Genomic DNA, 144,179 nt, shown 5'->3' on the forward strand with positions numbered 1-144,179 from the left:
CTGCACATGCAAAGACCATGCTGGCTTTTCTCTGCAGTGATGTCTCTCCTCTGTGCTGGCTGCTGCTCCTGGAGATGCAGGTGGGTAAGCCCCCAGGGAAAGGGCAACACAGGAACCTGTTCCTTCATCTGAGAGAAAAGGGATGATGAAACAAAGCTTGGAGTCATAAAACTTGGCTCTAGATGAAACAGAAAGTCCTACAACAGAAGAAGGTAAGATTGAAAGCCTGGATAGCAAAAAGTTAATAGCAGAAATGTAAGAGCTCTCCTGAACTTGGTGGGCTTAAGCATATGGCCCATAAAATGTGCTACAAAATCTTGGGGTTTTTTTCTGGAAATACACCTAGATGAAGCTCCAGATTCAAGACTAAAGATTTAACATTTCCCTATTAAAGAAAATTCATCTTGCCCCTTTCTAAAAAAGATCCTTTCCATTTATTATCTTTTCCTTTTCTGAGATCAATCTTTCACAAAACGGTACTGAAGTGATACTCAGCACAAAAATACTGAGACTTCCAGTGATTCCAGCTTGGTGTGATTTATCAATGTATTTTTAACAAGAAAGAGTATGGGTTTCCTTCATAGCTTTGTTCTGTGGAAATCTTCAGAATCAGACAAGAAATTTCCTTTGTTTAATCACCGATATCAAGTATATATGAACTAATTTTAAAATCAGCAAATTTATTTGCTACAGTTAAAATATCTCTAGTTTACCCAAACTGTTAATGAACCTCTGTTCATTAACAGTTCATCTGCTGGGCTCAACCTCTGTTAACCTCCAAACACATCTGAAGTTCTCTGCTTTTTAATGATAATTTAGAGAGACTTTGTGCAAGTTCTAGCTTTTTGAACAGAAAATAGTTCATCAATAATAAAGCAGAACCTGTTTTCTACATTACGCAAAGGAAAGCCTTTAAAGGCAAAAGGGTTCACGAGCAAACATTGCCATTGGTGGGAATTGGAACTTTGCCTTCTTAGATTTTATTTATGCAAATTTTAATTTTATGTTCAAAAGGGAGTATGGCACATTGATATAGTGGAGTGAATTCAGCTTTTCAGCTTTGCACATTCAACTCAAATGCCCCAAATAACATACTACCATGTGCTACTGCTCTCTTCCATGGTGAAAATATGGCTTCATGTCACAACTATAGAGAAGATGTCTCTGTCTTTTTGTCAGCCATTGAAAAAAATTGTCCTCTCTGATGAGTGATTAGGAGCCTAATTTCACACAAACATAGAATCATAGTATGGCTTTCGTTGGAAGGAACATTAAAGGTCATCTAGTCCAATACCCATGAAATGAGCAGGGACATCTTCTACTTAATCAGATTGTTCAGAGGCACCATTCTACCTAACCTTAAATCTTAGCAGGGATGAGGCATGTACCACTTTTCTGGACATCTTGCTTCTTTGTGTCACTACACTTTCTGTAAAAAATTTCTTCTTTATGTCTAGTCTGAGCTTAGTCTCTTTATCATTATGGTCCATTATATTTGGTAAGGCAAATGCCTTATTGCTACAGATTCTATTAAGAGTTTTTCCCCATCTTTATAAGCTCCCTATAAGTCCTGAAAGTCTTCAATAAGTCTTTCCTGGAGCCTTCTCTTCTCCAGGCTGAACAATTCTAATTCCCTCAGCATGTGGTGAGATGCTCCAGATGTCTCAACATTTTTGTGGATGTCTTCTTGACTCACTGCAATGGGTTAATGTCCTTCCTGTGCTGGGAGCCCAGAGATGGATGCAGGTTCCAGGTGGGCTCTCACCAGAGCAGAGCAGAGGGGCAGAATCCCCTCCCTGCCCTGCTGCCCACGCTGCTCTGGATGAGCCCAGGACACGTTTGGCTCTCTGGGCTGGGAGTGCCCATGGCTGGGTCATGTCCAGCCTCTCATCCACCAGCACTCTCAAATCCTTCTCACAGGGCTGGTCTCCTCCTATTCCTTCCCAGCCTATATTGTTAGAAAGGATTGCTCTGACACACATGCAGCACCTTTGCAAGGTTGAATGAGATTCACATGGACTCACTTCTCCATCTCGTCCAGGTTCTTCTGGATGGTATGCCGTCCCTCTGTATGACATCCTCATGTGTGACAGTTGCACCCTTGACTTGGTATCACCTGCAATCTTGTTGAGGTTGTAGAGAACTTCCATCTGCCCCAGTCCTCATTAGAAGCAGAGAATCAGAGTATTGTTACTTTTGGAAGGGACCTCTGGATATCATTCCGTCCAACAGCCCCACCAAAGTAGGGTCACCTAGAACAGGTTACACTAGAATGTGTGTATATGGATTTTGAATGCCTCCAGACAGGGAGACTCCATGACTTCCCTGAGCAGCCTGTTCCAGTGGTCTGCCATTCCCAGAATGGTCTTACTAATGTTGAGATGGGACTTCTTCTGGCTTAGGTTGTGGCTGTTGCTTCTTGTCCTGCTGCTGGGCACCACTAAACAGAGGTTGTCATGTTCCTCTTGACACCTGTATTTGAGATGTTTATATGCAATAATGAGATATTCTGCTGGGATCTGCTTGGCTCAACCCACCTCAGTTAGATGAGGTGGCTGTGACTGTGTTACCTGGCTATCTCTGATGTAGCTCATTTTTCTCTTTTATTTGCTCATCTTTTGCAACATGCTGTGTGCCTTTAAAAAAAGAGCAGCTCACATAAGCTCCTTCAGAGAAAGGGCAACTGCTGCTGTTGGACAAGCCCAGAAGAGATGCTGTGAGCAGCTGAGATGGTTTTATTGAGAGGCAAGCAGGTGAATTTCCAAAGAGGACATAGAAGTTTGTTGCTTCTACAGAGAGAATGCAGGGAGAAAACAACTGTCAGCCAGGGTTTGAAGAGTAAGATAAAGAAACTGATCAGGAAAAGCACAGAGCTTGATGCAAAGTGCTGCATGCCACTGCACTGTCTGGGAGCAATGCTTAGAGCAAGTATCTTCTTGGCATGTTCAGTGGGATGGTTTATAAACCAATACTGTGCTTGAGCCCTGTGGGATTAAGTAGGTCAGATTTTTGCCTTTTAAAAAGTAAGATTTCCAAGTTTGCAGTAGAATAGGACAGCTTCTTTAAGTCACGAAAACTTCTGCCGTTCTTTGGAACCACTCTCAAACCTGTGTGGCTGGGCTCCCATCACAAACCCCTTGAAGAAGTGTTACATAGGGGATTACCATTATCATGATTTAGGGGCAGGCTAGGTAAGTGTAGGAAAGGTGAGGTAGGGGTGTGGCTTAGGCAGTCATACGACGAGTATTCTTACTGAAAGCCTGGCTGGGTGCACCTCACTGCACTCTCATCTAGAAGTGCCCCTGAGCCCCCCAGAAGAAGATGATTGAGCCCAGAAGCTCTGCTCAAAGAGAACATATACTTGTTAACAGGTGCATGTGTTGGTACTCAGGAGCTTCTGCAATTAAATTTAAAAAAAACAAAAACACCACCACCACCCCCACCACCAACAACAAATGAAAAACAAACAAACAAACAAAAAAACCCTGTACAAAACTTACAGTGTCTTGTGATCAGGAATCTGCTGTCCTTTCAAGGGAAGTGAGGACTGATGTCAATTTTGTTACATCAGGATGCAGGCTATTAACGTTGGAGAGATTAGTGTAGATAATGGAGTCACACATTTTTAATGACTTTTGACACCACTCTTTTCATTGCCATTGACTTCCAACTCCCCAGCAAAGGTATCTCCAGAAAAAGGCTATGAGAAGTAAGCTTGAAGTCAGACTGAAGTTGTTCCCATAGAAGCCTAAAATTAAGTAGGGCCAGAAGTAACTCTGTGATGTTTATGTCTGAAATGAGCATTGTGTAAGGAAACCACAGTACCCAATTCAGATGAAAAATTGTAGGCTGACTGTGAAGGAACAACTCACCATCTCAAAGTCCAGGCTACTGCTGCTTGGTTGGCCCCATAGCTGAGGTAATCAAAAATCAGCTCTGATGCCTTGACACAAGGGACAAGTCTCTAAAAACATAGATACCCAATAATAGTTACCCTCCCTTTCCTGGTATGCTTTGGTGGCAGCTTATGGAGCTTATGGCAAAGTGTGGAAATAGAGCTATTGATTTTATCTTTTATTGGAAAACTATGCAAGAAACAGTAAAGTTTGCTGTTGGGACACTTTGAATCTGTCACAGGAGAAGAAGGTACAAGCTTATTGAGAAATAAACTAAATGTGAAAATGACAAAAGCTATAATAAGCAAAACAAAACCAGGTCGAGGAAAAGGTTTAAAACTCTTCAAATAAAATTTGAATTTTGATCAATTCAGCCAAGTACTTAAATTATCCAAGCATCAGTTGATAAAATGCTTAGAAATTAATTAATAACTATCTATCTGTTGCATTTAGAATCCTGTTCATTGAACTGTGTCTTGTAAAGCTGTTACTCAACTGGGATGTTTCAGAGACATAAGATACAAGCACACAGCCCAAGTAATACGATAAAGTCACCAGTACACAGGGGTGGAACTTAAAATGAACATCATTGCTGGCAAATAAGATCTCCCCATTTTCTCATGAGCTCAGTGTTCTGTCTCCAGCAGTGGATGATCCCTGAACTTTAAACAGTGACAAAAACATCTGCAGAATGAGCCCTATCTGTTCTACAATACTCTCCTGTATGTTTTTTATTTCCCCCCATTTTTAACATTAAGAAGTAGCTATTTCTGGTCAAGTTGTGCCCATCCCCAGCTGCCCTGGTGGGAGTAAGCACAGAGTGTTCTAAGATCTTATGCCTATAAGCAGTTGTTACAAGTGTTAAATTGCAAGCACGATAAAAGCCCTTTATGTGCTTGGGGAAGCAGGGGAGGATGCTGAAAAAACGGTAACAATAGGGATGATATCGTTTAGAAATTACAATTGCTTCTTAACAATGCCAATGATACACTCCTACACAGGTGTGGTTTTAGGGGGTTCCTGTGTTTTTTTTGTCTGTTTGTTGTCCTGTGGTAGTTGTGGTTATTATTTAGAGGAACTAGGATAATCTGATGAAGGGCACATAACAAGTCTTGCAGCCTTCTAATCTTTCTTCTTAATCTGTACTTGGAAGCCTTTTAAGCTGAGCAGCATTATGTGGTTTTGGTGTTTAAATATCTCTTCTAAAAGATTCTGAAATGTATTTAGCTCACTGATAATGTAATTATGATGTTTTTGTTCTGCTCAGTAAAACCACTAAAACACAGCATTATGAATCACTGACCCTATTAATCACTCATTTTATTATTGTCTATAACCTATTCTTCTCCTTCATTGTATGTTTTAATTATTTATTTTAATTTATTGTATTTCATTTTATGCCATTTATATCAGTCTTGTAAATGAAAATTGTCAGAAAATACCAGCGCAAATGCATTTGATGAAAATTCTGATAATGTCCTAATCTAGTCATATTGGTAAAGGCCACACTAGAGAATCTTTAAAGTGTAATTTGAGAAACTATATTAAATCATTTACAGTACTGGTAGGTCAGTCCTGCAGAGGCAGGTGGTTGTGGCTTTAGGGGAATAAGGGAATGACATGTAGATGCTTACGTGTATGGGGGACAGAAGAGTGCAATTGAGACAAAAGAATTAGATACTCATGTAGAGAAATAATTTAATTATATTTTATTTCTGTACCAAAAAATCCCAACCTCTTTACATTAAAAAAAAAAGGCAAATCAGTAATCCTAGCCTGACATACTGGTCATAAATTCCCATAAATTTCTTGCTTTTCTTTCAATGCAAAATTTATTTCTACCAAAAAGAAGAAAAGTTTGTGTTGTGGTTTTAAAAAGTTTGAATATTAAGCACCATGCAGCTGCTCACTGAACCTTCCCTCTATTCCCACCATGGTGGAATCCAGAGGAGAATCAAAGGAAATCTTGTATGCTGAGATAAGAACTTTTTAATAATTAAAAATAAAGTAAAATACAACAATGGGGTAAATAATAATAATGAAACAGAAGGGGAAAACAAGTGATTCACAACTGTTCACTGCCCAGTGACTGATGTCAGACTCCCTTTCCCAGGCCCAAATAAACCACGCTTCTGGGTAACTCCCCACATTTTATACACTGGGCTGGACATTCTATGGTGTGGAATATTGCTTTGGTTTAGATCATCTGTCTCAGCTTCTTCTGTGTACTTTCTCACTGGAAGAACATGGGACAAAAAAAAATATATCTTTGACTTAAGACAAATGTTTTTTACCAAAACTGCAAAAACATCTGTGTTGCCAAGACCACTCTTATTCCAATCCAAAACACAGCACTGTAACAGCTGCTGAGAAGAAATTAATTCTATCCCAGCTGAAACCAGGACAGTTTTCCTCCTTCTCCTTCTCCTTCTCCTTCTCCTTCTCCTTCTCCTTCTCCTTCTCCTTCTCCTTCTCCTTCTCCTTCTCCTTCTCCTTCTCCTTCTCCTTCTCCTTCTCCTTCTCCTTCTCCTTCTCCTTCTCCTTCTCCTTCTCCTTCTCCTTCTCCTTCTCCTTCTCCTTCTCCTTCTCCTTCTCCTTCTCCTTCTCCTTCTCCTTCTCCTTCCCCTCCTTCTTCTCTCTTCCTTTTTTTTTTCTTATTTTCTCTTTCTTACTTTCTTCTTTCCCTCACTCTTTCTCAAACCTTTTAAAGAAAATCTAATTTGGGAAGTGGTGGCACCCACACACCCACAAAAAACATCTTGTTTACTGCTGAAAGGGTGATGCCAATCAATCACTGTGCTTCGGTAACACTAAAGTATTAGCTCTATACAGATTGAAATGCCTTCATGGTATTTAAATTGTGCAAACAATGGAAATTCTAATCATCCTCCTACTTAAGGAATAAACTGTGAAGATATTTAATGGTTTAAGGTTCCCTCAGGAAGCCTGTCATGAAACTGGGACTTGATGTAAAATTTCCTTAAGCCTGTAGTGCATAACTCGGAGAAAAGTCATGCTCTCTTTCTAAGCCACAATGGGTAGAAATAAATTGAGAAACGAAGTTGCACCACGTTACATCTTCATCCTGCTGTCTTTCCTTGATAACTTCTTAACAGTATTCAACTCCACAAAACATGAAGTTTTTGCTGCCATGCCTCCTTTCTTTGCAGTTTTTGCTGAGTGAACGTAATTTTCTATTACATTTGCTTGTTTGGATGCAGACTGACCTTTCCTTATGTGCAAAGTATTGAAAGTGTTTGAACTGACTACCTACAAATAAAGTTATAAAAAATTCACTGTGCCTTTGTGTGCTGCATGGATGCATCACATAATTCTGTCCTTGGTACTCCTCTGCCCTTTCTCTATCCATCTAATTTTATTCACCATAGCTTCCAGGATCATGTATACTCACCAGCCATAAGTTTTTAATTAACAGGGTGTAGCAAGTGACTAGATCTTTTTCAGGGAGTTTATTAAATGGAGGGAAAAGTTGTGTGGTGTTTCAGATTAAAAATACTCTGCAAGCAATAGTAATTTTTTATACCTAAAGCCCATTCTATTCAAGATAAACAATGTGCATTATTTTCCTTTTCTTCATACCTACAGCCTTTGTTTACAGACTGATTGAGAAGTCTGATCCTGTAGAGTGCTACATTCATATATCTCTCCTTGATGCAGATTACAGAATCAAGGAAGATCAATCCTTTAATTCCTTAATGTTTCAGGAAGGCTCACTTCTCAGGTAAATGAGTGTAACTCTGATAGCTGAATTGCTAAGAACTTAGTTTCTGATGTATAAGTCAGCCCAATTTACTCTTTCCTCAATGTTTAAATGCATGTAGCTGCCCTCTGCTTTGGTGAGTGGCTTTTCTTTTTTAGGTATTAAACAAGGATGAGACACATTGTGGGTAGTGACAGTGTTTTGCTTGACAAAAACATTTTTGTTAGATAGCAAAGAAGATAAAGATAATGTATTTCTAAAAAAGTGAAAATGGACCTAGTATGTGGAGGAGATTGTGCAGAAAAGGAATCTATAAGTCTGCTCAGAAACTTGGGTAAGCATTATGGAAACCACAATGATACTGCAATTTTTTCTGTGTGTCAAAATGTAGCTATGAGTACTTTATCTTCTTGACAAAATCACCTTTTATAAGTCATTTGTCATCAAAACTGTAGAAGTGGTAGTTGATCACTGCAAATGACTTTGCCATTAAGACCATAACTTTGGTATTTTTCTTTCTTTTTCAGTATTAAAACTGCTTTGGGAGGCAGTGTAGAGGAACCTGGATGAATCAATAAGTGATTAAAGCCAGCTTTACAGAGATATGTGCATTTGCAAAAGCTGCATTGGTTCCTTTGTTAACTTGAATTATTTTCAACAATGAAGGAAACAGAGTCAGAAAGAATTTACACAAAATATTCTAAAATATGAGCCAAAATGCATTTGGAAATAAACACAAAAACTGGTTCATTTCCATAAAGGAATCCTTCAAGGGAATTTTTCATTGTTTCTGCACTGAGAACATGGTATTAAGGGGTAACATACACAAAAGAAGAGTATTTTATCCAATACTTTTTTCTATTGCAGAAGCATCTAGTTCACCACAAAACTGAAATTGTGCCACACGCAACACAAAACTTGAAAACTTTCCTTTTGTCTGGCTCAAAATTCTACAGTTTAATCACACTGGTCTTTTTCTTTGCATTAAGTTGTAAGAATGACCATATTTAGCATTTTGGTGAAAAGACTATCCCAATCTTTGTTTAATCAACAGGAGTAGTCCACTTCTAGATATTTGGATTTGAAACCAAAAAAAACAGAGTCTTTCTCTCTGGAAGAACAAAGAACGTAAATTAAAGTTCAATAAACTAATATGGAGTATCTGCCTATTGAGTGTCTATTGGGCTTCCTCCACAATGACAGTAATCCCAGAGGACTAATAATATAATACATTTTAAAAATATAATCTCTTTGAATATATGATGACTTCTGAGAACACGGCAATGTAAAAGAGTAAGATTTCTCTTTTTCTCCAAAGAGCAGGAATTTTTTAAATGTTAAGGGAGTCAGTTTTTGTCTGGCTGCCTGGTCACACATGTGTTAACAGAACATCATAAACTGTTCTGTTTCAGGAACAGGGTTTCAGGAGACTGAGTTATAATTCAGGTAAATACTGGTGGATTTCAAGGGCAGAATGGTGAGTCTTGTGACTTTTTCTAGTCACACCACTCTGAAAATTTGTGTTAAAGGGGAGCACCTGGATTGCCTTCTTCCCATTAAGGGAAATGAAGAGTAGTGGATTGTTTTGAAGGCTGTATTTGGATCAACTTGTGTCAAAGTCACACTGAAATTGTAATTTAATTTTCAAAATGTGTTTCATAAAACTTCTACAGCTGCTTGATGAAAGAGGCATATCTGGAGTGCAAAATTTTTAGGCAAGCTTCTAAATGCAACTTTTGAAGCTTGACTGATTAGGCAAACATTAACATTAGAAAATGCAAAATATTATAATTCAAAATAGAATCACATATTTACTGCATCTATTCTACATGAGGGTTTTTTATTTGGTTTGGTTTTTTTCTTCCTTTGTTTATTTCACTGTTAATCTCAGGCTGTGTTGAGTGGTCACTAAGATCAGTGGGACAATTTATGGAAAGGAATAATATTGAAATAGGATCTAGAGGTCTGGGTGTTACAGCTGCATGTGAGGGAAGGGAAGATATGTTTCTGTTTGCAGGCAAAAGTCTACACACAGATACATTTTTTTTCATCAGTTCAGAATAAATTACTTTATTGGCTATTTGCTTTTTATTGATATTTTTATTTCCAAAGACTATTTTTTTGCCATTACTATTTTTTTTGCCTTTCCTTCACCCATGATGCTGAGTCTACAAAAACAATAATTGTAAAAATTACCTGCTGAGCTATGCAATATCATCTACTATATTAACTGCACATGGTAATTTTTTGTGATGCTACAAGTGCCATGGAAACACAGTCCCCGGAAATGGCTTTGACTTCACAGACACTGAGAGGATAAAAATGCCTCATTTAGAGATGAGATGTTGATCGGACTCATTAATTGGAATTTGCACTACTTTATTAAATATTCCACTGAAAACAAGGTAGGTGAAACTGCATAAAGCACTACCTATCATGCTATTCCACTGCTGTTGTTCTTAAGATAATTCAGTGCTAGAATTGAACCTATTAAGCATTTAATTCTTGTAATCCTGGAGCAAGAGAAGAGAATTTCCAGTGCCTTCTTTGTGGCTTGAGAGTTACAATCCATCTCGTTTTATCTCAGTTTTAGTCCCACTGTGATCAATCATTCTCATCTTCCATAGTGCTTACAGCAAGGAGCTGTGGTGTCCCTTGCCTGTTTTCTCTCTCATTCTTCTGCAAATTCTGCATGGCACCAGACGTGAACTGGTTTCCCTTTCCTGACTCTCATGTCCTCTGTTCCTGGCTGCAGTCTTGATTATGCCTCATGTCATGGATAAGGTGGCTCTGAATTTTCTGGTTTATTCTCTATTACTTCCACTGTCCTTGTAGTGTGCTGCTCTGTATCTCAAACACTGTTGCTGCTGCTCGTCTGCTGTGCTGCTTGCTCTGCTCCAAGTAGTAATTCTTTTATGCTGCACCTCTTTTACTATTGATTGCCATTTAATTCTTTGGTAGTGGAGTTTATTTCCCACAATTTGGTTCATACCCTTAACTCTTATAATTTACATTAACTCCTCTTTCTCAGCCCCTTGAAATGGGTCTGCCTATTTAACAGCTCCTGAACAGAGCTGGTGTTGATGCTGTGGTTACTCTCCCTCCACTCCAGGCTTTATCTGATGTCAGTGTTCTCATTTAGTAATTCTCCCTTCATAGATATATAGTCACAAGGGTTTCAGAAGAGTGAGTTAAATATTCTCCAGAGAAGTGACACCAAATCACCTGCAGTCCTTTCTCTTCCATAGCCGTATGGTCACCATCATTGCTTGTCCTCTCAGCAGCTGCTTCATCCTCTTCCATTTTGGAGGATGCCTGTCAAAGTGTCTCACAGTTTTACAGAGGGGCAGACACTCCAGAAACTGCAATGAAACAGTGTGTGACTGGGAATCTCTGATGGAAATTAACTTTGGATATTAAAAAACTAATAAAAGAAGTTTAAGGATAGTATTAGTGATAATTATGGAAAAGTTCTTTGCAAGAGGAAATTCTCACTAATTTCAGTCAAATGTACAGCTGTCTTTCCGTTTAGAATTACATATATGCATATATATATGTATATGTATATGTATTTGTGTATGTATATGTATATGTATACACACATCTCTCGTAATAGTCATGTGTAGACAATTTGTAGCAGTATTTAGGCATGGCTGTAAAAGCATCTGAGTGTCTTCTCTCCAGTACAATTAAAGTCTACTATGGACTATTTTGCATCTTTTGAATTGTCTGGGTATCTTGAAAACCTGCCCACCAGATATTAAAAATATACGAATACTAGTTTCCTTTTTAATATTTTTCCTTTTTTCACAGTGGACAGTTTGCTATAAATATAAGTAACATTTTCATTACTCTTTTAGTAACACTGATTTATTTTAATGCCTTGAAAACAGTCTCTACACAGCTAGAAGAAGCATTGCATGTTCATTTTCTTTCTTGCAGTTTAAAAAAGTTATTTTTTACTATATGGACTTACACTGTCATAAAAAGTCTCCAAATAAACACCAATACAGTTTTAAGCCTAACATGTTCTTTCAAAACTAATACCTTCTTAAAAATTGCATTTTGATTTAACTTGCCAAGAACAGTGGATTTTGCAACAGAAACAGTATGGTTTATTGCTCTAAAAACAGTATTTGTACAGTTACTGTACCATCTACATGGAAAGGAGCTTATAGCAACTGAACCACTAAATATCAGGAAGTAATTGTTACTGTTGGCTCATATGTTCAATACCTTAATCTTGTAATAACAGTACTGATGCTGCATTTGCCTGGAGTTCACTGACCTAAGTGTCCACATGACAAGTTATTTAGAAATATAATAAATTTGCAACAAATTATCTCAGTATATTATGCTGCCTGGCTGACAAATGAGTTTATTTCTGCATTTGGTATTTATTGTCGAATTATCCAAATGAGGAAAGAAATAAGTCTAAAGAGAACAACTGACTGTATCTGTTTGCATTGGCTAATAGTGTATTTCTAACATTTTTGGTATTACCATGAAATGACTGAGAGATTTTGGTAATAAGTCTGAGATGTTAGCACAGCTTTCCTAATCCAATATGGTAAATTCATAATTTTATGATGGTGTTGGATAGCAGGCCAGAAAGAAAAATTTAATTCCTAATGAATAGTTAGAATGCAGACCCCTTTTTGGTGGGTGGCACTCCCAGGGGATCAAGAATGGCAGCTCCTCACATCCAAGGAGTCGTTCCCTCAGCAGAAGCCATCACTCCCAGATTTCTTTTAGCCCTCGTCAGAACGTGAGTATTTATCTTTCTTTCTCCCTGTCCTTTTATTCAATTTTAGACGGGCACAGTGCCCAGAGCCTCTCCTTATGCCCATTGGCACTTTGCTGTGCAGCTTACCTTTTACTGACGGCCTGGCGTGGAGCTTTTCCCTTTCTTTTTAAATTTTTCTGGGCCGGTGGGTGGACTGAGTCACACCACACAACGTCGTCACAATGGGTGCTTGTTTATCTGCGGCTCAGATGAGAGTTTACACCCAAGTTGCGGGGCTCCTTGCGGGGGGTGGTGTTAAGGTTCATAAAAAGGAACTTAGAAAGTTAGTTAAATGTCTGTTTTCTTGATTCCCAGAAGTTTCCCCTGACCAAATTTATGACCCACGTTTCTGGGATGTTGTTAATGACAAATTAGAACAATCTGCCAGATTGATCTTTGTTATAAGATCACATTTTGGACCTCACAAATTAGAGCCATGTTAAAATCTAGTTCTGGATTGAGAAAACAGTCAAGTTCTCAGAGTTTAATCCCCAGATCTCCCTGTTCCCCTGGTCCTAGCCTGTTCCCTCTCCTGTTCACCCTAAAAATGGGATTTTGAGAGCAGCAGCTTGCTCCAGCACAGCGCAGGGTGTCCACCATCCCCCTGGCTCCCCTCGAAGCTCCCAATCTCCCCGCCTGAAGAGTCCTGGCCAGACTCCCCAGGGTTGTTCTTCTCCCTCTCACCCAGTTAAGAGATCCCCATCTTCCAAACCCTCTGTTCAGTTTTGTCTCCCCACTGAAGAACCTACTCAAGATGGCCGCCATGGAGCACAATATGGAAGAAGCCGCATGGCTTTTCCCGCCTTTTCCCCCTCCTTCATCCCACAATCCATTTCGTCCCTCTAAAAACCCTTTCCTGTCCCTAGACTCCTCCCACCATCCCCTTGCTGCTCCTCCCCCTATGGCTCCTCCTATTTCTTCTCCCTCCTCTGAAGCTCCACCTCTCCATCACCATTGGGGTAGGGACAGAACCATTCCACTTCCTCACCCAGTCCTCTAGCCACTCCTCTTCCCCTCTCAGTTCCAGTTCACACACCCCGCCTTCTGGTTCCCATGCTTCGGCATCCAGAGGAGAAGAGGTTAGAGAGCCGGGACCCAGAGCCGATTCCCATCCCTTCAGCGGTTCCAGTCATATACCATTCAGAGAGAGAAGGGAGAGCCCTGGCCCAGTGGACCCTGTTTCCCCACCTGTTGTGTTAAGTTGGACTGCTCTGTTCCCCCCTTGTTTTGTAATGGTTCTGCCCTGGTTCTCCTCCCCTCCCTGCTACTGTTAGTTCTCCCAACTCCTCCCCAGTTTCTTTGGCAATGAATGTATCTTTTTCTAAACCCTTCCCCAGTCCCCTGCCAGTCACTCTCTGCTCACACCCTTTTCTCCAGAAACTTCTCCCTAGAGCGCTGAGTGATTGGCTATTGAGCCGGGGCCCCTCCTTTAAGTCATTCCTATTGGTTGCTTCCCTATGTCAGTCCTTTGCATCCCACTCCTCTCTGTAACCCCATTCGCCCTAGGACCAGCTCCTCCCTTGTATCCCTCTCCCTTTATAAGCTGATGTTACCACCTCCTTGCTCTCTTTGGTTGGTGGTTTCCCCCAGGACTACAATAAACCTGGACTTGCACCCCAGCTGGAGAGCGCTCTTGTTATTCCTGAGGGCTGAAGCTTTGACGCGGCCACATCCTCTCCCAAGGCATAGCCACTGCTATAACACAGGGTGACTGCCTTAGGCGCTGCCCCAAAGCACGGCTATTGGGGTAGTGCCCCCCGAGATGCAAGCGGTGCTGGCCAGCTTGCCGGGATGTCTCTAGCCGAACCTCTTCACCCATCACATTATAAAGGAGTTGTGCAGGGCCCAAAGGATTTCTTCCGGAAGAGTGAATATGTCCAGGGGATCCTGAAGGCCACACTCACCAAATCTGAAGTCACCCCCGCTGATCTGCGGCATCTTTTTTCATGCTTACAGAACCCACTGAGTTCGGTATGTGGGATGCTGCATGGAAAAAAGAGGTGGATGGGAATCTTACTGATGCTTTGGGATAACCCCTGCACTGCCGTAGATTTCAGTGACAGAACTGTATCCAATGATCATCGGTGTGGAATGGGAGATTGGACAGATGGTCACTCCCAGGCACTATCTATTCCCCCTAGAAGTCCCGAGGGTAAGTGCCAGAGCAGTGGAAAGGGCTTTCCTTGGGTTGTGGTCAGCTGCACCCTGTTTTACCTATTCTCAAATTTTTCCATGTCCCGATGAACGTTTTGTGCCTTTTGTATCTTTTGTGTCTTTTGCTGAGCGCCTCCACAGGGTGGTAGATTTGCTGGTGCAGAGAGAAGAGGCCAGAACTGAGATTGTTACTGAGGTAGCATCCACTAATGCTAGTATGGCTGTGGGAAGATATCGCAATGTTATGCTCAGGTGGAACTTTTCCCCTTTTATCTTACTGGTACCCCCGGTTATAAATTACCCTGTTCAGCCGTTAATAAACACCATTTCACCATGCACCCCACTGGTGTGTGCGTGTGCTTGGTCGATGTGGTAGGGGTGCTGCCACTGAGCCATCCTCAACCTGGGACGCCACGCCCCAAGTGGCGGCAACAAGTGGTGCCAAAACCCGGGAACAGTCCAGGAAGCAGGAATCGCCTGGGTGAGTGAACGGCTGCCGGAGCAGTGGGACTGTCTCTGGCGGGGAGGGCGCTCCCAGAGGACTGACAAAGGGGGAAAGTCTCATGCTGAGAATCGGCAAAGAAGGAAGTCTTGCGCCAGAGGCTGGTGAAGGAGGACGTCTCGTGTCGAAAACCAGCAAAGGAGAGGATGGAGTCCCTTGCCAAGGTCATTTTTAAAATTCATAGACAGTGGGGCATAGATTGTGAGCCGGGAGACTTTATCCTTGTGGAGTCAAGGCTCTTGCGCATTGGGGTAATTGGGCACCCGGGAGATGTTCTCCACCTGGAAGTGTGGGATGATTGTACTGGGGCCCTAGCAGAGGAGGCTATGTCCTCCGGCTTGGGGCAAAATCTAAAATTATGGGGCAGGATCATGCAAGCTCTGAAAAAAGTTCAGCAAGTTCAGCAAGTTCTTCAGGAAGGCCACCCAGGACTGCTTGCAGGAGGGGCCCTGGCAGGGTGCGGACGATCGAGGGTCCGCTGAGTGCAAGAATTCACAGCCGCGGGAGTGCTCTTCATGGCTCCCGAGCCCAGGCACCTCGACTACAGGGAAAAAGTGGTCATTTTGGGATGGACTGCCAGAGGAGGTGCGGAGCGCAGTCATTAGCTCAGATGCACGGAGTGTGGCCATTAGTTCAGAGGCACGGAGCGCAGTTGTTAGCTCAGAGGCGTGGAGCCCCGCCGTTAACTCAGAGGTGCGGGGCCCTGCCATCAGCTTGGAGGCAGGGGATGCCACCATTGATTCAGACTCCGAGGGAGCCTGGGCAGGGCCTCTGCCTTACGTGCTGGGGGGTGGTGCACTCCTAAAAGGGGGGGACGCAGATGTGAGCGGCAGAAACAGAGAAGGGCTGCAAATAGCGCAGACACGCGTGGGCATAACAGAAGGAAAGGACACAGAGAGGGAGCGGACACTGCTCCGAATACGCATTGGAAATATTACACTGCACTGGCCTTCTGCAGCAGGAGGCGGGGCGAGCCTAGAGGGAGGGAGCGGCCCAGTGCTAAGACAAAGGGGCAGGGTCGGAGCCTGACAAAAAGGTCCTGGAGCCCGGAAGTCTCCAGCCAGTCAAGTTCCGGTGTTACATGGCTTTGCAAGGGTTCCTCAGGGTGAGAGAGATAGATGAGAATCTTGCTTCATGATCAGAAGGCTGGATTTATTAATTTATGATATATAATACATTAAGACTATACTAAAAGGAATAGAGAGAAAAGTTCAGAAGCTGCCAAGCTAAGAACAGCATAGGAATCTAAAAACAAAATTCTGTGTCCAGGCAGTAAGCAAGGACAAATTCTCCCGTGAGTGGTCAGCAAATCCAAATACTCACAGAAGACCAATCACAGATGCACCTGTTACATTCCACAGCAGTAGATAATAATTGCTTACATTTTTCTTCTGGGGCCTCAGCTTCCCAGAAGAGGAAAAATCCTAAAAGAAAGGATTTTTATGAAAGAATGTCCGTGACATTCCAGGACTGAGTCGTACTCAAGCTGGGATGAGTGGTTCTGCAAGTGGTCCATTGCTGATCCCAACTCTTATTCTGATGATTCTGATTCAGACAGAGGGAGTGAGAGCACGTAAGGGTACCCATCACAATGCTCCTGCTTGGGTCAAGGGAAAACTAGGAAAAGAACAAGCTCCTCTTATGGAATGGAGGAGAATAAAAATAGTGTGTGCTGAGTAGGCCCCTTCAGCCAAGTTAGTGTTTCCCATCTGGGTGGGGGGGCCAGGCAGAAATCAATGAACATATACGCCCGAAGGCCATGCAGGCAATTGTTAAAGCGATTGCAGACGGGGATTAATTCAGCGATGGTCTCTACTCTCACCAACAGTGTTTTTGGAGGGGATGAGACATGCTCGCATTTGATATCAAGCAGACGTGCAGATTAATTTTTGATGGGGCAGTAATGACTGCATTCAAACAAGAGTGGGAGGACAACTGTGCAAGGCAGCTAGCCTTGGTGACCGGGGCAGACCATCCACTACATGGCTCCAGCTTGCAACATTCCAGCTTGGGCACAGACCCAACTATCATCACCCCCCAGGTGCAGGCTGAGGGCCTTCAGGCTCATGAGGTAGTGACAACAACCCGTGCTGCCAGAGAGACTATTCCCTCTGCATCTAAGGTTATTGCCAGACCATCGCCATGGTCTACCATAAAGCAGAGTGAAAGTGAAGGTTTCAGGCAGTTTGTGGACTGCCTCGAGGCATCAATTGATTCCTCTGCTCTACCATCAGAAGCAAAGGGCCCTGTGCTAGTGGAGTGCCTGCACCAGCAGTGTAATACTGCTACAAAGGACATCTTGCAGTCACTACCACCCAGGGCTACCCTAGAAGACATGATTAGGCCTGTCGTTAAAGAGGAGCATCTGGCCCCAGTTCAGGCAGCAGTCCACACTGCTATAACCAATGTAGTGGCATACTTTAAGTGTGGCTGGGCAGGGCATATCGCAGTAAACTGCCCTCAATCAGGATACCCACCGACAGCCATTCCCCCATGCCAGAGGGGGCTTGGGGGCCCTGCTAGACATGTGGAAGGAGGGAGCATTTCACTATGGAGTGCAAACCCAAGGATCAGGGAAATGGGAAGGGGAGGGGGCACCCAGGCCGCACATAGACCCCTCCCATCCAGAACATGAAGCGGCCCAGTTGTGCCAGTTGTCAATGGAGCATGGAACTCCTGCACCCACTGCCTCCTCCCACGGTCAACTTAACAGCCCAGCCAATGGCCCAAACAAGCCCATCCACACCTCAGGAATACTAAGAACGGCTCCCTGGGGATGAGGCCTCGGGGTGGCCCTGGCCATGAAAGTGTGGGAGCGAGACCTGTGGGTGGCTTTTGCTGTGAAGGTGGGCAGACACCCACTAATACTGTGGGCTGTCTGCTGTCTCTATAACAACTCTGATGGCCCTGCTATCTGTATCCCTTTTTGAGTTGATACAGGATCGGACGTCACTGTCATTCCAGACATACACTGGCCTTCACAGTGGAAGTTGGAAGAAGCCCCATGGTAGGCGGGGTTGGAGGACTCTCTCACACCTGAAAAAGCACCCAGCTTTATTGCACTAACGCTTTGCATGGATAGGGGACCAGGGAGAACCATCACCCTCTCCCCGTACGTGATGTCTGAATGTCCACTCCTGTTAGGGAGGGATGCCCTGACCTTGTTGCATGTTAGAATGACAAATTTATTCTAAGGGCCACTGCTACATACCCACAACTGCCCATCAAATTGAGATGGAAATCACTAGACCCAGTGTGGGTCGAGCAGTGGCCCTTGTCGAAGCCTCAAATGACTGCTCTTTTCGAATTAATTACCCGGGAGCTACAGCATTATGAAAGCACTGATTTGCTTTCAGTGGCCAAAGCAATGAGACATTTGGCCACTGAACCCACCATATATCTGGATATATCTGCCCTTCCACAAGCAGCTTTCCACACAGTCGTCAGAATACCTAGCCATGGCCCTTGCTGGATTCGGAGGAGAGATTCGGTACGTGGGAAAACCCCCTTGGATGCAGTTGCTTGCGCTCGTTGACATCAACCTACCACCTAAGGTAATTGTCCGGCCACGAGAAGGACTCACAGTGTTCACTGATGCGTCTTCATTAACCTCCACTACAGTGGTAGTATGGCAGGCAGGAGAGCAGTGGTGTTGTATTAAAACAACAGATCCTGCGCTTTTGGTCCAACAACTCGAAGCAGCTGCTGTGGCACTGGCATGTGGACTGTTCCTGGAGGAACACCTCAACATTGTGACAGACTCCATATTTGTGGCCAGATTCTGTCTAGCCATGGCCGGACCCAGCATGGCAGTGTCCACGGTGGCAACGATGCCGGAAGAAGCACTCTGTTCACGAAAGGGCACTGTGTCTGTCATCCATATCAACAGCCACAGTCCAGTCAAGGGGTTCTTTCAGATTGGCAATGACAAAGCAGATACCGCCGCAAAAGGGCTGTGGACCCTAAGAGAAGCCCATCAGCTGCATGACTCCCTACATACCAGGGCCACAATGCTCACAAGAAAATGCGGGATCCCAGCCACTGATGCAAGGCACGTCATCCCCTCATGCCCCTACTGCCAAAAGTCACCACTGTGGTCTAGCGGCGTCAACCTTAGGGGCCTCAAGGCTGCCGATATATGGCAGACGGATTTTACATTATGCCGGCTGCTGAAACCCTGAACATGGCTTGCGGTAACAGTGGACACTTACAGCGGAATAATCATGGCCGCACAGTACCAAAGAACCGACTCCAGGGCAACTGTCCAGCATTGGTTAATGGCCATGGCATGCCTAGGTATCCCAAGGCAAATCAAAACAGATAACGGTCCAAGTTTCGTGTCGAAGTCAGTACAAGTGTTCGCATCAAGGTGGGGTATAACTTTAGTCCACGGCATTTCGTGTAATAGCACCAGACAGGCCATTGTCGGACGGGCTAACCAGACTCTAAAAAGTAAACTGGAGGTGCTATTGAAAACAGAAGGTTTCACCAATTCCATCCCGCCAAAAGAACAAGTGCGCATCCTAGCAACCACCCTGCTGGCTTTAAATCAGTTCCCAAGGGGAGACAGAACCAAAAGTCCTGCCCAGAGGCACTGGGCCACCCAGGCACTAGAGGAAAGCGCACAAGTAATGATTAAAAATGAGTTAGGAGAGTGGGAAACGGGTTGGAGGTTGGTGCTCATGGGGCGAGGGTACGCAGCTGTAAAGAAAGATAGCGAAATTAAATGGTGCCCACCTAAGTCAATAAAACCAGACCTTCAGGGCAAAAACTAATGAAATCTGTAAGCTTTGTCTTGCAGGACTGGATCCTCAGGCACCCCCGCAGCTTGTATACCCTGCTTCCAGAAGGCTGTGACGAATCATCAAGCAGCCCGATGGCAGACCACACTGGGGTCGCAAAGAAACTCAGAGGTGCAGAGAGGGAACGGGGGAAAAAGCTGAGCAAAATTTTCTTGTTCTAACTGGCATCCATCAAATGGAGTTTGAACTCTGGCCAAGTTCTGACTCTACTTGAATGGAATGCCAATCGATCCAGAGTTTTTCCTGCGTCAAAGGTTCAAAGGGTGTTTTGGAGAGAACATGAGTCTAGACATGAGCTCTCCAAATCTCTCTAGTTTTAAGGTCAAACAGGTTGCAAACTCTGGGAGGATAATTCAGTGCTGTGATGTCAGCCAAAAAACTGAGGAGGTCCTGCGAAGATATCCAAAGTCGTAGTTCAGTCAGCCCCCATGACTAATCACCTTGTATTTTAAACAAGTTTGTGTTGTTTTTTAGAAAAACCAGTTAGAGATAGTTAGTTCTTCGTTTGCTAAACATTTACAGTTACAAGTTTGTTACGGTTGTGTTACATCGTTCAAGTTCGGTGCATTTTACAAGTCACACGTTTCCCACTTGTCAGTTTTAACCTTAGCATTTTCTATGTTTTTAGCTGGTCATAAAAGGGGGGGGAAATGTGGGAAGATGTCGCGATGTTACACACAAGATATCGCGATGTCGCGATGTTACACACAAGATATCGCGATGTTACGCTTAAGTGGAACCCCTCCCCTTTTATCGTTACCTTACCATTACCCCCTGTTATAAATTACTCTGTTCAGCTGTTAATGAACACCATTTCACCGTCCACCACGTTGGTGTGTGTGTGTGCTTGGTCCATGTGGCAGGGATGCTGCCACCGAGCCATCCTCAACCCGGGACGCCACGCCCCTAGCCGCGGCAACATATGGCATGTAAGGCTGCCATCTTCAGCTGGCTGCTGGACCCTCCTCCCACTCTGCAGCATATGTTGGAGGTCTGTGCCCACAAAGTCACCATGTCTCCAGAGGAGCTCGATGCAAAGCCCTGACCACAACCCCTAAGAGTTGCCGCTGCTGAAGTTGCAAACACCGCTGCTGTTGATCTGGCCCCACCATCCGCTGATCACCAGGCACACACCCCAAGACCATCTGCTGATCACCAGGCACACACCCCAAAAGCGTACTGCTCCTTACTGTCTTTGTTGGAAAACAGGACACTGGATGCTGGAGTGCCCCCTGAGGCTTCAATTTATTGAATTCAAAAGAAAGCAAAAATCCCAGGGAAACTCCCATCAAAAAAACTAATTTCTGAGTGCTGTCTCCCCCTGTGCAAAGACAGAAATGAGGCGGACTCAACAACAGCTTGCAGGGAGGGGAAGGGAGGAGACATCCCTAAACAGGACCTGCCTGTGTCCACAACCCAAACAGACTTGATTAAACAGGACTTGACCTGTGTAGAATGTATACAGCCAAGATCCATTTTAACTACACTTTCTAAAACTACCCCTTTCAGGTTGCAGCTCACGGAACCACTACATTTGAGGGATTCTGGTTTCCATTTGGTAACTGTGTGCCCGAAACATCCAGGTAGTTGGGGGCGGATCAAATGTAGGTTCGTCATTTTCGGAGACACCAAGTTTTACCGCTTGAAGTTAATATAGTTCCGGGTCTCTTGATACCAGACTCAAGGGAGTTCTCTCTCGGGCTGTACTTTGTATGCCCTCCCACCTTTCTGCCCAAGGGTCAGGTCATAGCTCAGGCTACTCCAGTGCCTGAGCTGACCTGGGATCCAGAACTACCTTGCCCACATCAGCAAGACATTCCTCATATGGTAGCCTGGGCCCAGGTTTTGGGGCAAGAGATACCTCGAATCACCTGCAGCCTCTTGAGAGGTGCATAAATCATTGCAAGGGCTTTTGGACACGGGGGCAGATGTGACAATCATTCCCTCTCGGGAATGGCTGTCATTGGAGTTGCAGGATGTCACTGGTTACGTTCAGGGTGTTGGAGGCATGCAATTGGCTAGACAGTCTAAGAGCGTTATACAAATTAAGGTGCCGGATGGGCAATTGGCGTCTATACACCCATTTGTTTTAGAATATACAGAACCCCTGTGGGGGAGGGACCATCTTGCCCAGTGGGGAGCCAGAACTGACCTCCCAGCAGCTCCCCAGGTTTTTCGGGCAGTGGTCACTGAAGAGTGCCCTACTCAGAAACTGCATTGGAAAACAGATAAACCAGTATGGGTAGAACAGTGGCCGCTCAATAAATAAAAATTGAAGGTGCTCAATGAGCAGCTGAGGGAACAGCTGCTTAAAGGGAATCTGGTGAAGACCATGTCAGAGTGGAACTCCCCAGTCTTTGTTATCAGAAAACCCAGCAAGGATAAGTGGTGGCTCCTCCATGTCCTCTGTCAAATAAATAATGTCATAAAAGACATGGGTCCTTTCCGGCCAGGAATGCCATCTCTGACGATGCTCCCTTAGAATTGGAATCTGGGAATTGTAGACATGAAGGATTGCTTCTTTCAAATTCTCCTGCACCCCAACGATGCCCCATGTTTTGCCTTCACGGTTCCTATCATCAACTGAGAAGCCCCAAGGAAGCGCTACCATTGGCATGTTCTCCCACAAGGGATGAAAACAGCCCTGTTATCTGCCAATGGTACGTAGCTTCCTTGTTGTCTCCAGTGCATGCAGCCACAAAAGACACCATAATCTTTCACTTTCATCTTTCACATCTTACATGGATGATATACTTGTTTGAGCTCTGGCAGATGACATACTTACACACACGCTTCACCTGACAATCAGTGCATTTGTTGCTGCAGGGTTCTAGCTCCAAGAGGACAAGATGCCACCCTGGAAGTACCTGGGTTTAGAGATAGGCAAGTGGACCATTGGGCTGCAGAAATTGATCATCAAGAGTAACATTAAGACCCTGGCAGATGTCCACCAGCTGTGTGGGTCTTTGAACTGGGTAAGGCCTTGGCTAGGCATTTCAACCAATGACCTAGCTCCCCTTTTCAATTTATTGAAAGGGGAAGAGGAGCTTAGTTCTCCTAGGTCACTTACCCAGGAGGTATGCACAGTGCTGGAGAAGATTCAAAAGTCTGTTTCTGCCAGGCAGGCCCAGCCAGGTTCAAGTTTATTGTTTTAGGAAAGTTGCCACATGTTGTGTTGTGTTTGTTTTACTCTCCGTTTACTTGCCTTATTCTCCGTTTGTTTAGAATTGGAATGTTCTGTTTCCCCCTATGTTAAAATGGTTCTGCCTAGGTTATCCCTCCTCTCCCAGTTATGTGTCAATCTCTCTGGTCCCCACAGCACCCAATGTATCCACTTGTACTCCTCCTCGGTTACCCCAGCAACCAAATGTATCCTTTCCTCTACTCCTCCCCAGGGCCCTGCCAGTCACTCCCTGCTCACACCCTTTTTTCCAGAAACTTCTCTCCAGAGCTTGGAGTGATTGGCTCAGGGACTGGGGCCCCTCCTTTAAGTTGTACCCGCTGGCTGTTCCTGTATGTCAATCTCATATACTGCACCCCCCCTGGATTCCCATTGGTCTTTGTATCAGTTCCACCCCTACCTCCCACTTCCTTTATAAACTCATGTCTCAACCCCCTCAACCTCTTCTTCATTTGCTGGTTCCCCTGGATCCTCTTAAACCCGGACTTGCCCCAAACATAGAGCGCTCTTTCCTTCCTGTTCGCCGCAGCAATTCTCGGTCTCGTCCGCACCTGGCAGCACCTACAGCCATAGTGCTGAGTGTCTGCTTGAGGTGCTATCCTGAAGCCCTGCTATCGGGACAAGTGCCCCCCTGTGCTGCTAGCAGTTGCTGGCCGGCTAGCCTGGGCGACATCTAAACTGCCGACACCGTTGCAGCCACATCTCTATGGGGAGATTTTTCAATGGGACATTTCAGCTAAGGACAATGACCAAGGCTTGAAAGATTCCCTCTTAATCAGAGTGGGTCTTCCTCAGCTACCATAGGTCCAAGAGGACAACACGGCCGTAAGAGCTGGTGGCAGAACTAATCTGCAAGGCAAGATTATGGATCAGGGAGCTGGCAGGTTGTGATTTCGACTGCATCCACGTACCTATCCAATTAAATTCAGGCCAATTCAAAAAGGATATGTTGGACCAACTGCTCCAAGAGAACGAGATTTTGTAATTTGCATTGGACAGCTGTACTGGTCAAATTGCTAATGATTAGCCAACCCACAAAATTTTTAATCAGGATGTCCAATTTTCCCTGTCACTAAAAAGCATTCAGAGTCAAACCCCTCTGAAGGCCCTGACAGTGTTCACTGATGCTTCTGGAGCATCCCATAAGTCTGTGATGACTTGGAAGGATCCTCACCCAGCAGTGGGAGGCTGATGTTACCGAGGTGGAAGGATCACCTCAAGTAGGTGAGTTGGACACAGTTGTCAGGACTTTTGAGAGGTTCTCCGAACCATTCAATTTGGTTACAGATTCATCTTATGTTGCAGGTGTAGTGTCCAGAGCTGGATATGCAACTTTGCAAGGGGTGTCCAACATGCCCCTTTTTAACTTGCTCTCAAAATTAGTCACTTTAGTCTTCCACTGAGAGCAACCCTTCTTCGTGACGCATGTCAGATCACACACCGACCTGGCGGGGTTCATCGCGGAGAGTAGCTGAAGAGCTAACGCCCTTACCACCCCAGTTCATACAGCTCCACTCCCACATGTGTTCAATCAGGCTAACATTAGCCACCAGCTGTTTCATCAAAATGCCCCTGGCCTGGTGAGTTCCAACTCACTCGTGAACAGGCCAGGGCGATTGTGGCCACATGCCCTCAGTATCAGTCCCATCAGCTTCCATCTATTAGTTACAGAACTAACCCCAAGGGTTTATCTAGTTGTGAGGTGCGGCAAATGAATGTAACACACATTCTATCTTTTGGCAGACTTAGTTACGTCCGTGTGTCGGCAGACACCTTCTTCAGTGCTGTCTATGCCTCAGCCCATACAGGGGAGAAGGCAGCTGACACAGAGAAACACCTTGTGCAGGTTTTCTCTGTGTTGGGCATCCCCAAGGTCATCAAGACAGATAATGGCCTGGCGTATAAATACAGGGAACTCAAGAGCTTCTTGCGGCAATGGGGAATAGAGCACAAGACCGGTATCCTCTAATACCCGACAGCCCAAGCTGTAGTGGAAAAGACCCACCAGAGCCTAAAGAGAGTCCTTCAGCAACCATGCAGAGCACTGAAGGTGGAGTCCCCACCTATCCAGCTCTCAAAAGCACTGTTTACTATTAACTTCCTGAACTGTTCGTTTGACAACCTCAATCCACCCATTTTGAGACATCTTACGCACCATGATTAGCCGCACTTGAAGGCCAGGCCTCCAGTCCTAATTAAAGACCCAGAGATCTGGAAGACAGAGGGCCCCTTTGACTTGTCACCTGGGAAGAGAATACGCTTGCATGTCTACTCCCTCAGTTTTGAAATGGGTTCCTTCCAAATGGGTCAGGCCCTTTCTCCCAGAAAAGGCACCAGTTGTTGGAGTTGTTGAACAAATTGAGGAGGCCTGTTGGAGGAGGAGGCACAAGACCTTCACTCAAGACCTAGACCTCCTCCTTGAGCAGAACCAAAATTTTAAATCTCTCTTCTAAATTCTTTTCTCTTTCTTTATAGTGACCCTGACCTGATGGCTCCCATTCAAGTCACCATCATCATCTTCGTGGTTGCATTATAGTCCTTCATGCAACCAACAGACCAATGGATTGTTCCCTAGCCCAAGGCCAATGTCTGGCAGACTCTTGCGAAGATCATATTTGCCTCAACACTGCATCAGCAGAAGACCCTATGTTGTCTTGCCTTGTGGGAATCCCTCTTCTGCCCAATGATTTTCCCTCTCCCCTTTCTACCTCCTTTTCCTCTTTGATGCCCCAGAAGATTGCCCACTCTTCTGGCCTTGACCCGTTGATTAGAACGGAATCTGAAGTCTGAAACCTTTGGATTTCAAATCCCTGGAGGTGGAATTGCTCGGCTCTGCCAATGTCTCACTCTGTATTCAGTTTATGTTTACCCCAAACCCTCCAAGTAAGCTCTTTCAATCAGTTCTTCAGCTTAACATGGAATATACTACCAACTCTTGGTGCGAAGTAGTCACCCAAATTGAAATGGCCTCTACCTTGATTATAAGCCCTCATTTCTTCCCCGTGGTGTGTTTTTAATTTGTGGAGACTGAGTGTGGGCAGGCATCCCCTCTCATGTTATTGGAGGCCCTTGCACTTTTGGACAGCTGTCACTGTTGAACCCCAACAAAATTCAAATTAATTATTGGCTAACAAAGAATGTCACACTGAATTCGGCCTGTTCCAAGAGAGATCTTAAAAACCTTGACCCAGAGTGTGACTCGGAAATTATTCACTGGTCAAAACCAAAAGGAGTTGCAGTCACCGTGTTTTTGTCCTGGGTGTCCACAGCCAAGGCTCTGGGTGAATTGTCCCACCTAGAGTGTTGGGTGGCTAAGCAAGCTAATCTTATGTCAGCCGCATTATTGGACCTCCTATCAGATGAGGAAATCACAAGGAAGGCGACCTCACAAAATAGGAAAGCCCTCGATTTTCTTCTTCTTCTGCAAAACTATCAATGCAAAAAATTCGAAGGCCTCTGCTGCATTAACTGCATCTAAGGTTGAGGATGTGAGAAGTGCTATCAGAAAAATGCCCTTGGTCCATGAGATAAAGAAAAAACATCAGACTGGCTGAGGCACATTTTCTCAGGATGGGTGTTGTGGTGTGTTTTTAAGTTTCTCAGTTTGCTCCCCCATTTTATGTAAGTCCCCCTTTTTGCTCTCTGTAAATGGTTCCTCCCTCCCTAGTTTTCCCGCCACTGTTGCCCTGACAGTTGAGTTGCTATGGTTACCCTGCCCTTTTCAGTTGCCAATCTCCCAAGTTATGTAACTGCGCCTCCCTTATCCCACCATATAAGTAAAGTTTTCTCCTCCCTGGGCCCAGTCAATCACCCCCCTCTCCTCCCAGCCTTCGAGAACCTTCTTCTCTCTGGGGGTTGTGGTTGGCTGTGGTCCCGGGGCCCCTCCTTTACTTTGTATTCACTGGTTAGTTATGCATGTCGATTATGTTTAGCATCTCCCTTTATGTTTTCCTATTGGATAGCTGGGCTTCCCTCCCTTCCCCTCCCCTTCCCTTTAAAACCTTGTCTCTCCCCCTGATCGGGGCCATTTGCTGTGGGTGCCATTTCCATCTATTGGTTGCCACTGGCACTTCAATAAACCGAAGTTTTACCCCCAGCAAGTGGTCGCCTCCTTTCTCATCTCGTCCAGCGTGAATCCAAGTCCGACATCCAGCCCAGCCCGAGGCCAAGACGCCAAGGGGGGCTGGCTTCTGATGTGTAGGGGCGTCGGCCACCATACCCTTACTGCTAGCCGGACTTAGGGCTGCGTACGCCCTCACGCAGCCTGGCGCCCAACGTTGGGCCTGACGAAGTGGACATTTGACCACGGACCGGACCCTTCGGAGTTGGATTTTACTTATCCTCTGGACGCCGGACTACCCCAGGTGGGAGTAGGCCCCGTTATAGGGGCAGCGCTCCCTGGGGATCGGAGTCGGGACTCCTCGCACCCTAAGAGGACGACTCCCAAGACAAGGACCCTCGCCTGGTTTTTCTTTGTCGCCGCTGCCAGATTGGTAAGTTCGGGCCCCGACCTGGGGACTCTCCGGTTTCCCCCCTGCCTTTTTAACCTTCCCTAGGGGTACATGCCCTGCATTGGGGACCTACCCCCTGCCTTCTTTCCTTGAGGTTTTTCCTCACCCCCGCACCTTTTTTGTTTTACCTTTCCTGTGAGGCCGGCTTCCCCAGACTTGGGGCCCGGACCCACCACCCAAATTCCCTCTTCCTTTCATTGAACCCCCAGACTTGGGGACGGTGGGGGGAGCAGGGGCTGGCGGCAGGCGGTTCATTGTTTAAGTTCTCATTATTCCCGGACGAGTGGTTTTATCATCAGAGGATTTTCCCCCTTCCTAGTGGCAGCAGTTCCTGCTCTAGAAAGGTGCCATGGGTGCAGGCTTGGGAAAATCCCAGAAGGAGGTTTATTATGTTGTAAAGGGTTTGTTGCTTGGGGGTGGTCAGAAAGCCCCCAAGCAAGAGTTAAAATGTTTGGTTAAATGGGTCTTTTCTATGTTCCCCGAAGTCTCCCCGGAACTTGTAAAACAGCCACTGTTTTGGGCAGCCGTTGTGGCCAAATTAGAAGAGGCCGTAAATTCCGGAGAGAAGAAATTGGCCACCGTGGCATTTTGGGCGAGCAGAGTGTATGTGACGCTCCGTTCGTCTGGGGAGCTTAAGAAAAGTCCCGCAGGTTTTGGTTTGTCCCCTTGTTCTCCTCGTTCAGTTGCCCTTGCCCCTCAAACCGTTCCCTCGTCCCGTAGGCAGGAGCCCTCGAGGGGGATTTTGAAGGCCGACCAGAGGCAGGGGGTCCACCAAGCCCCTGCTCCCCCTCAACCTGCTCAGCCTCCCCCTTCGAGGAGCCCTGGCCAAGCTCCTTCTCTTCCCTCACCACCTACCCCGGTCCCCAAGTCCCAGGTTTCAAATGCAAAGGTTGTTCGGTTTTGCGAAGGTTCTCAAAATGGCTCCTTTGGAGCCCAAGATGGTGGTGACCATGCGGTCGTTCCTGCCAGGGCTCCTTTCTCTCCTCTTAACCCTTTCCTCCCTGGTGCCAACCTCTTCCTTCCCCAGAACCCAACCTCTTTTTCGGTTACCCCTCCTTCGTATCCTCCCTCCGTCCCTCCCATTCCTCCGCCCTCTGCTCCTCTGTCAGCTCCTCCCCACACTTCTCCCCCGGTTCAGCCCCCCGTTGGCTCCTCCCCCGTTCCACCTTCATACTCTGCTCCGCCTCCGAACTTCACCAAGGAGGCGGAGAGGGGTGGTGTGCTGCGCCCACTCCCTCGCCCTGCCTCATTGCCAGACCCCGCCTCAACCTCCTCCAATTCCAGTTCCCACGTTCCCCTTTCCGGTTCCCACGCTTTGTGTTCTGGGGGGGAGAGGAGTGGATGACTGGAAGCCGAGGCAGGCGCCTTTATTGGAAGCCGCCCCGGTACGTACCACCTGAGCGGGGAGGGTAGCCCTCAGGCCCAGGGGATGCCTTTAGCACAGGCCCGGATTAAAGAACTGTGCAAGGTGCAGAAGGACTACTCCCGAGGGTCAGAGTACTTCCGGGGTATGCTCCATAATGCCCTTGCACAGGGAGATCTGGTGCTGGCAGACCTGAGGGCCCTCTTCTCCAGCCTTATGAGACCAATGGAATTTAGGGTCTGGGTGGGGGAATGGAGGAGGGAAATATTGGAGATTCTCCCGATGCTTTGGGGGAATCCTTCAATGTCTCATGATGCGGATGGTTTGGCAATCTCCCAAGAACATCTTTTGGGTGAGGGACAGTGGGCAGAGGGGGCAGCTCAAGCAAAAGCCTTATTCCCACCGCAGCTTGTAGAGACCGCCAGGGCAGCTGAGCGGGCCTTTTATAAGCTAGAGGTGGTGACCTCCCAGTGGGAGCATGACGAAGTCCGGCAAGGGGCGCAAGATCCTTACATGGCCTTTATCGAGCGCCTTTATGGATATGTGGAGGCGCAGGTGACCGGGGACGAAGACAGGGAGAGGATGCTTCAAAGGATGGCGTATAGCAATGCCAACGCAGAATGTCAGACGGCCATCAAGACTCTCCCTCGAAGTCCCTGGCCCACGATAGAGGCCATGATAGACGTCGTGGTACGTCAGGTCTCCCTAACATCGCGTCCAAAAAGAACTTCGGTGGCTTTTGCAGAATGCCCTGAGTCGGATTTCCTTGAAATAGAGGCTGCCCCCGTTGCCGGACCCCCAACACCAGGGTCTGGCAGGAAATCATCGGCCACCCACCCCTGCCATCTCTGTGGCAAGACTGGGCATTGGATGCCCCAATGCCCGATGCAACTAGATTATCTAGAGTATCGAAGGAAGCGGGAAAGGGAGGTGAATAAGGACACAAAAAACTAGACCCGGAGCGCAGCCCCTCCCTGCGGGAAGATAAAAATGTGGCGGGTCATCCAACAGCAAGCGGGGAGGGAGGAGACGAGAGAGAGCCACCAACATTTGCTTTGCCAGACTTGACATATCTATCGGACGTGACTACACCAACCTGTGGTACTGTACCTGCGCTTAACACCGTGTCCTCTTTTTCCCCCTAGAGGCTGCAGCTAACTAGAGGCTTTTATCTCCCTAGTAGTGACATCCAGCTGGTGTCTGTCGACCTGCAACACCCGGGTCGCTGGAGGGAACTTGGACGTTGCAGGTGGACCGTCGTCGGGGACACGAAGCACACACCGCGAGACATTCGCATCGTCCCTGGTCTGGTAACTACCGACCGGGACTGTTTCGCGGTAGGGCTGTACTGTGTCTGACCCCCACTCTTCCTCCCTAAGGGACAGGTCATTGCCCAGGCCATTCCGGTTCCAGATAAAGATCATTGGAAGAACTATGCAGAGAAGACATCGCCTCCGACCGTGGCCTGGGCACAGTTAGTAGGGAGGGAGAAGCCCCGCCTGACTTGTCAGCTCTCGTTGGGCGGGGACAAAAAGATCGTGAGGGGCCTTTTGGACACGGGTGCAGATGTGATGATCATTCCCTCTCGGGAGTGGCCGTCACATGGGGACTTGCAAAGCGCTGCGGGCTTTGCAGGTGTTGGGGGCCTTCAATTGGCCAATCAATCTAAGAGCATTGTGCAAATTAAGGGGCCCGACGGGCAATTGGCCTCTATATGCCCGTTCGTTTTAGACTACACAGAGCCTCTCTGGGGAAGAGACCTACTAGCCCAGTGGGGAGCCAAAATTGACCTCCCGGAGGCTCCCCAGGTTTTTTGGGCAGTGGCCACTGAGGAGCGCCAGACCTGGAAGCTGAATTGGATTTCAGATAAACCAGTACAGGTCTTGCAGTGGCCACTTAACAGGCAAAAATTAAAGGTGCTCAACAAGCTCGTTCAGGAGCAGTTACTAAAAGGCAACCTGGTGGAGACCATGTCACCTTGGAACTCCCCAGTGTTTGTCATAAAAAAGCCCAATAGGGACAAGTGGCGGCTCCTGACCAACCTCCGCCAAATTAACGAGTTAATAATTGATATGGGTCCTCTTCAGCCAGGGATGCCCTCCCCAGCAATGCTCCCCCAAAATTGGAATTTGGCAATAATAGATATAAAAGATTGTTTTTTCCAAATTCCCCTTCACCCAGACGATGCCCCGCGCTTTGCGTTCACGGTTCCGTCCATCAACCGTGAGTCCCCAGCCAAGCGCTATCATTGGCGGGTGCTTCCACAGGGCATGAAGAACAGCCCTGTGATCTGCCAATGGTATGTCGCTTCGCTGCTGTCACCCGTACGTACAGCCCTCGGGGATGCCATCATTGTTCACCATTACATGGACGACATCCTCGTGTGTGCGCCCGACCACAGTCTGCTTGCCCATGCGCTTGACCTGACAACCAATGCGTTGGTTGCTGCAGGGTTTGAGCTCCAGCAGGACAAAATTCAGCGGATGCCACCTTGGAAATACCTGGGCCTTGAAATTACGAAGCGGACCACTGTTCCGCAGAAATTTGCTATTCGGACAAAGGTCCAGACCCTAGCATATGTCCATCAGCTGTGTGGGTCTTTAAATTGGGTGAGACCCTGGCTAGGCATTTTAACCGAGGACCTAGCCCCCCTTTTCAATTTGTTGAGAGGGGGAGAGGGGCTTAGTTCCCCTAGGGCTCTCACCCCAGAAGCAGAAGTGGCCTTGGAGAAGATACAGAAAGCTGTTTTGGCCAGGCAGGCCCACTGTTACCATCCGGGCCCGCCCTTCAAATTTATTGTGCTGGGAAAGTTGCCACACCTCCATGGCATTATACATCAATGGGACGAGAGTTTAAAGGACCAAGGCTCAGGGGATAAGCTCTTAATCATAGAGTGGGTCTTTCTGAGCCACCATCGGTCCAAAAGGATGACACGGCCACAGGAGTTGGTAGCCGAACTGATCCTCAAGGCAAGATCGAGGATCAGGGAGCTTGCAGGGTGTGATTTTTCATGCATACATATCCCAATTAAATTAGAATCGGGCCAACTTAAATTAAAGACCTTTGAAGAACTGCTGCAAACTAATGAATATCTTCAGTTTGCACTCGACAGCTACACTGGGCACATCGCAGCAGATCGGCCGGCCCATAAATTGTTCAATTCAGAGTTCAAATTATCGCTGAAAAAGGTTCAGAGCAGGGAGCCACTGGATGCTGTGACAGTTTTTACTGACGCGTCTGGAGCATCCCACAAGTCAGTGATGACTTGGAAGGATCCTCAGACTCAGCAGTGGGAGACTGATGTTGCTGTTGTGGAGGGCTCTCCACAAGTTGCTGAGTTGGACGCAGTCGTCAGGGCATTCCAGAGATTCCCTGGACCTCTTAATTTGGTTACAGATTCTGCGTACGTCGCAGGTGTAGTGTCTCGAGCGGAGTCAGCGGTCCTTCAAGAGGTCACCAACAAAAGATTATTTGATTTGCTGAACAGGCTCGTCGAGTTGGTCTCCCACCTCGAGCACCCTTTTTATGTTATGCATGTAAGATCACATACCGATCTGCCCGGGTTTATTGCGGAAGGCAACCGTCGTGCTGACTCTCTGGCCGCGGCTGCTGTTACGCAGGCCCCTCTCCCAGATGTGTTCAGTCAGGCTAAGATCAGCCACCAACTTTTCCATCAGAATGCGCCTGGCCTGGTTCGCCAATTCAATCTGACGCAAGATCAAGCCAAGGCGATAGTGGCCACATGTCCCCAATGCCAACATGATCAGATGCCTACCGTGGCCTCGGGGGCTAATTCCCGAGGTCTGGCGAGCTGTGAGATGTGGCAGATGGATGTAACACACATCCCATCTTTTGGAAGATTGTGTTACGTCCACGTCTCAGTAGATACCTTCTCCAAGGCAATCCATGCTTCTGCCCACACAGGCGAAAAGGCAGCGGATGTCCAGAAGCATCTGCTTTAGGCTTTCGCTGTCTTGGGCATCCCTAGGGCCCTAAAAACAGATAACGGCCCTGCGTATGCCTCCAAGGAGCTGCGGAGCTTCCTACAGCAATGGGGAATAGTCCATAAAACCGGCATCCCCTATTCTCTGACAGGCCAAGCCATGGTGGAGAGGGCCCACCAGAGCCTTAAGAAGATCCTGTCCCGGCAACAACCGGCGATGAAGGTGGAGAACCCCCACGTCCGGCTGTCAAGAGCATTGTACACGCTTAACTTTCTAAATTGCTCTTTTGACAGCCAAAATCCTCCAGTGGTCCGACACTTCGGCAGTCACCAGCAGCTGCAGCCTAAAGCCAGGCCACCGGTACTTGTAAAAGATCCGGAGACCTGGCGGACGGAGGGCCCCTTTGACCTGGTGACCTGGGGGAGGGGATAAGCCTGCGTGTCCACTCCCTCGGGCCCCAGGTGGATTCCATCCAAGGGTCAGGCCCTTCGTCCCGAAACAGAGGACCAAGAAGGAAACAGTGCCACAGGTCCGGCAAGCTTGTTGGCGTCGGCGGAGGAAATCACACCAACCATCTGTGTCTTTCTCTCCGGATCTCCCCCCAGTTGCAGAAGAGCCTTCTCCTCCAGCTTCTCCTCCACCCCTTGACCTTCTATGTCATGTTTCCTCCCATTCACCCCCAGCTCCAACTCTTACCCCCCGTATGTTTTATTTAAATTGGTTGTTTGGGGGTGGAACTATTTTTTTGAATTCGTTTTACTTTTACTATTTTCTTTCGTTTCAGTTACATCTCCCCCATGGCCTCTGTTTCAACATCGCTGGCTCCCAACCCTAGAATGCTGATGGTGATCATGACGACCTGCGGATTCCTTTTGCCTCCCTCGGAGCCATGGGTCATCCCCCAGCTGAAAGTCAACGTCTGGCATGCCTTGGCTCAGTCATTAGGACAAGACAGTATATGCCTAGACACCAGCGCAGCAGAGGACCCGATGTCGTCTTGCCTTGTGGGGATCCCTTTCTCTCCAGGCGAGTTCCCCTCTGCCTTTCAACATGCCTTTTCCCCCATTCTGTCCCAGAGCCTTACTATCCTCCCCAGTTTTGATTCCTCCAACGCCTGGAGAGACGGAGTGGTCAGGCTGGATCCTGCACCCTCCGAGCCCACAGAATTACATCTCCTCGGGTCAGCCAATGCATCAATTTGCTTTCAGTTTGATTATACAATCCCCCCTGTTGAGAAGGGTAGTGAGGTGGTGCTACAGTCCAAGTTGGAATACCAAGCTAAGCAGTGGTGTCAGGCTGTCCTAAAGATCGTCGGCCCCACCACTACCGGACGGACCCCTTACTCCCTTCCACGAGGTGTGTTTTTGATTTGTGGTGACTGAGCGTGTGCAGGCATCCCCTCTGGCCTGGTCGGAGGGCCGTGTACTCTTGGCCGGCTGACGCTGTTTACCCCCAACATCACTCAAATTATCAATTGGAGGAGAACAAACGTCACATCCGAATTGGCTAGACCTAAAAGAGATCTCAAAGATCTCACCGAGGATTGTGATGATGAAATTACCCATTGGTCACATTCAAAATCCGTCGCCTTTACCATCTTGTTGCCTTGGTTATCGGTGGCGAAGGCTCTAGGTGAATTGGGCCGCCTAGAGTGTTGGGTGGCTAAACAAGCGAATCTTACTTCAGCCGCGCTCTACGACCTTCTCACAGACGAGGAAATTACAAGGAAGGCGACACTCCAAAACCAAGCAGCAATAGATTTTCTATTGCTGCTCCATCACCATCACTGCGAGGAGTTTGAGGGCCTCTGCTGCCTGAACCTGTCCTCTCAAGCCGAGGACGCCAGACACTCCATCCAAAGACTCCAAGACCTCGTCCATCGGGTCAAGCAGGAGACATCAGACTGGCTGGGGGACATATTTAAGGGTTGGGGCCTTAGCGGGTGGGCCAGTTCTATTTTAGAATCCATTTGTAAAGTTGTTTTGAGCTTGATTATATTTTCAGTTTTAATCATACTGATCCACGGTCTAGTCCAAAGACTGATAGCCAAAGCCACGTCGCTAACTGCGAATCACGCTGCAATCCCTTTGGAAGAGCACTTCGAGCTGGAAGACCTCTCCCCAGTGGCCGGGGAAGCTGCGGACAAGGAGGGGTCAACCGAGCCACCTCACGAACATCCATGGACAGGCGAACTCCAGCTCGAAGAAGGCGAAGACTGGCAGGACCAGCCACAGGCCTCATATTTTTGAGTTATATAGACTTTCCTGTTCTCTTTATTTTATTTGTTAAGAAATGAGGAGATGTTGTGGTGTGTTTTTAAGTTTCTCAGTTTGCTCCCCCATTTTATGTAAGTCCCCCTTTTTGCTCTCTGTAAATGGTTCCTCCCTCCCCAGTTTTCCCGCCACTGTTGCCCTGACAGTTGAGTTGCTATGGTTACCCTGCCCTTTTCAGTTGCCAATCTCCCAAGTTATGTAACTGCGCCTCCCTTATCCCACCATATAAGTAAAGTTTTCTCCTCCCTGGGCCCAGTCAATCACCCCCCTCTCCTCCCAGCCTTCGAGAACCTTCTTCTCTCTGGGGGTTGTGGTTGGCTGTGGTCCCGGGGCCCCTCCTTTACTTTGTATTCACTGGTTAGTTATGCATGTCAATTATGTTTAGCATCTCCCTTTATGTTTTCCTATTGGATAGCTGGGCTTCCCTCCCTTCTCCTCCCCTTCCCTTTAAAACCTTGTCTCTCCCCCTGATCGGGGCCATTTGCTGTGGTCGCCTCCTTTCTCGTCTCGTCCAGCGTGAATCCAAGTCCGACATCCAGCCCAGCCCGAGGCCAAGACGCCAAGGGGGGCTGGCTTCTGATGCGTAGGGGCGTCGGCCACCATACCCTTACTGCTAGCCGGACTTAGGGCCGCGTACGCCCTCACGCAGATGGGGCCTCTCAGGTTGAGCTGGGTCAGTTTTGAAGGCCGTACTTTTAATTCTTTTAGTTGTAATTATAACACTGATCCTCCTCCATTATCTGGAAATTAATTCAGAGACTGTTAGGCAAGCTGATACCCCCTCTGAGTGTGAATCATGTAGTGACCCCAGAAGAAGGACAGCCTGCAGAGGAAAACTGATGGGCTTCAGCCCCTCTGAGCCATCCCTGGTTTGGAGAGATTTACCCCACCTCGGAGTTTTAACAACCAAGTTCAGTTTACCTCTTTTTAGATTCTTCATTATTTTTTAAACAAAAAAGGGGGAGACGTGTTGTGCTTGTATAAGTTGTAGGTTGGATTGCTCTGTTTCCTCCTCCATTGTAATGGTTCTGCCCTGCTTCTCTCCTCCCTCCCTTGCATTGTCAATTACCTAATTCCTCCCTAATTACCATAGCAATCAATGTATCCTTTTCTGGATCCCTCCCTAGAATCCTGTCCATCACTCGATGATCCCACCCTCCCCCCTAGAAGCTTCCAGCTAGAGTGCTGAGTGATTGGTTCAGGGGCCGGGGCCCCTCCCTGAAGTTATTCTCGTTTGTGCATTCCCAAAGTCAATCTTTTTACCCCACTCCCCTCTGCAATCCTATTCGCTTGGAAACCGACTCCTCCCCCGTTGCCTTCCCTCTTTATAAACCGTTGTAACCTCCTTCGGGTTGGGCTTCAGCTGTTGGTTCCACTGGGAGTGTTTTCTCCCTGCTGGGATTCAGCAAACCCAGATTGACCCCAGCTGGAGTCTGCTCTCATTACTTCTGCTGTTATTGCTGCCACGTCTCTTAACAAGGCAATAGCCTTAGGCACTCTCCCGACCTATGGAAATTGGGATAGTGTCCCACAGATGCTAGCGGTGCTGGTCAGCTAGCCAGGACTTCCAGAAGGGACAATCCTTCACTGCCGCTGCATTACTAGAAACCATTGGAAAGACCCTAGAGAGTCTGAGAAAAAGAGGATATCTTCCCCAAACTTCTCCCTTTGATGTAGACATGCTCCAAATAAGTCCAGGAGATTGGATATTGATTAAGTCATGGAGAAATACCCCATTAACTCCAATATTTGAAGGTCCCTTCCAGGTGTTACTCATGACACACACTGCAGTAAGGACATGAGAAAAAGGCTGGACTCACATCAACCAAGTCAAAGGACCAGTACCATCCCCCTAAACAGCAGACCAGATCAAACAGCACCAACAACAGACTCTTCCACGTGGGTTGCAATCCTGAACTGTTCCAGAGCTTGCAGGGGTCTCCAGGGTGAAGAGAGAGGCGAGAATCTTGACCTTATGTTCAGAAGGCTTGATTTATTATTTTATGATATATATTACATTATGACTATACTAAAAGGAATAGAAGGAAAGTTCTCAGAATCTAGCTAAGCTAAGAATAGAAAAGGAATGAAATAACAAAGTTCTGTGTCCTGGCAGAAAGCAAGAACAGCTCTGCTGTGAGTGGTCAGTAAATCCAAACATCCACAGGAGACCAATCATGGATGCACCTGTTGCATTCCACAGCAGCACATAACCATTGTTTACATTTGTTGCTGAGGCCACAGCTTCTCAGAAGGGAGAAAAATCCTAAAGAAAGGATTTTTATGAAAAGATGTCTGTGACACCGAACTCAAACAATCTCAAAGTAACCTTTAGAAGGAAACCAAAGGTCACTAAAAAAGACTGATAAAAAGACAAAGACTAATATACTATGATCATTATACTTTAAATTCAAGTCATTATTATTTATTGTTATTGTTGTTAACTTGTGAATGTAGAATTTTTAGTTTGTGTTGGAACCTTCATTTGTTTTGGAGTATGTTATGATATTATTGGATTAGAGATTGGAGTGAATGTTTTGTTAACTATTTGGTGTAAATATTTCACATATTATTTTGAACATAAAGAATGGGTTCCTCCATCTATTTTAAACTGTTTAAAGTTACAAGTTGAAGAGTTGTAAGAGTTAACTCTTAGTATTATAGTTAAGTTTAAAGTTATCCCACCAATAGAGTTCTAATAATCTAATTTTCTCCAAAGAAAACCTCTGGGGTTTCAAACCTACTCTCCTACAGAACATTCCTCAGGGGCTAACGAATTAGGAAGGAAGGAAGTGGGAGGAAAGAGAAGAACCTGCTGCCCATCATAAGGGAGAAACGGGAGAAAGTTCCCCAATCCTAAGAGGCAAGGCCGGGTGAGATCATGGTGATAGTTCATACCGGACTCTTGGGAGGACTGGTGTTAGTCCTGTTTATGAAAAGTATATGGAATAAGGAAAATGCATGTACTAAGTGCTGTCACATCTCCATATGCTGGGGAGACCCTTGGGTCACTGATAATGGGTTCACACCAATGTAAACCCTAATTGTTTTAACTGCTCCCAGTTATCTACCTGTCAAGAGGATAGGAAGTCTATTGGATTGCTAGAAGCACTGCCTCATTTAGGCAACACTTACTTGGAGAAAGCCCTGTAGGAGAAACTTGGTTTTGTTGTGAGCATAAAAGTAATCAGGAAGGACTGAAAGATCTAATACAGGAAAGACAACTAACAGTAACTACCAAAAGGGATGAATTAGAAATGCCCTTAGAGAAGAACCTATTCCTAGACCCAGCTGAAAGGATTAGTAAGGAACTAAATTTAGCCAGCTGCTGGGTCTGTGGGAGTACTGAAATGACAGAAATTTGGCCATGGGAGGGAATTAGTTTAGGACCATTAGAAATTCTAAGGTGGGAACAATCAGGACAGAAACCTCAAATTGTAGGACAAAGAAGGAAAGACCAGAATCAGAAGGTAGGAAAGTTTTATTTCCAAGAAACAGAAATTACAAATTGATGTGGGCTTAAACCCAGTCAGAAAGAAAGGGGGGGGATATTGTGAGAAATGAAACACTGGAGACAGAAACTCTTTTTCAGAGTGGTAATTGCTAGCTGATTGTTGTGTTGTACTTGTTTTGCTCTCTCTTTGTTTAAGCTAGATTGTTCTGTCCCCTATGTTAGAATGGTTCTGCCCAGGTTCTCCCTCCCCTCTCTGTTATGTGTCAATCTCCCTGGTCCCCATGGTTGCGAATGTATCCATTTGCACTCCTCCCTGGTTACCCCAGCAACCCAATGTATCCTTCCCTCAACTCCACCCCACGGCCCTGCCAGTCACTCCCTCCTCACACCTTTTCAACCAGAAACTTCTCTCCAGGGCTTGGAGTGATTGGCTTAGGGACTGGGGCCCCTCCTTTAAGTTGTATCCATTGGTTTTTCTGTCAGTCTTATGTACCCCCCTCCCCCCTGGATTCCCATTCGTCCTTGTACCAGTTCCACCCCTACCTCCCACTCCTTTTATAAACTTATGTTGCCACTCCCCTGTTCTCTTCATTTGTTGGCCTCCCTGGACTTTTTTAAAACCCGGACTTGCCCCAAACGGGGCTCTTTCTTCCTTTTCATCGCAGCTTCAACTCTGTCTCGTCTACACCTGGCAGCACCTGCAGCCATAGCGCTGGATGTCTGCCTGAGGCGCTGTCCTGCAGCCTGGCTATCAGGACGAGTGCCCCCTGTGCTGCTAGCGGTTGCTGGCTGGCTAGCCTGGGCGAAGAATATCAAGGCTGTCGCTGCTGCAGCTGATGTTGATGAAGTTGCTAGGGTCTTAATTGGAAGTGTTGGTCTGTTGTTGAATACCGAATGTTAAGAGTTCTGGGATTTGCCTTTGGTTGCCACTGTTAAGTGTTGCTATCTTACCTGATATTTGCATGCCTTCCCTTCGGGAACCACTTCCCCTTCGCGGATGTTGGTACTATATGGACCCTCTCAAAAAACCCAAACCAGTACATAAACTATGATTTCAACCCAGCAGAACCACAGGAAATCATCCACCATTGACCAGAACCAGATTCCGTCCTGTCACCATAACTTAAATAGTACTCAGTTTGAAAGACACCCCTAAACTACAAGCATGGTATTCCTAGGCACATTGTATTCCTAGGCACATTATATTCCTAGACATGCCCATGAGGATGGAAGCCAGCCCCAGATCTGCTGTGGAGCAAAACTGTCAATCTCCTCCTCAGTGTCATCCTGTGGGAGCAGCGGCAGTGTGTGCGACCCCTCAGGCCCCCAGCCAGAGCTGATCACTTAATACAGGCATCCAAAAGGAGCAGGTGTCCTTGCCCAGTCATTTCAGTCCCACAGCTGGTGACAAGCCGCGGAGCAGCACAATTCCGTGGAGTGCGTTAAGGGGGAGACTGGGTGTATAGCTAGTTAAGGAACAAAGAAGGGCTGTGTTCATTAGTGCCTTCCCTCGAGCAGGAATGGAGGGCCCAAAATGGCACTCAGACCCAAGGCTGAGGCAGCTGGGCAGCCTGCCTGGGTTCTGGGTAGGAGATGTCACCAAGATACTCTCCAGCCTGGTACGGTCCTCTGCTCATTATGTGCCACAGCTTTCAAGGTGGGTAGTGATCTGTGCTTGATTCCAGAGGATGGCATTGGCTGAGTTTATGCAGCTTGTCAGCTGGAGACTGCTTATGAGCCTTGGAGAGACACCCCTGGGGGGGAAATCTGTCAGTGCCTCCCTCTGTGCTTGCAGCTCTAAACACCTGGGGCTTCAGGGGTAATTATACCAGAGGTGCTCTGTTACGCTTTCCAAGAGATTCTGAGCGTAGGGTGCCTGGCACACAAAAGTCATGAATATTTCCTTCCCAGAAGAGCTGCTCTGCTAAAAGGCCACCCGTGTTATCTGTTAGCTGCAGCAGCCAACACACCTGTATGTGTCCCGTGGCAGTACCACATGGTGTAGTAGTGTGTTTGTTAAGTTTATTGTATAGCTCCCCCATTTTGTATCGTTCCCCCCGTTTTATGTAAATGATTTTGCCCTTCCCAGTTTTCCCACCATTGGCATTATCTGTCAGTTAAGTTATATAATTCCTCCTCCCCCTTTTTTCCTTATATGTGGACTTTTTCTCCTCCCTGGGCCCAGTCAATCACCCCCCCACTCCTCCTAACTTTCCAGAATCTTCTTCTCACTGGGGGTTGTGGTTGGCTGTGGTCCCGGGGCCCCTCCTTTACTTTGTATTCATTGGTTTCCCTTTTATGTCAGTTATGTTAAGTTCATCCCTCCACCTTTCCTTATTGGTTCAGTGTAAACCCCTCCTTTGTACGCCCACCCCCTGTATAACCTCGTTTCATCCCCATTTCGTTGTCTCTCCCTGGGATCTCTCCCTGGTTGCTGTCTTAGGTGCTCATTAAACCTGACTTGACCCCATCGAGAGTCCAGCTCTGTATTCCAGTCGTGTTGGCGGTGAGATCGGTCCGCAGGCGAGCACAGCCCGAGGCCCTCAGAAGCTGAGGGGTGCTCGCTTTGGATTGCAGCTGGGTGTCGGCCTGCCCTCTGCTAGCCGGACACTGACCATCCAGGCCAGATACATCCATCGCTGCAACATGGTGTCTGAGGACATGCAAGAGGGAGCTCAGTGCCTCTGGATGACTGCTTGAGGGATCTGGGGCGCATGTGGTATTTACTTGTGCCACTTGCAGTGACCCAGACATGGGAAGGTTCTCAAGGTGAATACCTGGCCACCCTGGTGTTCCCAGCAGAAGTGTGTGGGTTTGACCCTGGGTTACTCGACAGGACACCAGGCCTGATGGTGGCACATGGGCTACATCTGCCTCAGAGGGAAAAAGGATCTTGGCGCAGGAGTTTGTGGGGCTCCTTAAGTGACCTTTAAGTAGGACTGGAAGTGGAAAGGGAATAATCCAGGCTCATTTGGGAGAAGCGTGAGCACTGCACACCCATGTTTGCGTGACAGTGGAGGATGGAAGCAGTGCTGCATTCAAAGGTCTGGAACTGTAGCAGAAGTAATGGGAAAAGTAGGTTTCTTGCCAGGATGCTGTCAGCCAAATAGACTACCAAAGAAAGACATTTGAGTTTGAATTTTTTGCAGCAGCCTTCATACAGGGCTTCTGATGGGGATTTCTGAGGAACAAGACAGGAGTGCCACTGCATTCCCATGCACAGTGCCCAGAATACATCAACCCTTCTCCATTTTACTCCTTTCATTCTTATGCAGAATAAGGAAATTCAGTAGAGGCGAGGTCCAGGAATTCACCGGCAATGTAGGCGTACATTGAGGAGTTCACAGACACCACTTCGTAGCGTATGTGAACAGGTCACAGAGCCCTGTTTGATGTGACGTTCCAGAATCCCACTGTGCTTTTCAGTGCTTGCTCTGGGCAACATTGCAGCAGCAGCAGCAGAATGTTGTGAGCAGGGGGGATCATGGTCCTGAGCCACTACTTCCTGCACCTCTTTCTCCGGGCCCTGCAAGCCCAGAATACCCAGAGTGTTGTAGGGTGTTTTGTTAATTTGTTTGATTGTTTCCCTTATCTGCTGTATTTCCCCCCCCATGTTCTGTGATGGTTCTGCCCTCTCAGTTTTCCCGCCTTAGCCCTGCCAGTTATGTTGTTCCTATGGCAACTCCTGCAACTTGTTTTGTCAATCTCCCCTGTTATGTAATTCCCCCTCCCCTTATTCCCTTTTATGTAGACTGGTTTCTCCTCCCTGGGCCCAGTCAATCACCCCCCACTCCTCCTAGTTTACTAGAATCTTCTTCTCTATGGGGGTTATTATTGGCTGTGGTCCCGGGGCCCCTCCCTTACTTTGTATCGATTGGGTTTTCCCTGATGTCTATTATGTTAAGTTCACTCCCCTGTCTTTCTCTATTGGTTCCTTGGAAACTCCTCCCTTGTACCCCTCCTCCCTTTATAACCTCGCTGTACCCCTTGTTCGAGGTCACTCCCTGCCTGTCCTGAGTTGGATCAATAAATCTGACCGACCCCAGCGAGTGTCCAGACTCCTTCTTCTTGTCCTGTCAGCAGCGAGCCCGTCCGCAGTGAGCACAGTCCAAGGCCATCCAATGCCAAGGGGTGCTCACGGATTTGCAGCTGTGTTGCAGTGTGTTTGTTAAGTTCATTGTATTGTTCCCCCATTTACTGTATTGTTCCCCCTATTTTTATGTAAATGGTTCTGCCCTCCCCAGTTTTCCCGCCATAGCCCTGCCAATCATTTTGTTACCGTAGTTATTCCCGCCATTGGTTCTGTCATTCCCCTATGTTATGTAATTCCTCCTCTCCTTATTCCCATATATGTATCCTCGTTTCTCCTACCTGGGCCCAGTCAATCACCCCCCACTCCTCCCTACTTGCCAGAAGCTTCTACTCACTCTGGGTGATGATTGGCTGTGGTCCCGGAGCCCCTCCCTTACAAAGTAACTATTGGTTTTTCCTTAATGTCTCTTATGTTTTGTACACTCCCCGGTCTTCCCTCATTAGTCTTTTGTAATCCCCTCCCCTATATGCCTCCCCACTTTAAAACCTTGCTTCTCCCTCCTCTCGGGGTCACTCCCTGGGGTCACTCCCTGGTTAGCTTCTTGGGATCTCCAATAAATCCGACTTTACCCTCACAGAGGGTCCAGCTCCTTTTTACTCGTCTTGGCAGCAGTGAGACCTGTCCGCAGCCAGCACAGCCCAAGGCCATTAGACGCTGAGGGGTGCTGGCAGGATTGCAGCTAGGGGTCGGCCTCCCTCAGCTAGCTGGACACTGACTTCTAAGGCCAGATACACCTCGCCGCACAGCTGGGTGTTGGCCGCCCTCCTGCTAGCTGGACACTTGACCCACACCCTCGCCGCACCAGAGTGCTCCAACAGCTGAGCAGGAAGCAGGAAGTCAGGCAGGGCCCACCACATAGCCCTGGATGGCTGGCAGCAGGGGGGACAGGACTAGGGCTGGCTGAGCCAGGAAGCCACCATGTGGTGGGGCACACGCTCCAGGGGAGGAGTGAGGGGCTGCAGCTGCTTTAGGGTGCAGTGTGGAGGGAGATTCCTAAAGAGCAAGGAGGTGGGAAGGGGCAGTTCAGGCCCAGAACCTCAGCACTAGTTACCCTTCACTCAGCTCTGGTTATCCAGCATCGTGACCAAGGTCCAGGGCTCACCCGCCCTCAGGTCATGTGGGCATGCCATGGCTTCTCACTTCATGTGAGAGCTGTCAGCTCAGTGTCTCAAGGGCAGCCAGACACCCCTGCAGCTGTGAGAATACAGACCTGCCTGCACATGCCCTGTCATCTTCCACATCCAGGCCTTGAGGTGTGACCATGAGGGCAGTGCATGTGATGATAACTTCTTGTGGGTGTTTGGTTGTAGTTCAGGTTAGAGAGGGCTCTCCTTCAGCTCCTCAGGCAGATTCCATGTTGATTCTGTGGCAGTATTTCAAGCATATGTAGCCAGTCAGTCTGTATTTTACTTCATTGAACAAAGACTCTTTTACCTTGTGCAATTCATGGGAAGTTTACATACATACATAAATATTCTTTTATAAATCTAAGAGGGAAGGATTCCCAGAAAAGTAGTTCCAAAGGGGCTACTAAGAGCATTGGTGAAAACTGTATCTGGTTAGTATATCCCACTCTCTTAACTCTGGGACCTGGGAAGCTGAGCTTTCGGTTCCTGTAGGGATGTGCTGTATTCTGGATCGCCAGAAGCACTCAGTCAGAGTCTTGCTGCAGGAACACTCTATTCCACACCTCCTGGAGTGAGCCATAGAGATGGTCCAGTACAGCGTCTGCTTGCTTCCTGATGATTGCTAGGGGCATCTCTAGCTGCTGCTGCAGATGTACCATTACTGGCCAGAGCTGCTGTGTGCAGACATTGGCATGCAGATGTTAGGAAAAGGCCTGTGCTGAATTTGTGTTTGCCTCACATTCTGCACAGCATGGAAGCAGAAACGATATGCCACAAAGTCTTGGCTGCCCCTGCCAAATGTTAGGCTCAGGGATAGGTTGAAGCTGGAGCCCAAGTGTGAGGATGAACCTGAAGGTATTCCTTCTGTGGCTCATTTGGTTGATTAAGTCTTGGGTGTTTTGTGTGGTAGTGTGTTGTGTTAATTTACCCAGTTGCTCTCCCATTTTGTATATTGGTTCTGCCCTCCAGTGTTTTTCCCGCCTAAGTAATGTCTGTCATTCTGTTGCTATGGTTACTCCCACCTTAAGTTCTGTCAGTCCCCTGGTTACTCCCAGTTCCCCTCCCCTTGTTTCCTTATATGTGAGCATACTCCTCCTTCCCTGGGCCCAGTCAATCACTCCCTACTCTACCTGTTTTTCTGGAATATTCTTTACTTTGGGAGATATGATTGGCTGTGGGACCGGGGCCCCTCCCTAACTATGTATCCATTGGTTTCCTTGTAATGTCTGTTATCCTAAGTTCACTCCACACCTTCCCAGATTGGTTCTGTTGGAAACCCCTCCCTTGGATTCCTCCCCCTTTATAACTCTGTAACACCTGTGTATCTTTGTCACTCCCTGGCTGACTTCTGTTAGGCTACACCTGAGTGTTCTCAGGCAATAAACCTGACTGACCCCAGAGAGTGTCCGTCTCTCTGTCTCGACATCTCTCACAGCACGGAGACTAACTCAGTGTGATCTCGTCCCCACAAACACAGCCCGAAGCCTTTAGCCGCTGAGGGGTGTCTGTAGGAGCAATCCTGGGGCCCTGCCACCGGGATTGACTCCCCACTGTTGCAGTGGGCTGTTGGCCGCCCAGCTAGCTGGACGGACATTACTCAAAGGCCGCTGACTGCTGCAGTTTTGGGTCTGCATTTCTTGTGGCATTGCAGAAAATCCAGCTGTCAATTCCTCCTGTCTACAGGGACAGCAAGCTCCTCACTACCACTTGCCAAATGCCCAGGCCATGGTACCATGCTTGTGGTAAGGGGCAGTGGCTTCTGGTTAAAAAGTCCAATGCTTTTTTTTGAAGTGACTGAGATTCTGAGACTGCGTGGGAGACCTTCCCTATGGAAGAAAATGACACCGTGCCAGGCTCAGATGAAGAAAAAGAACCAATACAGGACACCAGCCCACTTGCTGAGCCCAAGGAATATTCAGATGAGCGAGTGCTTGAGCAATGCTGTCTTGGAAGAAGAGTAGCATTTCTGCTGAATACCTGCAGTGCTCTCCATGGACGAACTGCAGGTGCCCATCGCACAGCCCTGGCCTGCAGCCTGGAGGGAAAGGCAGGGGCAGTGCTGCTCCCTGGCACACACTGGGCTCTTCTGCATGACAGTGTATGGGATCCCTCTTGGTCCCTGATGCTAAGACACCAGAGCCAGAGGAACCCATCTCTGAAGACAATAATCCTTGGGCATCTGAAGCACGCTGTGAGATTATCCCTAGTGCTGAGTACAAACATCATCTCTCACACTGTATTTTCTCCTGCCACGGTTGGCTGCTGGGCAAAAAGCTGAGACTGCTGGACTCTGCTGAGCAAGAACTATATTCTACGGACTGCTGCTATCTTGGTTGTGCTGCTGCTCGGCATACAGACTAGTGCCATAGTCATATTATACTGCCTGAGCAGACACAAGTAAGCTGGCTTTCCCTTGAGTTACTTATTCCTTCTGTGGGCAATAAACTATTGACACCATGCTGGAGTGCCAAGGCAGCTCCTAGCAGTGCTCCATAGAAACTGCTACACTGCAATTCTTTCTTTAACTGTGCTCTTAGTCAGCATCTCTGAGGACTTTTCTCTAACCTTTTCAGCAAAGCTCACCCAGCTGTACAAGTACCTAGGGGAAGACACCACACCTCAACCCATTGCTCCCTCTGAGAGTGCCTCTTCACAGGACAACTGGATTTCACTGTAATCACCTCAGCCCACACCAGTTGTTCAGGACACTCATCGCAGTAGGTGACTACCTAAAAAGAGTATCTCACCACCTGTGTTTGGCATCTGTCCTTACTCTTTCTACGATATGAGGTATTTCTTTCATATTGTGATGAACAGTTAATAGAGTTTTCTGTCCATTTTTCTTGATATTTTCCAAAAGTTCAATCAAGTCCTGATGAAGCAACAGCACCCCTGTCTACACCCCCTATAGCTCAACGGAGGGATGGGTGTCTTGGTTCCACAAGGGTCCCACAGATTTTATGGTGTCCTGGTTTAGGACAAATTAGGGGGAAATCTCCAAAAGGGAGCCCCCCAAAACAAAACAAACCTCCAACCACCCCTCCCCCAACACCGGGTTCGGGAAGGAATTCCTCGGAGGAGCAAAGTGGAAAACAAAACCTATTTATTTACAAGTAACAAAAAGAACACTCCCCAACACAAGAACAGAAAAGGGACCAGACTGTGTTGTGAGGGCGCCGAGCTTCTGTCGCAGGTTTCGGGTGTCCTGGAGCTCTCAGGTCAGGTCCGGAGCCGGTCCAGTATTTTCAGGGGAGGGTAAGAAAGAGAGAACAAAAGAAAAGAAAAAAAAAAAAAAAAAAAACAGCACAAAAAAAAAAGCAGAAAGCAAGCAAGCAAGTGGCTAGCCAAGCCAAGCAGCCAAAGCCAAAAGCAAAAGTGCCTGGCCACCCCCCCCCTCTTCCCCATCCGGCCACAGCAAGACGGCCGGGGGGGGGGGGGAAGGCACAGCTGCCAGACACAACACACGATATTGGGATAAAGGCTGAAGGCTGTCACCCCACGACACTCCACCCCTTATCCCATATCGTGAACATACAATAAAAAACTTTCATTTCACTTACTCACACTTTTGACACTTATGCATTCCTCTCATCTTACTTGCTCAGACCTTTGACACTTACAGTTCCCTTCTGTCTCACATTCAACAAACAATGACATTCATATATGAGTCTCATCCCACAATCAGGTCTCCCTGAGGTACACACCGTGTTGTTCCATCTTTCTGCATTATCCACCATGTATTACCTAGTCCTTGAGCAAAGACAATCCCACGGATGGTTTGTCTGTACTCGAGGCAGGGTTGATCCATACTGTCTTTCCCAACAAACCTCTGACATGGGCCACTGGGGCTTTATCCCCATCTACTATATTAAGGAGCTCAGACTGAGCAGGACCCGCTTGGTTGGTGGAACCTCGAGTGTTAACTAACCAGGTAGCCTTTGCCAAATGTTGCTCCCAGTTTCTTAAAGACCCCCCACCCAATGCTTTTAAGGTGGTTTTTAACAGTCCATTGTACCTTTCCACCTTCCCTGCAGCTGGTGCATGATAGGGGATATGGTATACCCACTCGATGCCATGTTCCCTAGCCCAAGTATTAATAAGATTGTTTTTAAAATGAGTTCCATTATCCGACTCAATTCTCTCGGGAGTACCGTGCCTCCAAAGGACCTGCTTCTTAAGGCCCAAGATAGTGTTACGGGCTGTAGCATGGGACACAGGGTAGGTTTCCAACCATCCTGTGGTGGCTTCTACCATGGTTAGTACATAGCGCTTGCCCTGGCGGGTTTGAGGCAGTGTGATGTAATCAATCTGCCAGGCCTCCCTGTATTTGTACTTAGACCACCGCCCCCCATACCAGAGGGGCTTCAGTCGCTTGGCCTGCTTAATGGCAGCGCACGTCTCACAGTCACGAATAACCTGAGAGATACTGTCCATGGTTAGATCCACCCCTCGGTCTCGTGCCCACTTATAGGTGGCATCTCTACCCTGGTGGTCTGAGGCATCGTGGGCCCATCGTGCTAAGAATAACTCTCCCTTATGCTCCCAGTCGAGATCTATCTTCAACTCCCCTATCTTTGCAGCCTGATGTACTTGCTGGTTGTTTTGCTGCTCTTCATTAGCTCTACTTCTGGGGACATGGGCATCTACATGGCGAACCTTCACAGGTAACTTCTCTAACCGAGTAGCGATATCCTTCCACTCTTCCGCAGCCCAAATTGGTTTTCCTCTGCGCTGCCAGCTGGCCTCTTTCCATCTCTTCAGCCATCCCCATAGAGCGTTGGCTGCCATCCAAGAATCGGTATACAAATAGAGCCTTGGCCACTTCTCTCTCTCTGCAATACCTAGGGCCAGTTGAATAGCTTTGATTTCAGCAAATTGACTGGATTCACCCTCTCCTTCAGTAGCCTCTGCAACCCGTCGAGTGGGACTCCATACAGCTGCTTTCCACCTCCGTTTCATCCCTATGACACGAGAAGAACCATCAGTGAATAGGGCGTAACGTGTTTCTTCTACTGGCAACTGATTGTATGGCGGAGCTTCCTCAACCCGGGTCACTGGCTCTTGCTCCTCATCTGCGACACTAAAGCTTTCACCTTTGGGCCAATTTGTAATTATTTCTAGAATCCCAGGGCGATTTAACTTCCCAATTCGAGCGCGCTGCGTAATGAGGGCAATCCACTTACTCCAAGTAGCACTGGTGGCATGGTGGGTAGAGGGAACCTTTCCTCTGAACATCCATCCCAGCACCGGTAGTCGGGGTGCGAGAAGGAGTTGTGCCTCTGTACCAATCACCTCCGAGGCGGCTTGGACTCCTTCATAGGCGGCCAAGATTTCCTTTTCTGTTGGAGTATAGTTATCTTCAGACCCCCTGTAGCTCCGACTCCAAAATCCCAATGGTCGGCCTCGGGTCTCGCCAGGTAGCTTTTGCCAAAGGCTCCAGGACAGACCATGGCTCCCGGCTGCAGAGTAGAGCACGTTCTTCACATCTGGTCCTGTCCTGACTGGACCAAGGGCTACAGCATGAGCGATCTCCTGCTTGATCTGGACGAAAGCTTGCTGCTGCTCAGGGCCCCAATGGAAGTCGTTCTTCTTGCGGGTAACCAAATAAAGGGGTCTCACAATCTGACTATACTCAGGGATGTGTATCCTCCAGAAACCTATAGCACCTAAGAAAGCTTGTGTCTCCTTCTTATCAGTTGGTGGGGACATAGCAGTGATTTTGCTAATAACATCCGCAGGAATCTGACGCCGTCCATCTTGCCACTTCACCCCCAAGAACTGAATTTCTCGGGCAGGTCCCTTGACTTTGCTCTTCTTAATGGCAAATCCGGCGTCCAGGAGAATATGAATTATCTTCTCTCCTTTTTCGAACACTTCTATTGCCGTGTTCCCCCAAACAATGATATCATCAATATATTGTAAATGTTCTGGAGCCTCACCCTCTCTAGTGCAGCCTGGATCAGTCCATGACAGATGGTAGGACTGTGTTTCCACCCCTGGGGCAATCGGTTCCAGGTATACTGCACTCCCCTCCATGTAAAAGCAAACTGAGGCCTGCATTCTGCTGCCAGAGGGATGGAGAAAAACGCGTTAGCTATATCAATGGTCGCGTACCACTTTGCTGCCTTGGACTCCAGCTCGTACTGGAGTTCCAGTATATCCGGTACAGCCACACTCAGTGGTGGAGTCACTTCATTCAAGGCACGATAGTCCACAGTCAATCTCCATTCTCCGTCAGATTTTCGCACGGGCCAGATAGGGCTGTTAAAGGGTGAGTGGGTTTTACTGACCACCCCTTGGCTCTCCAGCTCTCAGATCATCTTGTGGATGGGGATCACGGCATCTCGATTCATCCGGTACTGCCTGCGGTGCACTGTTGAGGTGGCAATTGGCACTCGCTGCTCCTCTACCTTCAAGAGTCCTACTGCAGATGGGTTCTCTGATAGTCCAGACAAGGTATTCAATTGTTTAATACCCTCTATCTCCACTGCAGCTATTCCAAAAGCCCACCTGAATCCCTTAGGATCTTTGTAGTAGCCATTCCGGAGGAAGTCTATGCCCAAAATACACGGAGCCTCTGGACCAGTCACAATCAGATGTTCCTGCCACTCCTTCCCAGTCAAGCTCACCTCAGCTTCCAAAAAAGTCAACTGTTGTGATCCCCCCGTCACTCCAGCAATGGAAACAGGTTCTGTCCCCACGTGTTCTGACGGCATTAAGGTACATTGTGATCCAGTGTCAACCAATGCTTCATAGTCTTGTGGCTCTGATGTGCCAGGCCATCTGATCCACACCTTCCAAAAAACCCGGTTCTCCCGTGCCTCTTCCTGGCTGGAGGCAGGGCCCCTCTAAGCCAGATTGTCCTTTTTTCCTTGGGCATATGCCTTGGAAGTTCCTTCAAGGGGATCGGACATGTCATTGTCATCGTCATACTTAACATCTCGGCTACGAGCGACCGGAGCTGCTATCTTTTTGGTTATACTTTCTCTTTTCTTCAAATCACGCACCCGTTGTGCCAAAGCAGCGGTGGGTTTTCCATCCCATCTCCTCATGTCTTCTCCAGACTCATGCAGGAAAAACCATAACTCAGCCCGTGGGATGTACCTTCTCTCCCCATCAAAGGAGTGCCGGCGTTGGACACCAGGGCTTCTAATTTGTACGGCTGAGATTTGAATAAGGTCCTCCTTAATCTCTTCCCGGAGTTTCTTATGATTCTCCTCTATTTTGTCTTCTAGTTTCTGCAGTCGGGTTTCCACTGCTGCAATTCTGGCATGAGTTGGGCCATGCACAGCATCTGCGTACGCTCGAAGCTTCTTTGCCATATCGAGCACAGTCTCATATGTATCATCTCGCTTCATTATTGCTAGGGCAGAAGCGTATTCAGGTGGCCCAAGTCGCACAAGTTTCCTCCACATTACCGGAGTGCATGGTACCAGGTCCGGATTCCTAGTTGTTGTGTCATCTGAGAAAATGAGCTCTGCGACCACCATCTCTCTCAGGCGTTGGATCCCCTGTTCTATGGTCTTCCACCGTGTCTGCTGCATATAGAGATCATCCGTACACAGGTACCGTTCTGCTACGCTTCTTAGGACCCGTTCCCAGAGGCTGTGAGGGTTAGCCCCCTCATCACACCTTGATCGATGGCAGGATCATGTGACAGGGATCCCAAATGCCTCACTTCAGTACCATCCAAAATCGTAACCTCCCCTGCAGCATCCCAAAGGCGGACTAACCAACTAATTATAGATTCGTCAGGTTGTCGGCTGTAATCCTTCCTTAGGCCTCTGAGGTCCTTCAGAGAAAAGGAGTCAATATTGGCTCCAGATTCTGTGCCCCTTGATGTGGCCTCTGATTTTGGTGAGGGTCTTTCTTCTGCATCATCGTCATCATCCTCCACCTTCTGATCGGTCTTGCCTTTACACTTTCCACCTCTTGTATTAGCTGCAACAGCCATGGTTTGGGGCCTATTGTCTGATTCAGCTGCTAGCCTGGAGCCTGGGATGTTAGCTGCAGCCTGGGTCACTGGGATAGTAACTAACTTATCTCCCTGTTCCCTTTCTGCTATCTGCTGCTCCACACTATCTAGCAGAGTACGGTAAACAAACGCCAAGGCCCAGCTCACTGCAGTAATCCTTTCTTCCTTAGTATTACCATGGCACTTCTCCCTCAAATACTTTGCCACCTCAACTGGATTCTGAATTTGATCAGATGGAAAGTCCCAGTCTATAGGATCAGAAAATTCCTTTAAAGTCTGGCCCATATCCTCCCATTTCCCACTCCAGTCAAGATTTTTCCTGCTTTGTTTTACTCCTGAATCAGGAGTCTCTCTAACCCCTCTAGAAATCTCAGCTTTCATTTTATATACACTACAGACAGTATAGACAAGGCTTAATAAATTAAATGCCAGAAAGATGGTTTCTTTCAAACTCAGGGGAAAGTCAGTATTTTCTAATAGAGATGTCAACAATTTGTAGGAGAAGAAGGAAGACAAAGGCTGAAAAGCCCCTTCCTCTTCTTCTCCCCAAACAAACTGAGTACACAGCCATGACAACAATCCATACATTCCTGAAATAAAGTCCAGCATTGTTATCCGACACATCATCACACATAAGGCCAGCACAATGATTATTCTGGTTAGTGCCCCCCACTTACAAAAGCTACTTATTAGGGACAACATCAGAGCTATTTTTGGGTAAGGAAATAACCCTAGGGACCACAAAGGTATTAAAACTTCAAAAGCCCCTAGGGACCAGAAAAACCGGCAAGCTTCCACTCCAAATGACATTATGAATCACCAATATGCCCACAAAACAACCAAAACCAAAATATTATTGTTATAGGTTTTTTTCCATTCTTTTTGGCCTCCGAATTTCCTGGCCAACGCACCAAAAAGGATACTGTCCTGGTTTAGGACAAATTAGGGGGAAATCTCCAAAAGGGAGCCCCCCAAAACAAAACAAACCTCCAACCACCCCTCCCCCAACACCGGGTTCGGGAAGGAATTCCTCGGAGGAGCAAAGTGGAAAACAAAACCTATTTATTTACAAGTAACAAAAAGAACACTCCCCAACACAAGAACAGAAAAGGGACCAGACTGTGTTGTGAGGGCGCCGAGCTTCTGTCGCAGGCTTTGGGTGTCCTGGAGCTCTCAGGTCAGGTCCGGAGCCGGTCCAGTATCTTCAGGGGAGGGTAAGAAAGAGAGAACAAAAGAAAAGGAAAAAAAAAAAAAAAAAAGAGCACAAAAAAAAAAGCAGAAAGCAAGCAAGCAAGCGGCTAGCCAAGCCAAGCAGCCAAAGCCAAAAGCAAAAGTGCTTGGGCACCCCCCCCCCCCCTTCCCCATCCGGCCACAGCAAGACGGCCGGGGGGGGGGGGGGAAAGGCACAGCTGCCAGACACAACACACGATATTGGGATAAAGGCTGAAGGCTGTCACCCCACGACATATGGACACAACTGTATTACATCTCAGCGTCCAACATGCCAGTGCAAAGTGACTTTGAAAGCCAGAGACACTCCTAACAGGATTCATTGATAAGAGAGCCGATGTGACTGCTATCTCAAGAAGCCAATAGCCGAATGATTGACCATTAACAACTCAGGGACTCTTCAGAAGGAGTGGAAGGAGCGAAAGCCTCCATAGCCAACACTTGGTGCAAATAACAGGGCCTGTTGAGCAGATCACCACAGATAAACTTTTTGTGCTGTCTGTCCCCCCGGTTTTGGGGGGAAGGGATATGTTAACCCAGTGGCGAATTTTTATGCATTCAAATTTTGTACAAGAGTCATTTGGGACACTCAACATCCTCACAATGGTCCCTGGCTGAAGTGCCCCAGGCATTTTCAAGCATTGTAAGGAGCAGCCCAGCTATCAAAAGCCACAGTTCATACAGATCTAAAGCCCTGAGGGACACCTAGCCCTCGTCAAATTTCCAGTTACTTGCCTTTTTTTTTTTTAACAATATATTTGCTGTGAATTTTTTGGTACAGCTATTTAAAACTATATAACTACATCTCTTTTTGGTTTAGCCTTCAATGTTTATATGCCATTACTCTTACTTAAGTTTAAGCAAAACTTAAAGCTATCCTACAAGCAGTCTTTAAAGCTACTGCAGGGGGCATGGCCTCCCCTGCCTGGCACCAGCCAGTGTTGAGGTAAACCTTCTAGTTTTAGTAACTTGTGATTTGTGTTTTTTTAAGAGGATTGTTACTAGAAAAATACAATGGTGTTTGTGTAGAGGCAGTGTCTTTTTACATATTAGTAACATAGAAAACTACATAGTTCACAAAGAGGAACTAGATAAATTTTAAATTCAAGATTCTTTAGCTCACATTCAAGACAAACCTTGAACTTTATCTGTAGTGATTCTTTGGGACTCAACTTCACTGACAGCTTTCTGAAGCACTTGCTTTTTACTCCACAGTTTTAACAAGGTAATTTTATTGGAAAGATTTTGTTACAGTTGTTTACTTGCTGTTTATCTTGATGTTTAACTGTTATATGACGGATTTGCCTTTTTGTAATAATAGAGTTTAAGAAAAGTAATTCTTGTTAAGATTGATTTTTGTTTAGTCTCAATGATGTTAAAGTTCTCTCAAAGGTACTTTATTAAGTTTTAGTGAAGTTGGTTTTAAATTTTGTGGAACCACACCTGTTTGAATTATAAGATAGTATTCCTTGCCATACAAGTAAATGACATAAAGTCTGAATTTTTGTCAAAATTGGCTGATTTAAATTACAAGATAACACAATTTTGTTTTAGAAACAACAATTTTTGTGATTTTATTTTTTATAAGTAATACTTGTTAGGGATGAAAACAACTCTTGGATTTAAACAAAAAAGCCATTTATTATAAAAAGATTAATTTAAAAAATTGTCATTAATTTTTAACAGAAATTATTAAACCAGGAACCAAGGGATTAATGACTCTTCAAGCTGAGTAGGCTATGTGCCTGAGAGCAGGGATTGTTTTACGCTGGTTTTGTTTTATAAAGTCTCTAATTTGATATGGCCTTATGATGCCAGCATAGCACCTTTACCCGGCTATTCTGAGGCAGAAAGACTGCTGTGGGTCTGTGTCTGGGTTTTTTAACTCCTGTGGCCCCTCCCAGGACCGCCCATAGTCCAGCCTCTAAGGTTTAGTATGATTGGTGAGAGTGTTCATGATGTCATGTTCTCTGGCCAATGGCTTGCTCGTTGTTAGGGGACTGATTTCTGGAATGATGTCATCTGCTTCAAAGGCGGGAAAGTTCCTCATTAAAATTCCTGTTGTCATGGAGCTTAGCTGCAGACCCATGGTTAACTCTTGTGAGGGCTGGCTGTCTCTGCTTCTGGAAAAAGGCACAGTTAAAAGGGCTATTTAACATACAATTAGAACTTGTGGAAAAGGCACACTTCCAAGAGGTAATGTATTAACATACGATTAGAACTTGTGGATACTAACTAGACTAATGGAAAGGTAACAGGATTGAACGTGGTAATCATCAAGTTCATCAACAAGCACAATAACTTTTTCTAATTTAATCCTCAATTAATCAAACATGCAAAAGCTAATTCTACAGTTTTGTGAATAACATACTGAAGAATGAGATACAATTCCATATTATGACCATTATTAGTTATGAGTTATTTAATACTTTCTTTTTTACATTTTTGCTTTAATGTCATATACGCATAAATGTCTAGGAAAGTATAACTTCAATTTCTTTAGAAAGTTTCTACTGATACATTAGTAACCCTGATTATGTTGTTAATCTTATCTTGTGAATTCACGGACTTTTTGTATTTTGCATTACATTATTCATTTGCTATTTGTCTCTGGTACCATTGACTAACTAACGATGAATGAGAAAGCCAGCTACTTTACAAACCTTCACTTATCGTTGTATAGCTATTTATAAGACATATATTATTTTTCTAACTACTGTTAGTAAGAGGTTTCTAAAGTATTTTAAAAAGACTCTTCCAGTTAAAAGCCTAGACCCTGGCCAAGTCCTGACCTTAACTAGTAGAGAAAAATTTCTGCACCAAAATTATATTCAAGTAATTTTGGCTTACCAAATTTGGACCTATAATAGCTAAAGCTCGTTTAAAGGTGAACTTGGAAATCTTACCTGGGAATGATTTTCCAAGCTCTCATTTTAAAAAATAAATCTTGCCAATTACTAAAGACTCTAAGTAATAGTACAATATTTAAGAAAATGATAATGTATTGTTTTAAATCACCATTTTATTTTTCACATGCTACTAATTGTATCTTTTATCCGATTTATTTTTACTTATTATAGGTTTATTGTTTTATTGCATATTGTCATGCTTTTATGTTACCCTCATGTTCATTATGAGAAACACACATGTTATTAAAAAACTAAAAATCAGGGGGGAATATAGCTCCTCCAGAACTTTACACTAATATTTAACAAAAAATTAGGGGGAATATAGCTCCTCCAGAATTTTAAACTAATATTTACACTAATATTTTTTGAAAGCAAACCAAATCATATCATATTGGATCCCTTACCCTCCTGAAACACCCGTGGTGGGACTCCAAGAATTAGAATTCCTGGATTATGTGAAGTTGGATTTTTGTGTTAATTTTAAATACACAGGAAGGAATCAATCTAAACATGTTTTTCCCTATAACCCTGTGTATAAGAATCAAAACTTTTGGTACAGTTACACTTCTGGCAGCTATCCTAAATCCAGTAATGCATCTGCCATCAGGAATGTTTTTAGTTTATAAAGAACAAACCAGAGTCTTTTAGTGGCTAGAGTTTTTCAGCTGAAAGATTCTTTTTAAGATAGGTATAAATGTGAAAATTTTTGATAATAGTTGTATTAATTTTGATACCTTTCAGTGTGTGCAGATATTAATAAGACCATTAAAAGAGTATTTTTGGTCAAAAGGTCAGTGTTGGGATATTAGGGGACACACGGTGGACTTTGGACGTGGTTAATGTAAGAGAATTGATAACGAGATGCCTTGGCAAAAGCAGACGGAACTTTCAAAAGTAGACCTAGATGGCAAGAAGATTAAATCAAGCAGATTTACCGGAAAAAGAAAATCCTATTAAACTCTACAAGCAAGAGATGTTATACAAATAACTTTGTGTGTGTGATTTTAACATAATCATTGTAGAACATGTTACAAGTCTCCCTGAAATAGTATATAAGCATTTGTATCCCAGAGTAAAATCAGATTCTGATCAGAAAGTCAGTCTTCCCCCTCTCTCTCCATTGCTGCTTCCTGGTCCTTCCATTGACTTTGCTTCACCTCTAGGCAGATCACGGCTTTCCCAGGAAGAGTTCCAGTCCTGTCCTGTTGCCTCCTTGTCTTCCTGAGTCCTGCTGTAGAAACAGATTTGCAAGAAGACTCCTCGAAGATATGAATTTGGAGCACAGTTAAAGCATTGCACTGCAGCGGCTTCCACAGAGCCCTGCTAGGAGCAGCCTTGGCACTCCAGCATGGTGCAGACACTTCATTGCCAATAGCTTCAAAGAAAACTCACATGTCTCTCTTCAGCAGCTGATACATGACTATATCTCTGCTCCAAGCAGAAGCAAAGCTAGCACTGCTACTGTCCCTAGGCTGTAGTACTTGCTCGGGTCACAGTATCCAGCAGTCTCGGCTTTCTGCCCAGCAGCCAACCGTGGCAGGAGAAAATACAGTGTGAGAGATGATGTTTGTACTCAGCACTAGGGATAATCTCACAGCGTGCTTCAGATGCCCAAGGATTATTGTCTTCAGAGATGGGTTCCTCTGGCTCTGGTGTCTTAGCATCAGGGACCAAGAGGGATCCCATACAGTTGTCATGCAGAAGAGCCCAGTGTGTGCCAGGGAGCAGCACTGCCCCTGCCTTTCCCTCCAGGCTGCAGGCCAGGGCTGTGCGATGGGCACCTGCAGTTCGTCCATGGAGAGCACTGCAGGTATTCAGCAGAAATGCTGCTCTTCTTCCAAGACAGCATTGCCCAAGCACTCACCTGAATATTCCTTGGGCTCAGCAAGTGGGCTGGTGTCCTGTATTGGTTCTTTTTCTTCATCTGAGCCTGGCACGGTGTCATTTTCTTCCATAGGGAAGGTCTCCCACGCAGTCTCAGAATCTCAGTCACTTCAAAAAAAAGCATTGGACTTTTTAACCAGAAGCCACTGCCCCTTACCACAAGCATGGTACCATGGCCTGGGCATTTGGCAAGTGGTAGTGAGGAGCTTGCTGTCCCTGTAGACAGGAGGAATTGACAGCTGGATTTTCTGCAATGCCACAAGAAATGCAGACCCAAAACACGCAAGCCTTAATCAACCAAATGAGCCACAGAAGGAATACCTTCAGGCTCACCCTCACACTAGGGCTCCAGCTTCAACCTATCCCTGAGCCTGATGTTTGGCAAAATTTTCTTAATTTGGTGTGGTAATCACATATCCTCTGAACAGAGAGAGACATAGCTCTCTCCCATGATTTTCCTGGGAAGCTGTGACATGCTGTGAGAAAGCTCAGAGAAAAGAATGAGAAATAATTCTTACCTTCACCTGTTGTTGTGCACATGTGAAATGTGTTATGGAGATTTGTTTACCAGAGGGTGATTTCTTAATTGGACTCTGGTGATGATGTTTGAATTTGATTGACCAATTGGATCTGCGTGTGTTTTGACTGTCTGGCAAGGGTGATGAATTTCAGTATAGTATAGTGTATAGTATAGTGTATAGTATAGTATAGTATAGTATAGTGTAGTATAGTGTAGTGTAGTGTGGTGTAGTATAGTATAGTATAGTATAGTATGGTGTAGTATGGTGTAGTATTGTGTAGTATAGTATAGTGATTAATCAGCCTTCTGCAGTTATGGATTCAATGCTCATTATTCCCCATTCAGGAGCTTGCTGCTACAATAATTTGGGGGGTAAGTCAGATACTTCTTTATAATGCTGTCTGTTGAAGACAAATGTGAAGACATAAAAGGTTAAAAAATATATTTAAGTCTGGTCAAATTCCTTTGCTCTACAAGGACAATTTGAAAAGCAGACATGGTTGATTTCATTTATCCCTACCCTATTCAGTTCCAGAAGTGTACTCTGGCATTGAAGAATCAGATAATTATTTGAGTTGCAAAAGATGTTTAAGATCATTAAACCAAACCTAGCATTGAGAGGTCCACCACTAAAATATGTCCCTAAGTACCAAATTTACATTTTTTTAAAATACCATCAGAGGTGATGACTCAACCACTTCCCTGGGCAGCATGTTCCAATACTTGACCATCGTTCTGGTAAAGAAATTTTTTCCTAATATCCAAGCTAAACCTCTCCTGGTACAACTCAAGCCCATGTACCTCTTGTCCTATCACTTGTTACTTGGGAGAAAAGACTTTCAGCGACAAAGTCTCCCCTGAGCCTCCTTTTCTCCAGACTAAACCCTAACTCCCTTGGCTCCTTCTCACAGGGAGGGGAGGAGAGAAAAGAGAAAAGAGAAAAGAGAAAAGAGAAAAGAGAAGAGAAGCTATGGATGCCCCATCCCTGGAAGTGTTCAAGGCCAGGCAGGCTCTGAGCAGCCTGGTCTAGTAGAAGATGGCAGAAAGCTTGGAACTAGATGATCTTTTTAAGGTCCCTTCCAACCCAGTCCACCTATGAATATATGATTCTATGAAGTTTCATCCCTCTTTGTTGGGTAACAATTGTCAAAAAGCATTGGTCCAATGTCTTCTTAGAAGTCCTCTAACTGAAAAACTATTACCGTACTGAAAAACTATTACCAAAAAACCTTTCCTGTTGTCAGACAAAACACTGGCCACTTACAATTCTAATTGAGCTTTGGCCTTCTGTGCCCTCTCTCCATGTATGTGATCCACAGCTTTTTCATATTACTGCAAAACCCAACGTTTCTTCCAGAGATCATTTATTTTCCTCTGGAGCTCTTTCCTTCTCAGCAAAGCTGATCATCTGGCCTGCCTTCTTCACCTCCTACACAGGGCAATTCCTTGCTCCTGAGATTCTCAGAGTAATTTCTTAAAATCTAACCAATCCTTATGGACTCCCAAATCCCCATCTTGTTGTCCACTGAGACCCCCAGGCACCTGGCAGCAAGGCTGCTCCCCAGCCACAGAGTCCCCAGCCTGTGCTGGTCTTTGTGGTTTATCCAACCCAGGTGCTTGTCACTCTGACTTCCTTGGAGGGTTACCTTCTTTGTCTTTCATTTTTTTCTTTCTACCTCTCTTTCTCTCTTGGCCAACTCGCTGTTCCCCAAAGGTCATTCCCATCGCACCAACAGAGCAGTAAACCTCTGTTGCTATTGAGAGTAGACAGCTGGGACAGCTGATCCCAACTGATCCAGGGATGTTACACGCCATGTGGCATCGTGCTCAACATATAAAGCTAGGGGGAAAATAAGGAAGGGGGAACATTGGAAGTTATGGCATTTGACTTCTAAAACGCCTGTTACATGTGATGAGGCCCTGCTCTCCTGAAGATGGATGAATGCCTGCCTGGCCATGAGAAGCAGTGAATGAATTCCTCATCTTGCTTCGCTTTTGTGTGCAGATTTTGCTTTCCATTTTAAACTGCTTTATCTCAACCCATGAGTTTTCTCAATTTTACCCCTCTGATTCTCTCACCCATCCCACCTGGGGCGTGTGATTGAGTGTCTGTATGATGCTTAGTTACCAGCTGGGGTTAAACCACAACACTTTTACTTTATTCTTAACCCTGAAGTTCATGCATGAATGGAAGTGTGATAGCTGAATGTACTATTAACAGAGACTGGCATATTCTCTCAGTATGACTCTGAGGCTCCCTTATCTCTGATCGGACTGTGAAATAGAGCCCCTGGAGACAAACTGCATCTCTTGCTGTGATGTGACTCCAGCTGTCTGTGAGACCGCTGCTTGTTCCCTTGTCAGACTGACTTCCTTGCAGGTGGGTGAATAACCAGACAGCTAATTATGCTGTGGTAAGTCTTGCATTTTCATTAATTGTAGGTGAGCTGGAACACTTTGTACTGCACCTGTGTGGGGTCAGGCATAGTCTGTGGACCTGTATAGTCCCATTCATAGGCTCTTGCTCCAGAACTACTAGAGTTTTAATTTTATATAGGTAAATTGGAAAAATAAGAATATGTAGTCCCAGATCTTCCTCCTATTTTACCTGGGCATAAATTGATGCCGTTGGGATTTTACTCTGAGCAAATTTGTTTCAGTACATGTTCTACTTTGCATTCCAGAGATGGCACAGCATTTGATTTTGTACCCATGTATCTAGCAGCTTTCTAGCTCTCTCTAATGCCCTTCAGCACAAAACAATAAAACTATGCTGCTGGTTTAGTCTGACATTCAAAAGTTTATAGCACTAATTTGGTTATGCAATAGTAGAAAATTCTGTCTGGTTACTGAATCCATCTATCAGATTTGGAGTGAAAAGCTGACGGATGAATAATTCAAGATTACAAAGATTGTGTCAGAGAGGGGTAAATATGGACATGGATCCTCAAAGAATTTATAGTAGACTGTGTTGCTACAGAACTCATTTGAATGTCTGTAAGACTTCCTAGTATTTCCCCTCTCAATATTCCCCATGGAAGAGGCATTCTTAAGTTCTACTCATTCTTTCTCTCTTTAGAAAAAGCAATGGGTAAGTAAAGTTACATATTTCACATTTCAAAAAGTTACATATTCATATTTCAAGACAAAAATTTCCATCTATTTCTCCTGCAGGTATACATATTTCAGGTGGATTATGTAATCATTATCTAGGCTTCTTTACTTCAGCTTTGTGAAGGATCTTGGAACACATCTTTGAAATGCTGGACTGACAATTTTAGAGGTGAAAGTCTTAAAGGTGGCAAAATAATCTGTAAACACTTAATATCTAACTTAAGTTCTTTTTCTATTGTGAGATTTGCTGATGTTTTGCATAAATCTTTGAGGGCTCTTGAAGTGCTCATTGGCTTTACCTCAACAAAGCTCTAAGGCACTAGAATTAATTCAACGGGAACTGATCTTGTATTTAAATACGGTATAGAATAGTGTTGTGTTCCAAATAAGTGCAGTCAGTACTTTAAGACCTCCTTATTCTCATAAATCCAGAACTGATCCTTAATGCACATGGAACTTTACAGACCTACAATTTAGGCATGGGAGACACTAGCCTTAGAATATGAATGACACTCAGAGCTTCTTGGAAATGCCTTAGCTTTTCTCTAATGGCACCACCATACTGCCATTGGGATGCAGTTTGGGTTATACTTTTCTATATGCATAGTTTGAATATTCTGGTAGGTTGTCATCTGCTACTGCGAAAAGCTTTTTCTAAGAAAACGAAACCATTTTCTAGCACAGACCTCCCACTATACAATTTCTTGGCTAGTACCAGCTTGGCTTGGTTTGTTCATATCCTGAGCCAGTTGGTGGTGGCTTTGAATGAAAGTCCAGTCTCATCTGTGTCACTGAAGAGCTGTATATATCCAAAGACAGCATTTAAACTAAAGGCAGCGCCTTACAGACGGAAATAGAACTGTTTTCCCCTTCCTTCAAATATCCTGCATGAAATGTGCAGCAGTTGCTGAGATGAAGTGTATCTAATGAAGGTTTGAGGTCCCATGCTGAGGAAATTAAAGAATGAAAAGGAAGCCTTCTTCAAGAAGCAGTAGGAATACTATTTAATTGTATCTCATATAGAATAAATTATGTATTAAACTTTTAAAACCTCTGACAGGTTGTGTAGGGGGAAAAAACTAAAGCTTCAACTTTTTGTTTCAGGACAGTGAATTCCATGACAGAAATGAAAAGAGTGTATATTATGTAAGCAATTTCTTTGTGCATCTTTTCAACACTAATAGGCTTACTGCCAGATATTCTTGGCTGCAGTTTGTCATGTCTGACTCCTTACTTAGTCTTTTCATGCAATCAGAGAAATTGCTTTTTGCAGGTTGTCAGTGTCAGGTACCAGCTCACTCATGTAAACAGAGCTCAATTAGCTCCTGGAAAAAAATCCAAAAAATACCAGCTTTTAAAATATACAGTGACGTGCACCATGAAAGATACGTAGGCAAGAGTTACACAAAACTGAAATGTTAACATGAGAAGAATACCATGGTGGCTGTGATAGGCTCTTTATTTTGTTGTTTTGTTTTGTTTTGTTTTTCTTTTAGTGGTATTGTAAGTGTTTGTAAGGAATTTTTTTTAATGACCAGAGTTAATTGTTCTGGTAACTGCTGTCTGCTATCCTGTAAGCAACTACCTCCTGATTTAAAATAGTAGTACATACATTTGGAAGTATGTCCTAGATCAAACCTAGGACTGGAGTCCATCAGGAAAAGCATAAATAAGTATTTGTCATGTGGTTCTGTGGCTTTTGCTACACTTAATACATGTTCATTGGAAATATCATTATCAATGATCCTTTAAGAACTGTGTTTTTACAGTTTATTCGCAAGCACACAAGAATGGCTACGACAAGAGGATCTTAACCATAACCGAGACAGTGAAAGTAAACTGAAAATTAATGACCAATATAGGAATAAGAAAAGTAGTGTGGAAAAACAGTGTAACTAAAAAGAGGAACAGCTTCTGTCAAGATATCAGGTGACCTTTTTCCCATTGATTTTTAAGACTTTTCAAGAAGATGACTTAAATCAGAGTTTAGAACTGAGTTCCCTTTAAAAATATGGCTCTGTGGTCTACAGTTTTGCTATAACCAACAAAAAGTTTTATGAAATTTGGTTTACTTTTACATACTTCATCTTTTTTCTCTCTCTCATAAGAAGCTCCAAAAGACCAACTCTAAAAATACAGTAAGTGGTTGGCCTGGCAAAACTCTGGGATTATCTAGGTAATGAGCAGATTTAGCTGATTGTAGAAGGCTGATCCATGCTTCTGACTCTGGAAGATATTCCAAGATCTGTCATATTTTTTTCCCTCTGCTGGCTGCCTCCAGACTGCAGTTGATTATGTTCTGTGTCATCCCTGGTGTGATCCATTCTTGCGCAGTGATGTCCTGATAACATCATCAATTTTTCTTGGTTCGTGTTTGTGTCAGGAACAAGACAGCTTGTTATTATAAAATTGTGTGAAAGGATGCCTTCCTTTAATATGTTAATGAAGATAAGCAAAAATAACTAGTGACAAATAATTTTTTTCCTCTCTTCAGACTACCTGCCAGTATAATTTCACAGGGCTTTGATACTTGAGGAATTAAATAAAGTTTAATTTGTCAAAGAGAACAGTCTCTTCTGCAATACTAATGCAGGAATTGTGTAAGCTTTTGTCTCAGTTTATTAATGTGATTTAGTTCCATTGCTTTCAAACAGGTTACATCCCTAAAAATATTTTCAGAGTGTGTACTTTATTTTTTAAAATATCAATTTATATTCTTAAATAGTTATATATGATTCATCTTCTCATATTCTGTAACTATTAATACCTCTTTCACAACCTCACTCAATTTCTTTACAAATTAAATAGGAGTGACTAACAGGTTAAGAGCTTGATCCCATGGGTCTCAAGCATGATTTCAGGAGGAGTTATAGGTTTAAGTAACTTTTAAGGGCCAGCACATCTGGAACTTGCTGAAGGTACATTGAATAATATTGGAGAACTAAGTGAGTAATTTCTTAAATTAAATTGAATTTTGTGCTCATTGAAACAAATGCTGAAATTTGGACCACCTTTCATGTGAGAAATTCAGACTCATTAAAAAAAAACATTCTTAAAACCTCAAAGTAGTAAATGTGTCTGGACATTTAGGAAAACAACAAGATGGTATGAGTGAGTCTTATAGGTGGGGGAAAATATATATTTGTGACACAGTAAGATTATGAAATCAATTTTGTGTTTTTATAATATTGAATTCTTACTCTGAAAATCTGGTGTAGAATGCAAGAACAACAGAATTCCTCTTTCAACTTAGTTGCCTGAAGTATTGCACTAAATCTACTAAAAATATTAGTCTCAGAATCACAAAAAAGTCCAAGGTGGAAGGGACCCACAAGGATCATTGAGTCCAGCACCTGATCCTGCTCTTGATCCTCTTGGATCCTCCTGATCCAAGAGTCACACAGTGTGTCTAACAGTGCTGTCCCAACACTTCTTGATCTCGGCCAGGCTTGATGCTGGGACCACTTCCCTGAAGAACCTGTTCCAGGGCCCAATCACCCCTCTGGGTGAAAAACCTTTTCCTGACATCCAACCAAAACCTGTCCTGACACAATTTCAACCCTTGGGTCCTGTCACTGTCACCACAGAGAAGAGATTAGTGCCTGCCCCTCCTCGTCCCCTCATGATGCATTTGTAACTGCAGTGAGGTCTCCCCTCAGTCTCCTCCAGGCTGAACAGACCAAGTGACCTCAGCTGCTCCTTACATAGCTTCCCCTTAAGGCCCTTCACCATCTTCATTGCCCTCCTTTGGATACTAGTAGCCTAATATCTTATATTTTGGCACCCAAAACTGCCCTCAGGACTTGTGGTGAGGCCACCTCCATGCAGAGCGAGACTGTCTCCTCCCATGCCTTGCTGATGATCTTGTGTCTGATGTGTCCCAAGACATGGGTGGCCCTCCTGGCTGCCAGGGCACTGCTGGCTCATGTTCAGCTTTCAACTGAACAGGATTCCCAGGTCCCTTCCTGTGGCACTGCTTTCTAGCATCTCATTCTCCAGTCTGTACATCCAGGGCTGCTGCATCCCAGGAGCAGATTCTGGCACTTTCCCTTAGTGAAGTTCATGTAGTTGGTGACTGCCCAGATCCCTAATTTGCTGAGATCTCTCTGAAGGGTCTCCCATCCTTCAAGGGATCAGTTTTGTATCATCAGCAAACTTAGTGGTGTCCCTTTCAGTTCTGTGTCCAGGTAATTTATGATGTTGAAGAGCACAGGGCTGAGGACAGATCCCTGTGGAACTCTGCTGGTAAGATATCACCAGTCAGGTGTTGCCCCATTCACTGTAACCCTTTGTGCCTGAGCCCTGAGCCAGTTGCTCACCCATCCCATGATACATTTATCCAGCTGTGTGCTGCACATTTTGGCCAGAAGGAACCTGGGAGAGGCAGTATCAAAAGCTTTGCTGAAATCCAAAAAGATTGCATCAGATCACTTCCTTTGATCAAGGTACCTGAGTTACCTTGTCACTAAAGGAAATCAGATGCCACATTTTGATGGAAAATTGCATATTGATTATGTACTTTCTGTCTTATGGGAGGTTTCACTTTTTCCTGTCTTGTATTTACCTGTAAAGATTTTGCCTACCTGTGCAGCACTCTGAAGTAGAGGCATGATTGTGTGGGTCTAACCTGTAAAGCCAAAGGTACTTGCCAGCAAAGCTGAACCTCGCTGGTACTTCTGTTTGTAGAGATATGATAAGGTTAAGTCTTTAAATTATCTTTTGTTTCATCTTACAAAGACCTCTTAACCAAACCTCTTGCTTACTGTCTCCCCTTACCTCTCTTTCTTCTTCACATTCCATACTGGGGGAAAAAGGCGGTGGTCAGCAGAACAATTCTGAGGAAGAAGTCCTTGAATGTGGACATGAAGGTCTTCAGGCAATAATGTGTCTTGGTGTGATAGTAAACCAGCTTCAGTTACAATCTGAAGACCCACAGCTTATTTAGTGATAGGAGTCCTATTCTTCTTGAAAAAAATTTGAAGCATCTCTTTTCAAATAAACAATACAGCATATTGTTTTTCATATGCAACCCAGAAAAAAAAAAATTGTTTAGGTTAATATTTAGGATTTTATCCAGGAAGACTAAATTATCTGTTGCTCCAAAACTGATTTTTCTTAGACATTGTTTACTGTGAAAATGAAAATGTGTGCAATGCCAACACCATCTCTACTTTCTACTAATTTTCATAATATTTGTCTTAGCTCAACTTTAGATTTTCAAGAGCTGTCATCTTAAATATTGGTTCTTTCATTCAGTGTTCCTACATAAACAAATTCTTTGAATACTTTTCTATCTCAATATTTCAGACTGATATTCTGTGCTCAGTTTCCTATTCAAATTTTACTTATTGTGTGTGCTTCTGAATGACAATGCAGTGACCTTTTCTTTTAAGCTTTTCATTGTTTGACAGAGTGATGCTGGATTCCTTACACTGAGAAGTAGCAGGAAAAACAAATTAGCCTTTATATTCTGCAGATTTTTTTGGAAGACAATCTTTAGTTTGTTGGCTTCCTATACAAGAGCCCATGAGGGTTTTATGTCACTTCCAAATTCCTTTATAGTGCAAAAATTAGTTACTTAATAATTAATTCATAAAACTCTATCTACTTCTATCTACAAGAAAGATGTTCTTTCCATTGTTCTGTAAAAAACATTTTCATTCAGTCTGAACTGAAATTGTTTAATTCTGCTTTTTTGTGAGATGAAAATGGTTGTAATATATTCAACACATTATTCAACACATATTCCGATAAATCAAAATATAGCTTAAATATATTTTCCTTTCTATTGTAGAATTATGCTTTCATGTTTTCTTAAATTGTGTGTGGTTTTTTGCTTGAATCCTTTTAAAATCTAAAGAAAATTAAAAGCTGTAAGTACATTCTTTGATCTCTTAGATTTCCATTTAAAAACTTTGCAGCTCTGGGTGAAATCTAGGACTTTGCCATTTAGGCAGTAAATGTAGATCTAAAACATGGTTATTACTCTGACATCTCTGCGTCAGAACATATTTTTTAGAGAGAAAATAAAACAATACAGGCATTTGAGAAGTTTTTAAAGATCTCTACTTAGGACTGTGATAGGCTGAGATGCTTACAAATAAAAATAACAAGAATAAAAGATGGGGTCAGATAACAGTTTTGTGTACTTAATAAAACTGTTATTGTCCTACAAGGAAATTATGTTGTTAGCTTGGGACTTTAATGTTACAGTCTAATAATGCAAATAAAAATAAATCTTTCTGGACTTTTAAAGTAAGAAAGCCCAGAGTGTCAAAAATACTTCTAATATTTGATTTATGATCTAGTATTTGATCATTAACCTGTGTGCTTTTTAAAACTACAATATTCATCAAGTTTGAGATATAACATGTGTAGCAGATTGGGCCTGGCGTTCGGAAGATCTCGTGATGTTACGGGAAGACAGGGCTCCTGCCCCCTTAGATAAGAAAATTAACATAGGAATGTAGTCCCCTGAACCAGTTTTCAGTAACTTTCCAGTTGCCAAAGTAACTTTCCATTGCCTACTAACCATAGATGGTAAAGACAGACCCCCACCTGACATAGAAGCCCCTTAGACTATAAAACCCCACAAGAAGAGAGAATAAAGGCCTTTGATCCTCCACCACATTGGTGTCCGCGTGTTTCTTAAGCCCGAGCGACCCTAGAAACGAGGGTCACCGTGCTGCTTCCTAAAACCAAGCCACCTGCCTTGTATCAGAAGGCAACATCTGGTGCCGAGACCCGGGAAGCTGATCAGCGCCCGGGGAACGGGAATTCGCCTGGACGAAGCAGCGGCTGCCAGCGGCGGGTTCCGACTTCAGCGTGGGGGATGCCCCGGACCAGCAAGGAACATGGAATCCAATGCAAAGGTCGTATCAGATATGCATGCACAGTTTGGGATAGAATGTAAAATTAAAGATTTATCTCTCGCATTGCCGAGACTTGTTAAGCTTGGGGCTATAGAAAGCCCCACAGATATCCTCCATCCGGAGGTTTGGGACGGTTGCACAAAGGTCCTGGCTGAAGACACTATGTTGTCTGGCTCAGGGAAAGCCCTAAAATCCTGGGGCAAAGTTCTCCAGGCTTTACAGAAAGCTCAACAAGAGCAAGAAGCCTGGAAAGCCGCACAAACCTGCTTGCTGGCCCCCCCGCAGCCCGGGGTAGGTGCGGCAACACAGACTGCGGAGATTCTTGACCCGGGCGGTCTTGCGGGGGGGGCGCGGTTGGCGGAAACCCCCCAGAGATTGGACTTGCCATCGGGGGGGGGAGGACACGCACGGGCGTTCTGGCGGGGGTTAGCGGAAGAGGTGCGGAACACGGCCGACCCCGCCGGGAGCGGCGCATGGAGCGGCGCCGGGAGCGGCGGGGACTCCCCGCTGCCGTATGGGTTTGAAGATGGCGCCAAAGCACATAGTGAAAGCGGAAGCAAAGAGACGGGGGGCGGAAATGCAGTCAGTGCGCCCCAGAACGCATGTGCGAGAGAGCGGGGAGAAGGGGCGGCCCCCGCAGTACGGCGTAAGACCAATCAAAGTACTCTATTCAAATTAAGTCCTTATAGGGCAAGAACCTCCCCCAGCAGGAGGCGGGGGGACCCCAGGGGGAGGGAACGGCCCGACCCCTGCAGGAGGGGGCGGGGTCGGAGCCCGGGAAAAAGGCAGAGCAGCCCAGAAGTGCAGACTCGCTCTGCTTCCGGCTCTGACTCTGACTCAGTCTGGGACGAGGGGGAGTCAGGGAGTTCGGATTCAGAGAGTTCGGATTCGGATTCTAGCTTTAACAGAAGGAGATCAGCGGCATACAAGGTTTCTAGTCGCAGGGCTCCCGCATGGGTGAAGGGGTCATTAGAGAAAGACCGGACTCCGCTTACGGATTGGCGGAAAATAAAGATGTTTTGCGCGGAGTGGACCCCGTCTGCTAACCTGGTGCTCCCGGTCCGCGTGAGGGGAACAGGCGATAACCAACAAAGGACTTACTCCCCTGTAAACCCAAAAGAAATCCAGGCAAAAATCAAAGCGATTGCAGACAAGAGAATTAATTCTGCCATGGCTACCACACTCATTGATGGCGTTTTCGGAGGAGATGATATGTTGCCTTTTAATATTAAACAGACGTGTAGAATGATTTTTGATGGCGCGGAGATGATAGTTTTTAAACAAGAGTAGGAAGATCAATGCACAGAAGAGCTGGCCCAAGTGACAGGACCTAACCATCCACTGCATAGCTCCAGCATACAGAGGCTCATGGGCAGAGACCCCACTATGATCACCCCCCAGGCACAGGCTGAAGGCTTGCGGGCTCATGAGGTTATGACAACCACCTGTGCTGCCCGAGAAGCTATCCGTGCAGCGGCTAAAGTAGTAGCCAGTCCGTCCCCATGGTCAACCATTAAACAGAGTGAGAGCGAGAGCTTCACTCAGTTTGTGGACAGACTTCAGGCAGCATTGGACTCCTCCTCGTTGCCGTCGGAGGCTAAGAGTCCCGTGCTGGCAGACTGCCTGTGCCAGCAGTGTAACTCAGCCACCAAAGACATCTTAAAGTCACTGCCACCTGAGGCTAATACAGCGACCATGATCAGGCACGTTGCAAAAGAAGAGCATCTGGCTCCCATCCAAGCAGCAGTTCACACTGCAATAACCAGTGTGATGGCATGCCTTAAGTGTGGCCAGACAGGCCACCTGGCAGTAAACTGCCACCAGCCAAGGCGCCTATCAGCAACTGCTCCACCACGCCAAGGAGAATATTGTGAGCACTGGGGCTGCGAAACCATTGTTACAGATGCCAGACCGTCGGGGCCTGGGTGGGATCCACAAGAGCCTGACAAATTCTTACAGTTCACCTGGGCACCCAGTGGCTGCAAAACACCCATCTTCCTCCAGGGAAGCTTTTAACAGTCTTGCAGCCACATCACCCCAGTTGGGCCATAGGCCGAACGTAGACAGTTGTCCTTCAAGGGTCAAAAGAAAGAGTAAATGTGCGAATTATCAGGTTCCAACCGTCGGAGCCCCGAGCGGTCGGACCAAACAAAGTGATTAAAAGCGTGCCGAAAGGAAAAACGCAACCTACCCTAAAACCCTACCCACTCGAGTTAGCAAAGTCCCAACCGGCCATGTGGAAGTCTTTCAGACAGACCGCGCAGCCAAGTCAGACTCATACCCTATCCTTCGTATGTTAGAAGCTACCTTTATATCCCTGAACGAATCCAACCCTAACCTAACCGAATCCTGCTGGCTTTGCTACGATGTCAAACCTCCCTTTTATGAAGGAATCGCTTTAAACACTCCCTTCAGTTACTCCACAGCCGATGCCCCTCACCAGTGCAGATGAGAAACCCCTTGCAAAGGAATCACCCTGAGTCAAGTCACAGGCCAGAGCAGATGCTTTGGCAATGCAACACTAGCTAGGCGGAGAGGCAACGTCTGCACCAAAGTTGTCAAGCCTAACAAGAAAAACAATAAGTGAGTAGTCCCATCCGCACCTAAGATGTAAGTTTGCCAGCGATCTGGAGTGAGTCCCTGTGTGTCTCTTGCCAAATTTGATGACTCTAACGACTTTTGTGTCCAAATTCTGATTGTTCCTAGAGTCCTGTACCACTCAGACGAAGAAGTGTACCACCTTTTTGAGGAACCCAGCCAACTCCAAAAGAGAAATAATAACAGGTGTAACTATCGCAATACTGCTCAGGCTAGGAGCAGCAAGAACGGCAACGAGTGTCTCAGCCCTAGCGACACAGCACCAAGGACTGTCCCAGCTGCAAATGACCATCGATGAAGACCTGCAAAAGATCGAGAAATCCATTTCTTTCCTAGAGAAGTCAGTCTCCTCACTCTCAGAAGTAGTCTTGCAGAACAAGCGAAGTCTAGATCTCCTGTTCATGCAGCAAGGGGGCCTGTGTGCTGCCTTGAGAGAAGAGTGCTGCTTCTATGCAGACCACACAAGAGTCGTGAGAGACTCCATAGCAAAACTCCGAAACAGACTGGCTCAGAGGCAGAAAGACAGGGAAGCCCAACAGGGCTAGTTCGAGTCCTGGTTCAATCAATCACCATGGCTAACCACTCTGATTTCTACCCTAATAGGTCCATTGGCATTGCTGCTTCTAGCGGTTACCTTCAGACCTTGCCTGCTGAACAAGCTGGTCTCATTTGTTGAGGCCCGCCTGGAATGGGCCAACATCCTGTTCATCGGGCGGCGAATCCAACCAGAGAACACTGCCAGCCACAAGTCCTAACCTTGACTGGCGAAATTTACTCAGACTTACCAAACCCCCTTTTCCTTATCGAACTGCAACCTTATACCTCATTTCAGTATATGACTACCTCATTCATTTGTGAAAAAGGGGGGGGAGATGTAGCAGATAGGGCCTGGTGTTCGGAAGATCTCGTGATGTTACGGGAAGACAGGGCCCCTGCCCCCTTAGATAAGAAAATTAACATAGGAATGTAGTCCCCTGAACCAGTTTTCAGGAACTTTCCAGTTGCCGAAGTAACTTTCCATTGCCTACTAACCATAGATGGTAAAGACATACCCCCACCTGACGTAGAAGCCCCTTAGACTATAAAACCCCACAAGAAGAGAGAATAAAGGCCTTTGATCCTCCACCACATTAGTGTCCGCGTGTTTCTTAAGCCCGAGCGACCCTAGAAACGAGGGTCGCCGTGCTGCTTCCTAAAACCAAGCTGCCTGCCTTGTATCAGAAGGCAACAAACATGTTTCACATAAGTCAGTCAGTAGGTGTACCTGGATCAGGATAGTACCTTTATCTGTTATTCTTTTGACCATGACACACACGTTCTTATGACCTTGTTCCTTTTCAGTAAAAAGCTAACCACAACTGGTTTTTTGTTGACAAAGGAGAAATTAAATCCCCTCTAAGAGCATAGCTTATTATAATTAAATCCAAATTAATAGAGTTTAGAAAAAATAGTGCTGACTGTAGAGTTGTTTCAAGTAGTGAAGCACATCAATAAGTACTAGAGAGTATGCCTCTATCTTCTTCCTACATCTTCCAGTTTTCTGGACAGTTTAAGATCTCGATTTTTATGGTCCTGTTGAAATAAAATATATATGCATTACAAAATTCTGTTTGAACAATTAATGACCCTGCAGCTTATACTGAGAACAATGCCAACGAGAAAATTCTGATTCTTCTCTCTTTCGGAAGAAAAAAATGAAAAAAGACTCCATTGTAGTGTTGCTTTTCTTTAAGGTTTGAAATATGCCTCTGGGAAGCTGATTGTGTCTGGAAATATGTATGTAGGATACAAATAAGGTGAAGTATTCTTAAATATCATTAGATTGGACTTTTTGAGACTAGCTAGCATAACAATATATTCTCACATGCAAAAGCTTTGGTTCTTAAAAGTGTTCTTAACCAGGACATTTTGATGCTGGGCTTCAGTCCAATTTGAATAGTAACACCAGAGTTGTAATTATCTTCGCTGAAAATATGGACATATTCCAGAAATGCTGATTCAGCTTAACAAGAAATGTTGCAGTTCTGATAAGAGAAAAAAAGAAATGAGATTTCAGTCTGTTGTCTGGGAGCCCTGTGTACTTACACCATGATTTACGGTCAAACAGACTGCCAAATACCTTTCTAGTAAGGGCACATTTTTCAATCCAGCAGTTGCTCCCATAAATGATTCTGCACTATGCCACTGTAATTGCTAGGAGAATATGAACTTTTTCTGGTAGAGTAACATTGCAAAACGAGATCAAAATATAGGAAACTTGTCAACAAAATAAGAATGATAATATGATAGAAAATACAGTTATCAAATGAAAATGACTTGCACGTAATTTTTGCATTGGTTATTTTCATACCATTTTCTGCTTCTTTTTTTCCTCTCTTAAGTGAATAGGCTGATATTGAGGTAATTTTAATATTTTTAGTAAGTATAGCAGGAAATTAGGTGTTTGAAGCTAAAAGAGGAAGTAAGACACTTAGCACAACTGTTACCAAACTTTGAGTCACACTTTTTGCCCCCAAGAGGCACTGGTTCACTATGTGAGAACAAGCTACATTGAACTGGGAATATGTTTTTGCTCATTATATGAAAATTTTACATCTATGAGAGCACAGTTAAAGCAAATAGCTACTGGAGTATTCATGTCTCTGGGCATTACTGAGGCAGAAATTATGTCGCATACTTATGAGCATGCTGGGCATTTCTTTCCATTAATTTATCCAGCAATTTTTAACCAATTTATGCTTTAGTCTTCAAAATATTTTGCAGTGAGGGAATCCATTTCATGCTGCATGCAGGGGCATCTTGTTTTGTTGTGTTGAATCTACCATCAGCAGGATTTGAGTTAAAAAGTTACCTGTTTAGGAGAGACTATGGATGCTCCTGAAAGGAGGTATGTAGTTCAACTCTCTAGATGCTTTGTTCATGTAGGAGCACAGAGGTAAATAAAATATTTCTTAAGCTATATATTCTTTAGATCATCCACAGCATTTTAGCTCACATTAGAGAGAATAGCTGGCAAAGGTGTAGTTTTTTTATAAAAACTTTAAATTAAGCTTGGATTTAAAAGCTTTGGCTTAAATTGGTGTCTCTTTAGCATTGGTGTCTCTTCCATTTTCCTTTCAAATTTTTTCCCCTCAATTTTTTTTTTTTTACATTTAGAATTGAGACAGGTTTTTGTTTGTTTGCTTTGTTTTTTTGTATGGACCTGTTAATTTAGGGAGATAGTATATTTTAGGAGCTTTTATCACATTCCTCTTTTCTGCTTTGACATGTAACAGAATGATTGCAGTTTTCTTACCAGATTACTTTTTAAAAATTTTTGTATTTAGCACCTCTAGCTGTTTTTCCCATTGGTGACAGCTAAAGAATGTGTAAGCTCTTTCAGTTCTGACTTCTCAAAATTTCTTTAGTCAAAGACAATTAGAACTATACATGTAATTCTTTCTCTGTTGATGTTTTAACCCAGTTTTCCACAATGGTCTGCTACTTTATCTTCAATAGACCTAGCACTATTTTGAAGGGTGCTATAAAAAATATTACTAGTTCTTATAATACCTAACCATATACTGCATTTCACCCATTTTACCCAGAAGTAAAATGGTTTTGTTCTTTTGTCCTCTTCTGTAATAACTTTTCTAGTAGTAAGAGTTTTAAAGCTGGGATAAAAGGAAAGGCTTTACTTCTTTCCAGACAGTCTTCTAGGGAAGCAGAAACCTGTTTGCCTACAGGTTTGATTTTACTGATCCAGTGTTTCTATCTTGGGACCAAGCTGCTAGCTAAAAAATCATTTGTTCAGTTTTATGACTCATTCATATTTCTTCATTTCCTACCAAGCACTACCCCAATCATATTGGATGTAACCATACTTTAAAAATACCTTCTTGGCCACTGCATGGTGGGTCTAAGAGAACTTCCTCTAGGAGAATGTTAAGGCTGAATTAGAAGAATCCTGTGAATGCTAGAAAAATCTGCATTAATACTGAACATGGCCTGCCACGATGGTGCCATGATGGTGCTGATAAATTATTACCAATGCGAGAAAATTACTGCTCTTTGTAGAATCCAGGAAGTATAAAGAAGTTACGAACAGTTCTTCCTTTATACCAATGCCAAGAAGGCGCTCCAGGGTTAAGATACTTGACTATCTTGTATTTTAATGTATTAAGATATTCAAACTCATGGAAATTTCTACCTGAAATTCTAGTATAACATTTAAACTAACAAGCAAAGTACTAACATATTGCATGTGTGCCTATGCCTTGATAGGCGTGTATGTAGAATTCTGTCTGTGCTGTTACAGCCAGATTTTTATTGTGCACTCTGAGATTCAGAATAATCAAGGCACATTAGACTAGTTAGTCTGCATTAGGATAGTCAGATGTGAAATTTAAAGAAAAAAAGAAGCAAACCTTTTTGTTTCTGAAGAGCTGCAAGTTTCAGAGAGAAATTGTCCTTCATTCTCTGCATTTTATAATGTTCAGGCAGTATTTTTCTTGTATCATCTTTTATGGAATCTCCCAAGAAAGCTTGGAACTTCACGACTGTGACACTGGTGTATAAATCTCATCCCTTTTGGTGTTATGATTCTTAGCATTCTCATGTGTTCCATTTAGATCAATGTGTTCAGGGACGGATGTTTTCAGTTACTCAGAGATAACTGACTTTTTATGGCTCTGATTCCAGCTGTGCTGTGGTATGGTGAATGAAAGGAAATCCAAACTGAGACAAAAACATTTGGTCTATGGGTGGTTCAGTGCTATATTAATATAAAAATTTACATGTGAGTGGTCTTACACAAAAATGTCATGGTCAGGTAGAAGCTTTGGGTCTGATATTCTTGCAGTCTTCCACCAGGTAAGGAGTGCTGACACATAGGTAGGCTGTTACAGGTAAGTCCATGGATATGTTGTCATCCAAAGATGTTGACATTCACAGCATCAATATTGTGTTTCTCTTACAGTATCAGTAAAAGTGCACTGATAAGGACAGCTATTTTACATAAAATTAGATTACTATCCTAAGGCAGTGCTGGAAATTAGTAGTATTAGGACTTCTGATAAAATTTTGTCCTTGTTGGATCTATTATCATATTTTCTTTCTGTCTTAAGGTTACAGTTACATTGCATATTGTAGAACTGGCCATGTTGCTAACTATTGACATTTTACTGCAGTAATTGACTCAGTTCCTCAATGCTAGACCTTTACTATTTATAATGATTACTAATTTATAATGTTTAGATTTAACAATATATATTGTTTATCTGTAAACACTTAATATGTTTACAGATAAACAATATATTTTGTTAAATGTAAACATAGGTTTTGGAAATGTTTGAGAAAATCAGACACTGCTGCAAGTACATTGAATTTTTTGGAAAGTAGGGTTTTCATAACGAATATTTTCTTGAATGCACCTCAGACATAAATAGTTCAGCATGCTGCTTTCAAAATAGAATACATTTGTGGATGTTGCTGTTACCGCTTAACTGTTCTGTACTCTGTACTCCAGTTCTAAATTACTTAGCTCCAGCATGTGTATAAATGTATTTATTTCTTCCAGTAAGACATTGATATGTAGTCCTTGTAAAAGATGGAAACACCTTGGGCTTTGGCTCCTACTATGTCACCTTTTAATATGGCAACATGGTGAGAAATACAAGGCAATAAAGCTTGTTATTTACAAGGCTATGTCAAGCTTCTCCTTGGATAAACACTTTTTTGAAGTTTGTGGATATCATTTATTATTTATTCAGTCTATTAATAAAGCAGTGTCCTCTTTCTGGCAGATGAATCAGCCTCTTATTTCTGGCCATCTGTAGTGTATTCATTCAATTTGCAGCATCACTTAGAGAGGAATGGCTTTCAACTTAGTGCAAATCAGCAAGTCAGACCCATAACAAACATTACATAGAAGATACAACCAAGAAAATATTTTTCCACAATTAGGATACATTAAAAAAAAATTAACCTGGTATAAAAGTGTTAATTACTTTTAAAGGTGTAGAAATGTAAAATCAGTGGATTATGCCTGTTTCCTGACTCTCTCTTGGTTCAGAGTTGGATAGAATTGTGCCTTTTAACTGTGTAATCTACTAAAAGCGAGCAACTAGATTTTAAAAAAAATCCAATTGGTGATGTACAATTAGATTTCAATAACTCATGTGCTTTTTATTTTGTAATAAAAATCCCCATTCTAAATATTCAATTAGGAGTTTTTCCTCAACATCCTAAAAACTGACTTACCTGCGACTTTTACCTATCTTTTTATGTTCAGCATTCATTGCATAAAAATATTTAAACTTAAACTGACAAGCATGGTGTGGCCTATTTTTGCTTTTGCTCCACAGTGATTTTGTGGTTTATACTAAAACTCAGTTTCAGTTGTTTTGGCATGGCACTGCATCCTACATATAATTCCTTTTCTCAGAAAAATGTTCAGAAGCTGATTGGGAGATCTATGCTTTGATAAAGAAAGAGAGACAGAGAAAAGTATGTGCAACTTGCCAGGGATCTGAGAAAACAAAAGGACACATCCAGAATAGATTTCTTCTTCTTCTAAGGGGGAGCTGCAAGGTTTGCAGTTTGGAGTTTATGGCCTTCTGCCACGCCTTTATGTTCTGCATGAAATCATGGTGAAGAACTAATTTGCAATGAGTCCTTCGATGTGTGACTCCAACAGGTGTCCTTAAATGAGGGTTAACTGACCTTAAGACTTGAAGAGAAGGTCCAACTTGCATCTGAACTCAGAGCCTTAAAACACCGTACAAAAACTTTTAAATATTTTTTTTTTCTGAAGTATGTAAGATTTCCCCACTGAGTTCTCCATTAGTTGCTGAGTTCACTGGATATTCTATTGTAGTTGTTTACTTATCAGAAAAGATAATCAGTGCTTTGGGAATGTGAATGTGAGTCTCCTGGTACAAAAGCCTTATCTTCAGTCACTTATACTTTGTGGTGCTCACTTTTATAAAATCACCATTTTAACTTTTAAAAGTAGTATTCCTTATGTTTCTTGTGTTAATGACTTATAAAAATGAAAGATTAGTTTGCATGCAAGTATGAGTTCTTCATTGCAAGTTTTTCATTGCAAGTTCTTTATTGCAAGACATGACTTTGTGCTGGAGATGCTTAAAATTTCTGGTTTTTGTGTTATTTTGACATAATATCAATTTTGGTAGGGGAAGATTGAGAGCTTTTCAAACTTGGATATTTAAGTCAGCTATTCTAATTGTATTTTTCAGATGACTTAAACTTTCCTCAAGAAAGAAGCTTATTTACTGTGAATTATGAATTGGAGGGAAATCTGTACTGATAAGATGAGCTATAACTGATGTTTATTTTGAACTACTTCTCTTTTTCCATTAAGAGCCTCTAGTGATATCCATGTTACTATAGTTCAGTACCTATTGTAGTCCAAAAGCAAAGCATAGTAGAGGTATAGTTTACTTGTAACTTTCTGTTTGGTTTCCAGCTGGGATTTCAAAACATCACAGAAGATTCAGTTGAGGAAACATAACTTAAGACAATTTGGAAATAGTAGTCTTTATGAAATTGTTTTACATTTTTGTTCTTCTGCACCTGTAATTAAAGCTCAGCTGTTGCAGAGGACTTGAAGATGATTTTTTTTCCCCCAAGTTTCCAATGAAAATTCATCTGATCAGTTTCTTATCAAACTGTAAGCTGAAGTCTTGCAACAATTTGCCCTCTAACATATTTTTGACTCTAAGTAGTGTATTCAGTGTATGTGTATATATCCCAAAGAGTATATATTTCACTCACTCCCAACAATGAGAAAATTTGTGTTGTTTCTTGTTCATTTATATCTTGTACATTTCCTCTAATTTTGGTACATGAAGAGTCTTTTGTACCTTTTCTTATTTTTAGCTACATTATGATGACCATCGTATTGGACATAGTGTGACTTGTTTAACTCAGCTTGCCCAAACAATATATGAGAAAGGATGTATCATTAATTATTCCAAGCCTGTGAACATTGACATGAATTTTGTGTAAAATATTAAGTGTTTAGATAATAATAGAGGAAAATACTGATTTCTAATATAACCATGATAAATTTAGCATATGTTTTGAATAAATTTGATCTGGTTAATTGAGAGAAAGAATAATGCCCCTGGAGACACTTAAATCCTTTTTTAAAGGGAGATCAAAAGTACATTTGGTTTCTTTATGCAACAAAACTGGAGAGGGGAAGAGACTGAATGAGTTTGGTGACCAGATACTGAAGTTTTCTAAGCTACAACAGGAAGCATTGTGATGCTGTGAACAAACATACAAGTCCATTCCTTCATAACATAAAATCACTTTACCACTTGAAGGAAAGTATCCAGAATATTTGCATCTTGTCTCCTTTTCTTCTGCTCCCTTGTCTTCTCTTGCACCTTCCACATATACAATGAAGTATTGCAATATAATTCAATGCATCATTATTTGCTTCCTGGAATAGGTAGCATCTGGTCAAAGGGAAATTCAAATTGTAGCTTCTCAGCATTTGATAATTTGTGACCAGGGAATGACTTGGGCATGGAGGGCCAGAAGGTTCACCTGCAGAAAGGGTTGAACTGACTGGACACAGGAATGATGGGACAGAAGAACTCAGTATAGAGGTGAAGTTTCTCTTGGGAGTGAGGCATGTTGCAGTGTCCTAACAACTGATCATGGACATGGGTGCTAAGAGGCACCTTTGGGCAGCAGAGCCAGCAGGGCTGGGAAATGCATCCAATGTCAGATATACATAAGGAATTTGCTCCTGTTACACCTCCAAAGTTTCTGTGTTACACTGGAACTCTACCCAATCATTGTGCACTAAGGCTTTTCTGTTTAAGTGCAAGTGTGTACTGATTTCCTAGCGGTGGAATTGAAGTTGTGTCTTTTTCCCTTGTTTTATGTTTCCCCAAATATGGGGGTTTTCACATGCAGGAAGTACACAGTGGAATTCGAGGTAGCTACAAGCATACATGAGAAGTTGCGATAAAACACAAAGATGTTAAGAGACAGTCTAAATATTTATTTTCTGTGTTTAGTCCATAAGGATTTGCAATATTAAATAGGTATTTTTGTTTGCTTTTTCTATTTTCTGGTGGAAGTCCAAGGTTATAAGATCTTTTAGATAACTAGAAAAGATTTAAAAGCTGGATTTTTTCCTTGTAGCTGTCCTTTTGAAAGCTGAAGTTTCTTGTTAGTGGTCACAGGTTCTAATTTTTGTCAGAGGCAGTATGAGAAGAAAGATTGACAAGCTGGTTTAATATACTTTCAGCTAAGAATTTTCCAGGACCAAGAAATAAACAGAGTATATTTGTATGGGTTTTGAAACAGTGTTTTGTGGCTTCTTGAAGTAATAAATACCTCCTTTAAAAAAAAAAAAAAAAAGCTTTTACAACTTTTTGAGAAGCTGGATAAAAACCTAATGATAATATTTTCCTGTGGTGATGGGTTCAAGCATACTTTATGTTACAGCTCTTGATTATACAAATTCACTTAATGCAGGAACATAATAAGTAAATTTTATGGCATCTTATAATTCATTGTTTTCTATTGCTCACTATTGTTTTCTGTTAATGGTTTTCCTATCGTCTTTGCATTCTGCATGAGGTGACATGGAAAGATAACCAGTATTTTGGAAGCAATTATAAAGTTTATATTGAAGTTTTTGTGCCTACTAAAAAGATCTGTTCTGTACAGAACAAAATTAGCATTCCTACAGTGCAAAGAGTTTGGAAATTGGGTATTCATAGTGTTGGTTCAACTTGCAGAAGCTGCATATCTGGAAACAGCAGAAAAATACATTGCCTAGAATTCGTAAGAGCAGAAATAGCTTATTCTGTCCACAGAAAATGCAAATTATTAATGACTTAATATTAAAAGCAAAATCTTATGGTTAATGGCAGAAAAAGCATTACAAAAAATCAGAATTCTCTTGGGGAAATAAACATTTAGGTGATAAGAAAGTGTGTTCATGGTTTGTGACAATCTAATTTATGGTGATAATTTTGCTGCATTTTTGCTGGATCTGTCAATTGAGCATTTTATTGTGGGTCGGAATGCTAGTGGAGTTTTGTTTGTTTGGTTTTTTGTGAGGTTTTGATTTTTGTGTGTTTTTTGGGTTGTTTTTGGTTTTTGGTTGGTTTTGTTATTTTGTTTGTGTGTTTGGTTTTGTTCTTGTGGAGCAGTAATGTATTATTATCTCTATTTGCATTTAGGGAAACTAATCTGAGAATTTGGCTGTTTGTGTACATGAAGACTTCTGCACAGTTGTAAAACATCTGATTTCTTATGCAGCAGAAAAAGCATAACCATGGTGAATCCTGCAAAAAGAAGCAGGGAGCCACAAGCCTTTTTTTTTTGTTTCTCTTTAAAGTACCTTAAGTTGAGTAATAACAGCTTGAAAATGGCCTCTTCAGGGTAAAAAAAGATTCCCAAGTTTCCCAGGTTGTGTGAATCTCACCTTCAATGGCTGCATCTCCATCAGAATGATCCTTACTTCAAGAAGTGTTCCATAATGTCATTGTGCTTTATTTCTGAAGCTTTAATTTGTATCTAAGGTAATGATTATCAGAAAATCTTAAAAGACATCATGTGATAGGAAAGGGAAAAAAAGAGAACCCAAACAAATTCTGGATAGTTAAAGGCATAAGAAGAGGGGGAGAAATAATAAAAAAAAAATGTTATATATGGCATTTCTGTTTTGGAGAATAAGCAATACTATACAGTTAGTTTTTCACTTCTTCATTATTTATTCCAATACAGAGTTAAGTCACTGCTCCTGTCTAATTTCTATTGGGTAAAATGCCAGTCTCAGAAAGACAAGCCCTTAAATTGCATTGGCTCCTTCCTTGAATGCTTAGCTATCATGGCTCCAACTTGCAAGCAGGTGGACAGTTTAGTACATACGCTCCATGTCTTTCATCATTCTTTTTTCTTTTTGATCAGTGAAAGTAAATCTTGAATCAATGCTGTTGTGAACATTGACCTGCCATTTGTAAAATACAGCAGGTTAGAAGCAGATATTATCTGCTTGGCAAAGTGGACATCACAGTCTCAATACTGACTGATGAGGCAGTCGCTAAGATAAAATTCAGACAGACTCATGTACCAGTGTGAAATACATGGAAATTTAATAGGACAATGATCTGGCTGAGACACCAGTCTTGAAGGTAAAACAAAATTTTAGTGAAGACACAAACAAACAAACAATTTCCTAGTATATAGAAAGAAAATAAATATAACAGATTTTTACTAACATCTATTTCTTTAAACATGGAATTGCATTTAATGAAGTAATGAATTTTATTTTTTAAATATTAATTTAAAGATTTCTGCATGTCTCATACATATATTTTGTTTGCTTAACATATTTTCGTTTCTTTTATATTACACCCTCATATCTGTGCCTAATACTTACTTTAATGGGACTAAAGCTTCTCTTGTTTTTACTCGCTGTTTCTGATCAGTTCTTTAATTTCTTCCTAGTGTGCATTTTATTCAGCAGTTACTGCATGTACAAAACTACATGGGAAAAAAAATTGGCAATAGTTAAGTCTAAGTATATTCCTACTAGCAGATCTAACTTAGTAATGTTATGGATGAGTAATGAGATAATGAGATGGTTGGCTCCCACAATTAAAAGGCAAATATTATGTATATGTTTGGAGAAGTTTTGTGGACGTATAGTTATGTTTCCCCTCCCCCTTTCATTGTTATCACGGGCTGGCCTGGGTAGTTGGGGCATTGGGAGAGTTGGCTCAGTACTGTGGCAATGCCTGACCTCCAATCAAGATGTAAGAAAGTGATCTCCGCCACTGCGCAGCGAAGGAGGAGTTGACTGACAACATTTTGGGAGGGGCTAAAAGTTTAAAGGGTGGAACATCCATTCTGTGGATGAGCATGTGGTGATAGAATCCTTTGCTCCCAGCATTGTATTATTTTCTCTATTCAGTCTTCTGTTGTATTTTTGGATAAGGTTTTAATAAACCTTCTAAATTTTATAAAAGTGAGTATCATTTCTCACAGTAATGACCTGGAGTTTTCGGGGTTTTTTTCCTAACAGCTGCAAACACAAACAACTTGTGCAGAGCTTCTGATATTCTGATTTTAATTAACAAACATTTTACAAGTGTCATTGGATATCAGAAAACTTCTATCAACACTTTAGAGCAGAATTTATTTTGAGGCCCATGTGGAAAACGCTAATGGATGAGGTATTAAAAAAGGAAGAAAGCAAGTCAGCAAAGGCAAGCACAGTAGGAGTGGAATTTGAACACAAAATCTTACTGAAGAACCCCTGTTTCAGGTTTAATTAAGACTTACATCAGAATAGATAAATGAGAATGTGAATATTAAATAACACTTCATCAAAATAATTATATCTTTCAATGAAGTATTTCCTAAGTCGTGGTTTTGCAGTGGATTAGGACACTCTAGGTGGTTAAAATAGATTTTACTTTTTAGATTTTACTTTTACTGTTTTTTCTGTCCATTAATAAACAATCCATAGAAAACATATTTCTAGAGTAATGATGTTCTCAAAAATCTTTTAGGATTGATATAACAAGAGATAAAGAACATAGAAATTGTTTTTTGGTCCTTGCCAACTATTATGTTGATCCAAGAAGACTATTTCAACCTGTCTTCCTATGTGTCATTTTATTTACCTATTTTTTCGCCCCAGGTGACAAGAATGCCACATGCCAGATATACGTCATGCCTGAACGAGTGGACTAATGGAATGGTGCTTACAAGGGCAGGTGAATTATATACTCTGTACTATTACTCACAAGGCTATGAATTAAGCTCTGGTTTGTTTGGCTTTTTTGTAATGAAAATTGGTTATTTATTTCTGTTCTATTTCAATGGAAAGAAATAACTGGTTCTAAATGTCAGTGTACTGTAGTGTGAAGCAATTAACTGAGTTATATGTTCCTTTCATTCAGGATAATTTTCTATTAGTTGTACTAACTCATAGACACAGTACAATATAAATTTGGGCTCATGAGCACCTCAGCCAGGAGTAGCAGAAAATAACACCTTCATAATAATTAACAGAAATCTAGGTGGAGTAAGTGGATCAAGAGACAGTAAGATTATATGGTGAATGTGTGAGTGTAAGAGGGACTGACACTGAAATCTGAATTTATTTATGTACTGAGTTGATGTTTTCTCTGTGAAAATTTCTGAGTTTTACAGTCCCATGATCTGAAAACTATTTAGATTTTATTCTCATTATTGGAAAGTTCTCCTGTTGCCTTTGATTGGACAGGTAGTAAATTCTCTCTTTATGGGTATTTTTCTTTTGCCTCAGATCTCTCTCCCTCCTGTGAATACAGTTTATGCTCTAGGATAGCTGACTGTCTTCTGTTGCAATATTTATCCACCTGCCTAAAGTTAAATTCTGGCCTTGAATAGGATCACTGTTCCCATAAGATTACACTGCAGTTAGGTAAGAAGTATAAATAACAGTCATATAATCACCAAATTTAGTGAGGTGGAATGGTTCTTTTTTTGTTGGGGTTTTTTTTGTTATCTGTAACTGAATACAAGCAGGAAGATTTTGAGTTCACAAAGTCAAAACAAAACAACTCTCGTGTTGCTTTCATATCCTACTGACAACATCCTGTACTTGTCATGCTGTCAATTAGGTCTGTAGACTTAGATCAATATTTTTCATATTTTTAAAGGCCTTGAATATAAGAATTCAGTAAAATAAACTCCCTAACATCAACATAACATTAAGAAGCAGACATCCTCTATTCAGCTGGATGCACAGGGGGATAGCTCCTCCCTAGGACGTGCATCCCGAGTACAGGAAAGTTTTTGTTTATATATTGCATTTTGCATACATATTCATTGATTGTCCCAGACTAAACATAAATATGATAATCATTTCCCCAAAATCATTAGCATATTTTGCTTCCGCTTTACACAAACGTTTTTGTGTCCTGGGGGAACAGAGAACCACACGGTTGTGGTCCCTGGTATCACACAGAACCACATGGTTGGAAGAGACCTTGCAGATCATTGAGTCCAACCCAGCCCTAAAACCTCAACTAAAACATGGCACCGAGTGCCACATCCAGTCTTTTTTTAAAAACTTCCAGGGATAGTGACTCCACCACCTCCCTGGACAAACCATTCCAGTACTTTATCACTCTTTCTGTAAGGGTGACAAAACTTTTTCCTAATATCCAACCTATATTTTCCTTGGTGCAGCCTAAGACTGTGTTCTCTGGTTCTGTCAGTGCTGCCTGGTGAAAGAGACCGACCCCCACCTGGCTACAGCCACCTTTCAAGGAGTTGTGGAGAATGATAAGGTCACCCCGAGTCTGCTTTTTTTCCAGGCTAAACAACTCCAGCTCCTTCAGCCATTTGTCATAGGATGCATGTTCCCAGCCCCACACTGTAGACACACAGTTTGTGTTAATTGGGAATGGGGCTATGGCCAAGCCTCATCCCTATAGGGCTACAGCTGTGCAGGACAGGTGAGCAATGTTGAAGGTAATGAGACATGGAGTGCCAAGGTGCACTGAGCAATCACAAAAGAGTTCACAGGGCACACAGGTGCAAGGTTGGAATGGAAGATTGGTAAGGTGGGCTGCTGTAGACACAATGGGAAATAATTTATCAAGTGAAGAACAGATTGTTTTATCTACATGGAAAGCTCTGTTGAAAAGAAAAGGCATTAAGACTACTGATTACGCCCTTCATAGTGTTTTGCTATGGGCAAAGTTGCAAGAATTTGATACTGATGCAAATACTGCTTTTAGTGTTAGAGCATGGAAAGAAGTTGGGGAAAGACTATAGTACGTAGTGTCAAAAGGGAACAAGGCAGCTGCAGATTTGGCTACCACCTGGAGGTTGCTCTATGAGACTTTAAAATAATGGAAAACAGAGCAGGACAAGTGAGAGCAGAAGAATTGCAAGAGAGGCTTGCAGTGACCAAGTAATGCAACAAAAACTGTAAAAAGAGCAAGGAAATTTATTAAAGCAGCAGTGAGAGCTAGGGACAGAGTACCTCCATAGTTCAGTCTGGTGTGTTTAATTGCTGGTGAAACATGTGCTGTGATTGTGAATTGAAGCTATTAATCTTTGTTAATATTTTGTAGGCATAGGTATGAGGGTTTATTCCATAGGCATAAGTATAAGGACTTTGATGGTGCTTCTTGATATCCCATAAGGACAACAACTTTGATGATATGTATGTTGGTTTGGGGGAGGAATCAAGGATGCATTCCAGAAGTGGTGGCTTGCACCATGTTTGCTATTTCTTCTGTGAGGGCCCTGTAAAGGAATTGCAGACATGGCATTTATTTGTAGGAGGATAGAATATAAGAAAATAAAGATCGTGTAGGAAGTGATCTTACCCTTAAGGAGTTGCAGCTGGGCCAATGATCAAAGATTAGGAATAGGCCTGATTTTAGCAGGCCACAGCTGTGACCAATGAGAAGAGTGCTATAAAAGAGTGGTGTGGCTGGTTGAGAAGGGAACTGGAATCAGTTGGCTCCTTTGTGAAGAAGAAAGAGTCAGTGCTCTGAGGAGCTGCCCATGAAAAACACCAAGAAGGTATGAAACTTTTGTGATAAGGAGACAATAGTATGGAACCCCTGCAATAAGTTGACAAAATTTATTTCAAAGGAAAAAAAGAAGGAATTGTAGACACACAGTTTGTGTTAACTGGGAGTGGGGCTATGGCCAAGCCTCATCCCTACAGGGCTACAGCTGTGCAGGACAGGTGAGCAGGGTTGAAGGTAATGAGACATGGAGTGCCAAGGTGCACTGAGCAATCACAAAAGAGTTCACAGGGCAAACAGGTGCAATGCATGTAAGATGAAGGGTATACAAGGTTGTACTGAAGACCGTAAAGGACAGATACTTGAAGCCTTCTTTGATGTCAGTTGTACCCCCAACAGCCACAATTCATCAGCCTTGTTGCCCTCCTTTGGACATGCTCAGGTGTCTCAAAGTTCTTCCCAAACTGAGGGGCCCAGACCTGGACAAAGCACTCAGGGTGTGGCCTCACCAGTGCCAAGTACAGGGGAAGGATGACCTCCCTGCTCCTGCTGGCCACACTGATTTCTGATACAGGCCAGGGTGGCATTGGCCTTCTTGGCCACCAGGGCACACTGCTGGCTCATGTGTTAGCTTACCAAGTGTAGGCCATTTATCATCTGATAACATGAAAATGTATATTCGATTTTCTCTTTTTTCTGTAAGCACTGAAAGTGATCTAGCTACTCTGCAACAAGACCAAAAAGCAAAATTCCCCAAGCAAATGGCATAGTAGCTAGTGGGAAGGGTCTCTCTTGCTTACCTTTTATGGCCTAATTTATTTGTTTTTATATCACAGAATCCCAGAATCAGCTTGGTTGGAAAAGACCTTTAAGGTCATTCAGTTCAACCCATGACCTAACATCAACTTGTCAGTCAGACCATGGCACTGAGGGCCATGTCCAGTCTTTTCTTAAACACCCCTGGGAACAAGGACTCCAGCACCTCCCTGTGCAGTCCACCCCTGTACCCAATCACTCTTTCTGTGAAGAAATTCTTCCTAATGCTCAACCTAAACCTCCCATGGTGTAGCTTAGGACTGCGACCTCTTCTCCTGTCACTGGCTGCGTAGGGAAGAGACCAACCCCCACTGGGCTACACCCTCCTTTCAGGGAGGTGTAGAGAGTGAAAAGGGGACTCCTCTAAGACTCCTTTTCCCAGGCTTAACAACTCCATCTCCCTCAGCTGCTCCTCACAGGATTTCTGCTTCAGACCCCTCACCAGCTTTGTTGCCCTAGTGTGAGCTGATTCCAGCACCTCAGTGTCATACCTGAATTGCAGGCCCTGAACTGGATGCAGACCTAAAGGCATGGCTTCACCAATGGGAAGTACCTCAGGGGAAAACCCAAAATTCTGCTGATGGTACCAGTCCTTTATCCTCTTATTGATAACATGGGTTTTCCTGTTCATTTCATCATTCATCCCAGCACTGAAGGCATTGAGCCGAACACTACTTTGTGCTCTTGTCCCATCATTGACCAACCCAGAGCCTTGAAGCCCATATTAATTACCCTTGTCAGCCTGATGACTGCCAGCCTTGACAACCAGTAGTGAGTAATAATTGGAGAGATGAATTAGTTCAGTGAGTCTCCTGGTGATAGTCCACACTCAGGCCCCATGGAGGAGGCAGAATTCCCTGGAATGGGTCTGGTTGAAATTGAGGGTCCTCAGTTCCCCTCAGAAGGGAGTCACATACTATAGCTAGCCTTCCTTTCATCTTAATGAAGTTGTGATCTGTCTGACAGATGGAGTGCAACTGGGAGACCCTCTAGACAGATTGTTGTCTCTAGTGTCATCTGCCAGTCCCTCTAGATCCAGCGCCTTGTACATTTTTTTAAAGGGCATCTGGACAGGTGATGGGGGTCAGGAAGGGATTCTTTTACATGTCTGAGCAAATACCTCTTTCCATTGCTCCCCATCTACTAGATCTCCTCCTTTTGCCTGGTGGTAAATGGATGGGGGACTTCTGACTCCTGCCAAGCTTCTCTTAGGGTACGAAGGGTTGTCCTAGGGCGACTTTATGATTGCTGCCTCCCTAGTCATCTGTTCTGTTTATGCTGGATATTAAGTTCTGCACCTTTAAGACCTATAGTCATCTACTGTAAGAGCTGATACACTGCAGGTTGCTTAGAAATCAGAAGAATTTATATTGTTTTCAACATAAACCTTGTTATTTTCAGATGAGTTGAACACAGCACTGGCTTAATTGAATATGGACAATAATATCTGGTAGAGAGGGTAGGAGTCAAAGGAATAAAAGGGAGAGTGAGAGAAAAATAGACTTTAAGACTGGGTCTGAGAGCAAAATGGGGCAGAAGAAAGATGGAGTTTGTTTTGAGAAATGGCACTGACTGTCCTGTATTTTTTTCTCAGACTGTGTTGTCTGCAGCACGAACAGTGGGAGAGAGTTGCCCTTTGATTTTAGTTAGGGTATTTTTAGCTAGCTGAGGCAGAGAAGTTCCCTGGACTGTGGCTTTTATTTTTCTTGGAGCTCATCAGCCCTACTCTGGACTGAGAAAGGATGCAGAAAAACACTGGGAGCTCACACCTGTGGCCCACCACGGCCTGGGATGTAGCATTTCCAGCACAGGAGGGACTGTTAAGAGACCAAGTAACACCACACAAAAAGGACTGTATCTCTGAATAGGCCATCTCTTCAGAACAGCAAAAGGTTTTCTTTTTTAATATTATTAATTTTTTTTAATGCTTGTGAATACTTTGCTTGTTAAATAAACAGGTTTTTTCCACTTTTCTTCAAGGATATTTTTTCCTGAACCAGTAGGGGTAGGGGCCCCTTGAATCAGCTTTCTAGAGAGAAGTTTCCTCCCAAATGTGCCCTAAATCAGGAGAAAGATGTTCCTCCACCAGACTATTTCACTCTCTCTAATAGTCCTTTGCTTCCTAGCATCTCTACCAGATCTTATTCTTCATGTGTAATAAGCCAGCACTGTTTTCACCTCCTCTGAAAATGACAGGGTTTATGTTAAAAATAATATAAATTCCTCTAACTTCTAGACAACCTGCAGTGTGTGAGCTCTTACACTAGATGATTCAGTACAATACTGGCTATAGTAAGTAACTCAATTCTGTCCAACCTCTAAAACAACTTTGTATGTTGTCCTTAGATAAGAAAAGGATCCAATTTTGATGACTCTGGTCTGTGGTGCTGCAGGCTGTCTGTGTTTATGGAGACAGACAACCCAACTGATTTTGTACTTTTGGTGTTACAACTATACAAACAAATTCTACAAATGCAACTGAATGGTGTTGTTAACTATATACATATCCATCAAATAATGAAAGATCATGACTAAGTGAAGAAGCCTTCACAAGAGAAATCCAAAAGCCTTAAATCCAGTATGGGACCCTTGGAGGGACAATTCACTTATGAATTTACTCAAGAGGCTCAAGAATCAAATATTTTAAGGACATTACAAACAAAGGATGTGTATTTTTTAATCATATACCAAGATGTGACCCGTAAAACCTAACTAGGACAGGAAATGTTTCCTTTAATAATTTTAAATTGATTTGGTTAACAGTGCTTTCAAAAGCAGTTATATATTTCACTACACACAAAATGACTCCTTCAGCTCTGGGATGTGTTACACCACCTGTATCCAGTACATGGCACTTTAAAATATATTCATTTTAAACAGAAACAGGAAGAGTGCCTGGTGCTATCTATACCCTAAATCACTAGACACTATTAGAAGAATTTTATATATTCAAAAGATAAGGACTTAAGGATTTATCTATTTATGGATGTGAGTCACAAACCTAGGTTAAAATCTGTTGTTTCCCCTGTTGGTTGGTTTTCCCACGGTTCTTTGGGAAATGTTGAAATGTTTCAACATTTTTGTTGAAATGTTTCCTGTTTATAGCGTTAAGTTGTAAGCAATGAGCCTGTGGCATGACAATTTAAAAACTTGTATTGTTGGTAATCCCACCTGGCAACTCCTGGGAATGAATGTTAGAACTTCAATGATATATGGGATATATCACTAGCTGGGAGATGCTAGGCTTGTGGAGCTGGGTGAAAACATCTGAGTCATCATGCTGCCTTGTCATCCTGTCTACAAGGCACCTGCAGAAGGATGACAAAGAACACTTCATATTTTTTAAACACAAAAGGGGAAACTGTGACAGCTATAGCTGGTCTATGGCTGCACAGATAATTTAGCATACCAGGCACCAACTCGACCAGCCTAGCTCGTTACAAAATTTACATAAATGAGCCTCGAGCATGTTGAGGATAGGTCAGTTTCAATCTTAAACAGGGGACCTCAGCCAATCCCTTTGAACCAAGAATGCACCCCTATAATTGGCCAGTGTGGTGTAGGTATAGGGGAAGGGATTAAAACTGCAGGAGTTGGATGGTGGGTACTGTTGCCTGTTACCTGTTCCCAACAAACCTCTCCTGTAGAAATGCAGGTTGGGTTAACATTCAGGCAACAGAGATCAGACAAAGCACTCACCACAGCTGGCTCAGCAAGAGAGGCAGAAGACTCTTTGAGGGTATGTTCCAGCAGACATTTATCACATGGAAGTTGAAGGAAACCCAGGCAAAAGAGAGGGAGCATGTGCTCTGGATGGCTTAAGAAGGGATGGGAGTCAGAGTTAAGGGCAGGGCAAAGGCGATTGATCTCTAGAGGAGAGGGGGCAGCCCCCAGGGGTAAGCAATGAGGAAAAAAGGAAAGGAGAAACCAGAGTAGGTTGTGAAATGTAGGGATCAGTGAGACAGAAGTCCAGGGGGGAGTATTGTATTTTTCCACAGGAGGAATGAACTCTATGGTGCAATTGCCCTTGGGAGTTGGTTGGGGAGAGGGGGTACACGGGATTACAAGTGAACTCATCCCTGGTAAGTCATAGCTGTACTAGTTACCAAAGAAGAACAGCCTTGCCCTTAATGGGTCACAGCTGTGACTAATAAAGGTAAGTGTGGATTGGCTGGTCAGAGAGAATCTTGAGGAAGAAGACCTGGAGGAGGTAGATGAGCCCTGGGGAAGAAGGAATGATCCAGAGACACAAAGAATGAAACAAGGAAGAGGGTTGCTGCTGCAAAAGATCTGCAGTGAAGTCATTGTAGGTCTGATGGGGTTAGAGACTGGCCTGCAGTCCTAGTCAAGCTAGGTAAAAGCCTGCAGTCAGAGGCAGCAAGGAAATATATGCAGTCATATTCTAGCAAGAAATAGCCAGCTGTCAGAGTCTGCCAGAGAGGACAACAGTAGAAGCTTGCTGCAGCCAGAGTCAGAATGGCTAGAGCTGTAAAGAAGAATAAACTGGGACCCTTTTCACATTGTTAAATGAGAGTCTGTGTCTTGGCTTATTTCTACCCCTAGCAAGAGATCTGCTGCAACAGGTGGGGTTAAGGCTTCTATCCAATCATATAGATAAGTGTGGGACATTTGAAGCCCCTATAACAGGAGCTGCCCAACAATAAACTGAGGCTGTTGCTGCATGACCTTGGTGTGTTCTTGTTGCATTCCTGTCTCTGTCACCAGCACCGGTTATATTGGTACCGTAGAGATGTATGCATCTGTGATGTATGAGAAAAGGCATAGGTGCTTGGAGAGCCTGACATGACCTGAAAGTCCTGTGCAGTGGGGAGGAAATCATGTCAGCCTTCTTCCCAGCGCCACTTCGTGAGCTGTCACCAAGATGCCAGAAGCCTGGCTGTGGGAACAGCATAAGGATGGCTGAAGATTTTTGTTGCGCATCCCCCAGACTGATGCACTTGCCATCTTTTACAATTCTCTGTAAACAAATTACTATTTGGTCAAATTTCTACATCTGACCATTACTGTTTTCCATAGACTATTGTGATTTTTGCTGTGTATTTTTTGTTGGTTTGGTTTATTTTTTTTTAATTGTAAAGGGATATCCTATTATCTGATATATTCATTTTACATGTGGTTTTGAATGACGAGTCTATATCTTCAGTTACAGTCAGAAACAAAGTATCTCTCAGAAGTCTAAAAGTTTTTATAAGCTTTACCTTTGATTAAATTTAACTTCAATGAAGATTTTTATCTACAGTTTAAACCTGATGACTACTAATTTTTCTCCCTTAAATGTGCCTTTAAGCATAGTCCTAAAGTCAAAGACATTATTATAAAGTGGTACTATTTCTCCAGTCACAGGGATCTTGTGCTATAAAACCTTTGCCAAAAGTTTATGATTAATACTATTGCTTAAGAAATTTTTATCCTTTTCTAAACTCTCTGTCACTGTGACCTCTTAAGTCTTGAGTTCTTTAGTTAGTAGAGGTGTATTGTAGTTGCAGTATATGTGAGAAAGAAATTGTACTAAATTTAGATGTCAGCTATTTCTGTTTATTATCTTCACCTTACAAAATGTGGAGGGTTTTCCATCTTCCTGTTCTACAGGCTGTCCATGCAGCACTGGCTGTAAGTTGTGCTGGAATCAAACAGCATTGTGTGTGTCAGACAGTCTTTGGTGTTTTAGAGCTGTCATCCCTCTGCCTTCAGCTGTCACCTGTCTCTCTTAATACTTTCGCAGAGAAGCTAATCCCGTTCATTCCATAATTTGCATGTGGGCATCAGATGAAGCTACAAAGCCAAACCTCAGAATTGCCTGGGTAGGTCCATAATCCTTTGAGTGTCATGATAAATTGCCTCTGGAGAAGTTGATATAGGGAGCAGCAGTCCTACTCTACTGCTTCAGTAAGAAGATGACATGACAGCCATTTCTGCAGTTGGGCCATCAGAATACCAGTTGCTAATGGCTACCAATTTTGCATTTTTTTGGTATGGTCTAAGTTCATCTAACGCAGAAAGAACAACATAGACAGTTAGTGCTTCCTACACTGTGCTCTGAGGAACTGAAGTAAAGGTTGATGGACAAGGGAGAATTCAAAAGCAGTTCTGTTCATACTCTTCAAATTAAGAGGGGTTGTTCTTTCGTTTAAAATATTTCCATTTAATATTCTGATATATTTCTACTCAGTTTGTTTTACTTGCTTTTTTCATTCTAGTCAATTTTTGATTCTATATAGTTTGTGGAGTTAATGAAAAATTATGTTCTTTCTCAAGATTGATCTTTTATTTTATGCCCATCATTTATTTTTTTTTCCTTTGAGTAAGCAATTCTAGTTACTTTCACTTTTGTAATTGAAGCCCTAAAGAAGATACTGAATTTTATATTCCTTTTAAACAAAGATTTCTTTTTTTAGATTAGAAATATAATTCTGCTTGAGGTTGGAAAGTGTTACATTTCTGTGCAAAAACTTCTGAGTGTTTTTGTCCTATTACATCATTTAATGCAGTTGTTTCTGATACTTTGGCATTTGCGATGCAAAGCCTGTGTTGTCTATGACAACGTTGTCATTGTTTAACCCCACCTGGCAATTCAGTACTATGCAGCTGCTCACTCTTTCCCCCCACAGTGGAATGGGAAGGAGAATTAGAAAAAAGTAAGTCTTTGAGTTAAGAACAATTAAGTAACTGAAATAGTTAAAAAAAACCTCAAAAAACCCATTAAGCCCCTAAATAATGAAGAGAGAGATAACAAAAAAATTACAGGAATAAAGTCTAATAAAACAAAATGGTGCAAAGTACAATTGATCACCACCTGCTGACCAAGCAAAAATCAGTCCCTCCTGGCCAGCTCTCCCCAGTTTATACAGTGGGCCTGATGTTCTGTGGTGAGTAATATCCCTTTGGCCAGTTCAAGTCCCATGTCCTGGCTGTTCTCCCTACCACCTTCCTATGTACCTGCTCACCGGCAGAGCAGGAGGCGCTGGACAGTCCTTGACTCAGTGTAAGCACTGCTCAGCAACAGCCAAACCCTAAGTGTGATATCAACATTATTCTCACACTGAATCCAAAACATGGCACCATACCTACTACTAGGAAAAAAATTAACTCTGTCCCTGCCAAAACCAGGACTGGTGCATTTCATCAGCCCTAACCCTAACCCTAACCCTAGGATGGCTTCAAAACATTAAGTTTTGAAAGAAATATTGAAATATTTTTCATCTGTATCTTTAAGGTTGCTCATGGTTTAGAAGATCAAATATGATTTTCTAAATTTGTGGGCTCTTCTGTGTACCAGACAACAAAAAACAAAGCTAGATATGGTATGTTAAGTATGGACAATATGGATTATTAGAAAAAAGGAAACATATTAAATGTGTGGGCATGTGTGCTGTTACATCATAAGATGAAGATGTTTTCATCATCCAATCCTGTCTACTCTGTCAGGTCTTGTTTTTGTCCTTAAAAACATACTTAATTTTATGATAAAAACAGACCTTCTCTCAACAGCCAACACTGCTTCCCTGAGCTGTTCCCTACAGTTAAATCCATTATTGGTCACTTATTGAGTGACACTGTAATAAACCTTGATCTATGAAGGAAAACCATTCTTGTAGTCTTAGTTACCGTCCCAACTCGCTTTACAGTTGATGTATAAAAAATGCTCCTACAAGAGTAATCTGACCTATTGTGAACCTTGAGCGGGATGAAACATGCCTTAAAAGTGCCATTTACTTTCTGCAGGCTACAAGAGTCTTGACAGCTGGTTGACGTGCAGACTTTTTGCTCAGATGCCCTTTTGAATGAATGGTCCAAGGGATGCTGGTGGGCAGTGGCTTCTGTGAGTGAGAGGATTATATTGAGGACTGTCCATCTATCTTTTTTACCAAGCAGAGTTTTAAATTTAACTTAATAAGTGATCTTCACTAGCAAGTCCTGACAATGCAAATATATCTCTACCATGAGCAGGAACACCATCACAATTTTGTCAAATTTCCCAGTGTGCATCTTTGCCAATTTGCAAATGTTATGCTTCTGAGCACATATTATTCTTGCTGTAGAAGTGCAAGCAAAACATGAAAAAACAGAAAACCCTAGAACTATGGCTGAAGTGAAAGAAAGTGGAACTGGAATACAAAGACTGCCATATGTTCACAAACCCTTATCGTATTCATGCAAGTCTTCTGAAAGTATTTCTGTAGCAGATGTCATTGGCTCATGTTAGAGCCAGAAGGAAGCAAAGAGGGAACAATGAAGTCTGCAACGTAAACAGCAGGCTCCAAACAAACAGAATACCTGTTGTGGGGTTGCTGCATGTGGAGAAATCTGGTGGCTCTTGGAGTCAGTGCTGTCACAGCTGATGGCAGTAGAATGGCACCACTTGGAAGTGCTCTGATGATCTCTACAATCTGATACCACCTGTGTCAATAGGTGAAAATAAACATTATATAAGTCCTAGACTTCATAAAAATCTTAATTTGTCTGCGGGCCAGTTTCAGGAAGGATGGTAGACACTGAAGTAGAACCATTTGAATATTAAAATATCACCTCTTTGTGCCCTATCCAACTTGAAACATAACATATAATTTCTTACATACTTTTTTTTTTTATTTAGGTTTTTATGTGAAGTTTAGGATGGAATTAGACTATTTTGGCATTTAAAAATGAAAATTTATCTGAGGAATAAGTATAATTCTTTCTAAAGTTGATAACTGAAAAAATGCCTCTTTTTTGTGTATAAGAATTATGTCGTGGCTAAAAGTCAATTTAATAATAATTATAGGTAAAGTAATGGAGTTACTTTAGGTAAATTCAGAATCTTGTGTGAAACTGTCCCCTACATTATTGTAGCCTTAATGTATGAAATTACATTTTACTGTGTATGCTGTTCATTACATATAAAGCTTTTTTTTAGTGATGAATGCCTTATACAAATTTGCAAAATAAAGTACTGAATACAAGGAAGACTTAGTTAAAATAATTGTATCTTTAATGGGTTTTTTTCCTCATAATTTTTAATGTTTTTTTCTCATTTTTGTTTGTAATTCAGTTATTAACAAAAATAATATTCTGAATTCTGGAAAAGAAACAGTTATGTAACACACATTTGTGTTTTTCCTTTTTTTTCCTCATCAGTTTTAAGTCACAGGAATTGGATCATGAATTGCAATGCAATGATATTTTGTGTGGGTCACCAGAGAAAGTTAATTTCAGAGAAAACTTCTTAAGGTCTATTTAAGGAGCAATCATTATTGATCTTACTAGTCTGATCCTGAATATAAGTAAATTGATTGATACTAATTTTTTTTGTGAAATTCTGCTTCTTAAAAATCTTAATGTCATTGGATTTTTTTTTTTTTTTTTTTTTTTTTTTTTTGTGGAAATGCCTATTTTCCAGAGACTTCAAGGATTCAAATTAAATACAAGGTTTGTAGCTATGAAGATGGTCAGAATGAATCTGGGGATCAGACCCCCATCCCACTGAAGATCTCTGCTCTGATCTGTTCCTATCCTTTGCAGCAGGCACAGAATTTGTTACCTCCACAGATTCAGGTCTTGTCCCCTCAAGACAATGCACCAGTTCAGATGGCTTCTGTAAGGTACAGCTTCAGCTTCAATCATCACTGCTGGCTAGCACTGTGAAGGATGAGAAAAAAACCTTTTAAAATTATATAAATAGCAAAAGGAGGATCAGAGAGAAAACATTTTACTTCATTAAGTCAGTTCACAAATCAGGATTTAGACAAGGCAAAGACATAGATAATATGTTCCTCTCCTTTGTATTTGACACTCATGATGGGGTCTGGGACCCTAGCCCTGTGCTGGAAGACTCTGGATGTCAGGGAGGATGACAAACTCACAGCTAACCCAGAAAATGCTTGAGACTTGCTGCTTTATTTGGATGTGCACCAGACTCCTGGAGCCCAAAGGGATTCATCCCAGGGTATTGAAAGAGATGCCATCATGGGGCCTGTCTCTATTATTTTTCAACAGGCTGGTAGTCTGGAGAGATCCTTGTAGATAGTAAATTAATGTGTGCTGTCCCAATTTTCAAAAAGGGCAAGAAAGAACCCCCTGTTAATAACAGGCCTACCAGTCCCACCTCAGTATCTGATAAAATTATGGAGAAGGTTTTCTCTGGAAATTAATGAAAAGTGATTGAGAGACAACGTTGTTCATACCCAGGATGAGTTCACAAGGGGAAAATCCTCCTTAAGTAGCTTGATTTCCTTTCAAGACAAGAACAGCCATCTAGCTGACCAAAATAACTTAGTAGATGTGGGGATTTTTGTGAATTTTGGGAGCTTTTTGATTCTGTTTTCCACGGTAATCTTCTGGACAAAATGTTCAGCAAACAGCTGCTCTATAATACGTTGGGGACTACAGCCCTGTCAGTCTATCCTTGTTTCCTGGAAAAATTAGGAATCATGCTGGGTACTACTGAGAGAACAGTGCAAGAATCAGCCACAGTTAATTCAGGTTCACTAGGCGAAAGTTCTGTTTACCAATTTTGACATCCTTCTACATCAAGGTTGCCTGCCACATGGATGAAGATGGTGGTTGTAGTTTTTCTAGATTTTGGTAAGGCTTTTGATGCTGCCTATCACAGCATCCTTCTGGACGCTGTCCAGATACAAAATGACAAGGTCTGCCATTAGCTGGATGAAGAACTGATTGAAAGAAAGTGTTGGAGTGTAGGAGACCATCAGTGGTTGCTGACCTGTCAGCAGTGGTGTTCCTCAGGGCTCACTCCTAGGACCTGTTCTATTCAATATTTTTATCAATGATCAGGATGCAGGAGCTGAACACCTCAGTAGCAATGATGATACCAATCTGGAATGTGCTGTTGACTCTCTCGAGTCCGTGTGCTAGGCCTCTATAACAGGCCTAGCAGATGGATAGGGATAGACTGGAGCATTGGCAATCATCAGTGGCATGAAATTTAATAAATAAAAGTGCCAGATTCTGCACCTGGGATGGGAACAACCCTGGTTGTCTGTATATGCTAGGGAATGAGATGATGGAGAGCAGCACCACAGGAAGAAACCTAGGGTCCTGTCTGTGGCAAGCTGAATGTGAGCCAGCAGTGCCCTGGCAGCCTGGAGGGCCACCCGTGTGCTGGGGTGCATCAGGCACAGCATCACAGCCAGGCAAGGGAGGGGATTGTCCTGCTCTGCTCTGCTGTGCTCTGGGGCAGCCCCACCTTGAGTGCTGGAGCCACAATGTAAGAAAGACATTGAGCTCTTAGAGAGTGTCCAAATGAGGGCGATGAAGGTGATGAAGGGCATTGAGGTGAAGCGGATGAGGAGTGGCTGAGGTCACTTGGTCTGTTCAGTCTGGAGAAGAGGAGACTGAGAGGAGACCTCACTGCAGTCTACAAATTCCTCATGAAGGGAAGAGGAGGGGCAGGCACTGATCTCTTCTCAGTAGTGACCTGTGACAGGACCCAAGAAAAGGGCATGAAGCTGAGTTGGGGAGGCTTAGGTTGAATATCAAGAAAAAATTTTTGACCCAGGGGTGGTTCGGCATTGTAACAGTTTGGACAATGCTCTCAGGATATGATGTGATTCTTGGGGTATACTGCATAGAAGGAGGACTTGGATTTAGTAATCCTGATGGGTCCCTTCCCCTCAGTATATTCTGTGATTATGTGACTCTGCACGTAAGATAGAGTAACTTGGATACAAGTATGAGCAGGGACAGGAGTGGCTGGAGATGAGACCTACAGAGCAGGACCTTCTGTTGTCAGTCAGTGGCAGGCTGTCTGTGAGCCAGCAGTGGGTCCAGGCAGCCAAGAGGGCAAACTGCATCCTGGGGGGCATCATACACTACCATATAGTTATAAGAGGAGATGATTCTGTTTGGATGCAGCATTGGTGCCACCTCACTTTTTGAGTTGAATGCAGTTCTGGGCCCCACCATCTAAGAAGGATGATGTGAATGTAATAAAATGCATCCAAAGGGATGTGACAAAGCTGTTGAAAGGGCTGGAATGTATGCCCTATGTCCCCTTTTCTCAAAAAGTGCCGACTGTGTCCTGAAGTACATCTCATGTCACAAAGCAATGGGACATGACAAAACTGAATGAAGATGCTTCAAAGGTGGTTCAGATTTGAGAGTAGGATAGGGTTCTTTACCAAAATGGTTTGTCACTTGTTCCCCAGATGGGTTCAGGGCACCAATGCTGTAAAATTTCAAGGGTCACCTGGATGATTCTCATAGTCTTGTGATTTAGTTTTAGGTAGTCTGGCTGGAGCAGGGATTTGGACTTGATCGTCCTGGTGGGTGGGGCCTTTAACTTGAGAGATTCTATGATGCTGAAGCACCAAAGAGCAGGAATATATTTTTATTCAATTCCCAAGTCCCAATTTCCTTTTCAAGAAATGCCCAATGAAGTGTTTACTGAAGATTGCAGGCAAAGCTGAAGAAAATGCTATTGAGATAGCATTTGCCTCTTCTTCTTCATGCAAGAAAGACTTGCTCCATCAGGACCTCAGCCAGCAGAAAATCTTATAAATCACCTGTAGCCCAATTGAAGAATAGTGATATTGGTTTGCCATGATTGTTTGCCATTATACTCAGGGCATTGGGTTTTGAAATATTGTAATTCAAAGGTCCTAGTTATGTTTTTGAAACCCAAACTAGAGAAGTTTGCTGACTGTGAAATGACGGAACTTGGAATTCAATGTACTGATTTACCAATAAAGAACTAGCAGCAAATTGGACAGAAAAGAAGGCAAGAAAATGATTTTGTACAGGAGATATTACTTCACTGCTTTGATTTGGCATTGGATGATGTGTTCTCAGACATCACCCTTGCTTAAGGGGGAAAAAAATACAGTTTCACAATGTCCCTGAATTAGTGTGGAGGCCAAAGGATAATACAAGAGGGGGAGAAATGGGGAGAGAAATATTGTCACATATTACTATTTATACAAATAAGGGACATTGCATTCAGAAAAAAGTCAAACAAAGTTAAGCATTGAGATTTGCTGAACATTTTTAAATTCACTTTTTTCTTGCATTTACCAGCCTCTAACAGAGAAAAGCAAACCTCAGACAGTTGTTTTGCAATTCACCTGACCTGAAACCAAATTAAACTGAAGGATGCAGCAATGGTTGGATTCATTTGAGTGACAAGCAGCTTTGTTATAAATATGAAATAATGTTATGAAGATGAACATGCTATCCAAAGAGAGCATTGACTATAGGGAACTACAGCATTTACATGCTGTTTTCTGACTGATATTTCCTGCTGCTCCTAGTTGGCAAAATGTCTTGTGGAGGTCTTGTTGTGAGTCAAGAAACTCTAGAAATAGTGGTAGCTGGAAATGGGGATAAGCGTCATTAGTTTAAATACTTCTTTCTTGAAACCAGTACTCTCAGTAATATTTAATTCTTCTTTCATCTCCAGGTGGGGGTTGTCCTCAGTCTTCCATCGAGGCAGGGACCCAAAACCTCTTTGGCAGACAAATGAGATGCTTTTACCTAGGGAGAATAAGGACAGAAAAAGGTGGGTTGTGGGGCCGTGGAGGAATTGGGTAGCTTATTTTGAGACAAGCAGATTGCATCCAAGTGAGAGAGGGCATTAAGAAAGTTGAGGGAGGGATGTACCATGGGTTTTTTTCTAGGCATACCAAAAAAAAACCTCTTACAGAGGTTTTTTACATCATCTCTTCTGTGGAGATGAGGTCAGCTTTTATTGCTGTGGTTATATTTGACTGTTGTGGGGTTTTAGTGTTTTTGGTTTGGATTTTTTTTGTTTTGTTTGGTTTGGGGTTTTTTTTTTGGTTGGGTTTGTTTTGTTATTGGTTTTTTGTTTGGTTTGAGTTCAATTTTTTTGGTTGGCTGGGTTTTAAAATTGTTTTTTGTAAAGTATCAAAGCTGTACATCTTGATAATTTTTATTTTCCTGTTATGAAAACAGACCACATTTTTTTAGGACAGGTGCAGAAGAGGGGCTGAGAAAGCTCATGTTCCAGGCAATTGAAAGAGTAGGGTTGGATGCTTCTTTACAACCTTGCCACACTATTCTGGTAATAGCTGCCTAAATCCAGAATTCTTGCTCTACAAATCATCTCTGGGTCTCAGTAGCTACAGTTTTGCCTATCAAATAAATGGCTTGTTCTTCTCTATGTTGAATTATAACCACCTAACTATACTATTATCTCCTGCGTTTCTCTTTGCATGGTATGCCAAATTCTTCTCTTCAAATACGCAAATTTAGGAAGTTCACATGAAAATCTCCAGTGGCTACAGTCCTCTCCAATGTTGACTGAGCTCAGGACTGTCATCAGATGTCTGCAATGTGTTTTACCCCCTAGCCCACACTCCCACATCAACGATCAGTATGCTGAGTAACAGAAGGCCAAGTTCATCTGCTTCAAGCAGAGCTACTCCAGGGACGGCTCTGACAGTTTTCAAATCAAGCAATCCATCGGTTTAATTTTCTATTTTTCAAGAACCTTCCCTCACATATTGCATTGCTGAGTGAGAAGTTACAACTAGTTTCCACAAATCATTCAGACGATTTACTTGGGAAGGTAGGGGAAGCTTGACAGCTGTGACAAAATACTTCTGTGGAAAAAATGCATGGAGGCTCCAGGACATAGCTGAAATCATCCTTCCAAATGATCAGTGTTTGTCAGCAGCCTTAACCTCTTCTCCTAATCCTCCTTTTGGAAGAATTTGAGAGGGAGAAAGCAAAAAAAAGAAGCCAAAGAGCTGACCTCTGCAGTGGCAAAGCTTCACCTTTCTCCTCCCAAGTCAGTGAGTACACAATGATCTGCATAACATAATGCAACTAAAAACCTCTTATCCAGAGGAATTATTTCTGAGAATGGATCTGCACATTTACCGGAGCTAGGTCATGGTCACTTTGGGGATTTTTATCTGAGTCAAATAAATTCTCACTAACAATCTGAAAGCTACCCTGGGGTTCTGAAACAAAATTTTAAAGCTAGCAAAACAACTAACCTCATCACAGTTTCAGAGATGTGCCAGGTGTCTGATTGCTATCATTTCACATGAGGTAAGTCATTAAAGGGCAATTCACCAGAAACATCTCTTGAGCAAATATTCAAGCAACTTCCAGCAATCTTGAGAAATATTGGTTGGATAAGGATTTCTGTGCCTCGAAATGCACTTTAGGTATAAAATAGTAAAAATGTTAACACTTAGACATAGTGAGAATCTGGTATTTCTAAAAAGAAAAAAAAACCCCTTCATTTATTTTGGCTTTGATATTTTTTCTATGGGTGTTTGAGCAATCTGTAATTGAGACCATCCTGGAAAACTGGGTGAAAAAAGTCACAATGTAATAGGTTTTCTCTGATTATAATTTTCAAAACATTTCCAATATTCATAAGTTAACTTGTGTTTGAGAAAACTTTACTGAAATTCTGTCAAGGATTCTGTAGGAATTCTGTAGGAAGCTATATCTCATTAAATACCCTGGGAATTTCCCTACTTTTTTGTCAGCTGCTAACTTGACACTCCTTCTTGGCTTGTTGGATGCATGATGGAAACTCTGATCAGGGTGTCCTCCCTCCTTAACAGTCCATATCCCTGAACCTGAAGAGTTTAAAGAATTCATTATTTTCTGGGGTTTCTGTGGTTTGGGGTCTTTTTCAATATGTGGATGTATTTCATGCAAGGATTTCTGTAATACTAGTATTAACCAATCCATTTGGTATTTTTGTAAGACTTTAGGATGGGATTTGCTGCTGTCTGATGTGCATTCAGGTATTGATGCAAAAAATTCTGTGACTTATTTAAATGGCAAGAGTCAAAATACAAGCTCAGCTAGTCTTGGAGTTATATGAATTGCAACTGTAAAATCACAATTAATGTTGTCTTGATTTGGAGTTGCAGACATCTATTTTGTACAGATTTCTTTCAAGAAGGGCATGTAAAAGGAAGATATTTGAACTTGTATCACACAGAAAAAGACATTAATTAGCCAAGGATAATTCTGCTTTTCCCAGGTGTTTTACTGAAATACTTTTTTGATATTGGAAAATTTGGAAAGCATACAGATTTTCAGAAGAAAACAGAAAATAATCCAACACTTTATCTTTTATGCCTTTTATCTCTTTTTTCAAACCAGGCCACTTGTACCATGGAAAATCAGGCAACTTTTTCATTATGTTTTTGTGCAAGATAAGTCCTGGCTTACATGTAAGTGCAGAAGGTGTTCCTACATAATTTGCTGGAAGTACTGAGCACATCTGATATTTGTGTAGTTGACGACCAAAGTGACAAGTGTGCACTTGTCACTTTGCACTCTTATCAAAGTGACAAGAATGCACTTTCACCGGACAAATACTTTTTAAAAAATCCCCTGTTAACATGTATGTGTTGATTGCAATGTTCTCTTTGTTGAAACAATGAGCACTACAAAGGTCACAGGCTTTAAAAAGATGCAACCAATGTGTTCAAGATTCATGTTTTCTGAGTACAGAAGCATAATTTTCTCAGTATCCTACCCATAGCTGGTTCTGTTCTTGCTTCAAAGGAGCATTATAACACTGTATTACTGTTCCAGCCTGGCTCAAAGGAAACAGGAAATATCATTGGGGTTTTTTTTCCTGACCTGTCACAAGATCTACCCTGACAGATTCAAAAAGGAAGTCACAGACTGAATGCCACTGCCGAAGACAAGACTGCAGCTACAGAAGTCCATCAGAATTCTGTATTTTTTCCCCTGCTCTTTTCTCCTACCTGTTTGCAAATACCCTGCTCTTATGCTGGTGTTACATGGAGAGTGACACGTCCCAGGCACTTCAAAAACCTTACCCAGCTGCTTTAGTACCTGGATGAAAGACAATTATGATTCCACTTTTGCTAGACATCAGAGGTACTTTCAGGGGAAGGCTGATGTGTGACAGCTTGTCAGAAGTACAGGGAAAGGGGAGCCGTGGCCCACAACAAGAGGAGCCTCCCAGTGTGTATGGCCAGCAGGCAGCTCCTAGTTATATTCCCTCTTGCTGGAATAAAAGCCTTCTTACTACAGCTCTAGAAAATTCTACATATTTCGTGCCATTCACTGCAACAGAAAAAAATCTGTAGGCAGGTTGCCAGTGAGATGTTTAAAGTGTTTTGTGTTTACTAATCTGAACCTGTTCATTACCTTTTTGATTCTGAGATCGAGAAAGTCTGTCTGATAAAATGTGCTGCAACAATACCACTAATAGAATGAAAAGGGATCCCTTTGGAAGAAAGCTGCATATAAAAGCAGTAGTAATATTGAGGCAAGCACATAGGAGCCTTGTTTGCTGAGCTGGTCCATCCATACAGGAGAATGTTGCATTTTTGATGTTGGACATCAAAGGTGTAATTTATAAGAGTGAAGAAGCATTTTCTACATATCCCTCTGTGTGTGTCTTGTGAGTGGGAGGCTGGCTTTTACATGCTAAAAGTTTTACTCAGATTTTTCACCATGCCTGAGGACTCAAATTCAGGTTTTGTTGTGAAACCTGTCCATAAAAGTTCAAGTACATCCCTTTGTACTTTTCTTTGGATTACCCTGTCTCCTCTTCAGGGCTGTTTCTGGGGAGTGTAGCTCAAACATAGTATATCATGCGCTTCCAAGGTGACTAAAAACGGGGAAACTGCACAGTAATACTGAAAGAGGCCTAGGCCTGCAGTTTCTTTGGGATTCAGTTGATATAATTTAATGTTTCCAGAAGACTTCCAATAATCTGAGTGTGCAAAGAAATGTTAGGAATGATAGTTTCTGTTGTTTTTCACACTGAAGACCATATTGATGAAGCAAAGCTGCACATTCTACTGCACCATTCAAAAGCCTCAAAATTTCCTCTGGGGAGAGATAGAGAAACAGTATCATAAATCTTAGGAAAAATTAAGAAAAAGCTATGAATGGAAGAAAAAAAAGACACTTAACTGCAAGATTTTTCTGTGCTTTTCCTTAATTTGCTGCAGAGAACAGATAAATGGGGGGAAGATAACAGGCAGAAACCACTCTGCTGAAATGCATATCTGTTTTCTCAAAAGTCTGGAAGCAATAGTTAATTTACAGCATGCAAATTGTTTCTTACTGGTTTGTCTGGAGCTAAAAAGTATTGTAGTCCAGTATCACAGGCAATGAACACTTTTATCCGCACTTACTGTAATAACTATGCTCTGGTGTGATATGTAAATGTTGGAATGAGTTAGTTATAAAAAGTTATCTAAAAATAGTACTGTAAAAACCTGAATTTGTGAATTAGCTTTCATGGCAAACTGGAAACTTTACACTCGTAGGAAAAGTATGTCATTCCTCTATTTTTCTCTCTCACAATTTAACTACCACTCTTCAGACATGAATTTTACTGTTAATATAAGGAAGGCACTTGTTTGAAAATCCAAGTGTTAGCCATCAGCCTGTAAGTACAAAAGTACAAACAAAGTATCTATCTATCTATCTATCTATCTATCTATCTATCTATCTATCTATCTATCTATCTATCTATCTATCTATCAGCTTAGAGCCTTTCTGTGCTGTGTCTTTGAATTAGGAGCAGACCAACATGAGTTAGTCTTTTGAAAAACATGTCCTTGTCATTCTGGAAATCATTCTCACAATCCTAATGAGTCTATTCCTTGCTTTCTTCTAGAAAAAATCAATGACTTGGCTCTGATATCTGGTCAAACTTTTTACTTGACTTTGTCTTTGTAGGATTTACATTTGTCATTTGGCAGGAGAAAATCTTCCTGGCACAGATGATCTCCCCCTTTTATAGAAGATGACACCCAGCAGGAGGACGCTGACTTGGGAGACAGATGTTTCTTTTTCAGATATCAGCTGTCAGGAGTTTTTGTTTTTTTTTTACAAAATAAATAAAATCCACACTAGAAACTTAGTCAAAAGTCAGGCAGCAGAGCATGGCATACCTGGGATTCCAACATGTGTCTTTTACTTCCCCTGCTTCAGCCCCACAATGGATAGGAATTTTCAGTTATATTTTCATGTATATGCTTGAGATGTAATGTACAAGCTCTCTGTTGTTGAATCAAACACTTGTTTAAAGCTGATCCACTTGATTAATTTTGGGTGGCTCTTTGATGCTACCCATGGTAATTTTAATATCTCTGCACCTTGACATCTCACCTTTAGAATGGAGATAATGCTCTGCATGAAAAAAGTGAATAGAAAAAGTCCGTTTATATAACTGCTATGAATTGTATAAGTAGTTCTCTCCCTGATATTAGATATATTTTTTAAATGACAACTAGATTCTATAATGATTTTTATTATATTATAGAGATTTTGTGAGTATTTTTTGCACATCTATATTCAATATTTATTGAACCATCTGTATTGGATCTGACTGAGGTAAAGTTCACAGCCCTTACAGTGCTGTGCCTTGCATTGACAGCTGCATGGGTGTTGGTAACATGCCAGTGTTTTGGCTACTGCTGAGCAGCACTGATCCTCTGACATCCCTTCCCTCATCAAAGCGATGGGCCAGATCCTGGGAGGGGACACACCCAGGCCAGCTGACCCAAATTAGCCAAAGAGATATTCCATACCATATGACATCAGCTCAGAGATATAAGCTAAGGAAGGGAGGAGGAAGGGGAGAGTTTGTGAGTTTTCAGTGTTTGCCTTCCAGAGGAAATGTTACACATGCTGAAGCCCTGCTTCCCAGGAAGTGTCCAAGCATCGCTGCTGATGGGCAGAAGAGACTGATGGTTTTATTTCCTCTTAAGCTCTTGTATGCAGATCTGCACTTGTTTATTTCTTTTTGCTGCAATAAAACTCCCTTATCTCACCCTGCTGGTCGTTCTCAATCATATTCTCTCTCCTGTCCCAGTAGGAAAGCAAGTGATAGAGCAAATGAGTGGGCACCTGGCACCCATCCGGAGTCAGCCTGCTACACCTTCACACATCCATTTTTATTAAATTCTGTCCTTTGTACTCTAAAGAAAATGAACATATTTATTGTATTTTTTTCATTCTGAAGCCTTGATTTTCTTAATTGTCCTGAATTTTCATGATCTTTAGACCTTTGGTGTTCTTTTGACATATCCGTGTTCTGAAATCTACCTTTCTTCCCTCTTCTCCAGGCGTTTAATTTTTTTTAAAGCAACTGGAACTTCTGAATATTTACAGGAAAGAGATGATTGGTCTCCTTCTTGCCACTTGAGCCATTTTACTACAATTTTAGTGATACAGCAATTACTGTGCACTATGGGAGTTGATACTTTTTTCTTTTATATATTTGTTTGTATGCCTTTTCTAGCTGCATTTATAAAATATAACAACATGAATGTGAACCTAATTCTCATGCAAGAACTTAACTCACTCTAAATTTACAAAGATATATTTCCTTTTGAAGGAACTTTGAAGTTTCTTATATTCTCTTCACACAAAAATATGAAGTGAAAGCTTAAAAAAAAACCTGAGATTCTTTAAGTCACTTCTAAAGTTGGTTACACAAGTGAACATTTCTTTAAAATGTATGCCTCTTTTCATTTTCCTTTTCTAGCACATTTGTAACTAATATGTCTTCATTTTTTCTGATTTCCCAGTGTGAGACAGAAATAATCAGTGCTGAACCAGGCTTCAACATTTAATTGGAAGAAACGTGTATTGTTTCATTTTTAAGAGTTCACAAACCCCAAGACTTATTTTATCAGCTTATGCAGGTTTGCTACATGAATGCATCTTCCAAAATAAAAGTATGCACATTTATTAAAATTTTATTTAGTTCCAAAGGAAGACTTATGTTGATAACTATTAATTTCAGATGCATGCAAATAATAAACAAACATTTTGTACTTTAATTTTTAGGGCTTCCTATGACCTTTGATGCATTGCATTTCTCTAAAATTATTTTATCCCTTCATTTAGTACTGTAATCACATGAAGAGTTGGCAAAACTTCAGCTAAAGGAGCTACAGATCTTGTCCTTCCTTAAGGAAGAGTTCTTAAAATTTAATGGGAACATATTTCAGCTCTCTTTGAAGGCACAGTTGCAAGTATTTAGAAAATAACAAAGGTTTTATTACTTGCTTTGCTTTGTTGATGACATTTCCTTAGAGGCTGGGAAACAAGGACTCTTAACCTAGAAGGTTATTTTCATTTGTGAAACCTAACTTCTTTTATTTCTCTTTCTACATGTAGTTTAAGTTAACGTTTTTAGTTTCCTGGAGCATTTAATAATTCACTACTCTTGCAGAACAGGCAAAAGAAATAAACTGACTTTTCTCCATAGATCTTGTCAGGTAGACCTGTCCTTTCAAGATTAAACCAATAGATATGCCTTTACAAATAAAAGTTGGGTACTGAACTTCAAAGAATTGCAGATGCTGTAGCAGTTGCAGTCAGATGTGGCTCCCTTAAGTCAGTTGAACATCCGCAGGCAATGTGATCTACTTTGCATGCCTCTCATTTTGGGACCATGCCTGCTATTTGTAAAAGATGCTTCTGTCCCTCAGCAGTTGATTTTAAGGCAATTTTTGGTTTTTGTTTGGAAGTGCTAAGTGCACTGGTAAGCTCAGTGCTCTAATACTAATATGGTTCAGTGGTGCACTTTCTCCTCCCATTTTATTCAGTTTTGCATGGGAATGCAACAAAACATTATGTATACTTGTAATTAAAAAAAAAAAAAGCTTTTTTGGTCAAATTTAAATAATTCTTAGAACTGTGGAAGATAAATTATGAGTATCCTTGATAAGCACTGAATAGTTTCAGTAACCCTCATTAATTTGCATGATGGGACATTTTCTTCAAAAAAACCAAAAGACACACTTAAAGCATTTATTTTTAATAGCTCTAGATCCAGATTCATCTTAGGATATATTAATATGAGTGTTACAAATGTAACACGGGATTTTCTAAAACTGGGGAAAAAAAATGAATAAAACTTAGGTGTCACATCTGGAAATGTTAAGACTCCTCTGCTGGCTTGCTTTTGAGGTAGGTGAGAAGTAATAAAATTCTAGCTCTGGGGCGCTTCTGCCTCAGGTATGATATATATTATTCTCTCATATGTGTGGTGTAGACCCAGAAATATATGCATTTAGCTACCCCAGCAAACTGCGACATTAGATTCATTAATTATAGCCATTTTTACTCACTGATTCTCACAGAATAGCATGTTGCAGTTGTTTTTCTGCAATACTGATTACATTTCTAAATTACTGAAGACCTGTTAAAAAAAAATTACTCCTAATGTTATGTTTTGCAAATTCTTTATTAAGTCAAGCCTGGACATTAACTCGCAGGGTCACTTTAAAGGAACCTCTGTTTTACACTACAGCTGGAGGGAACATTATTTGATTTACAGGGCACATAACCCTTTTTCTGCTCCAAGCTGAGTGTATTTTTATACCTTCAGCTGTGTAATAGGGAAGAAGACTGCTATAAGGCTGAAACCACAGGTCTGTTTTCATAAGGTCTTAGCAACTGGCTGAATTTTAGAGTTTAGATTCTATCTGCCCTCATGTTTGAAGCGCTGAACTAATGATGGATCCTGTGTGTCTGTGAGCATGCTTCAGTGATTATGAAGCTGTCTGTATTTCACTACAGATAAATATAGATGGATTGCTTATTTTTTCATTCTGCTCCTAAATGTTCTTTTACATTGTCCTTTTGCTTTGTTTACCAAATACTCTGAAGGAATAAACAGGAACTATTTCCTAACAGTTTTTCCATGGTGCTGAATAGTCCTATGAATAAAAAAAGTTAATTGCCATATCTGGCTAGATTCTCCTTAAGTACATCTAACAATCTCATTAAGATATTCTTCAGATATCTTCTTTAGGAATTAGAGGTGATAAGAATAATTGAATTTAACACTGAAGACTGTCCAAGGGAGTACTGAGTCCTGACATCTTGGTGGGTATTTTGCTCAAGTCTTCCAAATTTTTAATTTTCTCCTTTCATCTTACTACCTGAGTAAAAAGATGGAAGCTATCTCATAGCAGATTTTAAAATAAAAAGAGTAAATTTCTAAGATTGTGTAGTGTGGAAAAGAAGACTGTTCCTTGGACATTCTCTGTCTCTTGTTCATGGGCAAAGCTTGGTCTGAGATTTTGAAGAAACTGATATATTAGTCCCAGATCTCTGCTATCACCTTACAAATATACTGTGGCCTCTCCTTTCCTTCTCTATGAAATGAAAATCCTACTTCAGATTTGGAATTAAAGCATTATCATGTTGTTTGCCCAATTTGATTATTTTCAAAGCATGAACTGTTTCCTACTCTGTCTGGTGGTAAAAGCATAGAAATACTCCGAAATGACAGAGCTCCTTGGCCCTGCAATAAGAAAAAGAGTACATACTTTATACTGGAGCATCACATTTGGCTTTTGCCTGCCAACACAGATACGCAGATAAGGCAAGGAAGACATAATGCTGACTAATTTTTACAATTTATGTGGAGCTGGAAGATCAGAAATTGAGAATAATGGCTCATCTTCAGTTGTCAGGGAGGTAGAATTTAAATGCATTGTCACATTAGCAAGGAGGTGTCTAGAGAGGTTTGCAGCCCAGCAGAGTGTGGGAGTGTCATGCCCCTTGGTTTCAAAGACATATGTCTTTTCATCTAGTGAAAATCCCATACTATGCTTACCTACATATCTTCAAGCACTTTTGAAAATGTGGCACTACAATGCTCTTAAATATCAGTGAGGTGTCAGGATACACTGCTGGCAGTACCAGCTCTTCTCTAATACCATAGCTGATGATTTGAGGCAACTCTTAAACACTGTTGTGAAACTTGTTCTCAGGGTGGTAAAGTCCTTGACAACTGGTTAAACAGGACTTTAGCATGATCTGTGGAAATATTTTGAGTACTTCAGTGTGCAAAGTAGGGCAACTGTTTAGGAAGATTATTGACCTTCATAAATATATTTCTTCTGTGAGTTTATTCTGTTGAAACCGCTATTATAAAATTAATGACTGTAAACAATAAGTCAATTTAAGGTGTTCCTCCACGTTCTTATGGAACTAGAGTGTTTAGCAATCAAGGTAGTAATTTATTAATAATTTAGAATATCTAGTAATTTGGTAATAAAATTCTGCATCAAGGTCACACAGAATAATTAAGAAAATTATTTTCCAGCCTGTAGGCAAGAGAAAAAAATCAATCAGAATAAAAAATGATGCAAACTAAAGTTCAAGTACAGCTGAGAGAGAAGCACAATCATTTAAGCAAAGGAAGCAGGAAGCACTGAAGCTGTAACTTTTGCAGTTGAACTATTCTTGTAGAATACCTGTTAATAAATGGATAGTTGTGAAATTTTTGTTTACCATATGGGTATTGAAAATATAGTGCAGGAAGATGAGAATAGTTTTGTAAACTGAAGCTAATTTATTACATGACATTCTGTAAAAAAAGACATTTATAGGCAACCTCTTGTACAACTCAATGAGTACTCAAGCCTGAGTATATAATCTATAAAGCTAAGAGGCATAGCCTTTTCATTTTAAAAAAATTTCTACCAAATACCAAGTCTGCATTTTTCTAGTGAAAATTCATCACTGCAGTGCTAGACTCAAGGAGCTTGAGACCTCAAAGCAACATATCACAATTCTATATATGAAAAGGATGATTCTTCACTGATCAGTCTGAACAGTTTAAACTCTGGAGTGTGAAAAACATTCCTTCTAGTCCTTCTTCTGACTTGACTTTCTGTCAGGTAAGTTTAGGGTTTATATGATCAGTGTGTTTTGTCATGCAATTGCAGTACCACTTGCAAACTCGCAGTTGGTCTATCCAGAAGTGGAGTTTCAATATCACAGACTGAGAAATGTTGCTTCCATCTGCAAGACCAAAAAGCAACGCTCCCTTCCAAAAACCCAAACAAACAAACAAAACAAATGAACAAAAGCAACAGTGCTGTTACCAGGGATCTTTGATAGTTCTGGAATTATATTAATGAGCAGAAAGTGATTAGAGCATTGGTTTGCTCTGGCCAGAGATTACAGTCATAAAAAGTGTAAATTAAACATGAGGTAAAGGGAGGTTTATCCATCAATTAGAGTGTCCCCATCTTTTCTTCCTTGTAAGTTATTGTTCTGTGTGCGTGTGTGTGATTTGGGAGTTAACAAATCAAACAGAATGTGAACTCTCTTTTGTTTTCACTGTGCTCAGGACCAGGTTGACCTGTTACTGTAAGGAACCTTTCCAGCAGCTGTCTCTTTGAAGAAACAAATGATACAGAGGATGGCAGCACTGATCTTTTTGGGATTTCTGGGGCTATTCTCTTGTAGAATACACAGAAAGGACCAGAAATTGTTTCTAACTGATGTTGAATTTGAATATAGTGACTGGGCCTGCAATAGTAGGGAAGACAGTCATATGCAGTGCAGGCTGATCACTACTGTATTTGCTTATGTCCCTGAATAACTTAGATAATCCTGAGACTGTCAAGTCATTTTTGAGAGGTTTTTGAAGTCTCTGTTTCAGTTTAAGAAAAAAGTAGAATGTATCCTATATTAGAAAAAAACACTAAAATATAATATAGTGGCATTTATATCAATCAGTACTTTAATTTATTAATTTACATTTAAGATAAAAAAGTAATATCTGTCTATAGCTCTTGGAGTAATGACAAGCAATATGATCCATAAATCTCTGAGAGTTCAAATGACTTTTTCAGCAGAAACACAGCTACCCTCTTCTCTTTTTTTCATGGCAGGAAACATTACACTGCTAAACTTACAGGCAGTTACCTCTACTAAATACTGGAGCTCTAAGTAGAAGTTCACATTTTCTCTCCAATGCTTTAATGCATTTTAAATCTTGGTGTTTACTTCTCTATGAAAATGTTTTTTTCTGGGGGGATGTTTATGGTTAGGACTTCTATTAGGCATTGGAGACTTTTATTTCCATGGTTATTAATAAACAAACCATGAATAGAAGAATGAAAATGCAATCAAAATATACCACAACAATCACTGTACATGTATGCTATTTTACATTTTGGAAATATTTCAATAATGAGAATTGTGCCAAAAAGGGAAAGAATAAAAGTTATATACATTGATAGGAAATTACAATAATTTTGTAAGGTCTTTTTAATGAAGGCTTAATTGTTTAGCTGCATATCTGCTATTTTCAAACCACTTCAATTTGTTAAATAAGAAAAGTCTTTCTCCTCATTAGCCTTGTCTTGCTCTCTTTCTTCTGACACTGCCTGCCTAGACACTTCAACAAACAAGTCAGAGATTAAAAAGAAGCACAATTTCTGTTTTAAAGCTGGGGAAAATGAAGCACAGAGAGATTTCAGAGACAGATATTACAATGTGACTACAACTCTACTCGCTTTGTGGAAAAAAATAATTCCTAAAACCTGAGATATTTTAAATGTTCATACTTTAAAAAGTTAAAATTTGGGGTTCTTAGGTTATGGTTCTGAGTGCTGAAGATCTCTGAATAAATTGTGAATTGTTACACTCAAGAAGTCCTAAGTTTTTGCTGGGTTCAGGGTAAAGATGTGCATATTATCCCATGGGATGGTTGTAACTGCTAAACATGAAGAGGTACTGGTCACTGTGCTTGCTTGGACCAGCTTCTCTCACTTCTGGCTGACCCAGGAGGAAATTGAGACAGAAAGTGAAAGGGGATGTGTCAGGATTACTTGTAGAAACTGCCCTAAAACAGGATTTACAATACCTGACTCTCAGCCCTGAACTCTCCCCCAGCAAGCACTGGCCTGTGACTCTGCAGATACTTCTGGCCCTTTTTGTTGTCCAGATCTTTCTTATGTGTGAGTCATAAGAAGGGGAGTGAGTCATAGGAAGTCAAGAGGAAAAACCACGAAAATGCAGGATAGTTGCATTAAAGGAAGAGGATTAAAAACTGCTCGAACACTGTTGCTCCTGCCCAAGATGGGGAAGAAAGTTGCATGAAGCATTTTCTTACACTGCGAATGTCCCCATTGGCACAAGGAAACATTCTGATATTGGCACTACTATTCATATTAAAAGTAACAGTAACAAAACCACCATGACCAGCAAAAGAAAAAAAAAAAACAAAAAAAACCAAAACAAAAAAGCTTTTGTCAGGTGAATTAAACATGTGAGCACTAAAGATCTACTGAGCAAAGGTAGGGATAGAAAAGAAAGCCAAAATAATCAGAAAAGCTTCCTAACATGCAGCAGTGTTACCATGGCAACAGGACTTTAAAATTTCTCTAGGTGAAGTTGCCCCCTTTTCTGCTTCATTCACTTTACAAAGTAGTAAAGACAGGGGGCAGCTCCCAGGGCTAATAAGTATTGATAGCAAACTCAAAGAATCTCCTGAAAGGCTTTATAAATCTCTATGATGAACAGTTTTACATCCATACTGAAAAAATAAGAAACAACCCATTTAATGTTTTACTGAAAAAATAAGAAACAACCCATTTAGTATTTTACTGAATCTTTGGCAATTTTACATCTTCTGGAAGACACGATAAAATTCATAAAGTAATATTTTTCCCTAGATTAGAGATGCATGATCAGGATTTATTAGCTATGCAGCTCAGTAAAAGTGAAGGGATTAGCCAAGATATTTTTGGATTTAAAGTCCATGTGAGTACACAGGCTGGTATTTTTATTGTTGAACACTGTATGCCCCTTCTAGACTAGATTTTTGTGCAGTATTTGCCTTAGAAGCAGAAAACCTGTATTGAAACTGTTTATGCACTAACTGAATAACACCACATAACACATAGGAGCTGCCCTTGGCAACTATTTCACATCTTCAGCTGTCTGCTGATCAACACTGTCACTAACAGCTGAGCTTAAGAAAGCAAACAACTACAAATACCATGTCACAGCCTTTCTGCATGACTTTAGCTAGGACCAGAGGAACAGTTGCAAAGGATATTAAAAGAGAAATCTTCCCTTAGGTTAGCTTCTAATCATGAGATAGGAGGTTTTTTTGGTGTAATCAACCGAGGAGATGCATCAAGAAAGAAACTATTTCCTTGACTTAATTGAGTTACAAACTTTGACCAAAAAAAGGCAAGAGGACACTACTGATTGCAGTGGACCTATATTTCTCATTAAATTTATAGCTTTCTTACCCTTTCAGACATAAATTAGAAAACTAAAATTTGTTCAAATCGAGAAGGAAATTACACAGTGTGCTAGATTCTAGTTCAATTGCAGCAAGCCAGGTGATGGGGCAACATTTTCCTGCAGCCTGATAATGTAATTTGTTAATTTAGTTAGAAGCTCCTTACTAATTTCTCTATGGGAACCCCTTTGCTGATGAGCAATGCAAAATTTCACCCTTTTATTCTTCCCCAAAGGGTTAAACTCTGCTGACTGACATTCCCTGGTGAGCAAGGCAGTGGTGCCATATGGCATTAATACATCTCATTCCCTCTGAGACATTTCAGGACCTGTGCATGCTCTTCTGACCTATTGCCCCTATTTGCTTCAGGTGGCTTGAAGGCAAGAATCGTGGAGACAGCAAGGCCACGACCCTGCCTTCTGCAAACCAAAGCACGTGTTACAGGGTGGTAAGAAATATATTTCCTTGATTCAACCTGAGCCTGTAAGTGTGTGTCTTGTTGTGGAATGTGGGTGGCAAAAGTGTGTGATTTCCTTCCTTCTACTGAAAAACAATGAATAATGAAACTACTTTAGAAGACAGAGCGATTGGTGGTTTCAGATTCTCTGGCTGTTGCTTAATATATCCTGTGGCTTCTAGAGATCTAAGGAGTTAGCTTGCTGGTTCCTGCTATCTCTTGCTATATTTTTGTTTTTCTGTTGTACGTACTTTTCTTGGCAAGAAGAGTGTATCAGAGCTGCCACCAAAATATTGCAGTGTAGACCAGTATAGAAATTTCTTCTTTGGGTACATGGGATAAAAGGGAAGACAAAAAATTATCATAAAATCCCTGTCTTGCTGAGATTCAGGAACAGTTAACATTCAGAAAATTTCCATTTTGCTGTGTCTGGAAATAATAGAGTTATATTGCTGGAGCTGTAGTGCTTAGACTATACCTTTTAAATCAAAGAAAGTCCTTTATCCTTTTATCTTTTGCTTCTGGATATTACCTGTAATTAACATTGAAGTATGGTTTTAGAGACAGATTGGAACATTGTATTAGGTGAGGCCACAAGACTAAAAGACTGTTCATTTTCTCCTTCAAGAATACCACAGCTAATATTTTCACACTAGGTATGGTATCACTTTGAAAAACTTGCAGAAAGTTGCAGCATATGAGGGACCTTTTTTTCCCACAGAGGGCAGTGTTTATTTGCTGAACAGTTTGTCATTTAGCATGTGCATTGCTATGCAATGTACCCTTACCACAGGCAAAGAGCAGAAAAGGACACTGCAAATAAGTCTTACCTTTGGTTCTTTCTCTTTTTTATTACTACTGCTGGGAGCATAACTGCCTTTTTAATGAAAATTTAAAACAAAAAAAGAAAGAAATATTTTCCATATCACAGATTTTGAGACAGTGAAAGAGGAATTCCTTCCCACAGTAAAAGTATAACTTGCTGCTGGAAATGTGCACACATGTTTAAACCCTCCCAAAATTATCATGCAGCATTCTTTCCTTTCACACACAGGTACACAGTGTCACCTTTTTCTCAACAAAAAGTGTAGTAAACATGACAGTGTTGTTTAATCAAGTATTCTTTAATCAGTTCTTTAGGAAATAAGTACTCAGTTTGCCTTATTTTATGCTTAAGTTTAGGCGGTAATGGTCAAGGTAACATAAGTTTAGCCAATTGGGACATATTACAAAAAATGAGACTATTGAGTTAGTTGCAGATATGGAATTATGTATTAGTATAATTTGTTGAATTCAAGGAGTGCAAGCCAGCCTCATGGGGCTTCAAAGCCTTAAATCCCAGATTTAAGCTGTGTTTTTAGGCAATATTATTACTATCTCAGCAGAAAAAACTCACATGGAGTAAAAATACCTCCTTGTTTTTCCTATCTCCCTTTTTTCAACAAAATTGTTTTAAAATTAAATATTAGAGAATGTGCCCCTCAAATATTTGTTGTTTTGAATAAGGCATTTAAACTTGCCTGCTTTGGATAAGGCATCTGAACTTGCCTGCTTGAGTGACATAACAAAATTCTAGCATCTGTGGAGTTACTTGATAGTTATGACTACTTATAATGGGTATTCTGGGACTAATCTTCTCCTTATGTCTTAAGATAATAAAAAATAAAAGAGATTGCCTTCTTGTCAGAAATTGAAAAAGTACCTGGATTTCAAAGACTCATTTGATACAAAGCTTTTATAATAAATAATCCCTAAAAATAATATATTTAGCATTTAACTGTGGTCAAAAAATTCAAAATTCAGAAGTCCTAATCATGAAAAAATACATCAAAAAACATCTTGAAAATTGAGAAGACAAAAGAGGAAACTATTCTGGTCAAATTTCTGCACAGAAGCTGAACTCTCCATAATATGCCCAGACTACAGCCTAAAAGTACCTATGTCCATATAAAACAAGACAGCATTTGAACAAAAAAAAAAAAAAAACCAAAACCAAACCAACCAACCAACCAAAAAAAAAAAAAACCAACATCCCAAACCCACAACCCCTCCCCTATATAAAAACCCCCACAAACAAAACAACAACCAAAATACAAGTTCTGAAAATGAGTTCAGTCTAAGAAGCTGCTTCAAAAAACAGATTCACAGTGATGAGGACCTTTAAGTGCATCTAAACATCAGTAATAACATCAGCTATAAACCATACAAGAAAGAAATGAAACTTTGTGCAAGCTTCCACCATTTCCACTAATATAATACCAACAATAAACTTTGCTATCAACTTCAATTACCTCAATAAAATGGTCAATAAAAATCTTTTAAACTGTGTTAGCAGTCATAAGCTTTCCAGATATTGCACCATTGAAAACTCCCTGTGATAACCATCAGTAAAAGGTAATTCTATAAACAGCAACAGGAAAAAAAGATTAAACCACAACCAAAAAACAACCCAGAACCCACCCCCAAAACCAGTTCATTTGGATTAATAGGAAAAGTTTCATTTCTTGAAGAATAGAAACAAAATTTGGTTTGGCAAAAAAAATAAACAGCATCTTAAAAGAACCATGCTCATTCTGAGTTAAGAAAGAAAAAACCACTACCTAAATAAATGGAGTAGCTAGGGACATTTTTAAAGACATTTTAGCCCACCTTATAAGGATCTAGCCTTTTGAATACCTCAGGGGATAAGCTGTCTTTAGAAAGGCAGGTATTAAACCAATGAACACAAAACATAAAATGTATTAAAAAGATTTTGTTTGCAATAGTAAAACCAATCTGTCACAATAAAATGCATCTCAACATTCTGTACTAATACCTGTCTTACAGTGTCAGAGGTAGGGGTTTTCTCTGTCCTTGGGGGCCTTAAAGGACCAATTATATTTTAATAATCAGTTTGAACCTACATTAGATTACTCCTAAGACACTTTGATGCTCTTCTTTGTAAAGCCAGAGAAGATCTAGAAGTTATTCCCACCTCATTATCCTGAATCATTTATTCAGAGTATCAGCCCTCATTTCAGCAACTAGTGAATGTCGTTGAGCAGGTCTGTGCCAGAACAAACTCGGATCAGAGATTGGGTTTGAAGTGCTGTTTCAACAATAGAGCTTTTCTTCTCTAGTGACTCTGAGTTGGCTCAGGCAGACAGCTGGGAAAACCACAAACCCCTGACTAAAACATAAAGAGCAAACTTATTTCTGTTACCTTATAACTGGGGGACCCCTGAAGCAGCAGTCAGAAAGGGGCACACAGGCGAAGACACAGACACAGCTAAACTCTCTCTGTGCTAGAGAATCACCAGTTTGCTTTTCACACAGGCTTATGAAGGGCTATTTCCAGCTGCAAGGTCACTTGAGCATATTTTCAATCCTCCTACCAGTGTTCTGCTTATCCCCACGTTCTCTTTGGCTTAAACAATTTGCTGAATTCTGTTTCAGCTTTAAGAGAACTTCATCCACTTATCTAACACATTTTTAATTCTGAGACTCCAAAACTGGTGATCCCATAATGTTACTGAGTACTGATTATTGGTGGAGCTGCAAAGAGGAAAAATTCCAATTCCAAGTTCACCTATGTCTGGCTAATCCAGATTCATGATGATACTCAAACATTTGTTCATCTTCTTGATTGCTGAGAGAAATGTTGTTCCTTGCTTTGGATGTACTTCCTCCCCATGTACATGCAACTTAATTTCCAGCTGATAATTTTCACTTTAATTTCTGATTTTTCAAGTCTGCACCATGGTCACAAAGAATTGCTGAAAAACTGAACTGCTCTTTCTCTGTCATCTTCAGTCACAGAGCTTTGGTTTTGGAAATAATTGAGTTGAGAGTCCCTTAGCTGTTTCCTTATGAAGCACGAAGTACATGTTTCTCAGTCCTGCTCCCTGCTAGTGTGGGCCCACTGCACAGTGCCACTGGATACTCAAGACTTTGGGAAGTTCCAGCCTAGCAACTGCCTGGAGCAAGCTCAGCCATGAGGTAAGGCCTGGGCTCAGTACTTTATCCTATGGGGACTGGAAACCTTACCAGGAGGGAGTCAGCCCTGTTCCCACTGCCCTCGTGGGGAAAAAAACCTCCACTGTATCCCTCATCTGTCTGACCTTGCTCAGCCTCTTCACGGAGTTTCTCCCAGCTCCACTGGCATTGCTGCCAGGCGGGCAGAGCCCCAGTGCTCCTGCCTCAGTTGTGTGTGGGTCCTTTTGTCCCTTTCCTCACTCTGTCCTGGCCCATCTGAGAAGGACAGCGGGGTTAGATGGAATATTACAATCTTGCTGGCAGTGACAAAGCTCTTTAGAACCTGATAGCTTTTCCTAAAAGCAGAAACCTGGAGAACTCATTCTATACTTCTAATTTTCTGCATGTTCAAGTAGCTAACTGTATGAATGAGAATTCACCTTTTCCCTTAGTTGCCCTCCTAATTTGCCGCTCCCCTCTTTCAAAGTATTTCTATGTAATAGGTTTCTGTGATTCTCTCAGCCTTTCTCTTTTCTCCACTATTTGATTTTACATCCTATTTTTTTCTATTACTTTTTTAGTGGCAGCAGTTTGCTTTCACAAAATGACAATTTAAAAACAACCTCCTTGGAGTCTGCAGTAGAATATATTTTTTCATCCCTAAATTTCTCTTTTTTCATTCACATTTGAAAACTACATAATTTACTTTTCAGTGTCACCTCTGGATGCCTAAATTTTTTTTCCAGAGGGCTGAAACACTTTCTTCATCTGTGAGATATAGTCTTCTATAACCTGTATTTGACTGTTAATGAGAAATCAGACACTGTGAAATGATAAAAAATGTTGAAAAGAGAATGGCAATGGCATACCTTATTAAGTCCCTAATTTCTTTTCCATTCCATAGGAATTTATCACCTACCTCTTTTATAGGCTTTGAATTGTTAGGGGAATAGTTGTTGAGTAAAGCATAAAATCTGGAGCAGGGATAAGAAATTGAACACGAATCTTGTAAAGAGCCACCAGAAAGACATGAAAAAATATGTGAAAAGATGTATTTTCTGGGTCATGCCGAACAACTTATGAAAAATTGGCTGTGTTTCTGTGCTGGTTTTGGCTGGAATAAAGTTAATTTTTTTCACAGTGACTACTGTAGGGCTGTGTTTTGGATTTGTGCTGGACACAGGGCTGATACTGTAGGGATGTTTTTGAATTGTTATCTCAACCCATGAGTTTTCTGGCTTTTACTCTTCTGATTATCTCCCCAGTCCCACTGGTGGGGGACTAAGTTAGCTGGGGCTTGGCTGCTGGCTGGGGTGGAATCCTGCCAATTTCCTATCAGTTATGATCCACCTATTCAGAGAAGGGAAGTTTGTGAGTTTCTTTGCCAGAACTCTGAGCCTCAGAAGCTCCAATTGCAATACCTATATAGATTTCAAGCCACAATTGTAAACTCCTGTTCTCAGAAAAAAAATGATAAGGTAATTAAGCATTTCCCATGCATAACAGTTTTTCACTAATTTAAAAGAAAATTACCTGTTATGCCACTCTTAAATAAATACACACATGTAGAAAGTGAAGGGAGAGGACTCATCCTCTGATCAGCATCGAACTCCAATTTATTGATCCAATATGCACATTTTATAACCGTGTTAATTAAGTTCATACATATTGCAAAACCCGAGCTCATCATTGGTTACAGATTAAACACCAACCGCTCCTTTTGTTTTCAATACCTGTGGTTTGTTATTGAGACCAAGGGCTTGTTTTTTCCCATCTTGTTATGAACGGTTCTCAAGGCCTCCATGTTTGTCACTTTTGCTTTCCCATAACTTATCCAAGGACAAGATATTTACTTGTTATTAAAAAACAACCTGAGAACTTCTGTTTACATAAATGCGCCTGAGAACTTTGTTGTTTACAGAAACAGGCTTGAAAATTGCTGCTTACAGCTGCCTTTTACTTTTCCATCAGCTGTATATTATCATGGCCTTTTTCCCTTCAAGCCATGTCTGAGCAAAATTCTCAAACACACACACAGTGAAGTGTTACATTATCCTATTTTTTTACCCCAAATTATGATGTTCTTCCAATTTTGTGTGATTTTTTGTGAGATGTCCAACCAGAAGGAAAATAGGATGGAATGCTGGGTGACCTAGGGTTTTGTGCATTTCTGACATTTTGGTTATTTGAGTGAGATACCCATTACTTTTGAAGGGAACAGGAAAGAAATTGACTAAATTTCATTGCCTTTATAAAAGGCAGTTTCTATTTTAGGTTTGGTACATAAGTTTCTGGATGTGCCTCTTGAACTTTTAAGTTGAATTACACCTCAAAGACAGGTTTCAGCCTCTCAAGATCATAGAACCAAAGATGGGCTTGGGCTGGAAATGGTCTTAAAGATCACCCGGTTCCAACCCCTGGTCAGGCATGGGCAGGGCCACCTTGCACTAGGTCAGGTTTCTGAGAGCTGTAAACAGCCTGGCCTTGAACAGTCCAGGGATGGGGCATCCACAACTTCCCTGTACAACCTGTGCCAGTGCCTCACCACTCACACAGTGAGGAATTTCTTCCTTAAAGCAGTCAACATGTACTGCATTGTCAGTTTGAAGCCATTCCTCTTGTCCTATCACTACATACCCTTGCAGACAACCCCTCTCCAGCTTTCTTGTAACCCACTCTAGGTACTGGAATGTGTAAAAAAAGAGATAATCCTTCTTTTCTCCAGATTAAGCAGCCTCAATTCTTTTAGCTGATCTTCATAGGACAGCCTGTCTTCACAATTCTGTATAGGAGTAAATACAAATACTGTAAATAACTAAACATGGAATTTGTTCTACTTTGCAAGACATGGGTTGCAATTCCTATGTTGCAGACATATTTGGAGCACAATTAACTGATGTTTCTGGACTAATCTGGCCTTAGCACGGTCTTTACTGCTGTTTCAGAGGGGATGCTACAGCAAGCACCATGGGAGGAATGCAGTAGAATTTAGAAAAGGGAGGGATTTGCCTTCCATAATGAAGTGAAACCCTGAGCATCATGCCAGTGGGAGTGAGAAAAAGAGTGCTCCACATAAAAGCTTTGTAGAGAAAAGACTGCAAAACTAACAGATCGCACTCAAGAATGCTTGAGAAAATAGCTTCATCTTTTCAATTGTTCCTCCTACACAATACCTACAGCTGGTATGAGTCTGTTTTTAGCAAAATTGTATTACAGAGAATCTGTTATACAAACTGTAATTAATGATATCTTTAATGAAAATGCCTACTTATCATAGATAAGGACCTGTGTCTTCTGAGGGATTAAAAGACCTTTGAAAATGTTTTGTATATGATGAAAATGTTTGTAATGATCTTTTCATATAATATTTTTCCCTCCTTTTCTTTGGTCCTTATATCCTATGAAAATTTTTTTTCCCTGGCATTTGGCCTTTCTTTCCCAAGTTGTATATTATGATCTATTTTCCTTTCCAGTTATGTTTTCACCATCCTTCTTCAATTGTTGCAGTTAAATATGAAGGTTGGCCTTGGTATTTTTAAAGATTTTTTGCAGTTTTCCTTGACCTTTTATGCTCCTGCCTTATAATACTGGCCCGTAAATATTTTCGATGCTTTTAATACTTCTTTCTGTGTTTCATAATTAGCTTTAGAATTTGGATGTTTTTATTAACACCAGCTTCTGTCTCATAATTATCTTTAGACAAAATTTAGGTGGAATTGAAGACAAATTAAATTCTTGCAACTTCTGAGTAGTTGTTTTTCTGTACTATAAATTTCAGCCATTGTGTAAAGGGAAGTTCTTATTGTAGGTCTATTAGTGCAAACAATCACATAAGTACAAACAATTATCTCTATTCTCATCCTGCTTTGTCACAACTCAGGCCTATCATTCACCTTAACTGCAAAAATTGCAATTTGGTTCAGTAGCTTTTGGGGTGGACTTTGGAAATAAAGTAGCCACTAGCTGTGATCTGTGCATCGAGATGTCCCTAGTTGTGATTTGTTGGTGGAGCAGATAAAGATATTCCACAGCAGAAGGTAGGATGTTGGCAAATGAGGTGGATCAGTCACAATAACACCAATTTTAAAATGCTGTCGAACCTGGAGAGAGACAGAACTCAGGTGGGAAAAGCAGTTAGGAATAGGAAACCTTACATGATTCAATTACATGACTGTCTTTACTATTCATAATCTCCTCCTGCAGGAGGACTTAATAAACTTGGAAATCCTCCTGCAATTCTAAATTACTGATTACCAGCACAGTTTCTTTCCTATCACTCATATGAGTCACTGCCATTATGTTAAATATATTATAGAGTAAGAAGGTAAATCTCTCATTTGATTATTTGTGTCATGTGCTTAGAGGTCATATTTTTTATTCTATAGTGAATGAGATTTGGTACATAGCACTGAGGTTGATAATAGTTATAAAATTATTCTGCTTTCAAATTAATTTTCTTATGTAATTCCTTAAATTTTAAAAGTAAGTCACATATACTATAATTTTTCAGTGTAAAATTCATAATTTTTCCCCTTTATAAGACAGAAAATTTAGCAATAAATAACAACTAATATAAAAAATTGGGTATTTGATCATAGTCTTAGGAAACACTGGTGTGGTTGTAGATGAAATGGTCATGAAAGAGCTACCTGTTAATTGATTTTTCTAGGGAAGGCTATTAAGTTTGGATTCTGGACTACTGAGTTGCATTACCTGTTTGGGCACTGCTCTGGGCAGCCAGGCATAGCACTTGTGCCTAGCACAGTGAGCTATTTCATTAACAAATGAAATCTGAATCATCCCTCTATTCAAAATCATCACACATCATACTGAGATGTCTGCAGAGTCGAGAGTAATAAAAAACATGTTTCAAAGCCTTAATAGGAACAATGCAATATTTCCTCAGATCATTAATTCCTTATCTGGTGTATGCATACCTTCTAACCAGAATCTTTTGTTTACTTAACGTTCATCAGTTTTAGTCTCTGCACTGCACTCCTGCAGTCTATACATGCAGATTAAAATTGCTCTATTTACTGAGTTTCAGGATAAGCACATATATTTGTTGAGAAAGAGAAAAGAAAATTGCCATATAATTTTTACATTTAGAGCTGGGATTCTGACAGAAATGTAATGAACACAAACTTCATGCCACAGTTGTCAAGGCAGCTCTATTCTCCTCTTGACAATCACAGTTCTGCAAAAGATTTTCTTCTTTCCTAGCGCTCTTTGTCATAAAAATAGGAAAGTTGTGATTGTTGTAATTTACTTAGCGTTTATTGCATCATTATAGATTGTATGTTTCTCAAATAGCTGTCCTACCAATGGCTTCTCAGGTGGCCATCAAACAAGCCATTTGGCAAACCAAACAAGCCATACTTCCCCATTTTGGTGATTTTTGTGCTATTAGCATATGCCCACTGTGAACTGCAAACTAGTTTCATGTGACTAGTTTAACAGCTGCTCACTAACAGCGACTTAGAGATTCTGATTGTGAACTCCTAATCATACAGCTCCTGTATGGACTTCAGTGAAACTGCTGCCTCATAAAGCAGTTAAACCTTAACCTCACGTGATAATGTTTGTACTTATTAAGAATAACCTCTAGGTTTGGAGATGAGAAAATTTGAATAATATCAAAATAAGGCAGATATCAAACTTGTGTACTGAGTTGCCAACCTTCTGGAATGTGTATTAGTACTGTAAATAGTATTTTTTATCAAATGAAGTGTTAGTTATGGATCCTTGGATATTTAAGCAATAAGACAGATACATCTTAGCACCCATTTTAAATGATAAAATTTCAAAATATTCTAAATCTAATGCCTGTAGTCCTCAACAAAGTGATGTTTTTTAATACCTAACCGTTTTTTAAAAATTTTTTCATTCTCTTTGTAAATGGTAGTGAATTAAAGGTTGCAGAACATCACAACTCAAAGCCATTCTTAAAAGGAGAAAGAAAAGGTTGCTGTTTCTGTTAGGATATGATTGACTTGACAGTCTTTGTATAGATTTAATGTTGAGCTGGTATTTTTGAGGTGATTTTAGACTTACTGTCTTTCAAGACAAACCTCATTAGGTTCTTTAATAATTGGTAGCAAATAATCAGACTTATATGAAAGTTTAAATTTACAATTAGTTTATGTTTTCCTGGCTCTTAATTACAACTATTGAGATTATATCTAGTGAGAAGACACAGTCAAGACACAGGCCTGACATGTGAAGAAGTTTGTGTGCACATTGAGCCAGGGCTCTGCTGACTATCTCACTCTCATTATTGCTGAGGCTGAAGATCAGCTGTTCAGAGAGGCCTCAGGATGTCAGCAATCACCTCTACACTCCCACTGAAGGTGAGTTTGGAACCACCAGAATTGGAACTAAGAACTGAAATACTCATAAAGACAAAACTGTAGATTTTGAGATTTATTTCAGCTGAGAACCATTAACTTCCAAATAATATTCTGTTATGCAATTAAAACAAGATCAGTTAGTCTTTTAACTTACCTCTACTTACCCCGATATTTCCTTAATGGACTTCCCCCTCCCCCCCTCCCCTTTTTTTTTAGTGGGTGTGATTCAGATACTGGTATATAAGACTTGAGTCTGGCATGACAACTGTCAAGGTCATGTCATGGTCAGTGTTAGAGAATTTGGAGAAGAGAGATACAAATTTAATTTAAAGAGTAGCAAAGAATATATAGAATTTTATTAATTAATCATTTCTTAAGGTATATAATGATAAATTGAACTTTTATTATGACATAAACTTTAATTATTAAAAATCAATACAGAGATCTACAAGCCTAAGAAAAGTGTCTTGAGGTAAGAAAACAGAGGGGTGGATATTGAAAAAAGTACGACAGTTTAACCTCATAAGATAAAAATGGCTTTTTCTAGAAACACTTATATGCTTTTGTATTGTTTATTAATAATACCGATATGGAGGGTAGACATTTTTCCAGTTTGAATGTGTATGACCGCTGTTGATGAAATGTAACTATGGAAAAACTTACATGTTCTGATAACATCAAATACTGATTTGCAAACAAAGTGTATCTTGACGATTAAACAAATCATTTCTCTCATGCTTTGTACAATGACTGTGTGTTACTAACAACTGATTTACTGATTTAAGTGCTGATTTTCCATTTATGTATGATTTTTGCTCTAATTATAATGAACTATATCTTTCATGAGGAGATATGTACTCAAACATTAACATTTAAATTAGGTTGTCAGTATAATAATGTCGGTTTTTTTAAAGAAACCCAAATAAAAAAACTCAAACTCAAACAAATATGCTCTGCCACTGCTACATCATCTTTTTTCTCTCTCCATTTTCATTCTGTCAACACTTTTTCTCATTCTCTGGTATGCAGCTGACATAGCTTTTTAACATAGTCTTCTAAGCTGTCTTGTTACCTTCTACTTTAATGTATAGCTATATGAAAAATCCTTGGTAAGCCATTTTTATGCCTTTAATTTTTTATCACTTCTTGCCTTCTGACAGGGTTGAATATTTTGTTCAAGAATTACTCCTTTAATCAAAAGTTAATATTAAAAAAAAAAAAAAGTTTCCTGTAAAGATTCTGTATAACTGATGTTAAGCTATTTTGGGTCAGATTCTACCACCACTGCAAATTGAAATAATCTCTGTCAAGGTCATAATATGGTCTATTTTATTCTCTTCCTAATGTTCTCTTCCTGGCTTTTGGAGTAGAGGTGTGCAGTTTACCTGGTCTCATTTTAAGGGTCTGTGTATCAGACCTGATCACTAATCAGGTGATGCTTATAAGGGCTTGGATATCTGTTTTGAAATGGAAATCTACTTTCAGGCTTGTGACATCCTTTCTAGAGCAAGTGTGGTGACAATAGAGTAACAAAGATTTTCTATTCAGCAAGATGAAAATCCAGGAGAGTTTCTTCCAGCTTATTGTTATCTTAATTCTGTAGTGGACTAAATCTTGTTCTCTTCAATGTCTGAAAAGAAGACATTATCTCAAGAAGATACAACTCTTTTTTACTCATCTCCATTTTCAGGGCTGGTGCTTCTATCCTCTGCTCTGAGAACCTATTTTTAAAGACCTTTTTGTCCTCTGGACTCTCTCCTCCCGTTTCCTTTTTGTAAGTGTGGCACCTATTCACTAGAAGAGAGGCCAGACACTGCTTCCACCAGCAGTTTTGAATACTTTTCTTTCCTTAAAAGACAGATCAGTAGATACAAACCAGTGATGATATAGGTGAATGTGCACTTGACACACAAATACTGCCACGTTCTCTTTCCAGACAAGGTGGCAGTATCCTCACATCAGTCCAAGACATACAGCTCCTTTCAGGACACTGTGCGTAAGTCTTGCTTAGGTCCATGTCCTGCGAGTAATTTTTGGTTAATTCCCACGCTCATGCTCTGTTTTGTCCAGAACAGAAGTGGTCAAGTTCTCTGAGCATGCAAAGGACTCATTGACTCTGTTTTGTCCCAGTAAAGGAAAACAGGGTTGTGGCAGAAACTACTGGCAGTGTTTCTACTGAATAACCTCCTTCCCATTTTATTACAATCTATAAGGGGCTGTGCAGCTGGATATCCTAAAGCAGGCCCTAAAGTATTTGCTTAGGACTGGCCTTTCTGGTGAGTGGTTATTCAGTTCTGTATGACTTGGCTAAGCATGTTTACCAGAGAAACATTAAACTATATTCAGGCTGGTCCAGGGAAACATTAGGTCTCAGACCTGGGACTCACAATGCTTATTTCACAAAGCTGATATTTGCATCTGTCTCTTTTAGCCCATTTTTCAAAATTGCCATGTGTCTGATGAAAAACAGGTGTTGATCCATCTCAAGTATGTCTGAAGATATATGGATCACCAAAAAAAGCCAATTTAAATTTCTGTGTGATACATATTATTCAAAGGAGGGAAGAAAAGCTGAAGTTGCACACTAGTTCTAGTGTTGCTACTGGAATTGCAGATGCATGAGTCATGAATCAGATTAGATAAGCAGATCTCACTGCCTTGGCAGAGAAAGCAATACCCCAGAAGGGGGAAAAAACCCCCTAAATACTATTTCATATTCTACTGAATTTCTAACTGACTCTGAAATTCTCTTCAAGCTTTTCCAGTGCTGCCAGTGAAGGTAATAGACATCAAAGCTGAGTAAAACTTCAATTTATTACATCAAATGTAATATCAAATGAGGAGAGCATTGAAACTTATTGAATCATTAGTAGATGTGTTCTCAGGCAGTGGGATATGTATATATATAAAAGTGCAGGTACTTGCTCAAAATTTCACATTCAGATGCTTTCCCTGTTCTTACATTGCACTGACTTCACTAATATCCTCCCTTTTTGTAGTTATTTCTGAGCATGGAAAGCAAGATATGCAGACTATGGGAATCTAAATAAGTAAGTGTGTGTGTGTGCCCGTGTGTGTATATGTGTATATGTATATATATATATATATATACACACACACACATTTATAAAAAATCTTATTAAGAATGATATGATACCTCGGATTTTCAAGAAAGTTGTGAAATATGTTATTTAATTTCTAAATCAACTTTAAACAGTCCATCACAAGGAAGTAATTCACCCAAAACCTAACACCCTTTTGGTATGCTTAGCAAGGAACTCCACTACTCCTCAACCCAAAGGGTGTTTTTTGCATTGAAAAGTGACAAGTTTTTATAGGTTGCAGATTTCATGAATATCACCACAAAGGAAAAATTAAGAGAGGCAGGCAACAATATGTGCATGGTCTTCATTCTAATTACCTGTATGTTTTCTCTAGTATTTGCTTAAGGCATCTCTTCTTTCTGTTCGCAGATTTCAGAGGTTTCTGACTGTTGCTGAAAAAAAAGCTAAATATGGAATTTTCCCTTTCTTGAATTGAATTTTCTGTGAAAATTTCTCTTTCTTTTGGTAAGGCAAATATGTTGTATTCTGCAAACTTTATATTGACCCTTGAAAGTAGTATTCAATATTCTATGAAGAATAATTGACAACAATTCATGCTGCAATATACATGTCTGGTCATTAAAATAATGGACTGTTTTCAAGATTTCAGTTAATATTTGAGGTGTAGGACTCAGGATTTTTGTCTGTGGAAAATACTGTTCAGTGTAAATTATAAATGGCTGGCATTGTATTTTGACGGAATCAGACAATATAGCAGGTTGAAAAGATGGACTTCCAGCAGAAGGAATTCAGTGATGATAATTTAGACCAGTTGGTGATTGGCTTCATAGTTTTAATGTATCTTTTTTATTTCCCATGTTATCAGCTCAGGGTTTCTTTTATGAACAGCCAGCTAAAATCACACTGTGCATACATGAGAGATTTAGTTATGTATGAAGTATTGCACAGAGTGGACTAATAGGAACTTGGCGATTTCACAATAAGACTGGAATGTAGATCAGTACTTTTTACTTCTCTTTCAACATTTTTACTGGAGTTTGAAGACCTTGAGAAGTGAATGTAGGCCACTAGTTCTTTGAACAATATTATTGATCAAACTGTGGTAAAAAAGACATGGATGTTGTTTTAAAATGGGAAAATCAAGGCACAAAGAAGAGGTAACTGGGCGTTATCAAGGAAAAAAAGACCAGAAAGGTATGTAGTTGGAATCTAGTTATGCAACTTTTTATTTTAAGCTAGGTCGGTCCTTTGCTCTTAACCATACAATCCACCCTTATTCACATGGCACATGTGTTCATTGAGAAAAGATTTGGAAATGGTCATTAAACTGAGTTGATAAGGATAAGGAGGACTTGACTTAAGAAGTAACATTAAAATTACATTTTGTGGCACTACTGTAAGCTGCTTTTCAGGAATTTGTCACTGACCCAGGAGTTCAGGTATTTCAGCAATTTTTCTACATACTTCCAAGAAATGGAATGAGGCCATTTAGCTTTGGTCCTGCCAATTGTTCCCAATCTCTCTTAGCAGGTATTAAAATGATGTTGAGAGTAAGAGAAGCTGGCAGTGTGGGAGACAGAAATGACACTAACTTTGCTAAAAAGCAGATTCTTAAAATTCTGAGAGTGTTTCTCTATAGTCGAAAATCTGAGTTTCAGAATGCATAGTTTTTTGTTCTACCTACTGATGATCAAGCAAGTTTTGTACCTGGGTAAGATAAATAGGATATTGAGGTACCATAGTTGGTTATGCTTAAGTTATTGTCCATTTCCTTTGGATGTCTGCAGTTGAATAAATTATTATTCAATTTTTATTATTGAATAAATAATAAAAAAAAGATATCTGTCCTTTGTGTAGGTGAATCTCTTTGTGCTTAAAAATATATATTAATGAAACTACCTTCTCCAAGCCAACTAGTAAACATAAATAAATAGCCTCAAGAACTCAGCAGCTGCTGATGTTGCCAAAGGGAAAAGAAATTATATTCACTCTAGCTGAGCACAGGATTATGCTCTGAATAAATCACCTTTCAAACTATCATTTTTTTTCTGACATGACTGTCAGGCAAAACAGAGAAAAACTTTTAAAGAAAAAATTAACTTGCACTTACCCTTTGACAACAGTGTGCATTACAGTGATTGAACTTCATTAAGAGAATTGTTTGCCAGCCCTATTTATCTTTCTTTTGACAGCTCTGGCATAAATATTTAATTTAATTTATGTTCCAAATTAAAAAAATGTCTCTATAAAGACAGAGCAGTACATGCCCACCATGAAAAAAAATTATTCTTATATATTGCTGTGCCATTCACAGTGAAACATCTCTGTATGAAAACTGACTGTTCCCTTGTAGCCTGAAGTTTTAACTGTTTCATAGATGGGCTGAAGGACAAAGCCTGGAGAGTTGGAAAAATGCACCAAGAAGTGAAAGAGATGCCTATCATTGAAAGTTTTTTCTTCAGGCAAGGATGTTTTTCTTATTTTTAACATGATATTTCTCTACATTTGCTACATTATTTCAAAAGCAGGCAGAAAAAAAGATCCTTTTTTGTCTAAACCTGGGGGTAAATGTATCCCTAATGCAAGGCCAGGAATTATAGTGAATGTCATGAATAGGTCACTCAGCTAGGTGTGCTGAGTAGTAACTAAGTACCCATTTTCTAGGGATTTTCTTGTATGTAATAACATTGGATTCATGCTTGTCCTAATTAGCACTGAAATCTCCAACACTATCTTCTATTTATTAAATTTTTAATGAATTTATAATATGAAAATTCTGCAGTTCAAATCCAGTATTCAAATCCTGATTTCTGTATGTGTACAGGACTTCTCCCATGCATACAGTTTTTCTGTCAATTTTCTTTTAACATTTTAAGTAAAATTGTACTTTTAATTAATAATGACTGTTCCTTGTGATATATAGGGATATGAACCTGAGGCATCACAAAACTGAGAATTCAACAGCCCTGATAATGACGACACTGTATAAATGGTTTTACTTCAGAAACCTGGACATATCCCTTCAGGACTTGAAAAGGAGCCTACAAGAAAAGTGGAAGGAGAATATTTACAAGAACATCAAGTGACAGGACAAGAGGAAACGACTTCAAAGTAAAATATTAGATATTAGGAAAAAATTTGTTTGCCGTGAGGGTGGGGACACACAGGAACAGGCTGTCCAGAGAAGTTGTGGATGCCCAATCCCTGGAAGGCCAATTTGGATGCAGCTCTGAGAAACCTAATCAAGTGGAAGGCGGCCCTGCCTATGGCAGAGGAGTTGGAAAGAGATGATCTTTGAGGTCCCTTCCAACACTGGCTGTTCTACGATTCTTTCCCAGGTTGCGCTGAATTTGACACCTCTGAGGTTTGTGAGTGAATGTGCACTTCTGAGCACAGCAAGTGGAATACTCAGCCACATTGTGTTATAACCCGCATGTTCTTATTTAGTGAGACACCTCAATGCTAGAAATAAATGCTAAGTCATCTGAGCTGAGTTCTCTGAACATTTTCCTCTGACCTTACTGTACTGCTAAAGAGATGAGAATAGAGAAAATAAATGTTTTTAAAAGTGAGAATCAATGCAACACACAGTTCCAGTTGGTTTCTTAATGGTCCTCAAGTGCCCAAGAGATATTTTCACAACTTGCTGTTTTTAGTAATTAATCAACAACGCATTATTTTTACAAATACCACCTATTTATAGGTTTTATTTATATTCTCCTTCTTTCATGTGCTGCGTAAGGTTTTTACTTGAGAGTAAACAAAAGTATTTTCCAATATGTACGGAAAAAGACAACACAAAGGAGTCTTTTGTGCCCAGAAGAGTTAACTGACAGTTTCCCAGCAATATGCAGTCATCTTCACGTGATAATTTTAATGAGTGTAATGCATACAGGGTCATTCAAAACAAATTTTCGTCTGCTTCAGATAATGAATTTCCTCATCTGGATTAGTACTAGTGTTTATTTTCAGTTTAGATTGAGTTTAACTGAGAAGTTTTATAGTCTGAAAATTCCTAAATTTTTTAAAATTTTCTTGTGTGTATTTGACATCAACAGCCACCTAGTGGTTTTGGGTACTAGCTCTTTCATACAGGAAACTCATGATGAAGTTAAAACTATAATAGTTCATCACAGCAAAAGGACTTCCTTTTTCTTCTGCTGCAGCCTTATCATTGCAGAGCTGGGATATCCCTCAAATTTTGAGTTAAATTAGATTGGAACCATTAAAAAAAAGAGAATTTTTTCCAAGTGGTATGTGTCTATGCCTTTATGTCTATGAGAGAGGGAGAGGAATCTATGCAATGAAATGAGTGTAAAAATACTCATTAAATTTCTTTTCGTTTCGTTTGACAACCAATACAGCATTAAAACAGTAAGAAGGGAAAGATTCCCCCAAATATTCTTTTCTGGATAATACACTGAAGACCTGAAGCATGCATATGTTTTTACTCATATGTGACAGCAGGCTATAGACAGATCCAGATGTAGGAAATGTGGTACATTTTCAATACTAATGACAAACATGTGAAGATGATATGCAAAATCTTATAAATCTGTATTAATTCTGAAAGTGTTGAACAGTTTTGTTTACAACTCTGTTGTTGTTTGGATAACCTCTGGCTGATGACACCTTGCTGAAATCCCACTTAGAGTAGAAGTTTTCAGGTGTCTAATAATATGGATGATTATATTCTCTCCACTTAGATGAATTTAAGATAAACATCAACCATGTAAGCTCATTCATCTAAGATCTTAACCACACAATAAAAGTAATTTTTTCTAGGGACATGACTGACTTGGTTTTCTCTGTAGGACCAGTTTGTTTCCTGACCTTTTTTGTATAAGTTAGGTGTCAGTAGGCCATTGTTGTATTACTGTTATCACAAGAAGCTTCGTTCCCCATTAACAAAAGATGCTCTAAATATATTTCTGATCTTATTTAAAAGTGTGATAAAATCATACTATCTCCACAGTAGAACTGCTGTTCAAGGCAGTTACAGCTCTTATAAAGTGTGTCTTTTGCTGCTGGTTTTTGTGCACCTCTTATGCCTCTAAGTTAAATCTGTTCCAGAGGGGAATGTCCATTGTGGTTTTAGTGCTATCACTGTGCCTGGTTTGTGGTGCTAACATCTCATCCTCTACAGCTGCAACACTGGCCCAGCCTCTGGAATGGTTTTCTATTCCTACACTTAGTGCTTATTGTGCAGGAATAAAAACCTGTTAAGCAATTTCATTACTCTTTAATTTTGTATAAACTATATTATGTTGAATTAACACTTCGAAGTGTATGGAAGATATTAAAATAAATACACACATCTGCTGTAGGGATTAATTATATGATTTTGTTTAAGTTAAATATTTTTTTCAGCCTTCTATATTTACTGTTTTCTTTTATTGAAATTTATTTCATGTCTGTTCACTTCTGCTTTCGATATTTGTCACATCTTGGATGTCTAAAAATATGCCTAGAAAAATTTATTGAATGAGGAGTTGAATTTCTTTCTCTTTCTTTCCTCTTATGTCTGTATAGATTAGCAGTTTATTTTGATGAGGTTTTGGCCTCATTTCTTCTTTTCTGTAAGAAGTTACACTGAGTACAGTTTTTTTCCCATTTTCTACTTCCTTCTTCTATCCAAATAACATTTAACCTGTAGATCAACATCAAAACTAACAGAGCAGGAGATATCTCAAAAATATTGGAGCTTTTATGTATTTTGTGAAAACAGTTGCTGAGGAATTTCTGTAAAGCCATGTAAATAAGAGCAGCTGGATGTGGAAAGTTGGGAACAGCTGCAGTGGGGACCCCAGTCTTGTTGGACCCTGGAGGAGGTGTTCTTTTGAATGTCTCAAGTTAAGATTAAAAAAAAAAAAGCTGACTCCTGTTGCCTTAACCATCTTTCTACAAAATGTACAATGCCTTTGTGGAAAGGGACATGATTTATCCATGGTTGCAATAGAGAGCTGTGGGTAGTTTTCAAGATGCTGAACTTTGCCTTGTACCTTGTTCAGGGTTGCCCTCCAGCTGGATAAATATAAACTGGAGTGTCAACATTTGCTTTCATACTGATAAGTACATTCTCAGGTCTCACAATGTTGTGTCACTGAGGTCCTAGGCCTAGTACTTTGTTTTGAATTCTATAGAAGTCCTGATAGAGGAAAAACAGCAAGAAAAATATTTTTGCAGCAGTCTATTTTCTTGAGGAGAGTTTTAAGTTATGTGGAATTTTCCTTCAAGGCGAGCAGCCATTTGAGTTACTGTAGAATGATTAGGGGTTCAGGAATATATGTTCTATATATTAATAGAATTCAAATAGGAAGTGATGCCAAGGAATGGCTTTCTCCCAATGCATTGATATCCCAGCTGATTGAGTCTGAAGTGTACTCGGTCATAGAAGGTCATATAACATGTACTGAATTGTCAGAGGCCATCAGGATCATTCAAGTCCAGCTCCTGCGCCTGCAGAGGACACCCCAAGAGTCACACCATGGGCCTGAGAGCATTATACAAACCCTTCTTGAACTCTGTCAGGCTGGTGCCATCACCACTTCCCTGGGGAGCCTCTTCCAGTGCCCAATCACACACCAGGCAAGAGCTTTTTCCGTATATCCAACCTAAACCTCTCTCAACTCAGCTTGATGCTGTTTCTTCAAGTCCTGTCACTGGTCTGCAGACAGAAGAGATCAGTGCCTGCCCATCCTCTTCCCCTCATGAGGAAGATGTAACTGCAGTGAGGTCTCTCCTGAGTCTTCTCCAGGCTGAACAGAGCAAGTGACCCGAGCTGCTCCTCAAGTCTGAGGAGTATTCTTGTTCATTCAGTTACAGTGCCATTAGTTGTTAAGATTTATGGGTCATGTATTTGTTGAGACAGTATTTGTTAGGAGAGCACACATGCTGTGTAAGGATTAGGAAGTCCAAACAAATTAATTCAGAGACTATCTATCGATGTTTAGAGATTTACAAGTCACTTTCTTGTGGGCTCAGCATTACTAGTGATTGAATAGTGGTTATTGCATGATTTAGAGATGTGAAAGATAAATCTATTCAAATTAGGTGAGTTGCCTAATAGTTCTGTATATTTCAAGAAATATCCTCTGCTTGTAGTAGTAATGCCAATTAAGATAGATCACTTTAAAACCTGGTTTAGAAAAAAAAAAACTTTATTGTCGAAAATCTTCAAGCTGGTACAAGTGAACTTTTTAAACTTACCAGAAAATATCTTTATCTTCCTCTTTTGAGAAGGAGACACAGCATGAATCATTACAAAACAGGATTGGACAAAATAATTTCCGAAGTACCTGTTCCTGCAGTGGGTTTACTTAGCAGGGTAGGGGTGCTTGGATTGTAATCGAGGCCACCACATGTTGGTAAAGTTAACATTTGGGTGAAGTGGCATGAGGCCAGAGTGCTGCTTAAACCCCACTTAAGTCATTGATCTAAGAAGCTGAAGAGACTTGAAAGGTATGGAATCCTTCTGCTTCCTTCTTGCCTGAAGGCAAGTTTCACTTTATGTGAAAAATGCAGGAATTTTCCTACAGTTATGAAACTTTACTAAATACACCTCAATAGTAATGAAAAACCAATAAGACCTGTATAAAAAAATTTCAAGCAGAAGAAACATGATGCCAGTGACTTGTTTCATCAATGATTATTTCCTACAGAATTATTGTTTATCTTCAAATAAAAAATTAATATGCAGTTGATCCTTGTCTTTTTCATTAAGTTTATGCTCTAACCTCAATGCTTTCACTCAGTATCTCAGTCTCATAGGAAACAGTGTTTCTCTGCTAAAAGTGATAACTATCATATATAGCTAACTTTTTTTTCCCCCTGAAATGTAAATGGAAGTTCCGTAATTAGGTAATTTTTCCTTTTCCTTTTCCTTTCTCACTGTTCTATCTACTGCTGGCAACCACTTCTTAGGATTGTGTCTCCTGGTGAGCACAGTACACATCTCTCATAAAGCCCTTCTGTGTGATATTCCATCCTTGGTGACATGTCTGGGGACATCATTCCCAGTGAATTTAAAGTCTGCCCAGTTTAAACAAACTGTAGATGGAAATTTGCAGGGAGGTGTTTCAGGAAAAGATCACTTGGTGATCTTCACCTTACAGGACCTAATCTGTTAGGAAGCTAGATGTGTATGTTAGTTTCTCTCTGGGATTTACTTTGTGCAGTATTTGAATTTTTATATTAAATGTGCTTGCTGTAGAACAAGCAATAGGTATGACTAAAATATGATTGGGAACTATGGGAATTTTTGTTGCTGACAAATGTGCTGTTTTGAGATAGACATATTATTAGGAATTAGGACTTGACTCCCTCTTGTCCATGCAGGGAGGATATTGCAGTACAAGACAGTGCTTTGAAATTTAGATTTCATGGGCTTGTTCTGGGTCATTGTATAACAAGATGACACTTTTCAGCAGTTTTCACTCTGTCTTAGAGTTTGTGGTTGTATCTAATGCATTGTATGCTACCTGCAGGATTCATGAATATTTCACTTTGAGAGATAAGGAGTATGCAGGAAAAAAAATCTTTTTTTTCCATAAGCAGAGTTTCCCCTCACAAGTCCTCTGTTTCTTTGTGTGAAAAAACACCTCTCAGCTGCTTAGAAAGCTTTTGCAATCTGTTTAAATGTTGCTATGTTTGCAAACCGTGCTCCCTAGCATGTTAGAAATTGTCAGGGAAAGAAATGCTCCAGTGCTACTTAAGTAGAGTGGGAGAAGAACAGAAAGGATGCAGGCACACAGTGTTGATGGAAACATCCTGGAGCTTATAGCACAGGAGCACTGAAGTGGGTGAGCTGGCTGAGCCTTGGTTAGTTCCCCAGTGTTTCACAGCACCTCTCTATATTCTCTGTCTTCTTTAGGTAGCTACTGCCCTTTAGCAGTGAGCACAGCACTGCTAGAAAAATTGAGTAGAAATGCCAGCAAAACCTGGAGAAGAGATTATAAATACAGTCTCTGAGAACACCTAAGTAAACTTGACATCCATACGTCCCTGGGCCCTGGCAGGATGTATCCGTGAGTGCTGAGAGATCTGGCAGACACCGCCGTGAAGCCATTTATGATCATCTTTTAAAGGTCGTGGTGACCTAGAGAGGTGCCTCAGGAGAGAAAGAAAATGTCACCACGTCTTCAAAAAGGGCAAGAAGGAGGACCCAGGGAACTTCAGCTCAGTCCCTGAAAGGAGAGGGTGCACTTCATTCTGGAGGCCATCTCTACCCACATGGAAAACAAGAAGGTGATCAGCATGAATTCACTAAATGAGGTAAAGGCCTGAGCAACCTGATCTGACTCCACGACTGAGCCTACTCTGGGCTGGGGTGTAGGTGAAGACCTCCTAGGCTGACATTGACCTGAATTGTCCTGCCATGCCAAACGGGTTGGCAGGTCACTATGTCAGGATTTTAAAACAGCCAGTGATTCTATTTTGATTTCAATTGCTGCAGAATTTGCTTAATTCTGTATGTTTAAGTAAGACAAAAGAAAGGCCAGTGAAAGTTAGAGTTATGCAATAATATAAGTAAGGGGGAGGAGAAAGACTGTGGTGATAAACGATTTGTATTTCCATTTAATAGGGCAATTGTTTACTTATCATTTTAGATCCCTTTCCCCAAGAATTTGTGGATTAAGACAAGAGAATTCTATTTAAAAAATGATGTTTATTTGATATAGGAATTACTTATAAAGAGGAAGGAAAGAGGAAGGATGCTGGCACAAGGAAAAGTCCAGTAGCAATTCTCCACAGGCAAAAAATAATTTTTTGAGTGCATAATTAATAGATTTGTTAGAAAAGTCCTTAGATTGTGAAATATTGTGAATAGACCTCTTTCCAGATGGATTAAGAATAGCAGGTTCTCCAGCAGAGTATGAAACCTTATTGCTTAGTGGAGAGAATTGCACCTAGATGTGTATGAATTTTTGTTTCTTTACTCTGTTCCTTCTCTTGCTCCTATGGCTTCAGGAGAGAGAATGAGGAGAATGAAGCCAAAAGAAAAGAATGCTCCTAATTTCGCCATGGAATGGTGTCCTTTATCTAAAAGGCCTCCAAGCAGTCAAAATTAAATCAGATTGGCAATGTGAGGCTATATACTTCACGGGAATATAAATGGAGGGAGGCTGATATTATGTACAAAACTATTAGGTTACATACCAGTGCACTTCAGAGACAGTAGCATTTCCAAATCAAAATACTTAAAAATCAATTCATACGTTTTTGTTACATCCTCAGCACGGGGCGAGGAAAGAGAAATAATTTGTGATGCCAAGGAAATATGGGTGAACAGCTTATTCTCAGCTTAGCATTAAGTGTTTCTTCACTGAAAACATGGAAAGAAATTTGAAAAATTTTTGTGACTCATGTCAAGAGAGAAATAACTAAAATGTGTTAATGACCACTACTCATCATCACTGGTTCTGAAAATACACTCTTTTAAAACCAAACAAGCATCAGAAATGCCATTTATGCAGCTCTTTAATTTTGTGTTTCAGTTTTGAGAGAGCAGGAGTAACAGAACAATGTTATTTGATGTATCTCTGACCAAAGAAAATAAGCAAATTAAAACTATTGGTGACAGGCAAAATAGGGTAGTTTTGAAAATGTCTGTTAATAAAGGAAAAGCAGCTGCATTTGTGCCAACAGTTTCGGAATTTTTATAAACATGTGACCCTTCCAATTTGCTAGAATAGGCAAACTCACAAGTGGAACAGGAAAGAACCATATTTGTGAGCTTGTTGATTGTTTCCAGATTCCTGAGAAGGCTATAGCAGAGCTGCATAATACTGCCTTATGCAGTAGCACTCAGATTATTTTAATTCTTTTTTTTTCATGTGCTGAACACGATTTCCCCCTTCATGTTCTCCTTTGTCATTTCCATTCCATTTTTTGTTTAGAAAGTCTTGATCTGAGCTTAAAATTCCAAAGAAATAAATAAACTGAATTTAAAATTCCATATTTTTCCCTTTAGACTAAAAGTACACATTAAAGCTAATGGAAATCTATACCAAAACTTAATATGAAAAGGCACACATATTATGAAAATTATCCTTTTTGCCCATCCATGTTTAAACCTGACAGTTAGGGCCAGTCTCCAATTTTTGGTTTTTATTTTTTCTTGGCTTACTATGTGTCCAGATGTCTTTGAATGGAAAAAAAAGTTTTAAATAACATTGTGTTATTTAAATTGTGTGTTAAAAAATACCAGAAATTGTGGAATCATTGAGCCATGTGCTGTATTTTTGAGTCAGCCCCCAGCTGGGTAGTTCATTGTGCAGTGTAGCCTATTTACATATTTAGATGACTCCTAAATTTCATTTCTGGGTCTTTCTAGACATCCCCATGTATCATTTCTAAAATGTAGAGGAAATATCACAGACAGAACATTTAGAGTTCATCAGAGAGTTTGCTTTAAGTTGCATTTCTCACTGACCAAGGTTGCACAGAACGAGTTCTAGGATTCAGTTTGGTCAGTGAGATTCAGGACAGCTTCATTAATGGACTTATGTTGGGGAAATTAAAATTTTTCTTTCAATTAAATCTAAAGATCTAGACTAGTCAGGAGATGTGGATTGCAAGCTGACATGATCTAAAGTTACTTGTGCGATGCTTGGACTCTGTTTTACTCACATTTAGACAGCTGTTTCAGACACTTAAAAATTGGTCTTCAGTGATGTCAGCTGCTCCCAGGTTTGACTGTGACTCTGCATATTAGTCGACTATTGAGGCTAGCAGGCACCCTACAACAGAGAAGGGAAAAACTCAGCTCACTTGCCGAGCTGGAAATGGACTTCGCTTATAATTCACCCAAAGAAGAGGAAAACAAATCAATGATGGCTCTTGAGTAATTAGCTTTTTATTTTTTTGAGAAATACCTCCTCAGGAAAAATATGTATTTTTATTTTATCATTCTGAAAAGGTGGTAACTCCTGGTACCTTTCCTGAAAGAAATGATCAGAAAAATTGAGCGCCCTTTTAAATGTATCTGAATATTTTTAAATTTTATTTAAAACATTCATTTCACTGTTTTGGTTTTTTTCAACCCAAACCAGTCTATGATTTGAGAAACTGATTATTTTTATGTCATGTAGAAATGATTCTAAGTCATGACACTGCCCTAAAATACTTTTAATTTTACATCTGTCAGTCCAGATTTTGCATCTCTTAAGGAGTCTTTCCTTAGTAATTTATGTTTCACAAACTTTAGAAAGAGAAGAAAGGGGAAAATGTTTTTGTGCTCCATAACACACTAATTTTTGCATTTTAGCCTTATTTTCGTGACACAAGTGTTACTCGAGGCAAATTTTATACCTGTTCTATGTATAGATGACTACTTGTATACTTTTTCTCAAATTCTCATAACTGAATCTTGTACCTCATAAGAGAGAAATTTGAGAGACTTGCATGTGTTTTAAATAAGTTAAGCCACTAATTGATAAGATTAAGGGACACTGAGTTGCTATGGGAAAAAAAAAAGATAAAGGAAAGGAAAGGGAAAGGAAAGGGAAAGGAAAGGGACAGGAAAGGGAAAGGAAAGGGAAAGGGAAATCTGGGGCATCAGCACTGTCTCCATCAAGTAGAATTAGACGTGACTGCTAACAGACTTTTATCCAAACAGATCTTACAAACTTTTGATGAAGAAACTTCTGTGAGTTCCAAATTAGGTATCCTACCCGTGGAGAAAAATGTATGCTTTAAGGCTGAGTAATTTAAGGTGTGATTTTTCCAGGGATATAAATTCCTTCTGTGAAATCCTATATGCTAAATAACCAATCAGTACATGCAATACTTTAAAAGAGGGATAATAATGAAGATTTTTATTTTCACTGCCTTTCTGTAAGTCTTGAGATACCCTTTTTCACAGGGTGAAAAGGAAAACAGAGTGGGAGGAGCTTTCTTTTTTAAAGTCCATACTGAAAATGTCCTTTCTGATTGTTAAATTGTATGAAATTCACCCTACTGCAAGCATCTGAAAGACCATGTTCACCAGACCAAGAGTTTCATGTGTATTTTACTCTCCTGCCTTCTTCCAGTGCAATGGAATTTACAGAAAACTGATGCCTTAAGAAGTGGAATGACAATACCTCCTTAGCCTCATCTTTCACTTGGAAATATTTTGCTCTGACTTTTAGAATTCTAATGATATTTTCAGTTAATAATGCATAATAGACAAAAATAAATATATTCATTACCTAAAATGGTTTTTATCCTAAACTTGTTTTCATAAAAATTAATTCTGATTCCCTCATTTGGTTGATAAAGGCAATCAGATTGATCTATGCAAAAGTGTCCGTCTTAATCCTCCCAAAACTTCAGACTTGCTAAATCCAAGATAGCACAATATTAACATATTGAGTTGAAAATTAGAATGAAAAAGAGAAGTATAAATATTCACAGGAGTTATTAAATTTTTTTCTGGTTTGTTTGTGAAATTGTTTTCTTTTTCCAAATAGCTTCCTGATTGATTAGTATGATTCAAATGCATCTTTCTGGTAGATGTCTTGACTGAAGCATTCCACCTCTGGGGCCACAAGGCCACATAGAATAAGATCTTCTAGGATTTACATTTTCTATCTCACTCTTCCTGGAATATATCTCAATTTCCAGAATGTGCAACTTAACATTTCCTTCAATTCTGGTTCTGGGATCAAAGAGCTTATCTTCTTTCCTATGGCCATCAGTGATGAAATTAGGACCAAATCTGATGTTGAAACCATACTACTCAGTTCCTAATACTCCTAAGTCCAGAGATTTTGACATGCAATATAATTCTCCTTCATTCCTTCTACTGGGTGAAATGTGACAATCTAAGTAGTTTTCAGGATTCCAGAATTAACTGGAAGATGTTTTGTCAAAATGTGTTCAAACAATTTTCAGGGTACATGTGAAAATTTTTAATAGATTCATTTAATAAATCCAAATGAATAAATTAAGGTGTGGCCAATTAAGAGCAGCTTTCAGGGTAACAGTTAATGCCTTGCCATATCTTCAGGATGACTTCATGTTCTCTTGGTGAATCTTTTAAAATGACTCCTTTGTGCTGGTAAGCATCTGCAATTTCAACAGAAGAGTGGGTGCCTAACTTCCAAAACTCATTCTAGGATAAGTCAGAAATAATAAGATTTCACTAGAGCCCTTTTATCAAGGCTAGAAGTTAATTTTCTATGTGAGTCGGCATGGCTTGCTCAGAAAACTGTCTGACTACAGAACAAAAAACATTCATTGAGTTATTGGAGAAAAAGAAAATACACATGTGTGTTTCTCAGTAAAATCTAAATTTCATGTCAAGATTTACACTGTAAAGATTACACTTATTTGCTTATTAGCAAATAAGCAATCAGATTCCTCTTAACTCAGAGTTTTGAGAATTAGCTTTTAATCATATTTTGTATACACCATTTCCCTGTCTTGCTGCCACACTGTCTTCCTTGTCAAAGCAACAGGACCAAAGTTCACTTTTTCAAAAGGATCTATTTGTAAGGCATCCCACCAAGGACAAACTGATCCACACAACTCATGTAAAGCAGGACTGAGCTTCAAGCTTTCAATTTTTTGGTCTAATAGTTATTTCTTGCTTGCAATTAAGTTGGGTGTCAGAAATGCAAGAGTACTTTGAGGATGAGGTAGATTACTGACAGTGAGCTTGCTGTGCTTATGCTGTTCCAATACACTGATATTTAAGCTGCTTTTATTTTTTTTTACTCCCTTTAACATTTTTCAGAATCAGAAAAAGAATGTAATAGATTATCCCTCCGCCTACCTCTTCAGCTGTGTCTGGTTTGGTAACTGCCATAAAGAGTCAACGGGGTTTAAATCATGAAAGATTCAGATGAAAATGTTCTAAATACCTATTAATTTTCCAGCCATTCTTTATCAGTGAATACATCTTTAAAGAAACCATACAATTTTGGAGGGTGGGGGCGATTTGCCTGTTCTTTTCTGTACCTGACTGATACTATTGAATTTCTTTTAAAGTAAAATGAACTCATCTCATTTACATCATTGGAAGACCTGACCTAGCTTGTTATATTTTAGCATAGCTCTTAAACTCAAAACTGTGTTAACTGAAAGATGGGTAACTAATCTGTTTT

Source organism: Zonotrichia leucophrys, chromosome Z, assembly GCF_028769735.1.
Source record: "Zonotrichia leucophrys gambelii isolate GWCS_2022_RI chromosome Z, RI_Zleu_2.0, whole genome shotgun sequence".
Lineage (NCBI taxonomy): Eukaryota > Metazoa > Chordata > Aves > Passeriformes > Passerellidae > Zonotrichia > Zonotrichia leucophrys.